The following is a 136,343-nucleotide window of genomic DNA, read 5'->3' as shown; positions in this document are numbered from 1 at the left end:
CTGGGCCACTCAAGGACATTCAGAGACTTGTCCCGAAGCCAGTGGCAGAAAAATTATAAAATTGTCATTGAGTAAAAGTAAAGACAACTTAATAGAAAAGGACTCAAGTAAAAGTGAAAGTCACAAAGTAAAATACTACTTGCGTAAAAGTATTTGGTTTTAAATGTGCTTAAGTGTCAAAAGTAAAAGAATAAACCATTTCAAATTCCTTATATTAAGCAAACCAGACAGCACAATTTTATTGACGGATAGCCAGGGGCATACTCCAACATAATTTACAAACGAAGCATTTGTTTAATGAGTCCACCAGATCAGAGGCAGTAGGGATGACCAGGGATGTTCTGATGAGGGTTTGAATTGGATAATTTTCCTGTCAGAATGTAACAAGTACCTTTGGGTGTCAGGGAAAATGTATGGAGTAAAAAAATATATATCTTTAGGAACGTAGTGAAGTAAAAGTTGGTAAAAATATACATAGTAAAGTGCAGATAACCCAAAAAACTACATTAGTGGTGTTATGGAAATTCTTATATAGGACACTCAGTCAATATTAAATGAGTCACTCTATTGTCAGCAAGCTGGAGAGGTCACAGTCAAACTTAGATGCATTAGTACCAGTCTGAAGTGAGCTCCTTACATAGACCCTTATATACTGCTATCTAAACATGCTTCATTGGATCGGTTCACACATGTGACTGGCTCCTTCTATCTTAAAGAACATATTCTGGGTGTTCTGCCAGCTGTTCCTCCGGAGGGAGCCCTCCCCCTCCTCTCTAGACAGGAACCTAGGATTGTTTATGACACCAAAGATAAGATGCAAAGTAAATTTCATCCTTTTATCACTCGTGCGATAACAATAATTACATTTTAAAGTAAACATTTAGATTTGAGCTTCTATCAAAAAGGAGATTCTAGAAAATGATATCACTATAATAAATCATAAAGCTAAAACCTACAATCTGTAAGGACCGACGCTGGAGTAACGAAGCAGGTACGGGGAGTCAAACATTTAATCAGGAACAGACATGGAACAGCGTCAGCACATGGGTATACAAGGACATAAGACAACCAATGCTGTAGCGGGGAACAGACAGATATAGGGGAGGTAATGACAGAGGTGATTGAGTCCAGGTGAGTCAAATAGTCACTGATGCGTGTGACGGGGGAAGGCAGGTGTGCGTAATGGTGGCAGGAGTGCGTAATGCTGGTACTGGACCCTTCCAGTGATAGATCTTCCTCTAATATGATCTAATATTATCAGCCTCACACAGGCAGCTAAAATCTTAAAAGCAGAAATGAAACACTTTGGACTTGTAGGCTTATGGAGATTTCACAACTAAAAGGTTAAAGAATACTCATTTTACTCCCCTGTCCATTTACTCCCCTTCTTATTCCTGCAGCCAAGGGAAGCTTAACTACTGGCTGTAAGTACTTACCAAGATGTCTATCAGATCATTCAGCCCTGTTGGCTTCAGTACCAGTCAGTAGAGCACAGCCACCCTCAAGAAGATGGAGGTTTGGCACATACTTACTAAATAATCCCACATTTGTAACATTTCTGAACACTCATATAGACGACATATTTTTTAGCACCAATAACAACTCTGCCTCCCCCTAATTTTTGGAAAGCTCTCCATACATATCTGAGGGGGCAAATCATATATTTTAGTTCAGGTGCTCGTAAGATGTATAAGGCTCAAGTAAATTCGTTGGACAATGAAATCAGAGACCTGGAAAATGAACATAGTGTAACATTTGACGACTCAACTCTACAAAGATTTGACTCAAATCGATTGGAATATAACACCCTGACGACCCATGAAGCAGAAAATGCTCGTAGGAGAACAAAACAAAACTACTACGAACATGGAGATAAAGCAGCAAAGTTGCTTGCTTGGCAGATAAGACAAGAGGATGCTAGGAGAGTTATTAGCTCTATTAAGCTACCCAATAACACAGCTGTTCACAGTCCTGAGGAAATTAATCTAGTCTTCATGGAGTTTTACGAAACATTGTACAAGTCTGAAGGGGATGCCCCTGCCACAATGCATGAGTTTTTGAACAAACTCAATGTACAAACTTTAACTGACGAGGATAGAGAGCACTTGGAGAAAGAGATTACATCAGAGGAAATTAGGGAATCCCTTTTCAACACTGCTGGGGGAAAATCGCCAGGGTTAGACAGATTCCCTATTGAATTCTATCAATCCTTTTTACCCAAACTAATTGAGCCTCTTTGCAGTATGTTTAATTATGCCATAGAGACAGAAAAGCTCCCAGACACACTTGAACAGGCGGTGATCACAGTTTTGTTAAAACCTGGCAAAGATCCTCTGCTTTGTGGGTCGTATAGACCAATATCTCTATTGAACACTTCATATATGATTCTTGCGAAACTCATAGCTCTTAGACTGGATAAGGTTCTTCCGGACTTGGTTGATATGGACCAAACAGGCTTTGTAAGAAACCGCTCATCTCCTGATAATATCAAAAGATTATTTAATATTATGCATTATGTAGAGAATGACCAAGAATCTGTAGTGGCGGCTTCATTAGATGGGGAAAAAGCTTTTGACCGCATAGAATGGAACTACCTGTTTGAAGTTTTACGAGCCTCCTTAAAAGGAGGGAGGTGCAGGAATCAGGAGCAGGAGAACAAGGAAGTCCCAGTGTCACAATCGTTTATTTAAGGCATCCCACTCAGCAACAACACGGGGGAGAATACGCTCAAACGAGGTCGCCACCCACAGGGAAATAAACGTCAGACACGGAGGAGAAACCGCTACTCCTAAACACATACCAAATGGTACAAACTGCCATGAAAAGAAAACCCTGTGGTGCAGACAGGCACCCCTAACAAAGATACCACAGCAAACAATCCCGCACAAAGACTAGCAGGCATCGTAGGTAAATAAACCCCCCGAAATCAACTAATAGGACACAGGTGTAAACAATACAAAACAGACACAAACGAAAAGGAAAAATGGATCGGTGGCAGCTAGTAGGCCGGCGACGACAACCGCCGAGCACCGCCCGAACAGGGAGAGGAGCCACCTTCGGTGGAAGTTGTGACAACAGAGGATGAATATTGGACCTAAGTATGTTGGTCTGACTAGATTACTGTACAAATGTCTGGTAGCTCAGATCCTGACTAATGGAAACATTTCCTCACAGTTCCCTTTATGACGTGGCACAAGACAGGGTTGTCCCGCTAGTCCACTCCTTTTTTTCTTTGGCTTTAGAGCCACCGGCAGAAGCTTTTAGATCTCATCCATCCATCCATCCATGGTGTTCGTATAGGTGGGCATGAACATCTGCTCTCGCTATATGCCGATGACATTTTACTTTATCTCACTAAACTATAAATTTCACTCCAAGCATTAGTTGGCATCCTGATAGGTTATTTTATATCCTGAAAAGGTCCCAAATTCTATCGAAGAGTATAAGTATGCCTTTTAACAGGGCAGCTATGCAGAACTCAATCTTAGACCAGACGCTTTTTGGAAACCACAGAAAATTACATATCTTGGATTGCAAATTCCCTCTGAAATGATTAAGACATATCAACTGAACTATACTCCACTTCTCAAAAAGGTTGGGGAAGAATTGGATAGATGGTGGGATTTACCAATTCCTCTTATTGGGCGGGTCAATTGTGTAAAGTATATTACCAAAATCCTTGTACCTTTTCCTATTCCCAACGTTTTTTTCAAACAACTTAATAGGAAAGTTTCTTAATTTCTGTGGAAAGGGAAACCCCCCAGAGTGAAACTCACAACTTTATGCAAACCATACTCAGAAGGAGGACTTACTCTACCTGACTTTCATTTGTATTACTGAGCATCTCAGTTAAAGGCTGTGGGGGTATGGCAAGATACAACAACAAGTTCACCTTCTTGGAGACAGATAGAGGAGGAGTGTCTGACCCCTGCTACATTGGCATCTATATCTTATATTAGCCCACCTAAAGCTTTGCTAAATCTCATAAACAACCCTTTCATTAAAAACACTTTAAATATATGGATTAAAGTCTGTAAACAAACAGAAGGGCTTAGATGTATATATGGACAAACACCTTTCTATAATAACCCCATCTTACCCAAAGCCCTGAGAGATGGTGTTACATTTTCTTGGTTCAACAAAGGAATTAAAACATTTGGTAATCTCTATAGAGAAGGTGAACTACTATCCTTTCAACAACTGGCATTTCATTTTCAGTTACCTCTAACTCATTTCTTCAAGTACTTACAGGTTAGGCATTATTTTGCCACTCAGAAGGGAGGTAGGATTCAGCCCATGAGTAAACCTAAAACTAATAAACTGTGGCTAGAAAGGAAAGGGGTAAAAGGTGTCATTTCCTACATGTACTCTGCTCTTCAAGCTCTGTTGAGGAATGATGAACCTCTGAAAGCTTGCATGAAGTGGCATGTTGACCGTGGTCTAATTTTTGAGGTTGAGAAATGGGGAAAGCTCTTTTTAGATGCTCAGCGTCTTTCATTTAACACAAGGCACAAGTTGATGCAATTCAATATTGGGTCTACTTTACACTAGAGAGACTGTATAAGATCAATTCTAAATATTCAACATTTTGCCCAAGGTGTAAAACAGGAGTGGGCACACTTAAGCATATGTTTTTGTCCTGCCCTGAACTAAGCAATTATTGGAAAGACATTATTCAGATCTTATCACAGGTCACTAATATGACGCTACCACTAGATTCTTCCCTTATAATTCTTGGAGATGATTCTGTTCTACCAGTTAATATTTGTAGCAAAACCAGATTCATTAAATTGGCAGTCAAAGCAGCCAATAAATGCACAGCTATTATATGGAAGAGTGACACTCCGCCAAGCAAGCAGATGTGACTAAAGGAACTATCTTCCTATATTCCATCTGAAAAAATAAGATACAATTGACATAATAAACCCTTTGAATTTACTGATGTCTGGGGGGACTTTCAGCAGTTTCTAGAAACGTCACCTTAGCTGCCTCATTACTACTTTCATTCATTCATGTATTCTTATTATTTGTTTTTGTGTTGAATCATTTATTTTCTAGCATGGAATGTGAAGGTCATTCTGTTTCTTTTTTTGTTGATAATAAGTGAAGCTAATACCGGTAGAGGGGAGGGAGGGGGGTGTTCCTGTGTTGGGGAGGGAAGGGTTTTGCACAACGTGCCCCCATGTAGCATGGTGTTTTCTGTAGATGGAAGGAATAACGGGGCATTATCTGTGTCATATTTTGATGATTGTTAAATTGTAAATTGTAAAAAAATAAATGCCAATAAATACATTGTACAAAAAAAAACACAATTAAGCAAAAAAAATAAAAAAATATCCAAAAAATCCAAACAGGGATTCAAACCAAGTTGCAAGCGTCCAATCTGGTTTTGGAGAATTATTCTTAGCAACATTGGCAATGTATTTGGCAAGATCAGTCAAAATAGAAGAGTGATTTCGAGTAGCATTGCCAATTTTCTGTGTCTAGATATGTCTTGAATTAGATCTAACGCACATGCAACTACATACCCAGGAAAAAACACCCCAAAGAACCTAGAGGCAGGTGCCGGAGTGTGAGTGATGCCAGCCAGAGATCTCATATCTCTTCTCATTCCAGGAGGTCTGTAGTCTTTAAACAAAGCCTTCAGATCCCTCTCATTATTCTGAACAGTTCTCATAGCTGGTCACCACAAACCCTACAGTACACGTCCCTCCTCAGTTTGATGGAATGGCATTTTTCCATAACAAGATTCAACAACTGACATAAACTGAACAAGTTCCACAGACATGTGACTAACATAAATGGAATAATGTGTCCCTGAACAAAGGGGAGGGGGGGGGGGGTCAAAATCCAAAGTAACAGTCAGGATCTGGTGTGGCCACCAGCTGGGGGGAATCCAACAGGTTCCAGACTTGCTCAATGGGATTGAGATCCGGGCTCTTCGCTGGCCATGGCAGAACACTGACATTCCTGTCTTGCAGGAAATCACGCACAGAACGAGCAGTATGGCTCGTGGCACTGTCATGCTGGAGGGTCATGTCAGGATGAGCCTGCAGGAAGGGTACCCCATGAGGGAGGAGGATGTCTTCCCTGTAACGCACAGCGTTGAGATTGCCTGCAATGACAACAAGCTCAGTCGGATGATGATGTGACTCACCACCCCATACCATGACGGACCCTTCACCTCCAAAGGGTGAAGGGTCGATCCTGCTCCAGAGTACAGGCCTCGTGTAACGCTCATTCCTTCGACGATAAACGCAAATCCGACCATCACCCCTGGTGAGACAAAACCGCGACTCGTCAGTGAAGAGCACTTTTTGCCAGTCCTGTCTGGTCCAGCGACGGTGGGTCTGCGTCCATAGCCGACGTTGATTCCGGTGATGTCTGGTGACGACCTGCCTTACAACAGGCCTACAAGCCCTCAGTCCAGCCTCGCTCAGCCTATTGCGGACAGTCTTGAGCACTGATGGAGGGATTGTGGGTTCCTGCTGTAACTCGGACAGTTGTTGTTGCCATCCTGTACCTGTCCCGCAGGTGTGATATTCGGATGTACCGATCCTGTGCAGGTGCTGTTACATGTGGTCTGCCACTGCGAGGATGATCAGCTGTCCGTCCTGTCTCCCTGTAGCGCCGTCTTAGGCGTCTCACAGTACAGACATTGCAATTTATTGCCCTGGCCACATATGCAGTCTTCATGACTCCTTGCAGCATGCCTAAGGCACGTTCACGCAGATGAGCAGGGACCCTGTTCATCTTTCTTTTGGTGTTTTTCAGAGTCAGTAGAAAGGCCTCTTCAGCGTCCTAAGTTTTCATAACTGTAACCTTAATTGCCTACCATCTGTAAGCTGTTGGTGTCTTAACAACCGTTCCACAGGTGCATGTTCATTAATTGTTTATGGTTCTTTGAATAAGCATGGGAAACAGTGTTTAAACCCTTTACAATGAAGAACAGTGAAGTTACTTGGATTTTTACGAATTATCTTTGAAAGACAGAGTCCTGAAAAAGGGATGTTGCTTTTTTTGCTGAGTTTATATGTTAACAGAGCTATAGTTGAAGTCGGAAGTTTACATACGCCTTAGCCAAATACATTTAAACTCAGTTTCACAATTCTTGACATTTAATCCAAGTAAAAATTCAGTTTTAGGATCACCACTTTATTTTAAGAATGTGAAATGTCAGAATAATAATAAAGAGAAGGATTTATTTCAGCTTTAATTTCTTTCATCACATTCCAAGTAGTTCAGAAGTTGACATACACTCAATTAGTATTTTGTAGCATTGCCTCTAAAATGGGTCAAACGTTTTGGGTAGCCTTCCACCAGCTTCCCACAATAAGTTGGGTGAATTTTGGCCCATTCCTCCTGACAGAGCTGGTGTAACTGAGTCAGGTTTGTCGGCCTCCTTTCTCGCAAACGCTTTTTAAGTTCTGCCCACAAATTTTCTGCAGGATTGAGGTCAGGGCTTTGTGATGGCCACTCCAATACCTTGACTTTGTTGTCCTTAAGCCATTTTGCCACAACTTTGGAAGTATGCTTGGGGTCATTGTTCATTTGGAAGACCCAAGCTTGAACTTCCTGACTGATGTCTTGAGATATTGCTTCAATATATCCACATGATTTTCTTTCCTCATGATGCCATCTATTTTGTGAAGTGCACCAGGCCCTTCTGCAGCAAAGCACCCCACAACATGATGCTGCCACTTCCGTGCTTCACGGTGGGGATGGGGTTATTCGGCTTGCAAGCCTACCCCTTTTTCCTCTAAACATAACAATGGCCATTACGGCCAAACAGTTATATTTTTGTTTCATCAGACCAGAGGACATTTCTCCAAAAAGTACGATCTTTGTCCCCGTGTGCAGTTGCAAACCATAGTCTGGCTTTTTTTATGGCGGTTTTGGAGTAGTGGCTTCTTCCTTGCTGAGCGGCCTTTCAGGTTATGTCGATATAGGACTCGTTTTGCTGTGGATATAGATACTTTTGCTAGCTGTTTAAAGGCACAGTCAACTTAGTGTATGTAATCTTCTGACTCATTACTAACGAGATATATTATCCTCGACATTTTTTTATTTTATTTTTATTTTATTTAACCTTTATTTAACCAGGTAGGCAAATTGAGAACACGTTCTCATTTACAATTGCGACCTGGCCAAGATAAAGCAAAGCAGTTCGACACATACAACAACACATAGTTACACATGGAGTAAAAACAAACATATAGTCAATAATACAGTGGGAAAAAAAATAAGTCTATATACAATGTGAGCAAGTGAGGTGAGATAAGGGAGGTGAAGGCAAACAGATATATGTATAAATAAATAAAAATATAAAAAGGCCATGGAGGCGAAGTGAGTACAACACAGCAAGTAAAATAAAAACAAAACAAAAAAACACTGGAATGGTTGGTTTGCATTGGAAGAAAGTGCAAAGTAGAGACAGAAATAATGGGGTGCAAAGGAGCAAAATAAATTAATAAATAAATACAGTAGGTAAAGAGGTAGTTGTTTGGGCTAAATTGTAGATGGGTTATGTACAGGTGCAGTAATCTATGAGCTGCTCTGACAGCTGGTGCTTAAAGCTAGTGAGGGAGATAGGTGTTTCCAGTTTCAGAGATTTTTGTAGTTCGTTCCAGTCATTGGCAGCAGAGAACTGGAAGGAGAGGCGTCCAAAGGAAGAATTGGTTTTGGGGGTGACTAGAGAGATATACCTGCTGGAGCGCGTGCTACAGGTAGGTGCTGCTATGGTGACCAGCGAGCTGAGATAAGGGGGGACTTTACCTAGCAGGGTCTTGTAGATGACCTGGAACCAGTGGGTTTGGCGACGAGTATGAAGCGAGGGCCAGCCAACGAGAGTGTACAGGTCGCAGTGGTGGGTAGTATATGGGGCTTTGGTGACAAAACGGATGGCACTGTGATAGACTGCATCCAATTTATTGAGAAGGGTTTTGGAGGCTATTTTGTAAATGACATCACCGAAGTCGAGGATTGGTAGGATGGTCAGTTTTACAAGGGTATGTTTGGCAGCATGAGTAAAGGATGCTTTGTTGCGGAATAGGAAGCCAATTCTAGATTTGACTTTGGATTGGAGATGTTTGATGTGGGTCTGGAAGGAGAGTTTACAGTCTAACCAGACACCTAGGTATTTGTAGTTGTCCACATATTCTAAGTCAGAGCCGTCCAAAGTAGTGATGTTGGACAGGCGGGCAGGAGCAGGCAGCGATCGGTTGAAGAGCATGCATTTGGTTTTACTTGTATTTAAGAGCAGTTGGAGGCCACGGAAGGAGAGTTGTATGGCATTGAAGCTCGCCTGGAGGGTTGTTAACACAGTGTCAAAAGAAGGGCCAGAAGTATACAGAATAGTGTCGTCTGCGTAGAGGTGGATCAGAGAATCACCAGCAGCAAGAGCGACATCATTGATGTAAACAGAGAAGAGAGTCGGTCCAAGAATTGAACCCTGTGGCACCCCCATAGAGACTGCCAGAGGCCCGGACAACAGACCCTCCGATTTGACACACTGAACTCTATCAGAGAAGTAGTTGGTGAACCAGGCGAGGCAATCATTAGAGAAACCAAGGCTGTCGAGTCTGCCAATGAGGATGTGGTGATTGACAGAGTCAAAAGCCTTGGCCAGGTCAATGAATACGGCTGCACAGTATTGTTTCCTATCGATGGCGGTTACGATATCGTTTATGACCTTGAGCGTGGCTGAGGTGCACCCATGACCAGCTCTGAAACCAGATTGCATAGCGGAGAAGGTGTGGTGTGATTCGAAATGGTCGGTAATCTGTTTGTTGACTTGGCTTTCGAAGACCTTAGAAAGGCAGGGTAGGATAGATATAGGTCTGTAGCAGTTAGGGTCAAGGGTGTCCCCCCCTTTGAAGAGGGGGATAACCGCAGCTGCTTTCCAATCTTTGGGGATCTCAGACGACACGAAAGAGAGGTTGAAGAGGCTAGTGATAGGGGTGGCAACAATTTCAGCAGATAGTTTTAGAAAGAAAGGGTCCAGATTATCTAGCCCGGCTGATTTGTAAGGGTCCAGATTTTGCAGCTCATTAAGAACATCAGCTGACTGTATTTGGGAGAAAGAGAAATGGGGAAGGCTTGGGCGAGTAGCAGAGGGGAGGGCAGTGCTGTTGTCCGGGGTAGGGGCAGCCAGGTGGAAAGCATGGCCAGCCGTAGAAAAATGCTTATTGAAATTCTCAATTATAGTGGATTTGTCGGTGGTGACAGTGTTTCCTATCTTCAGAGCGGTTGGAAGCTGGGAGGAGGTGTTCTTATTCTCCATGGACTTTACGGTGTCCCAGAACTTTTTTGAATTTGTGTTGCAGGAAGCAAATTTCTGCTTGAAAAAGCTAGCCTTGGCTGTTCTAACTGCCTGTGTATATTGGTTTCTGGCTTCCCTGAAAAGTTGCATATCACGGGGGCTGTTCGATGCTAATGCAGAACGCCATAGGATGTTTTTCTGTTGGTTAAGGGCAGTCAGGTCAGGAGAGAACCAAGGGCTATATCTGTTCCTGGTTCTAAATTTCTTGAATGGGGCATGCTTATTCAAGATGGTTAGGAAGGCATTTAAAAAAAATGACCAGGCATCCTCTACTGACGGGATGAGATCAATATCCTTCCAGGATACCCCGGCCAGGTCGATTAGGAAGGCCTGCTCGCTGAAGTGTTTCAGGGAGCGTTTGACAGTGATGAGTGGAGGTCGTTTGACCGCTGACCCATTACGGATGCAGGCAATGAGGCAGTGATCGCTGAGATCTTGGTTGAAAACAGCAGAGGTGTATTTGGAGGGCAAGTTTGTTAGGATGATATCTATGAGGGTACCCGTGTTTACGGAATTGGGGTGGTACCTGGTAGGTTCATTGATAATTTGTGTGAGATTGAGGGCATCAAGCTTAGATTGTAGGGTGGCTGGGGTGTTGAGCATGTTCAAATTTAGGTCGCCTAGCAGCACGAGCTCTGAAGATAGATGGGGGGCAATCAGTTCACATATAGTGTCCAGAGCACAGCTGGGGGCAGAGGGTGGTCTATAGCAGGCGGCAACGGTGAGAGACTTGTTTTTAGAGAGGTGGATTTTTAAAAGTAGAAGTTCAAATTGTTTGGGAACAGACCTGGATAGTATAACAGAACTCTGCAGGCAGTCTTTGCAGTAGATTGCAACACCGCCCCCTTTGGCTGTTCTATCTTGTCTGAAAATATTGTAATTGGGGATAAAAATGTCAGAATTTTTGGTGGTCTTTCTAAGCCAGGATTCAGACACGGCTAAAACATCTGGGTTGGTAGAGTGTGCTAAAGCAGTGAACAAAACAAACTTAGGGAGGAGGCTTCTAATGTTAACATGCATGAAGCCAAGGCTATTACGGTTACAGAAGTCATCAAAAGAGAGCGCCTGGGGAATAGGAGTGGAGCCAGGTACTGCAGGGCCTGGATTCACCTCTACATCACCAGAGGAACAGAGGAGAAGTAGGATAAGTGTACGGCTAAAAGCTATGAGAATTGGTCGCCTAGAGCTACTAGAGCAGAGAGTAAAAGGAAGTTTCTGGGGGCGATAAAATAGTTTAAAGGAATAATGTACAGACAAAGGTATGGTAGGATGTGAATACAGTGGAGGTAAACCTAGGTATTGAGTGATGATGAGAGAGATCTTGTCTCTAGAAACATCATTGAAACCAGGTGATGTCATCGCATATGTGGGTGGTGGAACTGAGAGGTTGGATATGGTATAGAGAGCAGGGCTAGAATCTCTACAGTGAAATAAGCCAATAAACACTAACCAGAACAGCAATGGACAAGGCATATTTACATTAAGGAGAGGCATGCTTAATCGAGTGATCAATAAGGGTCCAGTGAGTAGAGGTTGGTTGGGGTCGTGGCGATCCAGACAGCTGGCCGGGTATATGGCTATCGGTAGCAGCATAGGATGGAGGTCTGTTTGTAGATACCTCGTGCGTTTCCGTCGGTAGGTTCCGTGTAGTGGGGTTTTGTTCAGATAGCAGCCGATAAGACAGCTAACGATTAGCGGGCCTCAGATGAGCGTTCAGGTAACGTCGGGACGGAGGTGCCGGTTGGATAAATCCCTCGGGCAGATAACGTCGGCAGTCAGTCGTGAAGGCCCGGTGGGGTTCCGTATCTGCAGCAGCAACAAAAGAAACGGGTCCGGATGGTGATGGAACTCCTCAGCTGGCTAGCTCCAGCATGATTTGAGTTTGCTCCGGGGTCGACGTAAGCCAATAGTCACACGGTATGCAGCTAGCTAGCTGCGAAATCAAGGTGCAAGTGTCCAGAGCCTGCGGTTGGAATCCGGGGAAACTGAGAGAAAAAAAGTCCCGGAATGCTCCGGTCCGAGTCGCGTTGCACAAAAGTGCCGGTAGATTATCGAGCTAAAGGAATAGCTGATGACCGCAAAACGTGGGCAGCTGAAGCACCAACGCTAGCCAGCAAACCGGCTAATTTCGGGGCAGCTACAGATTAGCTTCTGGCTAGCTATCGGAGTAGCTTCTGGTTAGCTTTCAGGCTAGCTTCTGAATTAGCCCCTGGCTATCTTCCACGATGGATTTTCAGATTGAGGTAAATAATACTTATTGTAATTGGTGAAGCGGGTTGCAGGAAAGCTTTTGCAGGAAAGCTTTTGTAGTTGAGTTCTTGGATAATAAAATAAATAAAAGATATGTGAAGAAAAGGTGTAAATATATATATATACAGGACACGACACGACAATACGGAAAAAGACGTCTGAACTGCTAAGCCACCTTGGATAGTCGAGACATGTTATCCTCGTTACTAACAAGACTTGTTATCCTCTGAGACATGCTAGCCTTCTGATTACTGAGACATGCTATCCTGTACTGTAGAACCATTGGCGGTGTTGGAAAGACCCTCGACAACATTACAGATCGAAAAACTCAGCTCACAGAACTGGTTGGGGCATCCATTCACCTCTCTCACACATGAGCTGGTCCCCTGACAGCTCTCTCTCATACAACATAGCTCAATCCCACAATTGACATCCACTTAGTACAATTCCCAAATACGCTCGGCAATCTCCTCATTACCACGTGCATGCCAACGATTCTCTCTGTCATTACTTGCTATGCACATAAATAACACCACGTACTCAAAAATACCTTGTGTTATTTTTTAGTGGCTGCAGACCACAGAGACATTTCTTCTAAATGCCCACAGACAGCTGTCAGCGGGGCTTTCCATGGTACCGATACACCCTTGCTTTCTCATAAAACTAGTCTTCTCTCTATAAGACTATGGGTATCTTTTTATGTGTTACTCGCTTGAATTATTTTATTTTTATCATGCATTTAAAATTAAAATAAAAACATTAAATAGAGATTCATTTAAAATTTACTTACTGAAATTCAGAAGACTTGTCCGCAGAGGTTCACGGATCAGGTATCTTCCCCCGGGCAGCTCTCAGTAAAGGTCTGGTCTGGGCAGATCCATGTCCTCTTTGGACAGATGAGAATTTCCGAAAGCGGCACCGGTATCTCCCTCACAGACCTTCACTGGGATGCTCCACAGGTGGAATCACTGATCCTGTTCGTTGATGCCAAATTGTTATAGAAATTCTTAATATTGACTTTGAGTGTTCTATATAAGAATTTCCATAACAGTGGTACTTTAAAGTATTTTTACTTAAGTACTTTACACCACTGCCTGAAGCCACTCCTGCATGATCTTGGTTGTTTGTGTGCTTGTCCTGTTGGAAGGTGAACCTTCTCCCCAGCCTGAGGTCCTGAGCGCTATGGAGCAGGTTTTCATCATGGATCTCTCTGTACTTTCCTCCATTTTTCTTTCTCTTGATCCTGACTAGTCTCCCAGTCCCTGCCCACAGCATGATGCTGCCACCACCATGCTTCACCGTAGGTATTGTTGCAGGTTTCCACCAGACGTGACTCATGGAATTCAGGTTTGTCATTCAGATTGGTGGAGTGCTGCAGAGATGGTTGTCCTTGTGGAAGGTTCTCCCATCTCCACTGAGGAACTCTGGAGCTCTTTCAGAGTGACCATCGAGTTCTTGGTCACCTCCTTGATCAAGACCCTTCTCCCTCGATTGCTCAATTTGGCCAGGCGGCCAGCTCTAGGAAGAGTCTTGGTGGTTCCAAACTTCTTCCATTTAAGAATGATGGAGGCCACTGTGTTCTTGGGGTCCTTCAATGCTGCAGATACTTTTTTGGGACCCTCATGGCTTGGTTTTTGCTCTGACATGCACTGTCAACTGTGGGACCTTATATGGACAGGTGTGTGCTTATCCAAACGATGTCCAATCAATTGAATTTACCACAGGTGGACTCCAATCAAGTTGTAGAACATCTTAAGGATGGTCAATGGAAACAGGATGCACCTGAGCTCAATTTCGAGTCTCATAGCAAAGGGTCTGAATACTTATGTAAATAAATAATTTTTATTTTTAATACATTTGATAATTTTTTTCACTTTGTCACACTACACACTTCGTGTGTAGATTGATGAGGACCTTTTTATTTAATCAATTTTAGAATAAGACTTACGTAACAAAATGTGGAAAAAGTAAAAGGGTCCGAATACTTTCAGACTGCACTGTATACTAAATAAAATGTGTGAAATTTGTTTTCATTTAGAATGGACTATTATGATGCACCTGTCTCAAAACAGGGGCAGGGGGGGAGGAAATACATGTAATTTATGCACTTAAATAGCAAATGGAGGACGCTTTTCCCTTGGTTCATTTTCATGCCAGCCAGGTAGGCTATAAAGCGAAGCAATGTTGTAAAGCGAAGCAATGCGCTTAAAATTAGGAGAGTTGAGAAATAATTATAGTAGGATCCCGAGTGGCGCAGCGGTCTAAGGCACTGCATCTCAGTGCTTGAGGCATTAATACAGACATCCTGGTTTGATTCCAGGCAGTATCACAACCGGCTGTGATTGGGAGTCCCATAGGGTGGCGCACAATTGGCCCAGCGTCGTCTGGGTTTGGCCGGTGTAGGCTGTCATTGTAAATAAGAATTTGTTCTTAACTGACTTGCCTAGTTAAATAAAGATTAAATAAATAAATAAATGTAAGTGGAGGCTGCTGAGGGGTGGACGGATCATAATAATGGCTGGAACTGAGCAAATGGAATGGCATCAAACACATTGAAACGATGTGTTTGATACCATTCCACGAGCCTGTCCTCCCCAATTAAGGTGACACCAACCTCCTGTGGTAGGCCTAGCCTATATAAAGCGGATGGGATCCTCTTTTTAATAGAGGCCATCACTTTGTTTTCTTATGCAATTGCATAGCCTATAGAAATGTTGGGCAAAATGAGCTCATTGGCTCTCATGAAGTGTTTGATTACATTTGTGTTGATGTCAGAGTAATTAGAGGGACAATAGAGTGCTGAGTACCAGGCAGTTAGCCAGTCTGAGAGGCTACTAATGACCATCAGCAGCATCAGAGCTGGGAGAAGCCTAATTACCGTGACTAAACGGTCACGTGGATTTTGACTGCCTTTATGACTCGTGACCGCCAGTGTGGTGGTAATACGGTCAGGCACCACCAGTGTGGTGGTAATACGGTCAGGCACCACCAGTGTGGTGGTAATACGGTCAGTCACCACCAGTGTGGTGGTAATACGGTCAGTCACCACCAGTGTGGTGGTAATACGGTCAGTCACCACCAGTGTGGTGGTAATACGGTCAGGCCCCACCAGTGTGGTGGTAATACGGTCAGGCACCACCAGTGTGGTGGTAATACGGTCAGTCACCACCAGTGTGGTGGTAATACGGTCAGTCACCACCAGTGTGGTGGTAATACGGTCAGTCACCACCAGTGTGGTGGTAATACGGTCAGTCACCACCAGTGTGGTGGTAATACGGTCAGTCACCACCAGTGTGGTGGTAATACGGTCAGGCACCACCAGTGTGGTGGTAATACGGTCAGTCACCACCAGTGTGGTGGTAATACGGTCAGTCACCACCAGTGTGGTGGTAATACGGTCAGTCACCACCAGTGTGGTGGTAATACGGTCAGTCACCACCAGTGTGGTGGTAATACGGTCAGTCACCACCAGTGTGGTGGTAATACGGTCAGTCACCACCAGTGTGGTGGTAATACGGTCAGTCACCACCAGTGTGGTGGTAATACGGTCAGGCACCACCAGTGTGGTGGTAATACGGTCAGTCACCACCAGTGTGGTGGTAATACGGTCAGTCACCACCAGTGTGGTGGTAATACGGTCAGTCACCACCAGTGTGGTGGTAATACGGTCAGGCACCACCAGTGTGGTGGTAATACGGTCAGTCACCACCAGTGTGGTGGTAATACGGTCATGTATCAGCCCTAGGCACATGCTGTATTATATATTTATTCAACAGACCTATAACAGACCCTCTTTGAATCTGTGTGCCTCTTGTGTAGTTGTACTAAAATTCATCAAGATTTTCCAGATTGTTCAAACTGAAAAAAACTATTCCTTATGTCCCCCCATGTTTATCTTAATAAACATAGGGAAATTATACATTATCACATCCTCTCATGAAAGGAAACAATTTTTGAACACAATTTTATTAACTTGTTTACATTTGATGCCAGGCAAGATACTTATTTGCCAGTCAATATACTTTTATAGAAAAAAGAAATCTAAAGAATATCACTTATTTTGCTGCACAATTTGAGTCATAAGGAAAATATACTTTGCTGCATTGTTTGTATTAGCAATGCATCTCTTCATTAAAGTATTTCATCTCATGTCTCATAACTTGAGGCACTTATACACTGAAGAAGCTTTTTAAGTTGTCCATTGTTATTAACTCCTATACAATAAAATCAGAGGAGGCTGGTGGGAGGAGCTATAGGAGGACGGGTTCATTGTGATGGCTGTTATAACTGGAACGGTATCATACACATGGAAACAACGTTTGACTCGGTTCCATTTATGCCATTCCAATGAGCCTGTCCTCCTATAACGCCTTACATCAGCCTCCTCTGAATAACTGATGACTCTACAAAGTAAATAATATAGAATGAATGCAGGTTCTCATCCTACCCTGATTCCACCCAGTACAAGCAGTTTGGTTGTCTGTTTCAGTGAGAAGTTTTCTGCTCCAAAAAGGCAAAGTCCACCACAGTTTTAAGTTTTCCATAATAATGATAAAGTACTTAACTACTCATACAGCTGAAATAATCTTCAGTTATATCGCCAGTGGCACAGGTCTCAGGAAGTGCACAATGAATTTACCTACAGTAGATTGTTTCAACAATAGCAAGTGAATTACAACACAATTATATAACATGTACACTTCCAGTGTAATATAATTACATAAAGCATAGAATGATAGTATGGAATGATGGCACTGTAATAACTGTTTTTCCAGACTTCAGACTGTGGTCCTAGAATGTGGAACTGCACCACCATCATCTCCTGAGGAACAACCAAATCCCTTCAATCCTCATGACTTACTTCACTACTAATTCCACACACTGACATTCTCCACACAGACCATCAAAAACCAGCTTCATTACAAATATAGCAGATCAAAAGTGGATTTCCCCTGAAAAGTCAACATGTTACTTTCCCACTTTGTCCTATCCATGCAATGATCTGACACAATGATTGTTGTGTCCTATCCATTCATCCTCCTAGCTGTGCTTACATGATTCAGAAGGCAACGCCACCAGGCCAAAATGTACTGTAAGGCAGTAAAATACTTTCCACCCCACTTCATTGTGTCTACAAATCCACAGTTCATGAGTAGTTGTCACTTACTTACACACAGGTTGGGTAATATTTGAGTTTAGTTCACTGACTTTATGTCAAGCTGTAGATGTCATCCCATTGTTAGTGATAGCATGTGACAGTCAGCAACCTTTTTGCATCGGTGTATTGCACCCTCTTTTACAGTGTATATTTTGATGCGTGTGTGTGGCATGATAATGGCTTTGTACTAGTGTGTTGACATTAGCATGACAGTATCAGTATTCCTTTGTGGTGGCGTTAGAAGGCGGTGCTGGCCATGCTGCCAGGGGAGAAGAGACGTGGCACTCCTTCCTGCAGAGATGTCTCAACGTGTCTGTGGGCCAACTTCCCCTCCTCACCTGGATGGAACACACATACACACTCCCATTATTCCCTCATACACTCTTTCCCACCCACAGGAACCCCACTCTCTGTGCCCCTGTATCCCTTGATCTCACTCAGTCCCCTATCAAACGTATACTTCTTATCCTTCTACTAACCAAGCACCAACAAAGCTTGTTTGGCAGCATCCCTCACGTCCTCCTTGTCCGATCGACAGAGATAGACCAGCTGGTCAATGCTCTCTTTGGCCTGCAGAACATAAAAAACAGACTGACTCCAGACACTAGGATACGCACAGTAAAAAAACAGATTGAAGATAGAGATTATTGAAGAGGTGTGACTAAGTGGTAAGACTGACCTTCAGACATGCAAGTGCTTTACAGCCACACACTCTCGTCTCCATGCTTTCATTCTCCAGAAGCTCCAGACAGCTTACCAGGGCCTGGGGTAAAATACACTATAATTTTCACAAACACTATATATACACAAAAGTATGTGGAGAACCCTTCAAATTAGTGGATTCGGCAATTTCAGCCACACCCGTTGCTGGCAGGTGTATAAAATCAAGCACACATACATGCAATCTCCACAGACAAACATTGGCAGTAGAATGGCCTTACTGAAAAGCTCAATGTCTTTCAACGTGGCACCGTAATAGGACTCCACCTGTCCAACAAGCTAGACCTGCCCCGGTCAACTGCAAGTGCTGTTATCGTGAAGTGGAAACGTCTAGGAACAACGGCTCACCGACAAAGTGGGAGGCCACACAAGCTCACAGAACGAGACTGCCGAGTGCTGAAGTGCGTAGCGTGTAAAAATCATCTGTCCTCGGTTGCAACACTCACTACAGAGTTCCAAACTGCCTCTGGAAGCAACGTCAGCACAAGAACTGTTAGTCAGGAGCTTCATGAAATGGGTTTCCATGGCCGAGCAGCCGCACACAAGCCTAGGATCACAATGTGGGATACCAAGCGTTGGCTGGAGTGGTGTAAAGCTCGCTACAATTACACTCTGGAGCAGTGGAAATGCATTCTCTGGAGTGATAAAACATGCTTCACCATCTGGCAGTCCAACGGACGAATCTGGGTTTTGCGGATCACAGGAGAAGGCTACCTGCCCCAATGCATAGTGTCAACTGTAAAGTTTGATGGAGGAGGAATAATGGTCTGGGGCTGTTTTTCATGGTTCGGGCCCCTTAGTTCCAGGGAAGGGAAATCCTAACACTACAGCATACAATTACATTCTAGACGATTCTGTGCTTCCAACTTTGTAGCAACAGTTTGGGGAAGGCCCTTTCCTGTTTCAGCATGACAATGCCCACGTTAACAAAGCGAGGTCCATACAGAAATGGTTTGTCGGGATTGGTGTGGAATAACTTTTCTGGCATGCACAGAGCCCTGACCGCAACCCATTCGAACATCATTGGGATGAATTGGAACGCCGAATGCGAGCCAGGCCTAATCGCCCAACATCAGCGACCAACCTCACTAATGCTCGTGGCTGAATGGAAGCAAGTCCCCGCAGAAATGTTCCAACATCTAGTGGAAAGTCTTTTCAGAAGAGTGGACGCTGTTATAGCAGCAAAGGGGGGGACCAACTCCATATTAATGCCCATGATTTTGGAATGAGATGTTCGACAAGCAGGTGTCCACATACTTTTGATCATGTAGTGTGAATCCACATTGGTGATCCTGTTATCTTCATAGAGTACACTTAAGAGGTGCATTTCAAAAGTTCTACAGTGAGTATGGCCTTAAATCAGGGTTTTAAAAATATTCTTGCACAGGGATCCCCTCCCAGGCAGACTGTCGATCCAGGGACCCCAATCATACGTTAGCAATTCTTGTCTTATCAGCTGAATGATAATGGCATGGAGAAGTAATCAACATTTTAAAATAAATAGATTGTTTTTCATTATTTTGACCTCCCTACATAACAACTGGAAGAGGAAGTGTTCACTCTAACATAGCTAGAAATGTAACTCCAAACACATTTTCGCTAAGAGCAGCTGATTAAACAAAAGGTTAGCCAAGTATTGGCAAAACTTAAAGACCAAGTCAAGAAAGCTTAACAGCAGCCAGTGGCACTTGGTAGCCTATTCGCGGGAGCTTTTTTAAAGCCCATGTCAGATACTCCAGTGAGTGTAATTCGCTTAATTATTGACAACACAATATTAGGAGATGAGAAATAAATTTGACATCATTAGAATATAAATATATATAGAATATATAGCAGATATACTCTTCTCTATTTTAGGTATGTCATTTGAAATTTGTGTAGTCTGTTGGTGCTAGCGATATTCATAAAAACATAATTTCCATTTGTTTAAAAAATAATACTTTCCCGCAGACCCCCTGCAGTGCCCCCGGTTGAATACCCCTGCCTTAAATGAATGTGTCTCTTGGTCTCACCCTCTCTCGATGGCGTGGTTGGTTGGCTAGGCTCCGGAGCAGGGAGCTAGCTGAGGCAGACACCTTCCCCCGCGGGTCCCTGAGCAGCAGGCTGACAGCATGTATCCCCTCCCTCTTCAGGCTGCTCTCTGGTGGCCTCTTCAGGGCCTTCACCAGCACCTCCTGGTCTCCTGACTGCAGGCTCTGAACCAGCCAGACTGGGGGGGGGGGGGGAATACAGAGAAGCAGAGAAAGAGACAGGACAGGGTGTGTGTTGGGGGAGGAGAATGAAACAGAGAGAGAGAGAATAAGAATAAGGATGGGGTTTGGAAAAGAAAATAGGAAAAGACAATAGGATGAGATTATGTTATAGTGGGTGTGCTGAAAGAACAACAATGAGAGCAATCACCCATTTAAATGCTGTACATTCATCATGACTGACCATAGAGCCAAGTGGCTGTCTGTAACCTGGTAAGACACATTAACAAATTAATTAACACCAACCAAGCAATTAAGGAGCTCCATTCACTACCATAGTCAGTCTCCCAGACACTCACCCTCCTCTGCCAGTTCAGTGATGTGTGTGTCCAGCTCGCTCACTCCCTCTGCCTCCAGGTAGCTCCAGAACTGGAAGAGAGTCAGCATCTCTCTGGCTGCCTCGCCCCCACGCTTGGGCAGCCTCCTCTCCAGAATCCTCTCTACTAGACGCAAGAACACTAGACAGAGAGACAGGGGTCCGACGTGACAGGATATCACTTTAACATCTCTTCTCTAATGTGTGGGTCTGTGATAGCATATACGCCACTGGAATCAAAGCCAAGAGCATTGCATTGCAGATCACAAACTCCTCCTGAGGGAGAGTGTTTTAGACCATGTATCACTATGTTAAAACACACAGTGGCCAGTTTATTAGGTACACCCATCTAGTACTGGGTCGGACCCAGCTTTGCCTCTAGAACAGCCTGAATTCTTCAGGGCATGGAAACGTTGCCAAATTGGTCTCAAGGGACCTAACATGTGCCAGAAGAACATTCCCCACACCATTACACCACCAGCCTGTACCGTTGATACCAGGCAGGATGTTACCATGAACTGCTGTTGCTTACGCCAAAATCCTGACTATGCAATGATGACCATACCATGCTCAAAGTCGCTTAGGTCAACCATTTTGCCCATTATAATGTTCAATGCCTGCCTGCCTGCTTTATATGGCAAGTTACGGCCACGTGACTCACTATCTGTAGGAGAGAACCATTTTAGTGAAGGGGTGGTGTATCTAATAAACAGGCCACTAAGTAAGTATATATATATACATACACACACACACACACACACACACACACACACACACACACACACACACACACACACACACACACACACACACACACACACACACACACACACACACACACACACACACACACACACACACACACACACACACACACACACACAGTTGAAGTTGAAAGCTTACATACACTTAGTTTGGAGTCATTAAAACTCTTTTTTCAACCACTCCACAAATTTCTTGTTAACAAACTATAGTTTTGGCAAGTCAGTTAAGACAACTACTTTGTGCATAATTTTTCCAACAATTGTTTACAGACAGATTATTTCACTGCATCACAATTCCAGTGGGTCAGAAGTTTACATACACTAAGTTGACTGTGCCTTTACACAGCTTGGAAAATTCCAGAAAATTTTGTCATGGTTTTAGAAGCTTCTGATAGGCTAATTGACATCATTTGAGTCAATTGGAGGTGTACCTGTGGATGTATTTCAAGGCCTACCTTCAAACTCAGTGCCTCTTTGCTTGACATCATGGGAAAATCAAAAGAAATCAGCAAAGACCTCAGAAAAAAGTCTGGTTCATCCTTGGGAGAAATTTCCAAACCACTGAAGGTACCACGTTCATCTGTACAAACAATAGCACGCAAGTATAAACACCATGGGACCATGCAGCCATCATACCGCTCAGGAAGAAGATGCGTTCTGTCTCCTAGAGATGAACGTACTTTGGTGCGAAAAGTGCAAATCAATCCCAGAACAACAGCAAGGACCTTGTGAAGATGCTGGAGGAAACAGGTACAAAAGTATCTATATCCACAGTAAAACAAGTCCTATATCGACATAACCTGAAAGGCCGCTCAGCAAGGAAGAAGCCACTGCTCCAAAACCGGCATAAAAAAGCCACACTACGGTTTGCATCTGCACATGGGGACAAAGATCATACTTTTTGGAGAAATGTCCTCTGGTCTGATGAAACAAAAATAGAACTGTTTGGCCATAATGACCATTGTTATGTTTGGAGGAAAAAGTGGAGGCTTGCAAGCCGAAGAACACCATCCCAACCGTGAAGCACGGGGTTGGCAGCATCAAGTTGTGGGGGTGATTTGCTGCAGGAGGCCTGGTGCACTTCACAAAATAGATGGCATCATGAGGAAAGAAAATTATGTGGATATATTGAAGCAACATCTCAAGACAGGAAGATAAAGCTTGGTCTCAAATGGGTCTTCCAAATGGACAATGACCCCAAACATACTTCCAAAGTTGTGGCAAAATGGCTTAAGGACAACAAAGTCAAGGTATTGGAGTGGCCATCACAAAACCCCAACCACAATCCTATAGAAAATTTGTGGAAAGAACTTAAAAAGCATGTGAGAGCAAGGAGGCCTACAAACCTGACCCAGTTACACCAGCTCTGTCAGGAGGAATGGGCCAAAATTCACCCAACTTATTGAGGGAAGCTTGTGGAAGGCTACAATTTTGTCTTAATCCAAGTTAAACAATTTAAAGGCAATGCTACCAAATACTAATTGAGTGTCTGTAAACTTCTGACCCACTGGGAATGTGATGAAAGAAATAAAATCTAAAATAAATCATTCTCTCTACTATTATTCTGACATTTCACATTCTTAAAATAAAAGTTGTGATCCTAACTGACCTAAGACAGTGACATTTTACTTGGATTAAATGTCAGGAATTGCGAAAAACTGAGTTTAAATGTACTTGGCTAAGGTGTATGTAAACTTCCGACTTCAACTGTATATTTTTAAATATGTTTTATTGTCATATACACCAGATAGGTGCAGAGAAATGTGTTATTATACGCAATATTATCCATGATCGAGACACAACAACAGTATCACACCTGTGTCTGCCAGGCTGGCTCCTCTCTCGGGCAGTCTGTTGGTGTAAGCAGCGGCCAGTGTTGTGAGGAAAGCCTCTGTGGAGGTGCTGTACACACTGCCATTGTCTGTACACTGCTGCCATAGCAATGTTGCCCCTTGGCACTGTTCTAACTGGGGAACCACTACTCCAAGAGAGAGACAGAAGGAAAAGAAAACAAGTTAGAGATGATAGTAATTTAATCTACAATTAGAGTTGTTAACCTTATTCATTATATCCTTAGCTGTGTCAGTGAGCAAACTAGTATGCTGTTTTATTGTCCTCCTCTCAGTAGTAATGAACTCACCCTCATCTGCCTGAGTGGCTCCTTCAGGGGTCTCCTTGGCAACGTGTCTGATAAGCTCGAGGACGCGGGTCTCCCTGAGTAGGCGGTCCAGAGCATACATCTCCCCACAGCGCAGAGGCCCAAAGGTCCCCAGCCTCTGCACAGCACAAACCATTAGGCGTCACATAGCCAAAATTGATACAACAAATCAGAACATTTGGTAAGACCACAGATGACACTTTTTTTTATATCATTATTACATTAGAACTGGGAGCTGTTGCTCTGTTTATCAATAATTTTGGCAGCGCAACACAAACACAAGATCTATGTATGAGATTTTAATTCTTCAACTAATTTGGTTTAGAGCCTCATACATAAGAGGAGGACCCCACTGGGTGCAAACTGGTTAAATCAACGTTGTTTCAGTGTAATTTGTCAACGTATTGCGATGTGGAATCTATGTGAAAAATACATTGGATATGAAAATAGTCAACATAAATTGTTTTGAGGTTGAAATTTCAAACACAGGATTATGTCATTATGGTAACCACATTTTAACATAGACAAACCTTGTATAAAAACATTTGAATTTGTACCTATAAAACAACAGATTTGCAACGTTATATCCTTTATCAGAAAAAATATATATAGGCTGGGCAGCACCTCCTACTGGAGAATTGATCTATCAGCAGCTACCAGTTGGTCTCCCATCCAAGGTTTAATTAAGCCCTGCTTGGTTATTTGTCACTAACTATTACCAATATGCTATCGTGATCATGATTGTTGAGAGATCTCCACTTAAATAGATTTTATCTAAGTAATTCCAAAGGGTATCAAAGTCATTCCAAAAGGGTAAGTTTAACAGAGCAAATTAAATGTGACCATACTTTATCTATCAATCATGCCATTTAAGTCTACATAGCATTTGCAATGTCATCAGCAGCAATTGGTTTAATTCAAACCAGAATTTAACTAAAAATATACAAAATAGGCTTGGGTTTCAATCGCTAGTTAATTTAATTCCAGTTTGTCTAAAAATTCAAACAGAATAAATTGGATTCACATCTCAACCAAAAATGTAAGTTGAAGAATGACTACATCAAACCAAAATATATTTAAAGTTTGATTTGATTTAGTCTTATTCCATAACTTAGATTGTTGGTTGAGATGGAGATGTGAATCAAACATATGAATTATATTTTTGTAGACAAACTGTAATTAATGCCAGACTAAGTCAGTGGCATAGATGTACAGTGCTTTCAGAAAGTATTCAGACCCCTTGACTTTTACACATTTTGATAAAATGGATATAAATATATATATTTCTTCTTCACAATTTACACACAATACCCAATAATTGTCATAGCAAAACAAGTTAAAACACTTTTGCGAATTTATAACAAATAAAACATTTTTTTTTTAACTTCACATAAGTATTCAGACCTTTTACTCAGTACTTTGTTGAAGCACCTTTGGCAACGACTACAGCCTTGAGTCTTCTTGGGTATGACACTACAAGCTTTGGCACACCTGTATTTGGGGAGTTTCTCCCATTCTTCTCTGCAGATCCTCTCAAGCTCTGTCAGGTTGGATGGGGAGCATCACTGCCCAGCTATTTTCAGTTCTCTCCAGAGATGTTTGATCGTGTTCAAGTCCGGGTTCTGGCAGGGCCACTCAAGGACATTCAGAGACTTGTCCCGAAGCCACTCCTGCGTTGTTTTGGCTGTGTGCTTAGGGTCGTTGTTCTGTTGGAAGGTGAACCTTCACCCCAGTCAGAGGTGCTGAGCGCTCTGGAGCAGGTTTTCGTCAAGGATCTCTGTACTTTGCGCCGTTCATCTTTTCCTCGATCCTGACTAGTCTCCCAGTCCCTGCCACTGAAAAACATTCCCACAGCATGATGCTGCCACCGCCACCATGCTTCACCGTAGGAATGGTGCCAGGTTTCCTCCAGACGTGATGCTTGGCTTTCAGGCCAAAGAGTTCAATCTTGGTTTCATCAGACCAGAGAATCTTGTTTCTCATGGTCTGAGAGTGCCTTTTGGCAAACTCCAAGCGGGCTGTCATGTGCCTTTTACTGAAGAGTGGCTTCTGTCTGGCCACTCTACCATAAAGGCATGATTGGTGGAATGCTGCGGAGATGGTTGTACTTCTGGAAGGTTCTCCCAACTCCAGAGAATCTCTGGAGCTCTGTCAGAGTAACCATTGGGTTCTTGGTCACTTCTCTGTCCAAGGCCCTTCTCCCAAGAATGCTTAGTTTGGCCGGGTGGCTAGCTCAAGGAAGAGTCCTGTTGGTTCCAAACTTCTTCCATTTAAGAATGATGGGGGCCATTGTGTTTTTGGGGACCTACAATGCTGCAGAAATGTTTTGGTACCCTTCCCCAGATCTGTGCCTCAACACAAACCTTTCTCGGAGCTCTACGGAAAATTCCTTCAAGCTCATGGCTTGGTTTTTGCTCTTACATGCACTGTCAATGGTGGGACCTTACATAGACAGGTGTGTGTGCCTTTCCAAATCATGTCCAATCAATTGAATTTACCACAGGTGGACTCCAATCAAGTTGTAGAAAGATCAAGGAATATCAATGGAAACAGGATGCACCTGGGCTCAATTTCGAGTCTCATAGCAAAGGGTCTGAATACTTATGTAAATAAGGTATCTTTTTTAAAATTTGTAATATATTTGCAAAATTTCTACAGAACGGTTTTTCGTTTTGTCATTACGGGGTATTGTGTGTAGATTGAGAAGTAAAAAAAAAAATATTTCAACAATTTTAGAATAAGGCTGTAACGTAACAAAATGTGGAAAAAGGGTAGGGGTCTGAATACTTTTTGAATGCACCATCTTCTGCTTGGATAGTTCCATCTCCTTCAAATGTTGATATTTGGTTGCATTGACAACCAAACACAATTAAATATCACTTTTGAAATACAATAACTAATCTATTAACTTTGACAAGTTAACAAATTATATGTTGGATTCATGTCTCTAACTCAACCAAAAATAAAAATGCAAGAATGGGATTAAGCAAGTGGCTCAGATGGAACTATCCAAGCAGTAGCTACGTTCATCTCCTTTAAATGTTGATATGTGGTAGTGTTGTCATATTTCTTTCAATACAACTTATAATATATAATATAATACAATAAATAGCCTAAAGTTAAGGCCATCTTACAAACTAATATAACTTTCAGCCTTAAAATCAAATCAAATCTTATTGGCCACATACACGTGATTAGCAGATGTTATTGCGGGTGTAGCAAAATGCTTGTATGAATAACATCCATGGCCACATTGAGGTTACTGTAACTATACATTTCTTCTTATGTAATTGTGCAGTGTCTTCAGAAAGCATTCATACCCCTTGACTTGTGTTACAGCCTGAATTCAAAATCAATCAACAAAAAATAAATCCTCACCCATCTACACACAATACCCCATAATGACCAAGTGAAAACATGTTTTTAGAAATGTTTGCAAAATCATACATGTTAGAATCATCTTTGGCAGCGATCACAGCTGTGCGTCCTTCTGGGTAAGAACTTTGCACACCTGGATTGCACAATATTTGCACATGATTCTTTTCAAAACCCTTCAAGCCCTGTCAAGTTGGTTGTTGATCATTGCCAGACAGCTATTTTCAAGTCTTGCCATAGATTTTCAAGACGATTTAAGTCCAAACTGTAACTAGGCCATTCAATGTTGTCCTGGTAAGCAACTCCAGTGTATATTTGGCCTTACGTTTTAGGTTATTGTCCTGTCTCCCAGAGTCTGCTGGAAAGGAAACAACCAGATTTTCCTCTAGGATTTTGCCTGTGCTTAGCTCTATTCCGTTAATTTTTTTCCTAAAGAACTCCCTAGTCCTTGTCGACGACAAGCTTAGCCATAGCATGATTCAGCCACTACCATGCTTAAAAATATGAAGAGTCGTACTCCGTGATGTGTTGTGTTTGTCCCAAAATTAATTTCTTTGCCACATTTTTGCATATTTAATTTAGTGCCTATTTGCAAACAGGATGCATGTTTTATAATATTTGTATTCTGTACAGGCTTCCTTCTTTTCACTCTGTCATTTAGGTTAGTATTGTGGAGTAACTAAAATGTTGTTGATCCATCCTCAGTTCTCTCATAGCCATTCAACTCTGTACCAAATGTACACTGTTTTAAAGTGTTGAAATCACTGAGCGGTTTCCTTCCTCTCTGCAACTGAGTTATTAAATTCACATTGAATGGTACAACTTCACCATGCTCAAAGGGATATTCAATGTCTGCTTTTATTATTTTTACCCATCTACCAATAGGTGCGCTGCTTTGCGAGGCATTGGAAAACCTCCCTGGTTTTTGTGGTTGAATATGTGTTTGAAATTCACTGCTTGACTGAGGGACCTTACAGATAATTGTATGTATAGTATGTCTTCACAATTTCTGTAATAATCTATATGTAGCTCAACATTTTCTTTCTCTGTAGTATTGAATAGGTCCGGTTGAAATATTATTGATTATGTATGTTAAAAACAACCTGAGGATTGATTATAAAAAACGTTTGACATGTTTCTTCGAACATTACGGATACCTTTTGGAATTTTCATTACATTACATTTACATTTAAGTCATTTAGCAGACGCTCTTATCCAGAGCGACTTACAAATTGGTGCATTCACCTTATGACATCCAGTGGAACAGCCACTTTACAATAGTGCATCTAGATCTTTTAAGGGGGGGGGGGGGGGGGGGGGGGCAGAAGGATTGCTTTATCCTAGGTATTCCTTGAAGAGGTGGGGTTTCAGGTGTCTCCGGAAGGTGGTGATTGACTCCGCTGTCCTGGCGTCGTGAGGGAGTTTGTTCCACCATTGGGGTGCCAGAGCAGCGAACAGTTTTGACTGGGCTGAGCGGGAACTGTACTTCCTCAGTGGTAGGGAGGCGAGCAGGCCAGAGGTGGATGAACGCAGTGCCCTTGTTTGGGTGTAGGGCCTGATCAGAGCCTGAAGGTACTGAGGTGCCGTTCCCCTCACAGCTCCGTAGGCAAGCACCATGGTCTTGTAGCGGATGCGAGCTTCAACTGGAAGCCAGTGGAGAGAGCGGAGGAGCGGGGTGACGTGAGAGAACTTGGGAAGGTTGAACACCAGCCGGGCTGCGGCGTTCTGGATGAGTTGTAGGGGTTTAATGGCACAGGCAGGGAGCCCAGCCAACAGCGAGTTGCAGTAATCCAGACGGGAGATGACAAGTGCCTGGATTAGGACCTGCGCCGCTTCCTGTGTGAGGCAGGGTCGTACTCTGCGGATGTTGTAGAGCATGAACCTACAGGAACGGGCCACCGCCTTGATGTTGGTGGAGAACGACAGGGTGTTGTCCAGGATCACGCCAAGGTTCTTAGCGCTCTGGGAGGAGGACACAATGGAGTTGTCAACCGTGATGGCGAGATCATGGAACGGACAGTCCTTCCCCGGGAGGAAGAGCAGCTCCGTCTTGCCGAGGTTCAGCTTGAGGTGGTGATCCGTCATCCACACTGATATGTCTGCCAGACATGCAGAGATGCGATTCGCCACCTGGTCATCAGAAGGGGGAAAGGAGAAGATTAATTGTGTGTCGTCTGCATAGCAATGATAGGAGAGACCATGTGAGGTTATGACAGAGCCAAGTGACTTGGTGTATAGCGAGAATAGGAGAGGGCCTAGAACAGAGCCCTGGGGGACACCAGTGGTGAGAGCGCGTGGTGAGGAGACAGATTCTCGCCACGCCACCTGGTAGGAGCGACCTGTCAGGTAGGACGCAATCCAAGCGTGGGCCGCGCCGGAGATGCCCAACTCGGAGAGGGTGGAGAGGAGGATCTGATGGTTCACAGTATCGAAGGCAGCCGATAGGTCTAGAAGGATGAGAGCAGAGGAGAGAGAGTTAGCTTTAGCAGTGCGGAGCGCCTCCGTGATACAGAGAAGAGCAGTCTCAGTTGAGTGACTAGTCTTGAAACCTGACTGATTTGGATCAAGAAGGTCATTCTGAGAGAGATAGCAGGAGAGCTGGCCAAGGACGGCACGTTCAAGAGTTTTGGAGAGAAAAGAAAGAAGGGATACTGGTCTGTAGTTGTTGACATCGGAGGGATCGAGTGTAGGTTTTTTCAGAAGGGGTGCAACTCTCGCTCTCTTGAAGACGGAAGGGACGTAGCCAGCGGTCAAGGATGAGTTGATGAGCGAGGTGAGGTAAGGTAGAAGGTCTCCGGAAATGGTCTGGAGGAGAGAGGAGGGGATAGGGTCAAGCGGGCAGGTTGTTGGGCGGCCGGCCGTCACAAGACGCGAGATTTCATCTGGAGAGAGAGGGGAGAAAGAGGTCAAAGCACAGGGTTGGGCAGTGTGAGCAGAACCAGCGGTGTCGTTTGACTTAGCAAACGAGGATCGGATGTCGTCGACCTTCTTTTCAAAATGGTTGACGAAGTCGTCTGCAGAGAGGGAGGAGGGGGGGGGGAGGGGGAGGAGGATTCAGGAGGGAGGAGAAGGTGGCAAAGAGCTTCCTAGGGTTAGAGGCAGATGCTTGGAATTTAGAGTGGTAGAAAGTGGCTTTAGCAGCAGAGACAGAAGAGGAAAATGTAGAGAGGAGGGAGTGAAAGGATGCCAGGTCCGCAGGGAGGCGAGTTTTCCTCCATTTCCGCTCGGCTGCCCGGAGCCCTGTTCTGTGAGCTCGCAATGAGTCGTCGAGCCACGGAGCGGGAGGGGAGGACCGAGCCGGCCTGGAGGATAGGGGACATAGAGAGTCAAAGGATGCAGAGAGGGAGGAGAGGAGGGTTGAGGAGGCAGAATCAGGAGATAGGTTGGAGAAGGTTTGGGCAGAGGGAAGAGATGATAGGATGGAAGAGGAGAGAGTAGCGGGGGAGAGAGAGCGGAGGTTGGGACGGCGCGATACCATCCGAGTAGGGGCAGTGTGGGAAGTGTTGGATGAGAGCGAGAGGGAAAAGGATACAAGGTAGTGGTCGGAGACTTGGAGGGGAGTTGCAATGAGGTTAGTGGAAGAACAGCATCTAGTAAAGATGAGGTCAAGCGTATTGCCAGCCTTGTGAGTAGGGGGGGAAGGTGAGAGGGTGAGGTCAAAAGAGGAGAGGAGTGGGAAGAAGGAGGCAGAGAGGAATGAGTCAAAGGTAGACATGGGGAGGTTAAAGTCACCCAGAACTGTGAGAGGTGAGCCGTCCTCAGGAAAGGAGCTTATCAAGGCATCAAGCTCATTGATGAACTCTCCAAGGGAACCTGGAGGGCGATAAATGATAAGGATGTTAAGCTTGAAAGGGCTGGTAACTGTGACAGCATGGAATTCAAAGGAGGCGATAGACAGATGGGTAAGGGGAGAAAGAGAGAATGACCACTTGGGAGAGATGAGGATCCCGGTGCCACCACCCCGCTGACCAGAAGGTCTCGGGGTGTGCGAGAACACATGGGCAGACGAAGAGAGAGCAGTAGGAGTAGCAGTGTTATCTGTGGTGAGCCATGTTTCCGTCAGTGCCAGGAAGTCGAGGGACTGGAGGGACGCATAGGCTGAGATGAGCTCTGCCTTGTTGGCCGCAGATCGGCAGTTCCAGAGGCCACCGGAGACCTGGAACTCCACGTGGGTCGTGCGGGCTGGGACCACCAGGTTAGGGTGGGCGCGGCCACGCGGTGTGAAGCGTTTGTATGGTCTGTGCAGAGAGGAGAGAACAGGGATAGACAGACACATGACATTTTCGTCTGCCTTTCAGGACCGGAACGAGTCTGTGGTTTTCTGAACATAACGCGCAAACCAAATGGCGGTTTTTGGTTATAAAACTAATCTTTATCGAACAAAAATAATATTTATTGTGTAACTGGGAGTCTCGTGAGTGCAAACATCCGAAGATTATCAAAGTTAAGCGATTAATTTAATTGCTTTTCTGACCAAGCTAATTTGGGGCTAGCTGATTGATGAACTCACAAACGCTTGGATTGCTTTTGCTGTAAAGCATATTTTCAAAATATGACACGATAGGTGGATTAACAACAAGCTAAGCTGTGTTTTGGTATATTTCACTTGTGATTTCATGATTCTAAATATTTTTTGTATTTTTTTGGAATTTGGCACTCTGCAATTCAGCGGTTGTTTACGAAAATGATCCCGCTAAAGGGATCCGTGCGGCAAGAATTAAGTACTTTACACCACTGGTATTTGTTACAAATATATCATGATCCTTACCAGAAGTTGGGCGCTGCAATTCTTCAGATGAACCAGTAGAGCGTGGTCTAGAGCCTGGCAGCCAGTGCTCACAGGTCCAAAGGAGGGGGACTCCCAGCATCTCTTCTCACAGTCTTCATCTCCCCCTGCACTCTCCTCTGACGGCCTGCGGGGGGCACTGTGGTGCTCACTAAACACAACATCCACACAGGAGCACAAATAGAGTACATTTACATTACATTTAAGTCATTTAGCAGACGCTCTCATCCAGAGCGACTTACAAATTGGAAAGTTCATACATATTCATCCTGGTCCCCCCGTGGGTATTGAACCCTGGTCCCCCCGTGGGAATTGAACCCACAACCCTGGCGTTGCAAGCGCCATGCTCTACCAACTGAGCCACACGGGACCAGAGTATGAGCATTATTAATTTATTTAACCTATATTTAACTAGGCAAGTCAGTTAAGAACAAATTCTTATTTACAATGACGGCCTACCCCGGACGACGGTGGGCCAATTGTGCGCCGCCCTATGGGACTCACAATCACAGCCGGCAGTGGCACCTCTTGCACTGAGATGCAGTGCCTTAGACTACTGCGCCACTCGGGAGCCCAAAGAGGGTTGATAAATGGGTAAAAACTCTGCCTTCTGGGCCGGGCCCGGAAAGAAAATCAAGTGCTCTATAGGCCTACCGCTGGCCAATCAGATGGCTCAGATTACAGTGTCTGCAGTAATGTAGCAGGTGTAAAAAAAACTACAGCAAAGTAGATACTGTGAGATTTCAAAACATTTAAAACTATGACTAGAGAGAGACCTTCAACAAATACAGCAAAGAGCTTCTGTTTTTATGAGCAAGTTCTTGTTTAAAGTTCTTACTCAGCACTGTCAACACTTTTTATTCAACACTTTTGTAAGTCATAAAAATGCACCTTCTTCCTTCTTCCACTTGCGCTACCAGCATTGCAGTTGTAATGAATGAGTAGGAAAGTGTATCGATAGGCTTGCATTGTTATTATTAGCGGCTTGGGTCTTTTTTTAGAGGAATTTCACTTTCTCTGTTCATAGGAGTAACAACACGAATTTGTGCATGAGGCAGAAATAATGAAGTGCGACTCAAGTTGTGCCATCAGCTGGAGGATGGTGTCTCTTTTTGGTAAGTGTCAGTGAAGGAAAGGGAGCGTGGAGGGACATTGAGAGGCGGACCCTCAGCCTGCTGTTCTCTCCCTCTGCTGAGACTGACAATCAGATGCAGGCACCATCAGCCCAGTAAAATACAAATAAAATAATAAAAATAAAGTGAACTGGAAGGAATGTGAAATAATAATGCACCAAATTATTTTATCTTCCAATGAGGAAATGCTACCAAAAATAATTAACTGAAACGTGTTAAATGGAGTCACCCATGATTCACCAAACTATATTTTGAAAGAGGAAGGAAAGTACTTTAAGCATATGTTTTAGTTACAGTCTCCTCCATCTCCACTAACCGAAGTTAAAACATTTTTTTTCTATTAACAATGTAAAATTAACAGCTATACAGAAAGATACATGTGAAGGCCAAATTATAGAGGAGGAACTTGATGATGCAATTAAAGCCTTTAAGTCCGGGAAAAGTCCAGGGCTTGAAGGCATACCAGTTGAGGTATACCAAACCTTTTTTTAATGTACTCAGAGGACCGTTATTAGCATGTTTTAACCAGTACGATAGAAATGGTAGACTATCAGATACTCAACAAGAAGGTCTGATTTCATTGTTACTGAAACAGGACCCAAGTGGAAAATATAACAAGATACAAGTCTCCAATTTTTGAAATGGACTAACTCTTCAGTGTTGTGATGCAAAAATTCAAGCAAAATGCACAGCCCATAGAATTAAAAAAAGGTATTGTCGGATATTATTCATCCTAATTAGACAGTTTTTTTTACATGGACGATACATTGGAGATAATATAAGACAAGTACTGGAAACAATAGAACACAATAAAAAATCTGGGAAACCAGGCCTGGTATTCATAGCAGACTTTGAAAAGGCTTTAGATAAAGTACTACTGGAATTTGTATATAAATGCCTGGAATATTTCAATTTTGGAGAATCTCTTAAACAAATGGGTTAAAGTTATGTATAGTAACTCTAAATATATATATATATATATATAGTACCAGTGTATGTATGTATGTATGTATGTATGTATGTATGTATGTATGTATGTATGTATGTATGTATGTATGTATGTATGTATGTATGTATGTATGTATGTACAGTTGAAGTCAGAAGTTTACATACACCTTAGCCAAATTTTTAACAATTCTTCAAAATTCCTGACATTTAATCAGAGTAAAAATTCCCATGTCTTAGGTCAGTGAGGACCACCACATTTTAAAAATGTGAAATGTCAGAATAATAGTAGAGAGAATGATTTATTTCAGCTTTTATCTCTTTCATCACATTCCCAGTGGGTCAGAAGTTTACATACAATCAATTAGTATTTGGTAGCATGGCCTTCAAATAGTTTAACTTGGGTCAAACGTTTCGGGTAGCCTTCCACAAGCTTCCCACAATAAGTTGGGCGAATTTTGGTCCATTCCTCCTGACAGAGATGGTGTAACTGAGTCAGGTTTGTAGGCCTCCTTACTCGCACACGCTTTTTCAGTTCTGTCCACAACTTTTCTGAAGGATTGAGGTCACGGCTTTGTGATGGCCACTCCAATACCTTGACTTTGTTGTCCTCAAGCCATTTTGCCACAACTTTGGAAGTATGCTTGGGGTCATTGTCCATTTGGAAGACCTATTTGCGACCAAGCTTTAACTTCCTGACTAATGTCTTGAGATGTTGCATCAATATATGCACATAATTTTCTTTCCTCATGATGCCATCTATTTTGTGAAGTGCACCAGTCCCTCCTGCAGCAAAGCACCCCGACAACATGATGCTGCCACCCCCGTGCTTCACGGTTGGGATGGTGTTCTTTGACTTGCAAGCATCCCCCTTTTTCCTCCAAACATAACGATGGTCATTATGGCCAAACAGTTCTATTTTTGTTTCATCAGACCAGAGGACATTTCTCCAAAAAGTATGATCTTTGTCCATGTGCAGTTGCAAACCGTAGTCTGGCTTTTTTATGGTGGTTTTGGAGCAGTGGCCTCTTCCTTGCTGAGCGGCCTTTCAGGTTATGTCGATATAGGACTCGTTTTACTGTGGATATAGATACTTTTGTGCCTGTTTCCTCCAGCATCTTCACAAGATCCTTGCTGTTGTTCTGGGATTGATTTGCACTTTTCGCACCAAAATACGTTCATCTCTAGGAGACAGAACGTGTCTCCTTCCTGAGCGGTATGACGGCTGCGTCATCCCATGGTGTTTATACTTGTGTACTATTGTTTGTACAGATGAACGTAGTACCTTCAGGCGTTTGAAAATTGCTCCCAAGGATGAACCAGACTTGTGGAGGTCTACAATTTTTTGGGGCTGATTTCTTTTGATTTTCCCATGATGTCAAGCAAAGAGGCACTGAGTTTGAAGGTAGGCCTTGAAATACATCCACAGGTACACCTCCAATTGACGTCAATTAGCCTATCAGAAGCTTCTAAAGCCATGACATACATTTCTGGAATTTTCCAAGCTGTTTAAAGGAACAGCCAACTCAGTGTCTGTAAACTTCTGACCCACTGGAATTGTGATACAGTGAATTATAAATGGAATAATCTGTCTGTAAACAATTGTTGGAAAAATTACTTGTGTCATGCACAAAGTAGATGTCCTAACCGACTTGCCAAAACTATAGTTTGTTAATTAACAAGAAATTTGTGGAGTGGTTGAAAAACAAGATTTAACAAGACTCCAACCTAAGTGTACGTAAACTTCCGACTTCAACTGCATGTATGTTGAGGTGTTGCATATGTATGTGGGAGAGACAATCATTAGATCATTTGTTTTGGTAGCAAAAATATCACAACGTCAATAGTGAAGAAGCGACTCCGGGATGCTGGCCTTCTAGGCAGAGCTGTCCAGTGTCTGTGTTCTTTTCCCCATCTTAATCTTTTCTTATTATTGGCCAGTCTGAGAAGGCTTTTCCTTTGCAACTCTGCCGAGAAGGCCAGCATCCCAGAGTCGCCTCTTCACTGTTGTCGTTGAGACTGGTGTTTTGCGGGTACTATTCAATGAAGCTGCCAGTTGAGGACTTGTGAGGCATCTGTTTCTCAAACTAAACATTAATGTACCTGTCCTCTTGTGCACAGGGGCCTCCCATTCCTCTTTCTATTCTAGTTGGATACAGTTTGCGCTGTTCTGTGAAGGAAGTAGTACTATTCCATGCAATTTCTCGCATGGAATAGCCTTCATTTCTCAGAACAAGAATAGACTGACGGATTTTAGAATAAAGTATTTTGTTTCTGGCCATTTTGAGCCTGTAATTGAAACCACAAATGCTGATGCTCTAGATACTCAACTAGTCTAAAGGCCAGTTTTATTGCTTCTTTAAATCAGAACAGTTTTTAGCTGTGCGAACATAATTGCAAAAGGGTTTTCAAATGATCAATTAGCCTTTTAAAATGATAAACTTGGATTAGCTAACACAATGTGCCATTGGAACACAGGAGTGATGGTTGCTGATAATGGGCCTCTGTACGCCTATGTAGATATTCTATTAAAAATCATCCATTTCCAGCTACAATAAGCATTTACAACATTAACAATGTCTACACTGTACTTCTGATCAATTTGATGTTATTTTAAATGAAAATAAAGGAAATTCCGAAGTGATCCCAAACTTTTGAACGATGGTGTATATAAACTCATTAAAAAAAGAAATGTCCCTTTTTCAGGACCCACCTGTGGAACGGTCGTTAAGACACTAACAGCTTACAGACGGTAGGCAATTAAGGTCACAGTTATGAAACCTTAGGACACTAGAGAGGCATTTCTACGGACTCTGAAAAACACAAAAAGAAAGAGGCCCAGGGTCCCTGCTCATCTGCGTGAATGTGCCTTAGGCATGCTGCAAGGAGGCATGAGGACTGCAGATGTGGCCAGGGCAATACAATGCAATGTCTGTACTGTGAGAAGCATAAGACAGCGCTACAGGGAGACAGGACGGACAGCTGATCGTCCTCGCAGTGGCAGACCACGTGTAACAACACCTGCACGGGATCGGTACATCTGAATATCACACCTGCGGGACAGGTACAGGATGGCAACAACTGCCCGAGTTACACAAGGAACGCACAATCTCTCCATCAGTGCTCAGACTGTCCGCAATAGGCTGAGAGAGGCTGGACTGAGGGCTTGTAGGCCTGTTGTAAGACAGGTCCTCACCAGACATCACCGGCAACAACGTCACCTACGGGCACAAACCCACCGTCGCTGAACCAGAGAGGACTCGCAAAAAGTGCTCTTCACTGACGAGTCACGGTTTTGTCTCACCAGGGGTGATGGTCGGATTTGCGTTTATCGTCGAAGGAATGAGCGTTACACCGAGGCCTGTACTCTGGAGCGGGATCGATTTGGAGGTGAAGGGTCCATCAACGGACTGAGCTTGTTGTCATTGCAGGCAATCGCAACGCTGTGCGTTACAGGGAAGACATCCTCCTCCCTCATATGGTACCCTTCCTGCAGGCTCATCCTGACATGACCCTCCAGCATGACAATGCCACCGGCCATACTGCTCGTTCTGTGCATGATTTCCTGCAACACAGGAATGTCAGTGTTCTGCCATGGCCAGAGAAGAGCCCGGATCTCAATCCCATTGAGCATGTCTGGGACCTGTTGGATCGGAGGGTGAGGGCTAGGGCCATTCCCTCCAGAAAGGTCCGGGAACTTGCAGGTGCCTTGGTAGAAGAGTGGGATAACATCTCAAAGCAAGAACTGGCAAATCTGGTGCAGTCCATGAGGAGGAGATGCACTGCAGTACTTAATGCAGCTGGTGGCAACCCCAGATACTGACTGTTACTTTTGATTTTGACCCCCCCTTTGTTCAGGGACGCAGTATTCCATTTCTGTTAGTCACATGTCTGTGGAACTTGTTCAGTTTATGTCTCAGTTGTTGAATCTTATGTTCATACAAATATTTACACATGTTAAGTTAGCTGAAAATAAACGCAGTTGACAGTGAGGACGTTTCTTTTTTGCTGAGTTTAGTATGTATAAGCTGTGTAATTGTCTGCACCTAATTGGAGTAAACTAAGGGACAACACTTGCTATCCTCATTGCTACAGTACTATTTTTAATAGGTTAATGCTGCATAGGTTAACGTTCTTTAAGTCCTGTTAAAAAAATTATCTGAGTGATTGAGTCAAAATGCAAGCTGCAATCTAAGTGATCTTGACTCAAAATGTTTGTGACCACAAATGTGAAGAGTATGAAGGAATTTGAATATATATACACTGCTCAAAAAAATAAAGGGAACACTAAAATAACACATCCTAGATCTGAATGAAAGAAATATTCTTATTAAATGCTTTTTTCTTTACATAGTTCAATGTGCTGACAACAAAATCACACAAAAATTATCAATGGAAATCAAATTTATCAACCCATGGAGGTCTGGATTTGGAGTCACACTCAAAATTAAAGTGGAAAACCACACTACAGGCTGATCCAACTTTGATGTAATGTCCTTAAAACAAGTCAAAATGAGGCTCAGTAGTGTGTGTGGCCTCCACGTGCCTGTATGACCTCCCTACAATGCCTGGGCATGCTCCTGATGAGGTGGCGGATGGTCTCCTGAGGGATCTCCTCCCAGACCTGGACTAAAGCATCCGCCAACTCCTGGACAGTCTGTGGTGCAACGTGGCGTTGGTGGATGGAGCGAGACATGATGTCCCAGATGTGCTCAATTGGATTCAGGTCTGGGGAACGGGCGGGCCAGTCCATAGCATCAATGCCTTCCTCTTGCAGGAACTGCTGACACACTCCAGCCACATGAGGTCTAGCATTTAGGAGGAACCCAGGGCCAACCGCACCAGCATATGGTCTCACAAGGGGTCTGAGGATCTCATCTCGGTACCTAATGACAGTCAGGCTACCTCTGGCGAGCACATGGAGGGCTGTGCGGCCCCCCAAAGAAATGCCACCCCACACCATGACTGACCCACCGCCAAACCGGTCATGCTGGAGGATGTTGAGGGCAGCAGAACGTTCTCCACGGCGTCTCCAGACTCTGTCACGTCTGTCACATGTGCTCAGTGTGAACCTGCTTTCATCTGTGAAGAGCACAGGGCGCCAGTGGCGAATTTGCCAATCTTGGTGTTCTCTGGCAAATGCCAAACGTCCTGCACGGTGTTGGGCTGTAAGCACAACCCCCACCTGTGGACGTCGGGCCCTCATACCACCCTCATGGAGTCTGTTTCTGACCGTTTGAGCAGACATATGCACATTTGTGGCCTGCTGGAGGTCATTTTGCAGGGCTCTGGCAGTGCTCCTCCTAATCCTCCTTGCACAAAGGCGGAGGTAGCGGTCCTGCTGCTGGGTTGTTGCCCTCCTACGGCCTCCTCCACGTCTCCTGATGTACTGGCCTGTCTCCCGGTAGCGCCTCCATGCTCTGGACACTACACTGACAGACACAGCAAACCTTCTTGCCACAGCTCGCATTGATGTGCCATCCTGGATGAGCTGCACTACCTGAGCCACTTGTGTGGGTTGTAGACTCCGTCTCATGCTACCACTAGAGTGAAAGCACCGCCAGCATTCAAAAGTGACCAAAACATCAGCCAGAAACCATAGGAGCTGAGAAGTGGTCTGTGGTCACCACCTGCAGAACCACTCCTTTATTGGGGGTGTCTTGCTAATTGCCTATAATTTCCACCTGTTGTCTATTCCATTTGCACAACAGGTGGAAATTGACTTTTTTTGAGCAGTGTATATGTGTGTGTGTCAGTGTAGTGTGAGTGTACATTGAGCATGTGCAAGAGAGTCAGTGCAAATAATAATAGATAAGAATAAAATAAGGTCAATGTAAATAGTTCTTCCTGGTAGCCAACTGTTCAGCAGTCTTATGACTTGGGTAGAAGCTGTTAAGGAGTCTTTTGGTCTCAGCCTTGGCACTCCAGTACCACTTGCCGAGACTTTCATTGAACCAGAATAAAAACAAGTGGGAAATATCACTTCCTCTTCTGTCTCTGGTATGAGCACCAGTGTTTCCCTTATATTCATTCAGCCACCGCTGATAAATCGTTGCCGCCACTCCAAAAAACATGATGAATAAATAACATTCCTGCAGTCAGAATGCCAATTGCACAATCCCTTAAAACATCTGTGGCATTGTGTTGTGCGACAGAACTGCACATTTTAGTGTGGTCTTTTATTGTCCTCAGCACAAGGTGCACCTGTGCAATGATTATGCTGTTTAATCAGCTTCTTGATATGCCACACCTGTCAGGTGGATGGATTATCTTGGCAAAGTAGAAATGCTCACTAACAGGGATGTAAATAAATGTGCAGAGTATTCACATCCCTTGATTTATTCCACATGTTGTGTTACAGCCTGAACTTTAAATTGATTAAAAAGAGATCTTGTCACTGGCCTAAACACTATATCCCATAATGTAAAAGTGGAAATAAGTCCAGGAGTAAAAATGTGCTTAACAAGTCACATAATAAGTTGTATGGACTCACCCAGTGTGCAAGAATAGTGTTTAACATAATTTTTGAATGATTACTTCATACCTGTACCCCACATATACAGATAATAGTAAGGTCCTTCAGTCGAGCTGTGAATTTCAAACAGATTCAACCACAAAAACAAGAAAAGGTTTTTAAATGCCTCACAAAGAAGAACACCCATTGGTAAATGGGTAACAAAAAAAAGCAGACATTGAATATCCTTTTGAGCATGATGAAGTTATTAATTACAATTTGGATTGTGTATCAATACACCCAGTCACTACAAAGATACAGGCATCCTTTCAAACGCCGTTGCCGGGGAGGTAGGAAACTGCTCAGACATTTCACCATGAGGCCAATAGTGACTTTAAAAACAGTTACAGAGTTGAATGGCTCTGATAGGAGAAAACTGAGGATGGATCAACAACATTGTAGTTACCCCACAATACTAACCGAAATGACAGAATGAAAAGGAAGCCTGTACAGAACAAAAATATTCCAAAGCATGCACCCTGTTTGCAACAAGGCACCAAAGTAAAACTATAAAAAATATGGCAAAGAAATTAACTTTATGTCCCGAATACAAAGCGTTATGATTTGAGGGAAATCCAAGAACAGATTACCGAATACCACTCTTCATATTTTTAAGCATGGTGGTGGCTGCATCATGTTATGGGTATGCTTGTCATTGGCAAGGACTAGGGAGTTTTTTTTTTTATAAAAAGAAAAAGGAATAGAACTTAGCACAGACAAAATCCTAGAGGAAAACCTGGTTCAGTCTGCTTTCCAACACACACCGTGAGACAAATTCACCTTCAGCAGGACAAAAACCTAAAACAAGGTCAATTATACACTGGTGTTGCTTACCAAGATGACATTGAATGTTCGAGTGGCCTAATTACAGTTTAGACTTGAAAATATGGCAAGACTTGGAAACTGCAAGCTAGAAATGATCAACAACCAATTTGACAGCACTTAAAAAGCAAGGGGTTGAACACTAATCTAAATCAAGATTAGGGTTTATTCCACCCCCCATTTTTTTTATACACGTTAGAATTTTTTCCCCACATTGACAGAGTATTTTGTGTAGATAATTTTTTTTAAATAAAAATAAACTTTAAAAAAACACATTTTAATCCCACCTTGTAACAAAATATGGAAAAGTCGAGGGTTGTGAATACTTTTTGAATGCACAATATAATTAATAAATATACAGTATATACACTACCGGTCAAAAGTTTTAGAACACCTACTCATTCAAGGGTTTTTATTTATTTTTACATTGTAGAATAATAGTAAAGACATCAAAGCTATAAAATGACACACATGGAATCATGTAGTAACCAAAAAAAGTGTTAAACAAATCAAAATATATTTTATATTTGAGATTCTTCAAATAGCCACATTTCGCCTTGATGACAGCTTTGCACACGCTTGGCATTCTGGAATGCATTTCAATTAACAGGTGTGCCTTCTTAAAAGTTAATTTGTGGAATTTCTTTCCTTCTTAACATGTTTGAGCCAATCAATTGTGTTGTGACAAGTAAGGGGCTATACAGAAGAAAGCCCTATTTGGTAAAAGACCAAGTCCATATTACGGCAAGAACAGCTCAAATAGGCAAAGAGAAACAGCAGTCCATCATTACTTTAAGACATGAAGGTCAGTCAATACAGAACATTTGAAGAACTTTTTAAGTTTCTTCAAGTGCAGTCGCAAATACCATCCAGCGATATGATGAAACTGGCTCTCATGAGGACCGTCACAGGACTGGAAGACCCATAGTTACTTCTGCTGCAGAGGATAAGTTCGTTAGAGTTACCAGCCTCAGAAACTGCAGCCCAAATAAAGGCTTCACAGAGTTCAAGTAACAGACACATCTCAACATCAACTGTTCAGAGGAGACTGCATGTATCAGGCCTTCATGGTTGAATTGCTGCAAAGAAACCACTACTGTAGGACACCAATAATAAGAAGAGACTTGCTTGGGCCAAGAAACACAAGCAATGGTTTGGGCTTCATCATTTGTTTTTCAACAGGACATTGACCCAACACACCTCCAGGCTGTGTAAGGGCTATTTGATCAAGAAGGAGAGTGATGGAGTGCTGCATCAGATGACCTGGCCTCCACAATCACCCGACCTCAACCCAATTGAGATGGTTTGGGATGAGTCGGACTGCAGAGTGAAGGAAAAGCAGCCAATAAGTGCTCAGCATACGTGGGAACTCCTTCAAGACTGTTGGAAAAGCATTCCAGTTGAAGCTGGTTGAGAGAATGCCAAAAGCTGTCAAGGCAAAGGGTGACTATTTGAAGAACCTCAAATACAAAATATATTTTGATTTGTTTAACACTTTTCTGGTTACTACATGATTCCATGTATGTTATTTATTTCATAGTTTTGATGTATTCACTACTATTCTACAATGTATAAAACATTAAAAAGAAAAGAAAAACCCTTGAATGGGTAGGTATTCTAAAACTTTAGATCGGTAGTGTATATTTATTGTTGAAAAATAATTTTGGGGGATGGTAAAACATTTCAGTGTTAATTTAAATGGCTAAAACCAGATAAAGTATGTAGAAAAGACAATAGAGCTATAGATTTATAAATAAGACAATCTTTGAGAACTAACACCAGCATAAAAACTAGACAGTCAGGGAGAACCTAAAATACCCAAAATGTCATGGCATGGGCCCCCATTTATTTAGTTATGTTTGAGTCACTCAGATAGCATCAGAACATGGCATAATCCATGGCAAAATGTGTAGAATTGCAGGAATCTGTAAAACTGCAACAACAAAAAAATCTACCCCATAGCTTTAAACAGCAAAATGGTCTCTGCGGGCAGGATGAGGGCCTTTAAAATTGTTGGTCGTGACATTGCCTTTAGCCACAAGAGTAGCCCCCCCCCCCACACACACACTAAATTTGCCACTGCTGCTGAATAAAATCCTTGGGGAAACACTGAGTACATCAGGAGAGTTGTTGCCAAAGAGTGGTACCCCAGAGAGCCATGGCTTGTCTACATGTCATGTCACATTTAGACCAGGTGAAGGCATTATCAGTCAGAATACCAATGAACTTCTCACATCCAGCATATTTAAAGCTGTGTTGTGGGATCACTAGAGGGCAGTAAGTGAACACAGGGAAATATAACTCCTTTACGAGCAAAACTTGTAATCTGTATAACTGTGATGGAATTTAGGGAGGGAAGCCATGTTATGGAACCTGACCTGTCTGTCACACTCCTCTTCTCCTCATCTTCATCCTCCAGGTCTGAGGTGTTGAGAAAGTCAAAGCTGCCCAGGGCTGTCTCCACCGTCAGACTCTGGACACTGGACGAACGACTGCAGGTGCGGCCCTTCAGAACACACTTGTTACGGAGAGACATGCACACATGTACAAACAAACAGAACAGACACTAAAAAAATCTTTATTTTTCACCAATCCACTTTAATGCCATATAGAGTGCCTTAAGAAAGTATTTATACCCCTTGACATATTCCACATTTTGCTGAGTTAGACTGAATTAAAAATGTATTAAAATACACCTTTTTCCCCCTCACTCATCTACACAAAATACCCCACAATGACAAATTGAAAAAATGTTTTTAGAAATTTTTGCACATTTATTGAAAATTAAATCTAATTTACATAAGTTTTCACACCGCTGAGTCAATACTTTGTAGACAAAGTAGCAATTACAGCTTTGAGTCCAGCTTTGAGTCATCTTGGGTATGTCCTTCAGCTTTGCACATCTGGATTTGGAGATTTTCTCCAGTTCTTCCCTGCAGATTTTCTCAAGCTCTTAAGTTAGCTGGAGGAGTGGTGGTAAACAGCAATCTTCAAGTCTTTCCATACATTTTCAATGGGATTCAAATCTGGGCTTTGGCTGGCCTACTCAAGGACTTTCACATTTTTCTGAAGCCATTCCAGCATTGCTTTGGCTGTATGTTTGGGGTCATTGTCTTGTTGGAAATCTTTGCCCCAGTCCAAGGTTGTTTGCATTTTGAAGCAGGTTCTCAACAACATTGTTCCCTCTATCCTTACCCAGTCCCTGCCACTGAAAAGCATACCCATAGCATGATGCTGCCACCACCCTGCTTCACAGTAGGGATGGTGTTAGATGGGTGATGAGCTGTGCCTGGTTTTCTCCAGAAATAGCGCTTTGCATTCAGGCCAAAGAGTTCCATTTGTCTCATCAGACCACAGAATATTTCGCCTTATGCTCTGTCTTTCACGTCTTTTTCTCAGGAGTGGCATCCGTCTGGCTACTCTCCCTAAAGCCCAGATTGGTGAAGTGCTGTGGAGACTGTTGTCCTTCTAGAAGGTTTTCCCATCTCAGCCAAGGAACTCTGTAGCTCTGTCAGAGTGGAAATTTAGTTCTTGGTCACCTCCCTGAACAAGGTCCTTCAGCTCTAGGCAGAGCCTGGGTATTTCCATATGTTTTTCAATTTCCCAATGATGGAGACCACTGTGCTCTTGGAAACGTTTAACACTCTAGAACTTGTTTTCTACCCTTCCCCAGATACGCATCATCACAATTCTATCTCGGAGATCTACAGACAGTTCCTTGGACTTCATGGTATAGTTTCTGCTCTGACATGCACTGTCAACTGTGGGACCTTATATAGACAGGTGTGCGTCTATCTAAATCACATCCAAACAATTGAATTGGCCACAGGTGGACTCCAATCAAGTTTTAGTGACATCAAGGATGATCAAAAGGAAATTGGATGCACCTGAGCTCAATTTGGAGTGTCATTGAAAATGGTTTTGAATACTTGTGTAAATTAGATTTCTGTATTTCCTTTTCAACAGAGTTGCACAAATTATCTAAAAACATGTTTTCACTGTCATTTTGGGCTATTATTAATAGATGGGTGAGAAAATATTTTAATACATTTTGAATTCAGGCTGAAACACATCAAAATGTGGAATAAGTCAAGGGGTATGAATACTTTCTGAAAGCAATGTAAGTCCTGATTGTGAGAATACACCCCCTATTTGGAAATGGATCACCTGAGGAAAGTGTCTGAACAAAAAAACAGTGTGTTCCTAAAATTATGACATGAAAAAAAAAGCATTATTTTTCTGTTTCCTATCACCTTGTCAGCGGATTTGGCTCAGAGTGAGCTCTGATGTGTATCTATCTGTGTCGGTTGTGCGTATGTGTAACAGGCAGATGGCCTCCCAGCGACAGTAAACACATCTCCTGCTGCAGCATTGTGGGATGGAAATATTCAGACTGAGCTGAGGGGCAGGAAGTTCCACACCCTGATCGCAGTCCCACAGGGAACTGTGTTATTCTGGGATGCTGAAATCTACTCAGCTCCCCCCAATGCCCCCTCACTCTTATGAAGTGGCCATTTCCATTGTGAGTTGCAACACGAAACAGACCCATGTGCACACATACACACACATACAGCTGTAACTCACTGTTAATGTCTCCTCCAGTAGTTGTAACTCCTGCTCCAGGACCTGTAACTCAGGAAACTGTCCCCTGTAGTCATCCAGAGAGGAGATGACTGCACTCAGGGCTTCCTCAATTCCACTGTCCACAGCCTGCTGCTTCTCACCCTCTGTGGGCTTGGCCTCTACTACAGCCTCAGGCTTCTTGGCCTCCACCACCACTGCCCTGTAGGCACTGTATGATATGCCCTCTGTGCTCTGGGTCTGTGCTTGTGAGTCTGGTCTGGGATTCAGAGAGGCACCTTGCTGATACATTGCATCAGTCCTAGAAGGTGCAGAGCTCTGGAGTTCTGGCTCTACTTCTGAAACAGCCCCTGAAACAACTTCTAACCCCGTGTCTGACTCTATAGAGACTGCAGAATACCTGCTCTCCGGCCTGCTCTCCTCCATGGTCACAGTAGCTGGGGCGGGTTGCTCAGGGGGGTCTCTGACCACCACAGTCGCTCCTGGGATAAGGGTCCACTCTGCCCTGGCAGGCATCACCATCTCAATATCGTTTATACAGATCCCAGACTGCAGGGAGGTGACCTCAGAGGGCTCCACAAATTCGCTGGTTGACCGGTCTATCAGTACGCCATCGGCACTGTTCTCACTGATATGGCTGAGTGAGCGCGAGTAGCGGGCGTGGCCATTAGGCACTGCCTGTTTCCCAGAAGCCTCATCTTTCCTCGCTGCCCCAATGTCTAACTCCTCCTTCTGAGTCTCCTCCTGCACATCCTCCGGTTTGTCTAAGCGGGTAGGGGTGGAGGTGGCAGTGTCTCGGAGGGCAAAGGAGATTTCAATGGAGGGTGTGGCGGCCTTGACCTCTGGCTGGACCAAATTCTTGTTGGCGTGACGCAGCCCCAGGGAGAGTTGAGGGCTGGATGAGTCATCTGATGACTCGGAGGAGTTAGACCATGCTGTGCCATTCTCCATATCTTCCTGCCTCCTCAGCATGTTCTAGATAGAGAAAGAGAGAGAGAGCGTGAGAGAGAGAAAGAGGGGAGGAGGGAGGAAGAGCACAAGGATGATAGCTTCAAAATGTGATGGTACTGTCTCCATTTGACTTTAACATACAGTATGATAATTGAGAGTCAGACAGAGAGAAAGAGAGCCAAGGGGCCCTGTGAGCCCATGCCAGCCAAGTCTCTATTATAAACCAGAGCAGAGCAGAGCAGCCTGGCCTCTGGCCAAAAAAGCAAACAGACTCCCTGCTCCCTTTAATTAACTTCTCATTTATCAGGCCTCTGCTTTGCTGAGCATCCAGGCTTACCTCTCTGGAACAATAACAAATACAGGCTTCATATGGAGAGGAGGAGGCTGCGTCGGTCATTGCAAAGACTACTAAATAGTATTTTAAGACCCAAAGAGGAGGGAAACAACAGCTGACTATAAACACAGATTCTACAATGGCCAACATTAGAGAGGATCTACATGATAGCACAACACAATCTACTATAGTTCTTCTACTGAGGTTCTACTACCATGCTCTGCCACATATTTAACTAGAGATTAGATGGGATATAGTGGGTTCTCTCTGTAGTGGCTAGCAGCACTTACGTCAGTCTGCATGTTAGCAGAGGCCAGGTGGACTGAGGAGACGTCACTGCAGGAGCAGCTCTGAGACAGTCTCTCAACCAGCGTGTCACGAAACACATCCAGAAGGGACCAGCGCTGTTTGGGGGGCATCATGCTCCTTGACAGGCTCCTCGGAGCAGTCTTCACACCACCAGGTAAATTAGGAGAGTACCGTGAGAAAAGGTCCACCTCTACTACAAATCACAGCTAGACTAAACACTCCACTGCAATCTGGCAGCTCTTTCTTCTAACTCAATAAAGTCACTGAATTAAGAGAAATAGGTGCTAGAAGTATTTAGCTTGCCCATTGACAAAACAGACCAATACATCCTGTTAGCGTTGTAACCCAGCAGACGTGTATTTATTTAAAAATAAAAAAAATCCTCTGTTGGACTGCTGTTAACAGAAAACACGCTGCGTGACAGAACATGTCCTGTATAGGGATCATTCAGATTCATTCTAGAACCATTGTTCTATTATAGCCAGGTCTCTAAATTAAAAACGTTCTGGTGCTCCTAACTTTTCTAAGTTAGTAGCATCACAAAATGTAGAAGCACCAAAGAAATTCATGTTTTAATTGATTGAGATATATGAAGCCTACTTATTTTTTAAGCATCTCTTGAAGAACATTTCACTTTTCCTCTATTTCTGTGACACAAAATGTCCCTTGACTTCTTCCACATTTTGTTGTGTTACAGAATTTAAAATTGATGAAATATCGATTTTTGTTCACTGCTCTACACACAATATCCCATAATGTCTAAGTGGAATTATAATAAAGCATTGCATATCATTGTATTTGCGTAGTGGCATAGAGCAGTAGAGTAGAGGCACATATTGATGTTGCACACATGGGGAACATTTTTAGTTGCCTAGGGACCAGGAAAATGTTTGCCTTTTATAAACACATTTCAAGCAATTCTACGTACTTTTACATGACTGGAGACTTAAGCAGAATCATTTTAATACAGCACAAATTATCAAAATGGCAGGCTACTTTGACACAGACAAATTGATAATCTGAGATCAATAAAAACAACATTGTCTTGAATCCATCAATAGACTAGGCCTAGGTGTGTAGAGAAATATTGTAGGCTATATATATATATATATATATTTTTTATTTCACCTTTATTTAACCAGGTAGGCTAGTTGAGAACAAGTTCTCATTTGCAACTGCGACCTGGCCAAGATAAAGCATAGCAGTGTGAACAGACAACAACACAGAGTTACACATGGAGTAAACAATAAACAAGTCAATAACATGGTAGGAAAAAGAGAATCTATATACAATGTGTGCAAAAGGCATGAGGTAGGCAATAAATCGAATAATTACAATTTAGCAGATTAACACTGGAGTGATAAATCATCAGATGATCATGTGCAAGAAGAGATACTGGTTTGCAAAAGAGCAGAAAAGTAAATAAATAAAAGCAGTATGGGGGTGAGGTAGGTAAATTGGGTGGGTAGTTTACAGATGGACTATGTATAGCTGCAGCGATCGGTTAGCTGCTCGGATAGCAGATTTTTAAAGTTGTTGAGGGAGATAAAAGTCTCCAACTTCAGAGATTTTTGCAATTCGTTCCAGTCGCAGGCAGCAGAGAACTGGAAGGAAAGGCGTCCAAATGAGGTTTTGGCTTTAGGGATGATCAGTGAGATACACCTGCTGGAGCGCGTGCTACGGGTGGGCGTAGCCATCGTGACCAGTGAACTGAGATAAGGCGGCACTTTACCTACCATAGCCTTGTAGATGACCTGGAGTCAGTGGGTCTGACGACGAACATGTAGCGAGGGCCAGCCGACTAGGGCATACAGGTCGCAGTGGTGGGTCGTATAAGGTGCTTTAGTAACAAAACGGATGGCACTGTGATAAACTGCATCCAGTTTGCTGAGTAGAGTATTGGAAGCTATTTTGTAGATGACATCGCCGAAGTCGAGGATCGGTAGGATAGTCAGTTTTACTAGGGTAAGTTTGGCGGCGTGAGCGAAGGAGGCTTTGTTCCGGAATAGAAAGCCGACTCTAGATTTGATTTTGGATTGGAGATGTTTGATATGAGTCTGGAAGGAGAGTTTGCAGTCTAGCCAGACACCTAGGTACTTATAGATGTCCACATATTCTAGGTCGGAACCGTCCAGGGTGGTGATGCTAGTCGGGCGTGCGGGTGCAGGCAGCGAACGGTTGAAAAGCATGCATTTGGTTTTACTAGCATTTAAGAGCAGTTGGAGGCCACGGAAGGAGTGTTGTATGGCATTGAAGCTCGTTTGGAGGTTAGATAGCACAGTGTCCAGGGAAGGGCCGGAAGTATACAGAATGGTGTCGTCTGCGTAGAGGTGGATCAGGGAATCGCCCGCAGCAAGAGCAACATCATTGATGTATACAGAGAAAAGAGTCGGCCCGAGAATTGAACCCTGTGGTACCCCCATAGAGACTGCCAGAGGACCGGACAACATGCCCTCCGATTTGACACACTGAACTCTGTCTGCAAAGTAGTTGGTGAACCAGGCAAGGCAGTCATTAGAAAAACCGAGGCTACTGAGTCTGCCGATAAGAATATGGTGATTGACAGAGTCGAAAGCCTTGGCCAGGTCGATGAAGACGGCTGCACAGTAATGTCTTTTATCGATGGCGGTTATGATATCGTTTAGTACCTTGAGCGTGGCTGAGGTGCACCCGTGACCGGCTCGGAAACCGGATTGCACAGCGGAGAAGGTACGGTGGGATTCGAGATGGTCAGTGATCTGTTTGTTGACTTGGCTTTTGAAGACCTTAGCTAGGCAGGGCAGGATGGATATAGGTCTGTAACAGTTTGGGTCCAGGGTGTCTCCCCCTTTGAAGAGGGGGATGACAGCGGCAGCTTTCCAATCCTTGGGGATCTCAGATGATACGAAGGAGAGGTTGAACAGGCTGGTAATAGGGGGTGCGACAATGGCGGCGGACAGTTTCAGAAATAGGGGGTCCAGATTGTCAAGCCCAGCTGATTTGTATGGGTCCAGGTTTTCCAGCTCTTTCAGAACATCTGCTATCTGGATATGGGTAAAGGAGAAGCTGGGGAGGCTTGGGCGAGTAGCAGCGGGGGGGGGGGGGGGGGGGGCGGGGCTGTTGGCCAAGGTTGGAGTCGCCAGGTGGAAGGCATGGCCAGCCATTGAGAAATGTTTGTTGAAGTTTTCGATTATCACGGACTTATCAGTGGTGACCGTGTTATCTAGCCTCAGTGCAGTGGGCAGCTGGGAGGAGGTGCTCTTGTTTTCCATGGACTTTACAGTATCCCAGAACTTTTTGGAGTTAGAGCTACAGGATGCAAATTTCTGCTTGAAAAAGCTGGCCTTTGCTTTCCTGACTGACTGCGTGTATTGGTTCCTGACTTCCCTGAACAGTTGCATATCACGGGGGCTCTTCGATGCTATTGCAGTTCGCCACAGGATGTTTTTGTGCTGGTCGAGGGCAGTCAGGTCTGGAGTGAACCAAGGGCTATATCTGTTCTTGGTTCTGCATTTTTTGAACGGAGCATGCTTGTCTAATATGGTGAGGAAGTAACTTTTAAAGAATGACCAGGCATCCTCAACTGACGGGATGAGGTCAATATCCTTCCAGGGTACCCGGGCCAGGTCGATTAGAAAGGCCTGCTCGCAGAAGTGTTTCAGGGAGCGTTTGACAGTGATGAGGGGTGGTCGTTTGACCGTGGACCCGTGGCGGATACAGGCAATGAGGCAGTGATCGCTGAGATCTTGATTGAAGACAGCAGAGGTGTATTTGGAGGGCAAGTTGGTCAGGATAATGTCTATTAGGGTGCCCATGTTTACGGATTTAGGGTTGTACCTGGTGGGTTCCTTGATGATTTGTGTGAGATTGAGGGCATCAAGCTTAGATTGTAGGACTGCCGGGGTGTTAAGCATATCCCAGTTTAGGTCACCTAACAGAACAAACTCTGAAGCTAGATGGGGAGCGATCAATTCACAGATGGTGTCCAGGGCACAGCTGGGAGCTGAGGGGGGTCGGTAGCAGGCGGCAACAGTGAGAGACTTATTTCTGGAGAGATTAATTTTTAAAATTAGAAGTTCGAACTGTTTGAGCATAGACTTGGAAAGTATGACAGAACTTTGCAGGCTATCTCTGCAGTAGATTGCAACTCCTCCCCCTTTGGCAGTTCTATCTTGACGGAAAGTGTTATAGTTGGGTATGGAAATCTCAGAGTTTTTGGTGGCCTTCCTAAGCCAGGATTCAGACACGGCAAGGACATCAGGGTTGGCAGAGTGTGCTAAAGCGGTGAGTAAGGCAAACTTAGGGAGGAGGCTTCTGATGTTGACATGCATGAGGCCAAGGCTTTTTCGATCACAGAAGTCAACAAATGAGGGTGACTGGGGACATGCAGGGCCTGGGTTTACCCTCACATCACCCGAGGAACAGAGGAGTAGTAGGATGAGGGTGCGGCTAAAGGCTATCAAAACTGGTCGCCTAGAGCGTTGGGGACAAGGAATAAAAGGAGCAGATTTATGGGCGTGGTAGAATAGATTCTGGGCATAATGTGCAGACCAGGGTATGGTGGGGCACGGGTACAGCGGAGGCAAGCCCAGGCACTGGGTGATGATAAGAGAGGTTGTATCTCTGGACATGCTGGTCTCAATGGGTGAGGTCACCGCATGTGTGGGGGGTGGGACAAAGGAGGTATCAGAGGTACGGAGAGTGGAACTACGGGGTCCATTGCAAACCAAAACAATGATAACTAGCCTGAACAACAGTATGCAAGGCATATTGATATTTGAGAGAGACATACAATAAGGCATAAAGTGATTGCAGGTCATGATTGGGAGAGCTAGCTAAAACAGCAGGTGAGATAACAGCAGCTAGTCAGCTAACACAGCAACAGAAGGTAAAAATGGCGACGACTGGGCAGAGAGGGTCGGATTAACTACACACAGATCCTGAGTTAAGGCACAGAGCCGACAGATAAAACACAAATAAACAGAATGGAGTACCGTGAATTAATGGACAGTCAAGCAGGCATCAGCTATGTAGCCAAGTGATCATAGTGTCCAGGGGGCAGCCGTAGATGGAGTAGTGAGGCCTCCACTAAGCTAGCCCGCGGCGTTTAAAGTTAGTAGCCCGGGGGGGTGGTCTGCTCAGACGGAGGGGGTCTGCTCAGACGGAGGCCGGTTGAGGGCACAGCGGATGGGGTATTTGTCTGCAGACCAGACGTGGTCGTGTCGACAGAGAATCCAAGCCGGATGGCGGTGGCGAAAGAGAGGTTGTGAGTTGTAGAATTGTGTTTGCTAACTGGTGCTAGCTTCGTGATTCAGACAGCTAGTCATGGGTAGCAAGCTAGCAGAAGATGGAGGTCTGTTTTTAGCCACGCCGTGCAATTCCGTCGGTAGATTAGTGGGCTTCCGTGTGGTAGAGGGGACCAATCCAATTGTCAAAATAGTTATAGTGGCCTAAGAAGATTGTTCGATAGACCTGTTCAGATAGCAGCCGATATGCTCAAGACAGCTAACGATTAGCGGGCTGCAGTTAGTATATGGACGTTCAGGTTACGTCGCGATGGAGGGGCCGGTTGAAATACTCCCTCGGGCAGATAACGTCGGTATCCCAGTCGTGAAGGCCCGGTGGGGCTCTGCATCGGCAGTAAAACGGGTCCGGATAGGTGATTGTAGCCCAGGAGTGGCTGATGGAACTCTTCAGCTGGCTAGCTCTGGGATAATTGGTGTTTGCTCCGGAATTGATGTTAGCCGATAGTCACTCGGATAGCAGCTAGTTAGCTGCAAGATCCAGGTGTAAATGTCCAGAGCTTGAGGTAAAAATCCGGGGATATGGAGAGAAAATAGGTCTGGTATGCTCTGGTCTGAGTCGCGTTGTACAAAACTGGCAATAGTTTTCCGAGTTAAAGGATAGCTGATGAGCGCTAGCTGTGGTTAGCTGAACTACTAACGTTAGCTTGTGAGCTGGCTAACTTCTGGTTAGCTTCTGTTGTAGATTTCGGATACGAGGTGAATAATACTTTTGAGGAAGAAAAAAAACAGATCCGCACCACATTTGGTGAGGTGGGTTGCAGGAGAGTGTTTTGAAGTTGAGTTTTTAAGAAGAAAAGAATATATATATAAAAAGATATGCGAAGAAAAATATATAAAATATATATACACGGGACAAGACGAGGACAAAGGACATCTGACTGCTACGCCATCTTGGATTAACATTAACAATATGAGGAGGAAACTATAGTCCTAAAAATGATTTCCAGTTTCACCCAATGATGCGCAGCTCACTCGCTAGTGATGGCCGATATGCTCTGTAAAACAATATTTAAAATCAACTCTTAGAATACTAGCCCTGGGCTTCAAATCAACTTTTTCACATACCTGTTTTTTTGTGGGGGCAGGAGAATTAACTAAGAGGCAAATCGAATGAATTTTGACCGCTTTTATTTGAAGTTTTACATTAAAAAGTTACATTAAAAAATTATTTTGCATGCCAGGAGAGGTACTGGATCTGGCCAAATAAGTTCCGTAACAAAGCAGTCCAAAAGCTGAAATGAAGCACTGGTGTATTTAGGGTTGCAAATCTTGGGAAATATTCAGAGGTGGAAACTTTCAGTGGGAATTAACAGAAATACATGCAAACTAATATTAATAACATTTAAATGTATATGTTTTTTGCATTGGATATATTTACCATACAGTATCATACGGAGACAGAAACCTTTTACCTTATCATAAGTAGACATGATTAAATCCTTCCAATAGAAATAAACAACTATTTTGTTACGAATTGAACTTTAATTGAGCTGCCTCTTCACATGGGATGATTTCACTGAACAACAAAAGGGAATGTTGAATGATCCCCAATGATCCATCGCATCTCCCAAAAACATTTTCTACATACATCTGTAAAATGATAGTCTAGATACTAAAGCTTTGGTTGTCATCCTCTCAGGCTTCCATGTCTTCTCACTGGACCTCCTCAATGTCCACCTCTTGAACATCAGACTCTGAGGCCTCATCTTCACTGTCCCTTTCCAACCTTGTTGAGGATGGCTTGTTGTCAGGCTCAAAAAACCTCAAATCTGCCCGGATGGCCACCAATTTTTCAACCTTTGTATTGCTCAGCCTGTTGCGTGCTTTGGTGTGTGTGTTCCCAAACAAGGACCAGTTGCACTGAGGCGGCTGATGTTGGTGGGATTTGAAGGGTGGAGGCAACAGGGGAAAGAGCCTCAGATCCACAAAATCCCTTCCACCAGGTGGCTGATGAGATATGTTGGCACGACTGCCATATTGCATCTCCATCCCCAAAGCCCTTGCTCGGAAGAGTACTTTGCCAGACTGCCAAGAACCTTGCCTCATCCAGGCCAAGGTGGCGAGACACAGTAGTGATGACACCAAAGACCTTGTTGATCTCTGCACCAGACAGGATGTTCTTGCCAGCATACTTGGGGTCCAACATCTACGCTGCGGCGTGTATGGGCTTCAGGCATAAGTCTTCACACTTTTTTATGTATTTCAGAACTGCAGTTTCCTCTGCATGGAGCAACAGTGAAGTGGGCAGGGCAGTACGGATTTTTCCTCTTACATCTGCAAGCAGAGTCTGAACATCAGACAGGATGGCATTGTCTCCCTCAATTCGTGCAATGGCTACTGCTATAGGTTTCAGGAGTTTCAGGCTGCTTACCACTCTCTCCCAAAATACATCATCCAGGAGGATCCTCTTGATGGGGCTGTCCATATCGGCAGACTGTGATATGGCCATTTCTTGGAGACTAATTCCCCTCCAGGAGACTGTCAAACATGACGACAACACCACCCCAACGGGTATTGCTGGGCAGCTTCAATGTGGTGCTCTTATTCTTCTCACTTTGCTTGGTGAGGTAGATTGCCGCTATAACTTGATGACCCTTCTCATACCAAACCATTTCCTTGGCTCTCTTGTAGTGTGTCCATTGTTTTCAGTGCCATGATGTCCTTGAGGAGCAGATGCAATGCATTGTGCATTGGTGTGATGTGAGGGTAGGACTCCTCCACTTTAGACCAAGCAGCCTTCATGTTCGCAGCATTGTCTGTCACCATGGCAAATACGTTCTGTGGTCCAAGGTCATTGATGACTGCCTTCAGCTCATCTGCAATGTAGAGACTGGTGTGTCTGTTGTCCTTGTGTCTGTGCTCCTGTAGAATACTGTTTAGGGGGGGAGATGATGTAGTTAATTATTCATTGCCCACGAACATTCGACCACCCATCAGAGATGATTGCAATACAGTCTGCTTTCTCTAAATTAGTAGATAAAGCATGTCTGGTTGGAGGGGTGTATGCTGGGCGAAGAACATTCAGAAATCTCTTCCAATATACATTGCCTGTGAGCATCAAAAGTGAACAAGTTGCATACATAGCTCGAGCAAGAGATTCATCAGCATTTCTCGGACTACGTTCCTCCATTGAGTCAAAAGAACTGATTCCAGGAGGACCATGAGCTGTTGCTATCAATAAGGTGTCTGATTCATCATTTTCACCTTGAATAGAAGTAGAGGGACTTTTGTCAGAGGTTGCTTGTTGTGAGCGCTGAGGGAACGTTATGCACTTGGCCAGATGATTCTGCATCTTCCTTGCATTCTTCACATATAATTTGGCACAGTATGTGCAAATGTACACAGCTTTTCCTTCTACATTAGCTGCAGTGAAATGTCTCCACACATCAGATAGTGCCCATGGCACTAAAATGAGTAAAAAAATAAATACAAATCCATGTACAGATAAATAGTTAAGCAGTTAGATTAAACAACTCCTTTGTAATATGTTTTAAAATGAAACATGTATGGAAACAGGTGAATTAATACTCCTTAGTTAGCAGGCTCAAGTAAGCGAAAACCCACATGGTAGCAATTACTAACTAGCAGAATTTGTTATCAAGATAGAAACGATTTAAAACACACTTTGCAGTAGGCTACTATTTACTAGTTAACAAAAAATCATGTATGTCATAAAATATATTCACCGCACCCAGTATTGTAATCAAAACTTACCAGAGAGCATGCAATCCTTGGCTCAGACAGTGTACTAGTATGGGTTCAATAGCATCTCATTAGTGTGCAAGATCTTGAGAAGCAGCAGTACATGTGATGGGAGAATGCACTGTGCATGCAGAGGGTTGCAATTCCATTGAATTGGGGATAGTTTAACCAAAATATGCCAGAAGACCTAGAATTGCCTTATGTTAATCCCACAAAAAAAGGTTCACTGTTAAAAAGCTAACTTTTTTGATGAATTTAAGCAAAATTCCCCAGATTTCTGGGCTCAACTTCCCATTGAAAATTTCCAGAAAATTTCCAGATATTTCCAGGAGAGTTTCCGACCATTTACAGCCCTAGGTGTATTAAACAAATATTTAACCCATTTTCAATTCAGGCAGTATTTATAAAAAATAAATAAAAAAAAATAAAGTATAATTCAAGGGGTATGCATACTTTCTGAAGGCACTGTACTTGTAAAGTTACCAGGTTGTTAGTGGGGTTGCACGATATGGGCAAAATATCTATTTGCAATTTTTCAACCAAATATTGCAATTTGACTTGTGATATCCCTGTAGATCAAAACACTTGGGCAAACTGTTGGAATCATAGAAATAAAATGACTATTCTAATTCTATGGTTGATGTTGTTTGGCATGACAAGTAGTGAAAAAACTAAAACAGGTAGTAGTTCTATGGTCAGTGTTTCCCAGGGACCCTAATCACAGTTGAATAGATGTTGCATAGACACAGATTTTAGAATAGGCTAGCTGATTCAGAACATGTCGTTGCACAAGCAACACTCTGATCTACACCACCACTGGTAGCAACCTGTATTAGCGCTAACGTTTGCTTTGCCTTAGTAGTACATAGCTAGCTAGCTAGTTAGCATCATTTTAGGCACATGCCAGCTTCTTTAGACTAACTCATGTTTTGCAGAGAGCAAGATACACAAACTGATAGTATAATAGACAAAACATGGATTCATACTTAGAAGCAATGTGGAAAGCAGCCTCGCCAAAGAAGTACAGTATGAACATGGGCAGAAACTGCTTCTCCAATAGAAATCCCAGATCACACTTGTAGGCAATGGCATGGTGACGCTGGCAAGCTAAACTCATGCGCAGAAACACGTCAATCGTGTCTAACAGTTGTTTCGAGCCGAACTGCGCATGTGCAGGCTGTCAAATCCATATGAAGTTGTTTTTGACTGAAATGAAAACGTGTCAGTTTGTCACGTTCACGAGGTTGGAGTAAAAACATGTTCAACTACTTAAGACATTGGCTCGAGAAATATATCAACCAAGGAAGAATATTTCACTTTTCTCATTGACTTCTCAAACTCCAAACCCCAGCCTGGTCTGCTTTGCAAGTGTTCCCGGAAGTCTCAGAATGTTGCGCATCCGGCTTTAGAAACTCTGTGGCATCATTTTTGTTTTGGAAGCATATGTTGTGTGCATGAATTGAGAGCAAGAGAGAATAAACAGCATGGATTTACTGTATTATGCCTGCTTGAGTGACAGGGGGCAGTGCTTGGTGTGTGTGTGTGGCCCGGGAACTGGAAACAAGCAGCAGCGGGAGGCAGCCTGTCTTGTTGGAGCAGTGTAGAGACATTTTTGGGATTTTCTTTTAGTCTAACTGGTGCTCACAAAATAAAACTCCAGGTCACACAGCAAAATAGTTGAGCCCTGAGTACAGTTCATTATTCTGTGGATTATGGGCCATATTATGAAAAAGAACACTGATTAGAGGACAGTTAGAGGTTTAGGGTACTCACATAGAAGGCCTGTTCCCGTAGGGAGGGGGTATCAGGAGGACTCTGGTTGTAGGTGGAGAAGCGTTTGTTCACCGTGGGGGGTTTGTTGACCGTGCTGGCGGTCGAGGCTTGGTCATCCTTGTCGAAGGGGCTGTCAGTGATAAAAAGAGAACAGAAACATATTACTAGACCCACACACAAATGTATGCACACACACAGTCCCTCTTTCTATACAACCTTAATATCCTTATCACTTCAAAGCAGAAGCCACATTGGGCCACTCACTTCCAGGTGACCTCCAAGCTCAGTTTGATGGTCCCCAGGTCATTGATGTCCACTGCCACCGTCTGGGGTAGAGCAGCAAACAGGTCCTTGGTCTCACACGACACGTTTCCCACCACCACGTGATTGGCCAGGCTCTTCAGCTCTGTCACCTAGGGAACCAGAGTAAGACCAATCAAAATCAGTGATTCAGTTATGATCTAAATCGCTCCAAACACGACACTAATAGCTGATTTTGATAAGCATTAACCAGGTTTCCGTTCCAACTTTTTTATGCGAGTAAAGCACAAGTTGGATAGAAAATGTCACGACAGCCCTGATTGAACAACAAATTTGTCAGTAAACTTCCCAAATGTTAACAAAACACGCTAGACAAGGTTATATTTTTTTGTGTCTGTAAAATTAATTATGTGAGAAATAGTGGTGAAAAATATTTTATGCGCAAAGATCGATATGATAACCATCATATTAAAGTAAAAACTTGGGAGTCACGGGATGATGTTGTGTGGTCTTCCCACTATGACTCGGGAAAGCACGCAGTTTATTAGGCTACAGAAGAAATAAATTATGAACTTCACAGTTTGGTGAAAGTGCACAGTGATGAGCTTGATGCTCCTTTCCAATAAATATCAAAGGTCTTATTCTGGTGCCATGATGATCGATGCTTGGCTGCCGTTTGACAAATAAAAACTATCTCACTCTTTTGTCCATAATAGTTCTCTCATCATGTAGCCTACCCGGACTGTATATGTGCGCTGTTGGCTAGAGCACACATGCAAAGACCAGAGTGGGCACATTCGCTATATAAACAAAACATTTTTTGTAAAAAAATTGTCAGTAGAGTTGAAAATGCGATGGAAACCCATTTACTTGAATTGTTTTATTCAGTAGATGGGAATTTAACCGCAAAAGTTAGTTCTATGTGCACTAGGTCCTCACGCACAGCTTTTTATCTGCAACAAGTCAAATTGATAGAAAGACATCTCTGTTGGGAAAATCCAGATTTGAGAATATTCATATGCAAATCGGTCACCAATTGGATGGAAACCTAGCTATTGGCTATCAAAATTAGACTGTTATACAAAATCACTGATTTCACATTATTATCCATTGTAAATTATTTCTCTCTCAAGGTTAATATATTAGTATGGGGTGAAACCTATTGTTATTGTCTGAATTCTTATTATTAAAATGTTCCTTGACTTGGTCAAATAACTCAAGCATAGATTGTCAAATTAGAAAAAAAAAGTTACCACAGAAACTAGAGGCCATGGGTAACTTGGTCAAAAAGACTGGTGCCGATTGGCATACAGGTGGCACTGTTTTAATCAGTCTCTCTTAAACCCTCATATCCACTTCTCCATTTGACCCAGGGATTTGAAACTTTGTACGTAGGTCTCTTTCATTATGCTGAACAAATTTACCTCAAGGACCCATAAGGTCCATCAGGATAGATTTTCCTCCATCTTGGAAACTTGGGTAAACTTTACGTGAACCCAATAATGAAGTAAAAATAACACCAAATTAGCTATTAGTTAGGAGGCCCATGGCACATCTCTTAACTTAGTTTGACAAAAGCCAAGGGATTGGCTGAGGATTTTACGTGTCCATTTAAATCCTTCGTAAATCCACTTCACAATGGACTAATAACTTGAAACTTTTTGGGTCAACAAAGACATAACCATGATGAACCATGTTAAGTTTGGAATTGACATCTTAAACATTAAGGAAACCATTTACAATTCACTTTGACTATATAACGCTAATGCGTAAAATAATAATAAATTATTCTTCTCAGAATAAAAGTCCGATTCACTCCAAATTTGGTCTGTCACATGCGCCGAATACAAGAAGTGAAGACCTTACCGTGAAATGCTTACTTACAAGCCCTTAACCAACAATGCAGTTCAAGAAAGAGTTAAGAAAAGATTTATTAAATAAACTACAGTAAAAAAATTATAATATGTAAGTAACAATAACGAGGCTATAAACAGGGGGTACCAGGCCAATGTGTGGGGATACAGGTTAGTCAAGGTAATTTGCACATGTAAGTAGGGGTAAAGTGACTATGCATAGATAATAAACAGCGAGTAGCAGCAGTGTAAAAAAAAAAGTCCCAAAAAGAGTTTCAGAAAATAACACTGTTGCATTCAAACACGGCCACACTATACCAGTAGATGCATACTAGCACATACGCTAATATGCAAATGTTTTTTATTGTAATGGACCATAGGGCCAAATGACACCACATTTGGAATGTAGGCCCATGGTACATGTCTTAACTTAGTTTGAGAAAAGGGATTTGTTTAAAGATGGCTGAGCTATTGACGAATCTAAAATCAGACTTTCCATCTTAATTTTAATCACTGTAAATCCACTCCACAGTGGCCTATCAACTTGAAACTTGTCATCGCTATCATGGACATCCCTAAAATGAACCAAACGGAATTTGAAAAAAAAAAAAAAAGGAAACTATTAATTAATTATTTGCATATGTTACGCTAATGCTCTATTATAAAATCAGATTGAGCCTATATACCAAATCTGGAGGAATTTGAGGATGATTACTTGCTACATTAACTTCTTGCAACTATAGGGGGTGCTGTTTCAAATTATTATTATTATTATTATTATTGGATAGAAAACACTCTCTAGTTTCTATAGCCGTTTGAATTATGTCTCTGAGTGAAACAGAACTCATTCTACAGCACTTTTCCTCCCAGTGTGTGAGATTTAGACATCTTGGCCACTGGTTCCAGATCAGTTTTAAAAGTCTCTGTTAATCCTATAAGAAACAAACACTGCCCACGCCTTCCTCTAGATGTCAGTAAGTGGTGACAATTTGAATGGAGTCGATTGCGCAATCATTGGCTCTATAAATGACAAAATACCGGAAGTAGCCTTCCTTTGGACACTGCGCTCAACGCAAGAAGGATATCTGACTGGCCTTTTTCCAAGCATTGGTTTAGCCAGTAATATAGCGTCAGTCATCTTTTTACTTGTTATAGGTGTTAGAAACATCATAATGTAGTTAATTTAAACCGTTTTATAGCAATTTATATCCGTTTAGTGCGATTTTGAGGCATTGCTTTGTAATAGACTTTGAAGCTCCGGGCACGTTTCGGGGTCCCGGTCGTACGTTAGTGGGCATTTCGACGGACAAGTGGACATCTTTCGACCAAAAGAAGATTAGACCCAAGAAAGGATTCATTGTCCAAGATTCTGATGGGAGAACAGCTCATAGTAAGAACAATTTATAAATCGTGTTTCTGTCGATAAATGTTAAACGTTTATGCCGCCATCTTGTTTGCTATAGCTTCACTTGGCGCAACCTGTATTGAAAAGTAAGGATAATTTAAAAAATGTAATTCCGCGATTGTATTAAGAATTAAATTGTCTATCAATCGCTGTCCACCCTGTATTTTTTAGTCAAGTTTATGAGTATTTATGTATAAGACTAGATCACTGTCTAATATGGTGCAGGACATTTTCTGACCAGCTGAGCTACTTTTGTCATTGTCTAACCATGATTTTGGTGGCTAAATATGCACATTTTCGAACAAACTCTCTATGTATGTTGTAATATGATGTTACAGGAGTGTCATCTGAAGAATTCTGAGAAGGTTAGTGAAAAAGTTAATATATTTTGGCGATGATTACGTTATCTCTGTCTTTGGCTAGAATCAATGCTCTGGTAATGTTTGCACATGTGGTATGCTAATATAACGATTTATTGTGTTTTCGCTGTAAGACACTTAGAAAATCTGAAATATTGTCTGTATTCACAGGATCTGTGTCTTTCGATTAGTGTATGCTGTGTATTTTTACGAAATGTTTGATGATTAGTAATTAGGTAATACACGTTGCTCTATGTATTTATTCTAGTCTAGTTGTGACGGTGGGTGCAATTGTAAACTATGATTTCTACCTGAAATATGCACATTCTTCTAACAAAACCTATCCTATACCATAAATATGTTATCAGACTGTCATCTGATGAGGTTTTTTCTTGGTTAGTGGCTATCAATATCTTAGTTTAGCCGAATTGGTGATAGCTACTGGTGTTGAGAGAAAATGGTGGACAAAGAAAAATGGTGATTTTTGCTAACGTGTTTAGCTAATAGATTTACATATTGTGTCAAATCTGAAATGGTGGCTTTATTCACAGGATCTGTATCTTTCATTAGGTGTCTTGGACTTGTGATTTAATGATATTTAGATGCTACTATTTAATTGTGACGCTATGCTAGCGATGCTAATCAGTGTGTGTGGGGGGGGGGGGGGGGGGGGGTGCTCCCGGACCCGGGGTAGAGGCTCGTGAAAGGTTAAAAAGTCAGCCATGCAACACCACTAGATGAGACCATATCACACCAGAGCTATAAGAACTGAACCGATGGACATGGGCCATGATATCTGGTATGCAAACCTTATGTATATGTCCTTAGAGGTTGTGTGAATATAAAGTCACTGCAACCTTAGATGGCTGCATCAGACCAGTTGTTGTCACTATAGATGTCATTGGCACCATAACTGATATTTTGTCCTTTCTGTCATCCTGTGAACCCCGTTCATTGCTGCTAGCAGCTATATTTTTCTCTATTAGTTTTTTATTAGAAGTTCAGTTAAGTTTCAGTTTTCAGACCTGATTTGCTAGGTTTTATTTAGTTGTATAGAAATATTTCTATTTTGTTTTATATTATTTTGTTTCAGATTTAGTTGCAGTGTTATGGACAGAAAGCATAAAAGGAGGCCAGGAACCATGTGTTGTATAGATTGTGTTTTTTGGATGGCATTTCTTGCAACTGAGGGGGAAGTAATACATAAGGTGATGGGTAAGGTTAGGATAAAATTATAAAGTCAATCTCAATGTGACATGGATTTAAAAGGAATAGCGCAGAGACTGGAGCAAAAAATATGGTGGAAAGAAACCCTCTCGTCCATGTTTACACCAATCCAATGGTTTTAAATTAAGTAGTACATTTAGTTTATGATAATAACCTTGGTCTCTTCCCCATCTTTCCTCTCTCTGACTTCTTTTCAACTAACACCAGCGTATACACACCTATGTTAAACTAGGGAAATTGTGTTTCCATAGCTAGGGCTATGTACAGTTGAAGTCAACATACACCTTAGCCAAATACATTTAAACTCTGTTTTTCAAAATTACTGACATTTAATCCTAGTAAAAATTCCCTGTCTTAGGTCAGTGAGGACCACCACTTTATTTAAAAAATGTGAAATGTCAGAATAATAGTAGAGAGAATGATTTATTTCAGCTTTTATTTCTTTCATCACATTCCCAGTGGGTCAGAAGTTTACATACACTCAATTAGTATTTGGTAGCATTGCCTTCAAATTGTTTAACTTGCGTCAAACGTTTCAGGTAGCCTTCCATAAGCTTCCCACAATAAGTTGGGCGAATTTTGGTTCTGCTTTTTCAGTTCTGCCCACAAATTTTGTATAGGATTGAGGTCAGGGCTTTGCGATGGCCACTCCAATACCTTGACTTTGTTGTCCTTAAGCCATTTTTCCACAACTTTGGAAGTATGCTTGGGGTCATTGTCCATTTGGAAGACTCGGTTGCGACCAAGCTTTAACTTCCTGACTGATGTCTTGATATGTTGCTTCAATATATCCACATAATTTTCTTTCCTCATGATGCCATCTATTTTGTGAAGTGCACCAGTCCCTCCTGCAGCAAAGCACCCCCACACCATGATGCTGCCACCCCCGTGCTTCACGGTTGGGATGGTGTTCTTCAGCTTGCAAGCTTCCCCCTTTTTCCTCCAAACATAACAATGGTCATTATGGCCAAACAGTTATATTTTTGTTTCATCAGACCAAAGGACATTTCTCCAAAAAGTACGATCTTTGTCCCCATGTGTAGTTGCAAACCGTAGTGTGGCTTTTTTTATGGCGGTTTTGGAGCAGTGGCTTCTTCCTTGCTGAGCGGCCTTTCAGATCATGTCGATATAGGACTCGTTTTACTGTAGATATAGATACTTGTGTACCGGTTTCCTCCAGCATCTTCACAAGATCCTTTGCTGTTGTTCTGGGATTGATTTGCACTTTTTGCACCAAAGTACGTTCATCATCAGAACGCGTCTCCTTCCTGAGCGGTGTGACGGCTGCATGGTCCCATGGTGTTTATACATGCGTGCTATTGTTTGTACAGATGAACGTGGTACCTTTAGGCATTTGGAAATTGCTCCCAAAGATGAACCAGACTTGTGGAGGTCTACAATTTTTTTTCCTGAGGTCTTGGCTGATTTCTTTTGATTTTCCCATTATGTCAAGCAAAGAGGCACTGAGTTTGAAGGTAGGCCTTGAAATACATCCACAGGTACACCCCCAATTGACGTCAATTAGCCTATCAGAAGCTTCGAAAGCCATGACATATTCTGGAATTTTCCAAGCTGTTTAAGGGCACAGTCAACTTAGCGTATGTAAACTTCTGACCCACTGGAATTGTGATGCAGTGAATTATAAGTTAAATAATCTGTCTGTAAACAATTGTTGGAAAAATTACTTGTGTCATGCACAAAGTATATGTCCTAACCGACTTGCCAAACTATAGTTTGTTAACAAGAAATTTGTGGAGTGGTTGAAAAACGAGTTTTAATGACTTCAACCTAAGTGGATGTTAACTTCCGACTTCAACTGTAAATGCCAGCTGAAAAGTACCAGTGGCCTGGCTTTGGCACCAAGTGAGAGCAGGTCCTTCGGCGCCATGGCCCAGTGAAACACGGGTGCCGGCCCGCGTAGATGGAAACAGAAATATTTACCCCACTGTTTTGGGTAAAACACTGGGGTAAATCCTATATGGAAATTCAGCCAGATCCATGTCTCCTGACCCCCTCAGTTTAACTTTCCGATCCTGTGACATTGTGCAAAGTAATGGAATCATTCAGGGAGAAAAACAAGTCGAGATCCAGCTGCTCTCCTTTCACTGAGCTGTTATGTCCATTACCTCAGTGTCTTTGCTTCACACGCAGATGTGACTCTCTGAATGTGATTGACAGTCTGTGTGTGTTTGTGTCTTCATGTGCCTATATGTGTGTGTGTGTGTGTGTGTACACGTGTGTGCACGCATGTTTTAGACCAGGATTCTCTGCTTTGTACCTTTATTGATAGGAACTCTGTGATGAGAGGCAGGAAGACCATGTCCTCGCTGTCCCACACCTGCTTGCAGTTGATCTCAATCCTTCCCCTCAGCTTCCAGCGCTGCCGCCCATACTTCATAAAGATCTAAAAGGTCAGAGGTCAGGTTTAGGTTCTAGAAGGCATAGCAGACAGATACAAAAATGAGCCAGACACTCACATTTTGCTCGTCACACATTTCCCAATTCTCAAGTCATCGCTGAGTCATTTGTGTTTTTGCTGAAGTTGAGCCAAACTCTGGAGGTTCTGTTTATAGTTGCCTTCCCCCAGGGAGGCAACGCAGCGCTCCACTGACTCACTCCATCGATTATGCTGTCAATCATCACTAAATCTATGCATGTTAGACAGAGGCAGTGCTGACACATTAACGCTTTTCCTTTTCCAATTACCCTGCTCCTCCTGCTAATCCCCCCCAGACAGCCCAGCTAAGAGGCCATGCTACTGTAGCATACAGCGGCGGTCCGCCCATTAGGGCGTTAGGGGTGGCACCCCGCTTGTGATTGGTCAACAGCAAAGTTATATTTTTAAAATAAAAAATACTATTATATAATTCATGGATTATGTTCTAAATGCTCAAAAGTGTGGAAATGTCTACATTTTCCTGTTTCAAAAATATATTGTTAAAAACAAGCTGTTCAGTTAATTACTGCCCCACATGAATTATAAGAGCTCAAAATAAATGAACCGTCCTGGGGCGCTCAAATCTGCATCCGTTGAGTCAGAACCCCTGGGTCTGCTCTAGTCTCCCTCCCAATGAGTCTCTCGTGCCAGACGGCTTACTTCCGCACATGAGACTAAATCTGCTCTATCAGGTACAGATGGCGCTAAAGCAAATTGTAATTAACTTGTAAATAAATAAATCATAACACAGTCATGGGAGCCTGGGACCTGATTAACCGGTCAACTACATCCAACAAGAAGAGAAGGACAGAGGGATACACTTGCTAGAACCTTGTCATCACGGATCTGGTAGGTCAAAAAAGCCTGGCCAATTTTACCCCCCCCCCCCCCCAGACAAACACAGTCTGCTTAAACTAATAACACACAAACAATTATACGTTTTCATGTCTTTATTGAACACACCGTGTAAACATTCACCGTGCAGGGTGGAAAAAGTATGTGAACACTTGGATTTAATAACTGGTTGACCCTCCCTTGGCAGCAATAACCTCAACCAAACATTTTCTGTAGTTGTGGATCAGACCTGCACAACGGTCAGTAGGAATTTTGGACCATTCCTCTTTACAAAACTTTTTCAGTTCAGCAATATTCTTGGGATGTCTTGTGTGAACTGCTCTCGGTCACGCCACAGCATCTCAATCAGGTTGAGGTCAGGACTCTGACTGGGCCACTCCAGAAGGTAGCCTAACATTCTCCTGCAAAATGTCTTGATAAACTTGGGAATAGATTTTTCTGTCGATGATAGCAAGCTGTCCAGGCACTGAGGTAGCAAAGCAGCCCCAAACTACGATACTCCCTCCACCATATTTTACAGTTGGGATGTTTTTTCCCCCTACACACATAGTGTTGTGTGTTCCTTCCAAACAACCCAATTGTAGTTTCATCTGTCACACAGAATATTTTGCCCGTAGCGCTGTGGAACATCCAGGTGCACTTTTGCAAACTTCAGACGTGCAGCAATGTTTTTTTTGGACAGCAGTGGCTTCTTCCGTGGCGTCCTCCCACGAACATCATTCTTGTTCTCGTGTTTCACATATCGTAGACTCATCAATAGAGATGTTAGCATGTTCCAGATATTTCTTTAAGTCTTTAGCTGACACTCTAGGATTCTTCTTAACCTCATTGAGCATTCTGTGCTGTGCTCTTGCAGTTATCTTTGCAGGATGGCCACTCCTAGGGAGTGTAGCAACAGTGCTGAACTTTCTCCATTTATAGACAAATTGTCTTACCATGGACTGATGAACATCAAGGTTTTTAGAGATACAAAAGTACAAGGGTTACAAAAGTAACAAATCTCAGAAGACCTAAAATTAAGAACTCTTTTGTTCGAGGCATGGTTCACATCAGGCAATGCTTCTTGTGAATAGCAAACTCAAATTTTGTGAGTGTTTTTTTATAGGGCAAGGCAGCTCTAACCAACATCTCCAATCTCGTCTCATTGACTGGACTCCAGGTTAGCTGACTCCTGACTCCAATTAGCTTTTGGAGAAGTCATTAACCCAGGGGTTCACCTACTTTTTCCAACTTACCCTGTGAATGTTTATATTCTGTATTCAATATAGACAAGAAAAATACAATATTTGTGTGTTATTAGTTTAGGCACACTATGTTTGTCTATTGTTGTGACAGATGAAGACCAGATCAAATCTGATTACCAATTTATGCAGAAATCCAGGTAATTCTAAAGGGTTCACATACTTTTTCTTGCCACTGTAGCTCCCATGCAAATTTCAAGTTTTTCTAAACTAATATCTGTTTAACTCGGAAATATGAGGTTATTTCAGAATGAAAGTTACCTGGCTAGCGCATCATACTTTGTGCTCTCATCTTATCTACCAACATAGACAGGGCTCTAACTCCTCTAGCTCTAGACAGGGCAAAACTAAACATGGCGGTGTTCGCCTTAGCAATCTCACTAGGATAAAGACCTCCTCCATTCCTGCCATTATTGAAAGAGATCGTGATACCTCACATCTCAAAATAGGGCTACTTAATGTTAGATCCCTCACTTCAAAGGCAGTTATAGTCAATGAACTAATCACTGATCATAATTTTGATGTGATTGGCCTGACATGGCTTAAGCCTGATAAATTTACTGTGTTAAATGAGGCCTCACCTCCTGGTTATACTAGTGACCATATCCCCCGTGCATCCCGCAAAGGCGGAGGTGTTGCTAACATTTATGATAGCAAATTTCAATTTACAAAAAAAAAAAAAATTACGTTTTCGTCTTTTGAGCTTCTAGTCATGAAATCAATGCAGCCTCCTCAATCACTTTTTATAGCTACTGTTTACAGGCCTCCTGGGCCATATACAGCGTTCCTCGCTGAGTTCCCTGAATTCCTATCGGACCTTCTAGTCATAGCAGATAATATTCTAATTTTTGGTGATTTCGCGGCACTGGTTTTTCAGTGGGGGGGGGGGGGGTGTGGCGCTAGCGGCACGCTGATCTTAGACAGGTTAATATTTACATGGAAAAGTCCACAGACCCACTCCAAAAGGCTTTCGGAGCCATCATCGACTTAGTGGGTTTTGTCCAACATGTCTCTGGACCTACTCACTGCCACAGTCATACTCTGGATCTAGTTTTGTCCCATGGAATAAATGTTGTAGATCTTAATGTGTTTCCTCATAATCCTGGACTATCGGACCACCATTTTATTACGTTTGCAATCGCAGCAAATAATCTGCTCAGACCCCAACCAAGGAGCATCAAAAGTGGTGCTATAAATTCTCAGACAACACAAAGATTCCTTGATGCCCTTCCAGACTCCCTCTGCCTACCCAAGGACGTCAGAGGACAAAAATCAGTTAACCACTTAACTGAGGAACTCAATTTAACCTTGCACAATACCCTAGATGCAGTTGCACCCCTAAAAACTAAAAACATTTGTCACCCTGTGTAGGGTGCCGTCTTTCGGATGGGACGTTAAACGGGTGTCCTGACTCTCTGAGGTCATTAAAGATCCCATGGCACTTATCGTAAGAGTAGGGGTGTTAACCCCGGTGTCCTGGCTAAATTCCCAATCTGGCCCTCAAACCATCATGGTCACCTAATAATCCCCAGTTTACAATTGGCTCATTCATCCCCCTCCTCTCCCCTGTAACTACTCCCCAGGTCGTTGCTGCAAATGAGAACGTGTTCTCAGTCAACTTACCTGGTAAAATAACGGTAAAGTAAATAAAAAAATAAATAAGAAACTAGCTCCCTGGTATACAGAAAATACCCGAGCTCTGAAGCAAGCTTCCAGAAAATTGGAACGGAAATGGCGCCACACCAAACTGGAAGTCTTCCGACTAGCTTGGAAAGACAGTAGGGTGCAGTATCGAAGAGCCCTCACTGCTGCTCGATCATCCTATTTTTCCAACTTAATTGAGGAAAATAAGAACAATCCAAAATTTATTTTTGATACTGTCGCAAAGCTAACTAAAAAGCAGCATTCCCCAAGTGAGGATGGCTTTCACTTCAGCAGTAATAAATTCATGAACTTCTTTGAGGAAAAGATCATGATCATTAAAAAGCAAATTACGGACTCCTCTTTAAATCTGCGTATTCCTCCAAAGCTCAGCTGTCCTGAGTCTGCACAACTCTGCCAGGACCTAGGATCAAGAGAGACACTCAAGTGTGTTAGTACTATATCTCTTGACACAATGATGAAAATAATCATGGCCTCTAAACCTTCAAGCTGCATACTGGACCCTATTCCAACTAAACTACTGAAAGAGCTGCTTCCTGTGCTTGGCCCTCCTATGTTGAACATAATAAACGTCTCTCTATCCACCGGATTTGTACCAAACTTACTAAAAGTGGCAGTAATAAAGCCTCTCTTGAAAAAGCCAAACCTTGACCCAGAAAATCTAAAAAACTATCGGCCTATATCGAATCTTCCATTCCTCTCAAACTTTTTTGAAAAGGCTGTTGCGCAGCAACTCACTGCCTTCCAGAAGACAAACAATGTATACGAAATGCTTCAGTCTGAGGTCTTTTAGACCCCATCATAGCACTGAGACTGCACTTGTGAAGGTGGTAAATGACCTTTTAATGGCGTCAGACGCGAGGCTCTGCATCTGTCCTCGTGCTCCTAGACCTTAGTGTTGCCTTTGATACCATCGATCACCACATTCTTTTGGAGAGATTGGAAACCCAAATTGGTCTACACGGACAAGTTCTGGCCTGGTTTAGATCTTATCTGTCGGAAAGATATCAGTTTGTCTCTGTGAATGGTATGTTCTCTGACAAATCAACTGTACATTTTGGTGTTCCTCAAGGTTCCGTTTTAGGACCACTATAGTTTTCACTATATATTTTACCTCTTGGCGATGTCATTCGAAAACATAATGTTAACTTTCACTGCTATGCGGACGACACACAGCTGTACATTTCAATGAAACATGGTGAAGCCCCAAAATTGCCCTTGCTCGAAGCCTGTGTTTCAGACATAAGGAAGTGGATGGCTGAAAACGTTCTACTTTTAAATTCGGACAAAACAGAGATGCTTGTTCTAGGTCCCAAGAAACAAAGAGATCTTCTGTTGAATCTGACAATTAATCTTGATGGTTGTAAAGTCGTCTCAAATAAAACTGTGAAGGACCTCGGCGTTACTCTGGACCCTGATCTCTCTTTTGACGAACATATCAAGACTGTTTCAAGGACAGCTTTTTTCCATCTACGTAACATTGCAAAAATTAGAAACTTTCTGTCCAAAAATGATGCAGAAAAATTAATCCATGCTTTTGTTACTTCTAGGTTAGACTACTGCAATGCTCTACTTTCCGGCTAACCAGATAAAGCACTAAATAAACTTCAGTTAGTGCTAAATACGGCTGCTAGAATCCTGACTAGAACCAAGAAATTTGATCATATTACTCCAGTGCTAGCCTCCCTACACTGGCTTCCTGTTAAGGCAAGGGCTGATTTCAAGGTTTTACTGCTAACCTACAAAGCATTACATGGGCTTGCTCCTACCTATCTTTCCGATTTGGTCCTGCCGTACATACCTACACGTACACTACGGTCACAAGACGCAGGCCTCCTAATTGTCCCTAGAATTTCAAAGCAAACAGCTGGAGGCAGGGCTTTCTCCTATAGATCTCCATTTTTATGGAATGGTCTGCCTACCCATGTGAGAGACGCAGACTCGGTCTCAACTTTTAAGTCTTTACTGAAGACTCATCTCTTCAGTGGGTCATATGATTGAGTGTAGTCTGGCCCAGGAGTGTGAAGGTGAACGGAAAGGCTCTGGAGCAACGAACCGCACTTGCTGTCTCTGCCTGGCCGGTTCCCCTCTCTCCACTGGGATTCTCTGCCTCTAACCCTATTACAGGGGCTGAGTCACTGGCTTACTGGTGCTCTTTCATGCCGTCCCTAGGAGGGGTGCGTCACTTGAGTGGGTTGAGTCACTGGCGTGATCTTCCTGTCTGGGTTGGCGCCCCCCCCCCTTGGGCTGTGCCATGGCGGAGATCTTTTTGGGCTATACTCAACCTTGTCTCAGGATGGTAAGTTGGTGGTTGAAGATATCCCTCTAGTGGCGTGGGGGCTGTGCTTTGGCAAAGTGGGTGGGGTTATATCCATCCTGTTTGGCTCTGTCCGGGGGTATCATCGGATGGGGCCACAGTGTCTCCTGACCCCTCCTGTCTCAGCCTCCAGTATTTATGCTGGAGTAGTTTATGTGTCGGGGGGCTAGGGTCAGTTGGTTATATCTGGAGTACTTCTCCTGTCTTATCCAGTGTCCTGTGTGAATTTAAGTATGCTCTCTCTAATTCTCTCTCTCTCGGAGGACCTGAGCCCTAGGACCATGCCTCAGGACTACCTGGCATGATGACTCCTTGCTGTCCCCAGTCCACCTGGCCGTGCTGCTACTCCAGTTTCAACTGTTCTGCCTGCGGCTATGGAACCCTGACCTGTTCACTGGATGTGCTACCTGTCCCAGACCTGCTGTTTTCAACTCTCTAGAGACTGCAGGAGCGGTAGAGATAGGTGGTGCTGAGGAGATAGGTGGTCCTGAGGTGCTTACCTGTTGCACCCTCGACAACTACTGTGATTATTATTATTTGACCATGCTGGTCATTTATGAACATCTTGGCCATGTTCTGTTATAATCTCCACCCCGCACAGCCAGAAGAGGACTGGCCACCCCTCATAGCCTGGTTCCTCTCTAGGTTTCTTCCTAGGTTTTGGCCTTTCTAGGGAGTTTTTCCTAGCCACTGTGCTTCTACACCTGCATTGCTTGCTGTTTGGGGTTTTAGGCTGGGTTTCTGTACAGCACTTTGAGATATCAGCTGATGTAAGAAGGGCTATATAAATACATTTGATTTGAGACATTACGTTAGCTAGCTACCCCAGTTAGATAATGTGTTTACACCTAATGCGTCGGCATGCTTTTAAAGGGCTCCTGAGTGGCACAGTGGTCTAAGGCACTGCATCTCAGTGCTAGAGGCGTCACTACATGACTGGGCGGCACACAATTGGCCCAGCATCATCCGGGTAAGGGTTTGGCAAGGGTCGGCCGTCATTGTAAATAAGAATTTGTTCTTAACTGACTTGCCTAGTTAAATAAAGGTTAAATTTAAAAAAGCTTGTTGCGTTCTCCCTGGTGCACTAGTTCTAAATATTATAATATGTTCAAAACAGTGACAGCTTATGCAGCAGAGGTTGTTCGGTTTTTGACATGCAAAAGTGAAATACGTGTATTTACAAGGTTGTTCAAATGCAGATAGCTTTATATATTTTCTAAAAGACAACACCAAGCTCCTCACGCCCCTGGTATTCAGCCAATCAGCAGCCGCCACTGGTAGCATATCCACTCCCTCCAACAGCAATAAGGCTTAGCCTTACAGGAATGATGATGCTGGGGCAGCCATGCTAGAGTAGAGAGAGAGAGCGCGCGAGAGAGAGAGAGGAGAGGGAGAGAAACTCACCTCATATGTGTCTCCAGCACAGAGCCGTGCGAACCCTGCTAGACCTGCAACACAAACAAAAAGCTTCAAGGCCACATACAAACACTAACAACGCAACAGTGTGATTGAAATAGACCAACACAGTCTGGAGTCACAACAGACAGGGAAGAGGAAGCAGTTGACTAAAATGAACGTACCCTTCATTTTCACATGGAACTCTCCCAGCTGGTTTTCCAGCTCGCTCTCCAACATGCACATGTTCTGCAAAGAGAGAACGTTAAGCAAAAACATCAGTCAGTCAAAACTACAACCATTGCACTAATATCAGAATAGAACACCTATTCTTAGTCAGGTTACCCTGCAGTCTTTGAAATCCATTTTAGGACACTGACTATCCACAGCTCCCTAGCCATCTTACCCTGTTCCCCCTCCCTTCCTTCCCTCATTGACGACAGTCTCCTCTCACATCCCTCACCTCTGTGTACTCTTTGTAGCCCTTGTTGGCCTCCGAGAGGCTCTCTCTGGCCTCGCGGCTGCCCTGGGAGTCTGTGTAAGCCTTCACCATTTTATTGGCCCCATCCCTCAGCCGGCGCTGCATACAGTAGGCCTCATACAGCTCGTCAACCTGAGGAGGACAAAACACAGTTATGGGTGGTTAATTTAATTTGTCCCTTAGTGATTAAACAATTACTGTATATCCCCTGTATATTATAGTTTTGTTGTTTATTTTATTCACCAACCATTCAAGAATACACCCTACACCCTCTTCATAAATAATTTTCAATAATAGTAATCCATTTAGTTCTATGGTCTATTTCCATCATCATGGAACCCTAAAGCCTGTAATTGCACCATAATCCTTCCCTTGGTTCTTGACACTTTCACGACCTCTGAAAAAAGTGTGTCTGTAAAATGAAGACACAACTGCAATTCAGTCGAAGTCCAGATGGGGACATTCCACTGGCCTCACAAACACATATATAAACATTAGTTAGGAACTATGCATCCTGTTGGCCACCTTTTGCTCTACGACTTCCTCACACATCTCATATGTACTGTATATATAACAACATTTTATTGATCCGCCAGCAGATATGGGGAGGCAGCTGTTGAACTGTAAGCTGTTATGGGAGACAGGAAACAGTTAAAGCACTTAAAATACACACATTCATACTCATTCACTGTGACAAATGCTGGCAATCTCAGAAAGATACAGTACAACCACCGACACATATAAAAACAAGCACTGTCTGCATGTCCCATCAAATAACATTGTAGCAGACTCTCACAGATTAAACTTGCATTCACCTTGTCAAAAACATCACACATTATTTCCAGGTCACAGGAGAAGTGTGGTATTGTGTGTTTTGACTTTGTCCTGGTTTTCTGAATCAGTGCACATCGCTTTCAGCTCGGTGCCTCATTCACTAAAAGATGCCCACTGTCTCCCCACTTTCAGACACCCTGATTCACCACAGTGAGTGACCCAGCATGTCAGGCCCACTCTGACTGTGTGGATCCACTGAGCTGCTGCTAACCCGCCAGCCTGAATGAATTAGTAAACAAACACCATGAGAGCTCCATTCACTAGAGTAGACTCCTTGGGAAATGTTTTATGAGTGAGTGAGAGGGTGCATCACCATCTTCTACATTCTTCTGTCACATTCCCTCCATTTGGTGATGATCACAGAGGCCTGTAGTGCACCTACGTGGTCCACTTAACAACACAGTACTCTATACCTGCATTCCTGATGACCCTCTCTGAACACGGTCTCAACATGTTGGTTTGAAGACTATCCTCTCATTAACATAAAACTTCCTTCCCTCTCAATGTGTGTTTACAATGAAGCACTCTACCTGCCTGTAAAACCATAACATTTGAGAGAGTGAGTAACAGTGTGTGACTTTAAACTTCACTCACTGCAGCCAAAAACAAAGCCACCTGAGACTACCAGGGTTGGGTTCAATTCACAAATTCAATTCTCTCTCTCCTTGTACATTTTATTCATTTCAAATTCTAGGTCAGTCTTGGAATTCAGAGATAATTCAATTCCAATGTTAGGTAAATTCCAATAATTAAATATTATCCCCAATAATTCCACAAATTCCAATTTAATTCCATCAAGCTGATCATGTCACTGTTCAGAAAGCTATACTGGAAAAATTGAAATAAAAGTTAATAGTATCAAATTATTTTTTTAAATTATGTGCATTAACTGGGAATTCCAATTTTAAAAAAATTCCAAAGAATACATGTTTTACAATTTCAATTTCAATTACAAAGTTAACAATAAAATCTAATTCCAATTATATAACTTGAAGATTGTTGAAATTCAAATTGAATTCAACAAATTCTCCACTTCATCATTAGCTGCCTTTCTTCGTAGGGACCAAACAAATTAAGGCAAAAACAAAAATAAAATAAATAACAGTACATATAACATTACTACCTCACTACATATCTACAATAAACATGTATAATACCACCAAACATAAGTGTGTGTAGAGTGTGTGTGTGGGTACGCATGTGTGTGTGTGCGCCTATGCGTGCGCAGCCCATCACTTTTTCAACCTGATCGGTTGATAGCACTTGCTAAAAGTAGCAAAACTTTTGTAGTTCTCGATGGCTAACGTTATATTTTTCAAAAACTGCACGTTAGAAAGGACTGTCAATACATACTGAACAGATCACATTATAGATAGATGCATGCTACTGTACATGGGAGATAAGTTTTGGATTGGTCTGCCAGCATGTCCAGCCAATCCATTATCTCAGCCAATCATGGCTAGCTGAAAGGTTCCTGTCTTTTTCTGTGGCTAAACCAACTAAGCTGGAATACAAGTTTATTTTTAAGGCACATGAAAGTTCACATGTTCCAGGAGGCATTTCTGCCAAAAATCGCATTTTGATAAAAAAAAAATATGTTTACGTTCAAATGCCTCTCCTGTGAAGTAGTGACATGCGACATAATCCTAGTGTCCTGAAATGAGTCGCATTTAGACAAGTGTGTCTGGTAAGCATAATCTAATAATGATAAAATATTTAATCTGGACACTATGTTTTTGATATTGCTACTATGCAAGTAACCACTTCACTGTACCATTTACACCTTCTGTATCCTGTGCATGTGACAAATAAACCTAGATTTTATTTGATATAGTGTGTGTCTACTACATGGCCTCACATGTGAATCCTTAAAGAGATGGGTGGGGCTAAGGCTTAAGAGGGTGTGAACGATACTGAATGGGTGTAGACAAAGAGCTTTCCAGTAGGTGTACCAAAACATTAAAGTGCCATTTTCTCAAAAGTGGGATTACAAGTTGATCAACTTTCAAAGCAGACTTACTTTCCCCATTGTTCCTCAACTGCAGTGTATGATATACCATTTTCTAGCTGAGTCTACTTTTATCCAATGTAAAAAACACCATTTGAAACTTTGCTACATAAGACCGAATCGAGGCGGTCGGTCACATACTGTATGCCTTGAGACCGTGATATAGGCCAAGACAATAAGAAGATAGTGGAGAATAAATTCAACCATGCCGGTTTCTCCACAAAACCGGAGAGCAACATCTCTCCGGTGAAGTCCACAAAGCATATTGCTTGTAACAAACATGACCTACAGCATGGTCAAGCAAATGAATGTTTCCAACATTTTTAGACTACTAAACAACTATTGATTTAGAACCACAGCGAGTTACAAGTTGTAAAGAAAACAGGCACCGCTGCCTCCACTATTCAAGCACCATTTAAACATCATGTAATCACCTATGCTTAGTCTAATACAGTGACAACAAAAAGAATAGCAAAAACAACTTAATCCAATCAAAGTAAGCTAAATATGTGGCTGTCCATGGTACTGATTTGTGTGTGTGCATGTGCGTGCAAGTAGAAAAAACATGACTCACCCTACTTGTAGAGAAACGCCAATGCCATCCTCTTATGTCGCCTAAATGGTCTATGACTCGGTCATACAAGCTTTTAGTTTTTGTTGTCCTAGGCTACCTAGCTAAAATGCTTGCTCGCGGGGGCTTCCAGTATGGAACAGAGCTGAACAGTCGCATCTTTTTTCAGCTCTGCTACAAATTTTAAATAAATCCTGAAATAAGTTCACCCTTAAGCTTAATGTACCAGGAAAGGCAGTAATAGTTTATTAGCTTATGAAACCCATAATGCCAACAAATAAAAGGTCACACCAAAAAGCCAGACTTAACGACTGTACATACATACATACAAACATACATACATACATACATACTGCTCAAAAAAATAAAGGGAACACTTAAAAAACACAATGTAACTCCAAGTCAATCACACTTCTGTGAAATCAAACTGTCCACTTAGGAAGCAACACTGATTGACAATAAATTTCACATGCTGTTGTGCAAATGGAATAGACAACAGGTGGAAATTATAGGCAATTAGCAAGACACCCCCAATAAAGGAGTGGTTCTGCAGGTGGTGACCACAGACCACTTCTCAGTTCCTATGGTTCCTGGCTGATGTTTTGGTCACTTTTGAATGCTGGCGGTGCTTTCACTCTAGTGGTAGCATGAGACGGAGTCTACAACCCACACAAGTGGCTCAGGTAATGCAGCTCATCCAGGATGGCACATCAATGCGAGCTGTGGCAAGAAGGTTTGCTGTTTCTGTCAGCGTAGTGTCCAGAGCATGGAGGCGCTACCAGGAGACAGGCCAGTACATCAGGAGACGTGGAGGAGGCCGTAGGAGGGCAACAACCCAGCAGCAGGACCGCTACCTCCGCCTTTGTGCAAGGAGGATTAGGAGGAGCACTGCCAGAGCCCTGCAAAATGACCTCCAGCAGGCCACAAATGTGCATGTGTCTGCTCAAACGGTCAGAAACAGACTCCATGAGGGTGGTATGAGGGCCCGACGTCCACAGGTGGGGGTTGTGCTTACAGCCCAACACCGTGCAGGACGTTTGGCATTTGCCAGAGAACACCAAGATTGGCAAATTCACCACTGGCGCCCTATGCTCTTCACAGATGAAAGCAGGTTCACACTGAGCACATGTGACAGACATGACAGAGTCTGGAGACGCTGTGGAGAACGTTCTGCTGCCTGCAACATCCTCCAGCATGACCGGTTTGGCGGTGGGTCAGTCATGGTGTGGGGTGGCATTTCTTTGGGGGGCCGCACAGCCCTCCATGTGCTCGCTAGAGGTAGCCTGACTGCCATTAGGTACCGAGATGAGATCCTCAGACCCCTTGTGAGACCATATGCTGGTGCGGTTGGCCCTGGGTTCCTCCTAATGCAAGACAATGCTAGACCTCATGTGGCTGGAGTGTGTCAGCAGTTCCTGCAAGAGGAAGGCATTGATGCTAAGGACTGGCCCGCCCGTTCCCCAGACCTGAATCCAATTGAGCACATCTGGGACATCATGTCTCGCTCCATCCACCAACGCCACGTTGCACCACAGACTGTCCAGGAGTTGGCGGATGCTTTAGTTCAGGTCTGGGAGGAGATCCCTCAGGAGACCATCCGCCACCTCATCAGGAGCATGCCCAGGCGTTGTAGGGAGGTCATACAGGCACGTGGAGGCCACACACACTACTGAGCCTCATTTTGACTTGTTTTAAGGACATTACATCAAAGTTGGATCAGCCTGTAGTGTGGTTTTCCACTTTAATTTTGAGTGTGACTACAAATCCAGACCTCCATGGGTTGATAAATTTGATTTCCATTGATAATTTTTGTGTGATTTTGTTGTCAGCACATTCAACTATGTAAAGAAAAAAGTATTTAATAAGAATATTTCATTCATTCAGATCTAGGATGTGTTATTTTAGTGTTCCCTTTATTTTTTGAGCCTTTATTTTTTTGAGCAGTGTATATACATTGAGGGGAAAAAGTATTTGATCCCCTGCTGATTTTGTACGTTTGCCCACTGACAAAGAAATGATCAGTCTATAATTTTAATGGTAGGTTTATTTGAACAGTGAGAGACCGAATAACAACAAAAAAATCCAGAAAAACGCATGTCAGAAATGTTATAAATTGATTTGCATTTTAATGAGAGAAATAAGTATTTGACCCCCTCTCAATCAGAGAGATTTCTGGCTCCCAGGTGTCTTTTATACAGGTAACAAGCTGAGATTAGGAGCACACTCTTAATGGGAGTGCTCCTAATCTCAGTTTGTTACCTGTATAAAAGACATCTGTCCACAGAAGCAATCAATCAATCAGATTCCAAACTCTCCACCATGGCTAAGACCAAAGAGCTCTCCAAGGATGTCAGGGACAAGATTGTAGACCTACACAAGGCTGGAATGGGCTACAAGACCATCGTCAAGCAGCTTGGTGAGAAGGTGACAACAGTTGGTGCGATTATTCGCAAATGGAATAAACACAAAAGAACTGTCAATCTCCCTCGGCCTGGGGCTCCATGCAAGATCTCAACTCGTGGAGTTGCAATGATTATGAGAATGGTGAGGAATCAGCCCAGAACTACACGGGAGGCTCTTGTCAATGATCTCAAGGCAGCTGGGACCATAGTCACCAAGAAAACAATTGGTAACACACTACGCCGTGAATGACTGAAATCCTGCAGCGCCCGCAAGGTCCCCCTGCTCAAGAAAGCACATATACATGCCCGTCTGAAGTTTGCCAATGAACATCTGAATGATTCAGAGGACAACTGGGTGAAAGTGTTGTGGTCAGATGAGACCAAAATGGAGCTCTTTGGCATCAAATGTCTGGGGACATTTGTCAAATAGCATTTTAGAGTTACAAAATTGTGTAGAAATGCAGTAAATGAGTTCCAACTTCCAAACCCCTCCCCACTTTGCCATACCCTAGAATGAGCAGAACTGACGCCACTGATAGAGGTTAAGCAGAAATGTAGATTAAGATAACTTTTGGTCAATTGCACACAGGGTCCAACCGAAATTTGGACAAAAACACAAAAATAACAGCGTTAAACTGTAACCGATCAATACACCATCATATTAGGTAATTTAATGCGTAAAAAACAAACATTTGATATTTATATATAATATATAATATATAATAAGATATTTGGCTACTAAAATGCAATTTTTTACCGATCTCTACAGCTTCCGTCCAAAAACAAATCCTGTGAAATGGCATCATCAAGTACTGGAGGAGTTACTGGCTAGTTACAGTGGCTAGCTTAGCTAAGAAACTAGCTACGTTACTCACTGCGCGCATGCCCAGCATGACACAAGGAAGCACCAAAAGGCACACCCCATTTCTATTAGAACATTTTGAAAGAGGCAGAGGTGGACTGTTTTTCATGCCAAAAGTAGACCTTTCACCCAACCCCTCTTAAAGACACATACATAAAGGTTTTGGACAGGTGCAGGAGGCTGCCACACTGGGCGCCCGGGAGCTGTTGGTGTGGGGGGTTAAGCGCCTTGCTTAAGGGCACAATGGCATCTAGGATACGATACCAGCAACCATCCAGTCGCCAGCTCACTTCCTGCCCAATTTTTCCGGTCGGACCTGGGATTCAAACGGGCAACCCTTCGTTTACTGACTTGCCTCTAACCGCTAGGCTACCTGCCGCCTTACCAAAAATACGTTGAACTAATCAGTGTTCGTCTCCCTGGACGTCTTTAGTAGAAGGCGAAAGGCTTGTGCGTAATGAAGAGAAACCAGAGTCATTATGGGGTATTGTGTGTAGATTGATGAGGAAAAAATAATTTAATACATTTTAGAATAAAGCTGTAACGTTACAAAATGTGGAAAAAGTCAAAGGGCCTGAATACTTTACGAATGCACTGTTGGTGAAACGACTATCGGAAAATTCCCATATTTAACAAGATATGACTGCAGACACCCAGCAGGGTTGGTTTGCCCATTCCCTAAATGCTTCTCCATTGATGTGATGATTAAAGCAGAAATGCTCCCCTGCGTAGCTGACTGGGTGCAGTGGGGGAAGAAACCAAATCCTGGCGCACCAAAGAAGTGTCAAGGGAAGCCAGTTTCGACTCACTCCTATCAAATCGCATTGAGAGCATACGTCAATGACAGAATCAACTTGAATTGTTGCATCTCGTTGTGTTGTCCTCCGGTGGCTAGCTAGCTAAAATTGCCCCTTTCCTAAATTAACCATGGATGGAGAAAGGGAATTGGACTTGTGGTTTTACTAAATTCTCTGTACTGACCAAGGATTATAGCGGCGACAGACAGTTCAAGGAACCTTCAGAATAAAAACGAATCAATGGCGTTTCCTTCTGGAGGGGCAATCAGCATAACTCAGTCGCCAGGAAGAGGAAGGGCAGGTCAACAAGTGGTTAAGTTCACTTTGAAATAAATAAAAACTCTGCTCTCCTTATCCAGGTGATGGGCTATGACATTTGACTGCTAGGAGGTCAGAGGCTCCCAAAGGCAAACCCCGCTTGTAAAACAAAAACTAGTCAAATGTCAAACAGGTAGGAGGAGGAAAATAAGGAGGAGGAAGAAGACGGAGGTGTTCCTGTGCTGCTGCAGCTGTGTCGGGTTAGCAGCCTTGCCAGTGTCCTGCTCTCTCAGCAGGGTTAAAACGCTCAGAAATCAAACCAGGAATGTGAGATTAGCCTGAGGCCACCCCCTGCCAGTTAACCACACCCAGCCATACTGTGTGTGCATGTGTGATGAGGCTCAGTTGCACCAACGCAAACACAGGGCTGGTTTTGAAAACTAGAAAGCAGCACTCACTCATAAGTACAGTGACTAAGCCAAGAGCTGCTGGACCTTACCCCTGGACTGCGACCTGTCAGGTACTCACCCACACAATCACTGTTAGAGGCCCTGTCTGTCTGCTAGGCCTGCTGTAGTGTGTGGGTGGCTACAGACATACTCTGAGTGGTCAGTTGTAATCAAATGAAAACCTAACATTACTTGTTTAATTTCACATACATACAGTATGTAGCTTACATAACTTTAACACAACTTTTCACATCTATTCCTATCTGACACACCCAAGATAAATAACTTCTACAAGCACACAGTTTATTTAACAATCACAATATTGTTTCCCCATTTTCTTTCTCTCACACACACACGACTCACCTTGCTTAGATGGAACTCAAGCCGTCGCATGAACCTCTCATTCACTTTTACTTGCTGTTGGAAGAAACACAAGAAGGACTCAAAATGATGCTAACCTTCATTCTCAAAGTAAAATAATGGATAGAATATAATTTGGGACCAATGGATTGCTGTCTGATTTTTTTGGTGAAAGCTCATATGATTACTGTGTGCTACTGTGCAATGGAGTGGGTGAATAATAAAAAGACAGGGTCAAACTCACCTTATCCAGCTCATAGAGAAACCCCTGAAGAGGAACAAGATCACATTATTATACTGTCCAGTAAAACCCATTACAAGATCAAGTGAGCTTACACCATTTTAAGGCAGATTCAAGCCCTGGTGGTACCTACCAGGCGAGAGTTCCTCTTGGACTCCCTCATCTGTTGGTTCAGGCTGTCCAGCTCCATCTGGTGCACCTGCAGGTAAGACCTGAGACGTACATGGCATGTCAATTTCCTGTATGTCTGAGCAGGCATGCATGACAGTAACGTATTGTGAAAAAGTGCTTTCTGTCTGTGTGTGTGTGTGTGTGTGCACGCGCTCACTGCAGGCCTCTCTTCAGAGCCTCATAGACTTCGTCTAGCCTCTCAGGCTGGGGCACCTTGGGCGGTGGTGATTTAGCAGAGAGGGTGAACATCCTGCTGACTCTGGAGGGCTTCCTGGTGACCCCCAGGGTGCTGAACACTGATAGGTTTCTAAAACATAAACACAATACTTTTTACTAATGGCAAGACTGAAAATGTAGCACTGCAATCACTGACTGCTGGTGAATTGATGGAATCAATGTTATTTAAATGATTTAAACATGATATGGAGATAAGTCTCATTCATACAGAACAGGCCAAAGACATGTTGATGTCTCCTCACTAGCAAGGACACTGATGGAGTATCCCATCTCAAACACACCCTTCCAAAGCATATTTTATTGCAACTTGTGTTAAGCAAAGATTTGCACAGTCAGGAGTAAATCTTAATAATAACTGAGTTAAAATAATAAGTTACACTTTATAAAATCCAACAGGTAATCAATGTGAGTCAAGACTCCTCTTTCACAGATGACAGGCCAGTCAATGGGCTACGGAAGAGAAATGCATTAGTCTGTCTAGCCTGCTCATAATCTCTTCAGCTTTGAAAAAACTCAAGCAAGATATTATCTTATAAGACTCAACACACCTTTCACTACCTCATCCAGACATAAAACTAATAACCATGAAGTAAATCATAACTACTGCTTCATGTTAATGCATTCCTTACAACTGTTGACAGCATCATTCATATCTCTATCAGCTAAATTCGAACTACTAGAGACGGCTAAATTTCCTCTTCCTCCCTCTCCTGACGCTCTCGGTCTCTAACACAAACTCATGAGCATGTTACTCAGGCATACACACTCCATTCTCCTCTCTGTTCCTCCTTTCATATTCTGACCTGGTTTCTAGTAGATGGACCTTCATTCATAAATAACTAGTGCCCTTGATTTTCCTCCACTCTACCTGACAGGGACAAAGAAAATCCATTTGGATAGACCAAAGCTTTGCTTGTTCGATACTACTGCACTGTTGGAGCTATGATTTTGCTACACCCACAATAACATCTGCTAAATATGTGCATGTGACCAATAAAATGTGATTTGTCATGGAAAGAGCAAATGCTCTCAATGTTTTGTATACTCCATATATATAAACACACACATACACAGAATTCGGAAGGTATTCAGACCCCTTCCATTTTTCCACATTTTGTTACATTAGACTTATTCAAAAAGGGATTTAATAAATGTTTTCCCTCAATCTACACACAATATCCCATAATGTCAGGGGGGTGGGGGATTTGTGTGTGCAAATGTATTACAAATGAAAATACAGAAATCCCTTATTTACATAAGTATTCAGACCCTTTGCTATGAGACTCGAAATTTAGCTCAAGTGCATCCTGTTTCCATTGATCATCCTTGAGATGTTTCTACAACTTGGAGTCCACCTGTTGTAAATTGAATTGATTGGACATGATTTGGAAAGGCACACACCTGTCTATATAAAAAGGTCCCACAGTTGACAGTGCATGTCAGAACAAACACCAAGCCATGAGCTTGAAGGAATTGTCTGTAAAGCTCTGAGACAGGATTGTATCGAGGGGAAGGGTACCAAAAAATGTCTGCAGCATTTAAGGTCCACAAGAACACAGTGGCCTCCATCATTCTTAAATGGAAGAAGTTTGGAACCACCAATACTCTTCCTAGAGCAGGCCGCCCGGCCAAACTGAGCAATCGCGGGAGAAGGTCCTTGGTCAGGGAGGTGACCAATAACCTGATGCTCACTCTGACAGAGCTCCAGAGTTCCTCTGTGGAGATGGGAGAACCTTTCAGAAGGACAACCATCTCTGAAGCACACCCCCAATCAGGCCTTTATGGTAGAATGCCAGACAGAAGCCACTCCTCTGTAAAAGGCACACGATAGCCTGCTTAAAGGCACCTTAAGGACTCTCAGACCATGAGAAACAAGATTCTCTGGACTGATGAAACCAAGATTGAACTATTTGGCCTGAATGGCAAGTGGCACGTCTGCAGGAAACCTGGCAGCATCATGTTGTGGGGATGTTTTTTCAGCGGCAGGGACTGGGAGACTAGTCATGATCGAGGGAAAGATGAACAGAGAAAAGTATAGAGACATCCTTGATGAAAACCTGCTCCAGAGTGCTCTGGACCTCAGACTGGGGCGGAGTTTCACCGTCCAACGACCCTAAGCACACAGCCAAGACAACGCAGGGGTGGCTTCGGGAGAAATGTCTAAATGTCCTTGAGTGGCCCAGCCAGAGCCCGGACTTGAACGTGAACTAACATCTTTGGAGAGACCTGAAAATAGCTGTGCAGCGACACTCCCCGTCCAACCTGACAGAGCTTGAGAGGCTCTGTAGAGAAGAATGGGAGAAACTCCACAAATACAGGTGTGCCCAGCTTGTAGTGTCATACCCAAGAAGACTCAAGTCTGTAATCACTGCCAAAGGTGCTTCAAAGTAAAGGGTCTGAATACTTATGTAAATATAATATTTACGTTTTTTGCTTCGTCATTATGGGGTAGTGTGTGTAGATTGATGAGGAAAAAACAATTTCATACATTTTAGAATAAGGCTGTAAGGTAACAAAATGTGGAAAAATTCAAGGGGTCTGAATACTTTCCGAATGCTTTTTTAACGGTAGTGTACACTAGACCTCAGAGGGAGTGTTCTCACCTGTAGGGCTTATCGTAGGAGTTGACCCCAGCAAAGGACTGGCTCCTAGTGATGGATCTGGAAAGGACTCGGCGCGACGGGCGCATGGAGAGGGACATGGAGGACACAGCTCTGGAGGGACTCCCTGCAGAGACAAGAGTGAAGGCTTTAGAAGTTACACAGTGACAGACAAAATGGGGCCAGTTTGGAATTTGTCCTCAGGCACTGCAGGAAGACATGAAAATGAGCAGAGCAGATTTTTTTTTACAACTGAACCCGGCTTCCATTGGCATTGTTCTTTCACAGGAACACAATTATGCCATGATTTTTTTCTCAAATACACATTTCTTGAAATCTTGATAGGTCTATGCCCTTTGTCCTTATGAATCAAAATTGACATTTTTCAAACTGTGTTCCCTAATAAGCTGCAGGGGCTCCACACTCTTGGGACAAATACCAGTTCTTCACATCAAAGCATCTTATTATACTGTATATCCAGCCGAGAGCTCTTGGAGAGATTATGTAAGAAAACATTAAATCTCGTGCCTTGGAGAGATTTTTATCTGTATCTCTTTTGCATGAACAGTGATATGCAGATAGTTTGTTGTTTTTGGTTTAAAAGTACCAGCAAGTTGTCTAATTATCTGACAGATCAGTTAGTTTTAGTCTGTAGCAAATCTACAGATTCAAATGTTCTGACATGTCAACATTCATTTGGTTATCCAACTTTCAACAAGCCATAATTTGTCATAACGCATCTGCCATAATGCATTCAGTAACTCAAAATGTTAAATGTCAAAAGGCAGTCGGACCGTTTCTGTATTGTAGGCCTGCCCTCCCACACCCCTCCATCTACTCCTGCACCCTCTGTATGCCTCCATATTCCCTCCCTCTTCCTGTGGTGCAAGGTCAAGCAGCGAGGGTACTGTGTGTCACCATTTCCACACTGGAAACAAAAGACCAGTGAAGATCAAGCAATAACCGAGACACAGTGCAGACTGCAAACACATTACTGCTGCCTGCCCACTATCTCTGTTCTCTACCACCCACGCTCTTCCTCTAGAGGTGCTTGGCCACAGCACAAAGTTACAACCATGTTGCACTTGTATCAAGGAAGATAGTAGTGCAGGGATGAGAGAGAGAAAGAGGAATAGAGAGAAGATTTCCCCGTCTAGGTAAACTGTGTGTCTCGGAGTTCATTGTGAGTAAATGAGCATTGGCGTACCAGGCCCTGACACTGGGGATTTTTTCGCAGCATTAGTGACATCATCACACAGGCCCGAAACAAGGACCTTTTTGATAGGAGAAGAAGAGGGAGTGATTGAGACTAGATTAAACACACACCAATCGTCAGGACAACAGCCCCACACAGAGAGACACAGGCCCTGTGACGTTAGGAAGCCTCAGGTGAGGCAACCTCAAGCGCAAAGACTTTAGCTTCAATACACAGAGACACAGGCTCAGTCCTATTACACACAAATCAAATATACATTTGAACTGTTCTCCCCAGGAGGAGGTGTTATTGTTATTGTCAATGGTAGCCACAGTTCTACTGAGCATTGTGGTTTTGTCAAGCCCTGTCAGTTTGATCAGTGTTGTCTTGTTTGGTCAGCAGCAGTGATATGAGTTCCTTAGATACAGAGATGCATTCAGGCCCTTAGGAAGGAAGCCAAGGTTTATTTTGAACTTGCAAGAGTGGTAGTCAGGAAACAGCAGTCACAGCTACAAATACCTCACGTCATAAAACAGAGAACTGAGCTGGCCATCTACGCTCAATACAATTCACTACATCCAATTGAGTCCCCATAGGCCAACACTCATTCCCTACAGTAGCATTTCATCTACGTCCATCTCACTCAGCAAAACCCAGCCAAGGAGAAGGGGCTGTGAGCGTGAAGCCTATAGGGAGACGAGGGAGAGGCCCTACAGCTCGAAACAGAACTACAGTAAATCTCATATGTAAAAGTAATATTTCACTCAATTCAGTGATTTTCACATGGAAGATGTAGGGTTAAGTGCCTGTGAAGGTAAAGTTAAAAGCTAAAGTCTGCCTGGTGAAAAATGTATATTTAATCACATACTGATCCCTGGTAAGATGATTTCCCTGATAAGTCAATTAGAGGCCTTTTATAATCAATCAGTCAACTGTGCTACTGCAAACAGCTCAGACTCACAAACCCAGAGACACCCAGCTGCCAAACCCAAGGCAGAGAAAATGGTGCCATTCTACAGGAAGTCTGAAGTCGGAAACTCTAAAAAGGCAGATGGTTGAGGAAAATAAAAATCTAGAACAGGCCAGAGACTGAGATACAGCTCTCTGCCTGGACTATTGACTGAACCCATTTTCTTTTCCTTCGATACGGACAGAGACCCGAAGGAGGCAAAACAAGCTAAATAAAATGCAAAAAAGGGATCATGGAGCGTGAGGGATGGACAGACTAATAAATAGTTGCACCTCTTCACTATAAACTGGTAATTTATATTTGGCATATGATAGTTTCTGTGCCATATACAGTACATTTGAGGAACCACTAGTATTTCTTTACACACAAATCATATACTGTGCCAAAACATATTTAAGTATACGCCTTTACAGCTGGTAGTACACGGCACTTACTGTACACACACATCTTCAAGAGGATCCTTCTCATCATGGGCATCACGTAGTAAACAGCACACAGGTAAGCAGCACATTATCCTTTCTTCACTCAGCCTTGGATGAATACCCTGCTGCACCCCCACCCACACGCAGTGCACCAAGTCAACCATCCCAACAATATAGCCAGCCTTTCCTGCTTGGTTCCTACCTGTCCCATAAGAGGATAGGTCAGCCTGGGAATAAACCGTGAGATCACACGATGGGGAAATCTATTGAGCGGAACAAACATAAAACCACGAGAGAGTCGTACGCCACATAACTACAGGCTTCCATCGGTTTCCATGATGAGTGTGGTGTTGCTGGACAGGGTGTGAAGCCCATAGACATAGTTACACCCATTGTTCTGCTGCCTGGCTGGCCCCGTTCCTGAACAGTTCTAGAAGGGGTAAAAAAGCACACAGGGGCCACCCGCTCCATCATACCCACTCTGATCCACCCTCAGCATCATGATGCACATCAAAGCATCACCCTTCTCATCTTAATGTGTATATCACACCTGCAGGTCAAAGGAGTCTCTTGGGTGTTTATAAACAAGGGAGTTGTTTATGTGGTCTCTGTCTTGTGTTGAGTCTGTGAATGAGAGAAAACACACCGTTTTGTGATCAGCCAGAGAGAGGTGTAGCTGGAGTAACAAAAGCACTATTGACATGGCCAAGGGACAGCCAATGGGGACGGAGCTGGCCTCAGATACAGGCTTCACCCCTTATCAACCAGCCGGTCTCCCTCTGACATTCCAAACACAGCAGAGATAAGCAGGGTCTACTGTCCCCTGGGGCACACAGGCCCTGAAAAACTTAGGCACAGTAGACCACTCAGAACAGAGGGTCACAGGACTGTGCCAGGGTCCCAGGAATGATCAGCAGTGGGGGTAGGGTGACGGGATGGTAGGGCATACCAGTTCCCTAATACAACACTGAGCTGAGGGACAGGGGAAGGGCTAGCCGGCTCCAAAAACAACACTGGGGACAGACAAAATGGTGCAACAAGCTTTAAAAAAACACACACAAGTACAAGAGTAGAGGGGCAATTAGCACCACAAAATACAGCAAGTAGACATTTCTGGGTCACCCAGTAACCCCACGTGCAGTATAAACATCCTTTACTGACCTTATATAACCATTAAAGCTCTGGATTATGGGAAATAAAACATACTGACTGGATGGTTCGAGCCCTGAATGCTGATTGGATGAAAGCTGTGGTATATCAGACCGTATACCATGGGTATGACAAAACTGTTATTTTTACTGCTCCAATTACATTGGTAACCAGTTAGTAATAGCAAAAAGGCACCTGGGAGGTTTGTGATACATGACCAATATACCACAGCTATAGGGTGTATCCTAGCACTCCTAGCCGCAGTATATTGGCCATATACCACACCCCCACGGGTCTTATTGCTTAAATAAAGAAGGATCAAATTTCCAAGCAGTAGGGCTAAGCATCAGCTCTCTAACCATCAACATTTTGGTGAACTTGTATAAGAAAAAAAAGGAAATCAAAAGCTAATGAGGAACCTAAATGAGTCGTTGATGTTTATATTGAAATTATTGGGTTTATGAGAGGCTGCTTGGTGCTCCCTCCCTCGACAGATCCAGGATATGATCAGCAGGTTAGTTCCTGATCCTAATGGCCCCGGCCAGGAGTCATGTGTCCGCTCTCTATGAGAAAGCCCCTAAACACATACGTGTCCCTTTCCTTCCCTTCTCTCAACCAGAGCCTAAAAAAGCCTCTCTCCATCCACCCACTTCTTGATTCTTCTCACCAGTCCTCCACTCCTGTTCTACAGTTATCTAACACCTCCATTGAATTAAGAGATCAGATATGATTCAAATCTAATACTGTTTACCAGACTCATTGCAGTGCTCTGATTTCAGTCAAGCCCCCTAGTCACTGTCCACTGTCTCAAAGTCCATGGATATGTTTACAACACTGGCCATGAGGGACAGGTTTGAAATACTGTTCCTCAAATTTCCACAACAACAGGACCTGACCAGAGTGTGACCAAACCATAAGCATAACCCACATATGTAAGGACCTCCCCTAGGGTATGTTAGTAAGTCACAGACAGCCACAGCACTGTATGAACACAGGCGTTGACACACTGCCCCTCGAAAACGCTGGTCTACCTCAACACCCCCTAACACAGATCTGTGGGGCCGACGACCTTCAAAGACCCGTTTGTTTCCTCCCTACAGACCAAATTAAACCACATTAATTTAAACATCCAATGGGAGACCACCTGGGCGTTACCACAAACTAGTCACCCCCCTTGACCACAAACCTACAGGACACTGGGGACTGTCTAAGACTGAGATAGTATAGCCAGAGTTGTTAGCAGGAAGAAAAAGAATGGAAGAGGGTTTTCTTCCCCCTGCTTTCAGGGCAGTGCCAGGCAGATCAAACTTCAGGTCTGACAAACAGGACTATGCAAAGCTGGAGAAGAGGAATACAGCCTCAAACAGAGAGAGATGGGGAGGGAACAAAGAGACAGCAAGAAAAACGAAACATCCACAATCAATGGGAAAACACGTTCAGACAGAAAAGAAAATACAAACTGGTATGGGTTAAGCGCGAGGTAACATTTTACAACATGCCTCCATTGCCTGATATTGTGTGAAATACTTAAAAACAAGCAGCGAGCAACTACACCAAAATCACCTCACACTTACAGTCTACCAACACCACCATTCCAAAACAAGAGTAACAACACTACAGACAAAACTAACATCCCACCACTTCAAAACTCCATCGTACCCTAGAACACAAAATAACTATATCAAGTCTACAAGCCCTGCTGGTTAAAAGGGGGAAAGGGTACCTCCATATCCACTGTACATCTTTGCTAGTGTTGTGGCTTACTCTCAGCGTTGACCACCCAGACCAGGAGAGGTTTCCTTGGGTCTAATCAAGTAAAGAGATCCACGGACAGCGATCCAACAACATCTACTCATCTGAAGTTTAAATCTCTGGCCCCTCTCTCAAACTCAGAAGAAAGGGAGCGCAGAGCAGAGGCGCTGCCAGGAAATGGAAAGGCGGTCCCCCTCCCAGCAGCCCTCTCCTCCTCCGGCTTCCTCTACTCTTCCCTGGCTGACATCACACTCTTCCTGCCTCTCCCTCTTCAAGCAAGACCAGCACGTTGTTTCCAAATCATAAATTACATGTAATTATACATGTGTGTTCTCTACTGCAATTATATACCATAAATAGTACCCCAAATAGCTTTGTGTAAAAGATTGACAACTAAAAGGGACCCCAAGAAAAGTGTTCATCTTGAAACTTAACTCAGCCCTTAGTATTTTTCCTTGACTCATAAGCGCAACTCAAGGCTGTGATAACAGAACACAATGAGGTGATCCTTATCAGCCTTGAGTCATTTAGCCTTGACAAATCCCTACTTGTCTTGGCCTGCCAGACTGTCTATCGATGTTGGAAAGGGCTTACAATAAATACCCAGACACCCCAGAGCATGATGCACCAAATGGGAAATTAAAGCTCATATCTCCTTCAGAAACACAGCTAGTCTTCATCTTACAAGATTGCATACTAGAACTCTGCAAGACAAAAACATCAAGTGGAACTGCATGTTGTCGGCTCAATCATCCAACAAAAATTCCAAAGATGACAGATGCCTTAATAAACCTTGTGTGATCAGTAACTTGTGTGATGACCAAGTCTTATTCTCAACAGCACACCTAGAAAACTGTTTAGTGAAAGACAGGACAGGCAAAAGGGACTTGAGAACCTGACTGCAAGCTTATGATCACACTCAAGGAAACACAGCTCTAGTTCAGGTTCTTAATCTGATTAGGTATATGGCTGCACTTTACGTTGAGGAATGAAAGTAATGGTAACAATAACCTAAAAGGCACATCAGTCACTGTCAGCAGTATGCCATCAGAATAACAGTTATTAGTCAACTGTTGCAACATGCCGAAAACTACAATGACTATAAATCAGCAGAGCACTGTCTTTGACGAAAGTGGAGTGAGAATAGATGGGTATCTGCAAATACAAAACAGACTGGTTTATGGAAATACCATTTCTCATTGGGTTTTTCCCCCCATAACCCAGGCCACTGCCCTTCTCCTGGAGGCAAAGACCTGGTTTTAATGTCTTCAACATGAGACACACAGTGCTCTGTATGCTCTACACATTTCCAGAGAGAGGGAAGCTTTAAACGACATATTTAGCTATTATTTCAGCCCAAGCTTCTCTTGCTGCACATTCAGCATTCACTCAGATGAAACTTTAAATGACAGCCATTAGGGCTGCACGATATCAGGAAAAAATTGAATTGCGATATTTTTACCAAATACATTTGCGATTTAACTCACGATGTATATCAAAACACTTGAACTGTTGGAAGCATAGAAATATAATGAGATTTTATATATGTATATATATATATATATATATATATATATATATATATATATATATATATATATATATATATATATATAGTGGGGAGAACAAGTATTTGATACACTGCCGATTTTGCAGGTTTTCCTACTTGCACAGCATGTAGAGGTCTGTAATTTATATCATAGGTACACTTCAACTGTGAGAGACGGAATCGAAAACAAAGATCCAGAAAAATCACATTGTATGATTTTTAAGTAATTAAATTTGCATTTTATTGCATGACATAAGTATTTGATACATCAGAAAAGCAGAACTTAATATTTGGTACAGAAACTTTTGTTTGCAATTACAGAGATCATACGTTTCCTGTAGTTCTTGACCAGGTTTGCACACACTGCAGCAGGGATTTTGGCCCACTCCTCCATACAGACCTTCTCCAGATCCTTCAGGTTTTGGGGCTGTCGCTGGGCAATACGGACTTTCAGCTCCCTCCAAAGATTTTCTATTGGGTTCAGGTCTGGAGACTAGCTGGGCCACTCCAGGACCTTGAGATGCTTCTTACGGAGCCACTCCTTAGTTGCCCTGGCTGTGTGTTTCGGGTCATTGTCATGCTGGAAGACCCAGCCATGACCCATCTTCAATGGTTGTCATGGCTGGCTGGGAGGTTGTATCGCGAGATCTTGGCCAACATGGCCCCATCCATCCTCCCCTCAATACGGTGCAGTCGTCCTGTCCCCTTTGCAGAAAAGCATCCCCAAAGAATGATGTTTCCACCTCCATGCTTCACGGTTGGGATGGTGTTCTTGGGGTTGTACTCATCCTTCTTCTTCCTCCAAACACAGCGAGTGGAGTTTAGACCAAAAAGCTCTATTTTTGTCTCATCAGACCACATGACCTTCTCCCATTCCTCCTCTGGATCATCCAGATGGTCATTGGCAAACTTCAGATTGGCCTGGACATGCGCTGGCTTGAGCAGGGGGACCTTGCGTGCGCTGCAGGATTTTAATCCATGACGGCGTAGTGTGTTACTAATGGTTTTCTTTGAGACTGTGGTCCCAGCTCTCTTCAGGTCATTGACCAGGTCCTGCCGTGTAGTTCTGGGCTGATCCCTCACCTTCCTCATGATCGTTGATGCCCCACGAAGTGAGATTTTGCATGGAGCCCCAGACCGAGGGTGATGACCGTCATCTTGAACTTCTTCCATTTTCTAATAATTGCGCCAACAGTTGTTGCCTTCTCACCAAGCTGCTTGCCTATTGTCCTTAGCCCATCCCAGCCTTGTGCAGGTCTACAATTTTATCCCTGATGTCCTTACACAGCTCTCTGGTCTTGGCCATTGTGGAGAGGTTGGAGTCTGATTGATTGAGTGTGTGGACAGGTGTCTTTTATACAGGTAACGAGTTCAAACAGGTGCAGTTAATACATGTAATGAGTGGAGAACAGGAGGGCTTCTTAAAGAAAAACAGGTCTGTGAAAGCCGAAATTCTTACTGGTTGGTAGGTGATCAAATACTTATGTCATGCAATAAAATGCAAATTAATTACTTAAAAATCATACACTGTGATTTTCTGGATCTTTGTTTTAGATTCCGTCTCTCACAGTTGAAGTGTACCTATGATAAAAATTACAGACCTCTACATGGTTTGTAAGTAGGAAAACCTGCAAAATCGGCAGTGTATCAAATACTTGTTCTCCCCACTGTATATATATATATGAGGTGGAAGGCAGCATCATTCTTGTTTGGAACAATCTGTTGACTGCATTTGACCTAACAGAACAGCATGCAAACTTAGTGTGGGAAGCAGCCGCAACAGGAGATAAAAACTGAGTAACTATTTTTTTTAAAGAAAATTACTTACGCGGCTGAGTGGCTGTTCAAAATATTCCATGCGATATGGATCTCTTGTGATAAGGATATTGCACATGTCAATATTGCGATTTCGATCAGAATTCTATTAATTGTCTATCCCTATCCCCCAGATCCAAATGCATCACTCCATCACCCACACAGTGAGACAGTGTTAATATCAAAATAGAAAAATGTGCACAAATAATTGTGTGCAATCAGTGAATATTATGCACACAAACCCAGTTTTCATTAAACACACCCACAACCACACAAAGAACCAAGTAAACAAGACAATATATATGTGTTTACCCACCATGCCACAACAGTCACTGAGGGATTCTAACAGGTCCAGACATTACCAACCATCAGCAGAATTACATTTTGCACACTCGGGCATACAGGAGAACTAGCTGACATTGAACTAGGACAGTGATTGGCTGGGCAGTTTCTTTGGAAATTAGTAGTCTGTCAGAACCAGTCAAATGGAAACTCAGCAAAAAAAGAAACGTCCTCTCACTGTCAACCACGTTTATTTTCAAACTTAACATGTGTAAATATTTGTATGAACATAAGAGTCAACAACAGACATAAACTGAACAAGTTCCACAGACATGTGACTAACATAAATGGAATAATGTGTCGCTGAATAAAGGGGGGGGGGGGGGGGGGCTCAAAATCCAAAGTAACAGTCGGTATCTGGTGTGGCCACCAGCTGCATTAAGTACTGCAGTGCATCTCCTCCTCATGGACTGCACCAGATTTGACAGTTCTTGCTGTGGGATGTTACCACACTCTTCCACCAAGGCACCTGCAAGTTCCCGGACATTTCTGGGGGGAATGGCCCTAGCCCTCACCCTCCGAACCAACAGGTCCCAGACGTTGAGATCCGGGCTCTTCTCTGGCCATGACAGAACACTGGCATTCCTGTCTTGCAGGAAATCATGCACAGAAGGAGCAGTATGGCTGGTGGCATTGTCATGCTGGAGGGTCATGTCAGAATGAGCCTGTAGGAAGGGTACCATATGAGGGAGGACGATTTCTTCCCTGTAACGCACAGCGTTGAGATTGCCTGCAATGATAACAAGTTGACAACAAGCTCAGTCCGATGATGCTGTGAGACACTGCCCCAACCATGACGGACCTCCTACCTCCAAATCGATCCTGCTCCAGAGTACAGGCCTCGGTGTAACGCTCATTCCTTCGTCGATAAACGCGAATCCGACCATCACCCCTGGTGAGCGAAAACCGCGACTCGTCAGTGAAGAGCCCTTTTTGCCAGTCCTGTCTGGTCCAGCGACGGAGGGTTTGTGCCCGTAGGAGACGTTGTTGACGTTGATGTCTGGTGAGGACCTGCCTTACAACAGGCCTACAAGCCCTCAGTCCAGTCTCTCTCAGCCTATTGCGGACAGTCTGAGCACTGTCAAGGTGATTTAAATCAATGTGGTCTGTTATCCACGTCTTTTTCCAAGCCGATGTGAAAAATATCAGAATTGGGCTGCTAGTCTAAACGCAGACTGTCGCAGCCTCCAATCTTTTTTTCACTGATTCTTCTTTTGACCAGCACTGAAAAAGAGCCAATGTGAAAAGATCTGATGTATAAAGATCTTATTTGATTGGTCAAAAGACCAATTAGTGGAAAAAAGATAAACTCAAGAAGAAATAGGCCCGTGGCGAAATCTAGCTAATGATGCCTGCTGTACATTGTACCTGCAGGATTCCATGGGAGACTAGTATAGAGTAGCCTACTTGGTGTGAAAGGGAGGTGTGAAAAGGGGCTCAGTGCCCCTTGACCTCAGAGTGCTGATAGTGTGATAATGGGATGGAGGATAAGCAGGGTGATCGGGAAAGGAGCGGCCGCCCAGAGTGAGAGGTGGGCTGGGGATTTAGTTGTTCTCAGTTGAGCTCTTATCTCCCGGGAGACAGCTGTCCCCACCAGACTGGGAAAACTACTCAGAGCTACACAGTCACTGCACCTGTGCCTCGCACAGAGAAGAGAGAGAACGAAAGAGAACACATACAGTAGTCGTGCACATGCACAGTAAAGAGCGCATTCCTTCTTATCACAGTTTCTCTTGTACCACCTTCTCAAGTTTCACCACTAAGTACGGAATGTCATTTTCCTTTACTGCTCTCATCTCATACAAAGCCTTCTTTGCGCAGGCCTAGATCAGCTTGGGGTTCTGTCTTGACCAGAGGAAGGCCTGAAACGCTCTCTGACACTTCAAACGTTAGGTTTAGGTTTAACAATAAAGATGCATACACTTTTGTGACAGCCATAATGGCAGATGATTGGAGTAACCCCGCCTGCTACTGTATCATTGCCTATCACAAAGCAGGAAGAGATAGCGATCCCACACAGGACATAAATATCCCAGGACAATGGAAGTAATCTGTGTCACACTCAGAGATAAGGTGCCTGGCTACACACTGACACAAGGTAATCACACACAGGCCTGACACCTGGATCTAGGAGCATGTCTGAGGGGATTTACCTAACCGTCTGGATTTATTTGGTCTACAATTAATAATTACGGCAAAACCCAAGGTAGACCCGCCCACACTTCCCCATAGCCTCACTCAACACCAAGCACTCTATTCCCCAAAACCACCCCACAGTGCAGAGAATACATTCTTTCCATTCTTAACGTGCCACTAGCCCTTTATTTGTCTCAAATACAGCAGGCTTGTTTGATTTCCACTCCCCCTCTGATTCTTAAGTCCAAAATGAGGTTTACCTATTAAAAATGTGCTGTTTGAGCAGGTGGCAAGGAATTTGATAGACACAGCAAAATCTACTTGCATAAGACTTCATATGTGGAGTTGCCCTGCACAGCCCAGACAACATTCTACTGTGAGGACACAGATCTATTCCACATATTCGACTCCTAAATGCATGAAAATGCAATTATGTTGACACCATCCGAAATAGAAACGATGCGCGCCACTGCACTGTAGAGAGTTGAGGAGCAAACTCGTGGCTCTCATTTGCACCACTTGTCACTCTGATCTTAAAGGGACAGCGCGAGATTTTGGCAATGAAGTGCTTTTTCTACTTACCCAGAGTCAACTGAGGTAAACACTGAAAGTGCAATACCCTGACCAGGCCCAACCCAGCTTTTCTTCAGCAGTAAGCTAGCAAGTTTGTAGGGCTCAGTGGAGAATGACTTCCTCCTCTCATTGAAGCCATGAAGTTCAAGGCCGACCGGGGTACTGCAGGCTGTTGTTTTCACAAAGAAGGGTCCGCATTATAGTAAATGGGAAAACGGCAATCTTCGTGTACAATCTTTGTGTAAATATTTGTTTTTTCTAAGACAATCATGATACCAACAGTTGCTTATATTACACCAGATGTATGCTCTTGAACCAATTTATATATAGATATATATATATATTTTTTTAATCGCACACAGAAGTTAAGGATATTTTATATTCAGTGCATTCGGAAAATGAATTCAGACCCCTTCCATTTTTCCACATTTTGTTACGTTACAGCCATATTCTAAAATAGATTAAATAAAACAAGTCCTCATCTACACACAATACCCTATAATGACAAAGTAAGAATGGTTAAGAAATGTTTGCAAATGTATTCAAAATAAAAAACTGAAATACCTTATTTATAGTATTCAGAGCCTTTGCTATGCGACTCGAAATTGAGCTCCGGTTCATCCCGTTTCCATTAATCATCCTTGAAATGTTTCTACAACTTGGGAGTTCACCTGTGGTAAAAATCAATTGATTGGCCATAATCCGGAAAGGTACACACCGGTATATATATAAGGTCTCACAGTTGACAATGCATGTAAGAGCAAAAACCAAGCCATGAGGAAGGAATTGTTTGTAGAGCGCGGAGACAGGATTGTGTCGAGGCACAGATCTGGGGAAGTGTACCAAAAAAATATCTGCAGCATTGAAGGTGCCCAAGAACACAGTGGCCTCCATCATTCTTAAATTGAAGAAGTTTGGAACCAAGACTCTTCCTAGAGCTGGCCGCCTGTGCAATCGGGGGAGAACGGCCTTGGTCAGGGAGGTGACCAAGAACATGATGGTCCATCTGAAAGAGCTCCAGAGTTCCTCTGTGGAGATGAGAGAACCTTCCAGAAAGAGAACCATCTCTGCAGCACTCCACCAATCAGACCTTTATGGTAGAGTGGCCAGATGGAAGCCCCTCAGTAAAAGGCACATGACAGCCCACTTGGAGTTTGACAAAAGGCAAATCAAGATTCTATGGTCTGATGAAACAAAGATTGAACTCTTTGGCCTAAATGCCAAACTTCACATCTGCAGGAAACCTGGCACCATCCCTACGGTGAAGCATGGTGGTGGCAGCATCATGCTGTGGGAATGTTTTCAGCAGCAGGGTCTGGGAGACTAGTCAGGATCGAGTGAAAATGAATGGCGGAAAGTACAGAGAAATCCTTGATGAAGTCCTCTGCGCTCTGGAGCAGGTTCTCAGTCTGATGCGAAGGTTCACCTTCCAACAGTACAACGACCCTACGCACACAGCCAAGACAACGTAGGAGTGGCTTCAGGACAAGTCTCTGAATGTCCTTGAGTGGCCCAGCCAGAGCCCGGACTTGAACGTCTCTGGAGAGATTTGAAAATAGCTGTGCAACCTGACAGAGCTTGAGAGGATCTACAGAGAGAATGGGAGAAACTCCCCAAATACAGGTGTGCCAAGTATGAAGCATCATACCCAAGTAGACTCAAGGATGTAATCACTGCCAAAGGTGCTTCAACAAAGTACTGAGTAAAGGGTCTGAGTAGTTAAGTAAATGTGATAACAAAATGTGGAAAAAGTTAAGGGTTCTGAATACTTTCTGAATGCACTGTAGTTGCTACCAGCAGCCTGCAGTACCCCGTTTGGGCTTCAACTTAAGATCCTCAATGAGAGGGAGCAGCACTGAGCTAGCCTGCAATGTCACTTCCTGGACTAGCTCAAACTGTGTATGTTAGGTCTTGAAAATCTCCCCCATGACATGTCATTTTAGTTGCTAAAAATCGACTTCCTTGACTCAAATGTGCCATTGAGTCTTCACATAGAAATGAAAGGTGTGAGACATCATTGATGGGTTCATCCATTTATATATACACACCAGCTATTGTAGGGCTGCTGGCTGAGGAGTTGCAAATTCCATTTCTCCAACCTTGACTTGAACACAAGTCATCCTATGCATTTACAGTATGTAACTAAATACACAAACATATTTAATATTTTGTTGAAGATACAGCATCTCTCGCTTTGAGATTTAGGATCCAGCCATTCAACTGATCTCCTCTCTTAATGAGGCCATTAAAGTCACTGATTAACGATCTGCCAACAGACCCTTGTTTCCCCCATGCCTGCACCCAGACAGAGCAGGAGAGTGGGGCCAACAAATACTGCTCTAATTTATTGGCCCTTTTAAAAGTTACTGAGTGGCAAAGGGTTACTGCGCTTTGCAATTGTAATCATTTAATGTGCAGAGGTTATGGAGCGATTGCAGTGCTAACAGAAATTGTATTTTGAATTCCATAACTTTGAATTTGTATTAGGATATTGAATTACATTTAATCTTGATGTTATGGTGCCATTCGGGCAATTTAAAGTAATGATTGGGGACTTATTTGTGGAGGGATGTACATTTTTCTGTGTGATGTGACGTTTTATTTGTGCTTCCCATGCCTGTGTTTTTGTATTTTAATGTATATATGTATAGGGGTATTAGGAGAGGAGGAGGAGAGTAGAAAGAGTGGCATAATGAATTTCCTTTCTTCCTATGAATTTGGCTGTAGCATTTGCACCGATTCGGCGACCCCACTAGAGGTCTTAACCTTGACTGCGTTAAAGAAAAATACACTTAGGGTTGCAAAGGGTCAAAAACTTTACGAGAAAGTTCCAGAAATTTTCCAATGGAAGTAAATTTAGGTAATTTTGCTTAAATTCATCAAAAAAAGTTAGCTTATAACAGTGAACCTTTTTTGTGGTATACACATAAGGCAATTCTAGGTCTTGTGGCATATTTTGGTTAAACTATCCACAATTCAATGGAATTGCAACCCTCTGCATGCACAGTGCATTCTTCCATCACATGTGCAGTGCATTCTTCCATCACAGCTGATTCTCAAGATCTTGCACACTAATGAGATGCTATTGAGCCTACACTACTAAACTGTCTGAGCCAAGGACTAACATGCATTCTGGTAAAATTTGATTACAATACTGGGTGGGGTGAATATATATTTTATAACAAATTATTTTTTGTTAACTAGTAAATAGTAGCCTACAGCAAAGTGTGTTTAAATCATTTCTAACTTGTTAACAATTTCGGCTAGTTAGTTTTTGCTATCAGATGGGTTTTAGCTTGCTTGAGCCTGCTAACTGGAGTGTATATTCACCTGTTTCCATACATGTTTAAACATCTATCTTACAAAGGAACTGTTAAATCTAACTGCTTAACTATTTATCTGTACATGGATTTGTATATTTTTTTTTTTTAACTACATTTTTTCTAATCTTTACAGGAAAATGCCACAGGCACTATCTGATGTGTGGAGACATTACACTACAGCTCAAGTAGAAGGAAAAACTGTGTACATTTGCAAATACTGTGCCAACAAGCAACAAAAGTTGACAAAAGTCCCTCTACTTCTTTTCAAGGTGAAAATGATGACTCAGACACCTTATCGATAGCAACAGCTCATGGTCCTACTGGAATCAAAAGTTTTTTTGGACTCAATGGAGGAACGTAGTCCGAGAAATGCTGATGAATGTCTTGCTCGAGCTATGTATGCAATTTGTTCACCTTTGATGCTCACAGGCAATGTATATTGGAAGAGATTTCTGAATGTTCTTCGCCCAGCCTACACCCCTCCAACCAGACATGCTTTATCTACTCATTTGCTGGATGCAGAGTTCAACAGAGTTCAAGTGAAGGTCAAGCAAATCATAGAGAAAGCAGAGTGTATTGCAATCATTTCTGATGGGTGGTCGAATGTTCGTGGGCAAGGAATAATTAACTACATCATCTCCACCCCTCAAACAGTATTCTACAGGAGCACAGACACAAGGACAACAGACACACCAGTCTCTACATTGCAGATGAGCTGAAGGCAGTCATCGATGACCTTGGACCACAGAAGGTATTTGCCATGGTGACAGACAATGCTGCGAACATGAAGGCTGCTTGGTCTAAAGTGGAGGAGTCCTACCCTCACATTACACCCATTGGCTGTGCTGCTCATGCATTGAATTTGCTCTTCAAGGACATCATGGCACTGAAAACAATGGATACACTCTACAAGAGAGCCAAGAAAATGGTTAGGTATGTGAAGGGTCATCAAGTTACAGCAGCAATCTACCTCACCAAGCAAAGTGAAAAGAATAAGAGCACCACATTGAAGCTGCCCAGCAACACCCGTTGGGGTGGTGTTGTCGTCATGTTTGACAGTCTCCTGGAGGGGAAGGAGTCTCTCCAAGAAATGGCCATATCACAGTCTGCCGATATGGACAGCCCCATCAAGGGGATCCTCCTGAATGATGCATTTTGGAAGAGAGTGGTGAGCAGCATGAAACCTAGCAGTAGCCATTGCATGGATTGAGGGAGACATTCCCAGTGTCATTCCCATTTAGGTCAGTTAGGATCACCACTTTAGTTTAAGAATGTTAAGTGTCAGAATAATAGTAGAGAGAATGATTTATTTCATCTTTTATTTATTTCTTTACATTCCCAGTGGGTCAGAAGTTTACAAACACTCAATTAGTATTTGGTAGCATTGCTTTTAAATTGTTTAACTTGGGTCAAACGTTTTGGGTAGCCTTCTACCAGCTTCCCCATTTTGGCCCATTCCTCCAGACAGAGCTGCTGTAACTGAGTCCTGTTTGTAGGCCTCCTTGCTCACACACGCTTTTTCAGTTCTGCCTACACATTTTCTATGGGATTGAGGTCAGAGCTTTGTGATGGCCACTCCAATGTTGTCCTTAAGCCAATTTGCCACAACTTTGGAAGTATGGTCATTGTCCATTTGGAAGACCCATTTGCGACCAAGCTTGAACTTCCTGCCTGATGTCTTGAGATATTGCTTCAATATATCCACATACTTTTCCATCCTCATGATGCCATCTATTTTGTGAAGTGCACCAGTCCCTCCTGCAGAAAAGCACCCCCAAAACATGATGCTGCCACCCCCGTGCTTCACGGTTGGGATGGTGACCTTTGGCTTGCAAGCATCCCCCTTTTTCCTCCAAACATAACGATGTTCATTATGGCCAAACAGTTCTATTTATGTTTCATCAGACCAGAGGAATTTCTCCAAAAAGTACGATCGTTGTCCCCATGTGCAGTTGCAAACCGTAGTCTGGCTTTTTTATGGCAGTTTTGGAGCAGTGGCTTCTTCCTTGCTGAGCGGCCTTTCAGGTTGTCGATATAGGACTCAAATTGTTTTTTTTTTGTTTTTTTTACATACATACATACATACATACATACATACATACATACATACATACATACATACATACATACATACATACATACATACATACATCTGTATATTTTATTAGTACACCAAAATGTTTCACATGTCAAGTATCACGATACAGGATTTTCAAAAACGCTAAGTGTCACTTGCCACATCATCATGATGATGAAAAATGCATGTGGCAAGTGACATTTTGCGTTTTGAAAATCATATCTTGATAACTTGACTGCTGACATGCAAAACATTTTGGAACTGTTTCAACAGTGGACTAATAAAAAATAACAAAATATATTTTGAGTGGAGTTTTCCTTCAAGCAAGTAGCATGTTGTCCTTTACATGAACTTATCCCTATAATCAAATCACAATTGTAGGCTTTAGCTAAGTGGGCTAACACAGTATTGTGACTTGCAGGAGACCTGGATCGAACCCAGTCAGTCACAAGAGCAAGATTAAATAGGGAGTGAAAAGGCTATCCGTAAAAGGGCTATGACGGGGTTATTCAACTATATTCTTATGGGGGCCAATTTGCAGTTCGTGACACTCTCTTCTAACGTGTCATGCGCTGCCTGTAATCAGAGGGGAACAGAAGGAACATCCATGTTCCAGAGAGTCTTAGCTTTGAGGAATGGGGTCATAGTAGCTTATAGGCAAAAACAGTAGAGCCAAATTCATAGGAAGAAACAAAATTCAACATGCCACATTAGGTTCAGAAACTGCTAGAAGCTTCCATTTACCACAGAGAGTGTTTGATTCTATCTGTTCGCTTGGCAAAGTACCAGGATGTCGTCTCTGGTTTTGAATCTGAATTTAGAGAACTGAATTTGAAAACAAAATCTGAATGCATCTGAGAAGTTGAATATATGAAACTTTGATAGACAATGAATGCAATATGCGCCATATTGAAACTGAATATATAAAATATTGAATTTCAATATGCACTTAAATTTTAATTACATTTTCAAACTGAATGCAATTCAATTCCGTTTCAAATCATGAATACAATACTCAATTGTAAAAATGTTGCATTAGAAAATCAAAAATATTACATTTAAATTCAATATCCTAATACAAATTCAAAATGGAATTGAAATATACATTTCTGTTGGCACTGAAATCGCTCCATATTAGGCCATCTTCCCCACTGTTACTGCTGAGTTAAGTTGGGATCACTGTGTAAGCATTTCATGGCCCAACAACAAAATCCACTCAAATCCAAAGACATAAGTGTCTTATTTGTATAAGCTGACTCAACTAAATTCCAGGTCCTGTTAGTTGCTTTAACAACTGACAGCACTCGCCACAGGTCTTCATCACTTCTAAATGAGGCTTATAGCTGAAATTACTGGCCTCACATATCGACAGAAACGTCCATGAAAGGGGGATTGAACTGTACGGGACCAGTGGGACTGTAGAACGTAAAGTTTAACCCTGTGGTTAGTTCCATCGTCCAGTGACCGTGGTAGAGCAGCACAGCTGACCGTTGCACAGCAAGGGACCTGGACCCCCCCTGAACCCAAGACTTCCTGTTTAATCCCCAGCTGGCCACTAAGAGGCTTATGTGTCACTAGATGCTGTAGCACTACAGTCCTGCTACTCTATGTGCAGCCTGGAAACACAGAACCAACAGAAACTCATTGGCCAATTACTACGTACATCAACACAGCATTCTCTAACTTCATACCCGTTTACGTTCTCTTCTTCAACTCTTTACTATTTTAATGTTGACATGTTGGAAATTTGAAAATGGGAGAAAAAAAATCGCAGCCTATCTGCAAATCCCAGGACAGAGACATATATACTATTACTAACTAAACACATTTACATTTAAGTCATTTAGCAGACGCTCTTATCCAGAGCGACTTACAAATTGGTGCATTAAACACGTTCTGTTACAATGTTTGATCATACAGGGTTGTCATGCCTTTGGCTTTGATCCATGCAAATAAGCCTGTACATCACTATGCATTACTTTAGTAAAGGTTTAGGCCAGAAGGTTCTGGTGGAGGGTGATGGCATTTCTCCACCAGTAAATTCACACTTTCAGCAGCAACATGTTGAATCTAAAATTATATAGCTAAAACAATGCAGCAGAGTTGGAGGAAATTTGCCTTATGACTGTGATGACAGTGAAGTTCCAACAACTATGCAGAATGCTGTAGCCTAATGCTGAGTTCATAACCAAGTGGGAAGATGGTATTTACTAAATACGACTGAGAAAAATTCACTTGAACACCCCTCCAACTAGTAATTTCCCCTGGGAAACTTTATCATCCCTGAGCTCCGACTTCTCTCACACACCGCCCTCTGGCATCACCTACTAAGGAAATTACCTGGATAACAGCATTTTTGGCAGTTAAATGCAACAAAACATTTATAAAAAGCTATTATGGTTTTTGTACACTATAATTTGTTTACAAAACATGATAGCTGTACTTTTAGTTTATTGTTGACGCAGCTTCTTGGCCATTCGCCAATCAGGATTCATCAATGAGTTCAAAGCACGTGAATGCATCCAACTGGTATTTCCGACTTCACAACTAGTAATTACCACCTTCCCACTTGGTTATGAACGCAGCATAATACCCCTTACTTTTTTGACCCCGACATGTGACCTGAAATACTGACCTTATAAGCCCATTACTCCAAAGCAGTGAGTGTATCGCAAGAATTGGGCTAGAGGTTAAGGAAAACACATTACATCAGAGCATAATTGGGAGTCCCATAGGAGGGCGCTCAATTGTCCCAGTGTCATCCGTGTTTGGGCGCGGTAGGCCGTCATTGTAAATATGAATGGGTTCTTAACTGACTTGCCTAATTAAATTAAGGTTAAAAAATAAATAAAATGAAAAATAAAAAAAAGGGGAAAAAAACACTGTTCTTGTGTAAAAAAAATAAAGATATAGTTGTTCATGTTTTAGGGAATAAATTAACTAAATCAATGATCTGGTCGAACCCTGGATACTCTTATGGGTGGTCATATTACAGACTACTATATGCCTTCATTCTTTAAACATTTAGTGAACATGTTGAAGTGAGGCTCAAATTACCATGCCATAAGATCTCTACAAGCAAATGTGAACGAGAGCAAGAAATGAACTAGTCCGTACTTCCTTAACTACTCCATAAATAGGTTGATTTAATTTGGGTCTTACGGCCATGACTGGAGCTCTGAAAAGATAACGTCTAACAGAAATGTTGACTTCCTGTTTTGAACCAGGACATCAACAGCCATTGAGCAAAATCTGATAAACATCTGACGGAGAGTCTCGTCTCCTGCAGAGGGCCTTGTCCACAGTGCTGTCTGTACTGCCAGAGAACAACAGGGTTACTACAGCTGATAACCAAGCACTGGGATAGTCCTCCATTGTATACATTCAGTACAGATAGTAACCCTATCCATGTGTGTTGTGGTTTTGTAGCTCTGTGGTCTAGGCACATTGTAGCGATAACGTCAGTCTTTCTTCTGGCTTCCAAGCACATGCTCAATGTTTCCCAGTATCTTTACCACATGACAGCAGTGATTTCTTGTCCGAGTCATTCAGAGGTAGTACAGTGTGTCACATTGGGCTCTGGAGTGGCGCAGCGGTCTAAGGCATCGCATCTCAGTGGAAGAGGAGTCACTACAGTCCCTGGTTCGAATCCAGGCTGTGTCACATCCGGGCGTGAGAGGGTAGTGCGTACGGCCCAGTACATCACATCCTGCCATCCAGGACCTATATACCAGGCGGTGTCAGAGGAAAGCTCATAAAATCGTCAAGCGACTCCAGTCACCCAAGTCGTAGACTGTTCTCTCTGTTACCGCATGTCAAGTGGTACCGGACCGCCAAGTCTATTACCAAAAGGCTTCTAAACAGCTTCTAACCACAAGCCATAAGACTGCTGAACAATTAATCAAATGTCCACTGGACTATTTACATTGACACCCCCTCCATTTGTTTTGTACACTGCTGCTACTTGCTGTTAATCATCTATGCTGTCACTTCACCGTGACAGCATAGATGTCACGGTGTACAAATTACCTCAACCTGTACCCCTGCCGACTGACTCGGTACCGGTACCCCCTGCTATTGTTATTGTGTTACTTTATATTTTTAAATTTGATTATTTAGTAACTATTTTCTGAACTCTATTTCTTGAACTGAATTGTTGGTTAAGGGCTTGTAAGTAAACATTTCACGGTAAGGTCTACACTTGTATTCGGCGCATGTGACGAATACAGTTTGATTTGATTGTGAGTCCCATAGGGCTGCGCACAATTGGCCCAGCGTCGTCTGGGTTTGGCCGGGGTAGGCCGTCATTGTAAATAATAATTTGTTCTTAACTGACTTGCCTAGTTAAATAAAGGTTCAATTTAAAAAATAATAATAAACAAAACATGAGGTTGTGTCAGTGTGAGCCCACCCACACGCAAGATTTCCAACAAGAGTCACAAGCCTTAGATCTAAACAACAATCAAGTGTAGTTCACAGGACCTGGAAAGGACAGCGACCTTGCAGACCACCAAAACAGATTTCACTACAAATGGTGAACTTATTGCAGTGAAACTGTTTGTATGGTTTTTACACATGAATTTTCAGTTAGGTCTTCGCCCCGGAAGAAAATCACTTGAGCCATGTCATAAGCAAGTTATACATCAAGTAGTTTCGCCCAGAAGTGCGACAGACCATTATCAACCTAATTGCTATGAGGAGAGAGGAAGAAAAAGAAAAGGTACAAAAAGCAGGAAGAAACACACGCCATTTGCAATGGATCACTGACACAAGGTTCACAATCTTTCACCAGGATCACAAGACACTGTTGTCCCTGTGGTAGAAACACAGTGGAGAAACATCACGGCAACAAGTGGGTATTTCAGTCAGTGAGGCGCTGCTTGCCTTACAATTTCAGAGTGAGACACAAGGATGACTTTACGAAGATCTCTCTCTCCATTCAACAGCCAGGCCATTCGCTGCACAGAGACTAAACTGATTACACAACCGTGCCTGCTGCGACACAGAGAACCTACCAAGACATGCAGGCAGGTTTGTGTTTTGCCCTACTAGCCCAGTCAAAGCCAAGAGCATCCACACAGGTACAGGGAAGACAGAGGGAGTCCGATAGAGGAAGAGAGGGAAAGGGAAATTGGATACGTAGGCAGATGCACAACTGAATGCATTCAACCGAATTGTGTTTTAGGCATTTAACCCAACCCCTCTGAATCAGAAATAGGTAAAGAGAGAGTGACAAAAAAAAGGAGGTGGTGGTAACAACAGGCATGTCTGTGATTGGCAAGGACTGCATTGCCAGAGGTACCTGTGTTGGTACCATTTCATCTTTGGGAAACTCTGGCATGTCCTTTTCATTTCTGAAGTCTAAAACCTCTATATTTGATTATACCTGAAACCCCAAATGTGCTTTATACTAACACATAGGCATCAAAGAACATAGTACACTTGAAGCTGTCTGGACCTAGTTAAACTGAGTTTATAAGCTTACACTTGTTCTGTTGTACTTGTTTTTGTATTAGCATTTTTAAAGGAACACGTGTAGCCTTTATGTGGGCAGCACAACCATGGGTGTACAAAGCATTTAATGCGTCTGTTGTTCTGTGTGTGTGTGTGTGTGTGTGTGTGTGTGTATGTATATACACATATATATATATACATATATATATATATATATATATATATATATATATATATATGTGTATATATATATATGTGTATATATATATATATATATATATATGTGTATATATATATATATATATATGTATATATATATATATATATATATATGTGTATATATATATATATATATGTGTATATATATATATATATATATATATATATGTATATATATATATATATATATATATATATATATATATGTATATATATATATATATATATATATATATATATATTTATATATTTATATATTTATTAGAGGTCGACCGATTAATCAGAATGGCTGATTAATTATGGCCGATTTCCCATTTTCATAACAATCGGAAATCGGTAATTTTGGATGCCGATTTAGCCGTTTTTTTTAAACACCTTTATTTAACTAGGCAAGTCAGTTAAGAACATATTCTTATTTTCAATGACGGCCTAGGAACGGTGGGTTAACTGCCTTGTTCAGGGGCAGAATGACAGATTTTTACCTTGTCAGCTCAGGGATTCAATCTTGCAACCTTACGGTTAACTAGTCCAACGCTCTAACCACTTGCCTCACGAGGAGCCTGCCTGTTACGCGAATGCAGTAAGAAGCCAAGGTAAGTTGCTAGCTAGCATTAAACGTATCTTATAAAAAACAATCAATCAATCATAATCACTAGTTATAACTACACATGGTTGATGATATTACTAATTTATCTAGCGTGTCCTGCGTTGCATATAATTGATGTGGTGCGCATTCGTGAAAAAGGACTGTCGTTGCAGTCACGAAAGGAATGTGTACCTAACCATAAACATCAACGCCTTTCTTAAAATTAATACACAGAAGTATATATTTTTAAACCTGCATATTTAGCTAAAAGAAATCCAGGTTAGCAGGCAATATTAACCAGGTGAAATTGTATCACTTCTCTTGCGTTCATTGCACGCCGAGTCAGGGTATATGCAACAGTTTGGGCCGCCTGGCTCGTTGCGAACTAATTTGCCAGATTTTTACGTAATTATGACATAACATTGAAGGTTGTGCAATGTAACAGGAATATTTAGACTTATGGATGCCACCCGTTAGATAAAATACGAAACAGTTCCGTATTTCACTGAAAGAATAAAACGTTTTGTTTTTGAGATGATAGTTTCCGGATTCGACCATATTAATGACCTAAGGCTCCTATTTTTGTGTGTTATTATGTTATAATTAAGTCTATGATTTAATAGAGCAGTCTGACTGAGCGATGGTAGGCACCAGCAGGCTCGTAAGCATTAATTCAAACAGCACTTTTGTGCGTTTTGCCAGCAGCTCTTCGCAATGCTTCAAACATTGCGCTGTTTATGACTTCAAGCCTATCAACTCCCGAGATTAGGCTGGTGTAACCGATATGAAATGGCTAGCTAGTTAGCGAGGTGCGCGCTAATAGCGTTTCAAACGTCACTCTCACACTCTGAGACTTGGAGTAGTTGTTCCCCTTGCTCTGCATGGGTAACGCTGCTTCGAGGGTGGCTGTTGTCGATGTGTTCCTGGTTCGAGCCCAGGTAGCGGCGAGGAGGGATGGAAGCTATACTGTTACACTGGCAATACTAAAGTGCCTATAAGAACATCCAATAGTCAAAGGTATATGAAATACAAATGGTATAGAGAGAAATAGTCCTATAATAACTACAACCTAAAACTTCCTACCTGGGAATATTGAAGACTCACGTTAAAAGGAACCACCAGCTTTCATATGTTCTCATGTTCTGAGCAAGGAACTTAAACGTTAGCTTTCTTACATGGCACATATTGCACTTTTACTTTCTTCTCCAACACTTTGTTTTTGCATTATTTAAACCAAATTGAACATGTTTCATTATTTATTTGAGGCTAAATTGATTGTATTGATGATTCATTCAGTATTGTTGTAATTGTCATTATTACAAATTTAAAAAAATACAAATTGTTATTATTATATATATATATTTTTATTATATTTTTATATATATATATATATATATATATATATATATATATATATATATATATATATATATATATATATATATATATATATATATATATATATATATTCGGCCGATTAATCAGTATCGGCTTTTTTTGGTCCTCCAATAATCGGTATTGGTGTTGAAAAATCCTAAATCGGTCGACCTCTAATATATATATATTATTTTCCTTCGATATTTGCTTGTGGTTTATGCCTGCATAATAGCCGTGCCCGATCAGAGAGTTAGTCAACCACTCAGTACTGCTGCTCTATAATAGCATGTCGTTACCACACAGTAATTAAAAACACTGGAGAAAGACACCGTGGAAATAGCGATGGCTGAATCACACACAAATCACTACACACCTAATGATACTCATCAACGAGACACCTTGTGGTTAAGCCATATTACGTAGCCTGTCATTGGCCCTCAATATGATCATGCCGTTATTTGATCATATTACTCCAGTGCTAGCCTCCCTACACTGGCTTCCTGTTAAGGCAAGGGCTGATTTCAAGGTTTTACTGCTAACCTACAAAGCATTACATGGGCTTGCTCCTACCTATCTTTCCGATTTGGTCCTGCCGTACATACCTACACGTACGCTATGGTCACAAGACGCAGGCCTCCTAATTGTCCCTAGAATTTCAAAGCAAACAGCTGGAGGCAGGGCTTTCTCCTATAGATCTCCATTTTTATGGAATGGTCAGCCTACCCATGTGAGAGATACAGACTCGGTCTCAACTTTAAAGTCTTTACTGAAGACAACTCTTCAGTGGGTCATATGATTGAGTGTAGTCTGGCCCAGGAGTGTGAAGGTGAACGGAAAGCCTCTGGAGCAACGAACCGCCCTTGCTGTCTCTGCCTGGCCATTTCCCTTCTCTCCACTGGGATTCTCTGCCTCTAACCCTATTACAGGGACTGATTCACTGGCGTACTGGTGCTCTTTCATGCCGTCCCTAGGAGGGGTGCGTCACTTGAGTGGGTTGAGTCACTGACGTGATCTTCCTGTCTGGGTTGGCGCCCCCCCTTGGGTTGTGCCGTGGCGGAGATCTTTGTGGGCTATACTCGGCCTTGTCTCAGGATGGTAAGTTGGTGGTTGAAGATATCCCTCTAGTGGCGTGGGGGCTGTGCTTTGGCAAAGTGGGTGGGGTTATATCCTTCCTGTTTGGCTCTGTCCGGGGGTATCATCGGATGGGGCCACAGTGTCTCCTGACCCCTCCTGTCTCAGCCTCCAGTATTTATGCTGCAGTAGTTTGTTGGGGGGCTAGGGTCAGTTAGTTATATCTGGAGTACTTCTCCTGTCTTATCCAGTGTCCTGTGTGAATTTAAGTATGCTCTCTCTAATTCTCTCCTTCTCTCTTTCTTTCTCTCTCTCGGAGGACCTGAGCCCTAGGACCATGCCTCAGGACTACCTGGCATGATGACTCCTTGCTGTCCCCAGTCCACCTGGCTGTGCTGCTGCTCCAAGTTTCAACTGTTCTGCCTGCGGCTATGGAACCCTGACCTGTTCACCGGACGTGCTACCTGTCCCAGACCTGCTGTTTTCAACTCTCTAGAGACTGCAGGAGCGGTAGAGATACTCTGAATGATCGGCTATGAAAAGCCAACTGACATTTACTCCTGAGGTGCTGACTTGCTGCACCCTCGACAACTACTGTGATTATTATTATTTGACCATGCTGGTAATTTATGAACATCTTGGCCATGTTCTGTTATAATCTCCACCTGGCACAGCCAGAAGAGGACTGGCCACCCCTCATAGCCTGGTTCCTCTCTAGGTTTCTTCCTAGGTTTTGGCCTTTCTAGGGAGTTTTTCCTACCCAACGTGCTTCTACACCTGCATTGCTTGCTGTTTGGGGTTTTAAGCTGGGTTTCTGTACAGCACATTGAGATGGTGTAAGAAGCTGATGTAAGAAGGGCTACATAAATACATTTGATTTGATTAGCGACCCCACGGTGCGTGCTTTAAAAGGAGCTGTGATTCTGTCAGTTCCAACTACTCAAAATAACTCATTTACTGTGTTTATCTTCCTAAATGGACACAGTATATAGAACTTCACTCAAATTATAATTCATTCTGGATCAATTTATTTTTTTGTAGTCCCAAATATCTTAAGAGCTCAATGTTTACCTGAAAATAAAAAGGAAACGTTTTGCATTTCTACCACTTGCGTCCAACTGAATCGCATCATATGTGCAGTGTGTTTTTTCAGATATTGCTCTAATATACACGGATAAAAAATATGAACTCAACATGTAAAGTGTGGGCCCATGTGTCATGAGCTGAAATAAAAGATCCCAGAAATTCTCCATACGCACAAAAAGCTTACTTCTCAAAATGTTTGTGCACAAATTTGTTTACATCCCTGTTAGTGAGGATTTCTCCTTTGCCAAGATAATCCAGGTGTGGCACAGAGAAGAATGGGAGAAACTCCCCAAATACAGGTGTGCCAAAGCTTGTAGCGTCATACCCAAGAAAACTCAAGGCTGTAATCGCTGACAAAGGTGCTTCATCAAAAAAAAGAGTAAAGGGTCTGATTGCTTATGCAAACCTGATATTTACGTTTTTTATAGCAAACATTTTTTACATTTTTTTTAAAACTGTTTTTGCTTTGTCATTATGAGGTATTGTTTGTAGATTGATGAGGGAGGGAACTATTTAATATATTTTAGAATAAGGCTGTAACTAGTGATGTACAGACATTACATTTTTGGCCGATACCGATATCCGATATTTTCCTTGCCCCCAAAAGATTATACTGATAACTGATACTTACAATTTTGGCGGCCTTTTAGCATTCTAGTACAGTTAAATAGTTAACACACACACACACACATACGCAGCGGTCTAAGGCACTGCATCTCAGTGCAAGAGGTTTTACTACAGTCCCTGGTTCGAATCCAGGCTGTATCACATCCGGCCGTGATTGGGAGTCCCATAGGGCGGCGCACAATTGACCCAACGTCGTCCGGGTTTGGTCGTCATTGTAAATAAGAATTTGTTCTTAACTGACTTGCCTAGTTAAATAGAGGTTACACACACACAAAAAAGTTATTTTGTTGACATTTACATATTTCCCCATTACCAGTGAAAAATAAACAAAACCTATTTCTTTCACTTACTTGCTGTGCTGTTTCGTTGTTCAGTCGTTTCATTCTCAACCAGGATTTCTATTGAACACCATTTCAGTCTTTGCATGTCAAAAAAAAATACACATCAAATAACACTATTTGATGTGTCAAATAAGCTTGTTGACCAATCAAGACCTGAAAATGACTGCACGTCACATAATTTAACGCATTGATTACACTATCACTCATATGTCACAACGATTCAGCGACACGTATGCTTTGATGCTGGTAAAGTTGCCTCGCACCTACAGTGCTGGTCATAAAAAAGCTAGCTAGCTCATGGATGCAAACAATGTTCTTCCCCAAAAACATAGCAAAACAACATAATCTGTTTCAGTAGCTATAGTTAGCTCGCTAACTATATAGCTAGGCGTCATCTAAAATAACCCTAATTAATAAGACAGTTCTTATTTGATTAATGGTGGTCGGACACATCTATGTGAAGCTAGCCACAATAAGGATTAGGATATGTCATTGATAGTGATGCAAACGAATACAAATAGTAGAATTAGAATGCTAAACAAGACTGGAATGTTATATAAAATCAACAAAATAATTTGTTAATTTGACAAATCTGTTGAAATCACACTGGATGTATTATACTTCAGAATTGCATTGGGGGCAAACTTATTTCACTGTACAGCCTTACCTGTGGATTGTGGCTCAATGACATGGGGTATCAGTCTACTCAGTGACACCCAGAGAACATTAGCATGAAACATCTGAATTGATACACAATTATTGTCAACCTGTGTATTGAACACTATTCCCTATGAAAAACAATACTGCATGGAGGTTTTGGAGTCTGATAACTCTGAGGAGGACATTGGGAAAAAATATATTGGGTATTAAGTAGACTGTTACTTTCATTGATCCCCAATCCTTACACGGAACCTAAACCGGCTGTGCGCGTGCGCCATCGTGCATAGATTTATTTTGTCCCCCCACACTAAACGCGATCACGACACGCAGGTTAAAATAGCAAAACAAACTCTGAACCAATTACATTAATTTGGGGACAGGTCGAAAAGCATTAAACATTTATGGCAATTTAGCTAGCTAGCTTACACTTGCTAGCGAATTTGTCATATTTAGCTAGCTTGCTGCTAGCTAATTTGTCCTGGGATATAAACATTGAGTTGTTATTTAACCTGAACTGCACAAGGTTCTCAACTCTGACAGTTAATCCACAGATAAAACGGTCAACCAAATCGTTTCTAGTCATCTCTCCTCCTTCCAGGCTTTTTCTTCTTTGAACTTATATGGTGATTGGCATCTAAACTTTCATAGTATTACCACAGCGACCGAAAACACAGTTCATCTTTCAATCACCCACGTGGGTATAACCAATGAGGAGATGGCACATGGGTATCTGCTTCTATAAACCAATGAGGAGATGGGAGAGGCAGGACTTGCAGTGCAATCTGCATCACAAATAGAAATTACTTCTATTTTAGCCCTTGGCAACGCAGACGCTCGTTGACGTGCGCGGGCAGTGTGGGTACAATAATTGAATAATATAGATTTCTAAATTTACTTTGCAACGCACACGATGCGAGCAGTGTAGTGAAGGTGTTAGGTAAAGCTGTACAGTGCAATATGAATGTCAATACACACAATAGGCTAACTGGGGAGGTTATTTTCCATACAACACTCCTTCCGTGGCCTCCAACTGCTCTTAAATGCTAGTAAAACGAAAGGCATGCTCTTCAACCGATCGCTGCCCACACCCGCCCGCCAGACTAGCATCCACTACTCTGGACGGTTCTGACATAGAATATGTGGACAACTATAAATACCTAGGTGTCTGGCTAGACTGTAAACTCTCCTTCCAGACTCATTAAGCATCTCCAATCCAAAATTAAATATTTTGCAACAAAGCCTCCTTCACTCATCCTGCCAAACATACCCTCGTAAAACTGACTATCCTAACCGATCAATGACTTCGGCGAGCTCATTTACAAAATAGCCTCCAACACTACTCAGCAAATTGGATGCAGTCCATCACAGCGCCATCCGTTTTATCACCAAAGCCCCATATACTACCCACCACTGCAACCTGTATGCTCTCGTTGGCTGGTCCTCGCTTCATATTCGTCGCCAAACCCACTGGCTCCAGGTCATCTAAGTCTTTGCCAGGTAAAGCTCCGCCTTCTTAGCTCACTGGTCACCATAGAAACACCCACCTGTAGCACACGCTCCAGCAGTTATATTTCACTGGTCATCCCCAAAGCCAACACCTACTTTGGCCGCCTGTCCTTCCAGTTCTCTGCTGCCAATGACTGGAACGAATTGCAAAAATCACTGATGTTGGAGACTTATATCTCACTAACTTTAAACATCAGCTATCAGAGGTGCTTACTGATCGCTGCAGCTGTACAGTACACTGCCCATCCAACCAACTACCTACCTCATCCCCATATTTGTTTTTCCGCTCTTTTGCACACCAGTATTTCTACTTGCACATCATCATCTGCACATCTATCACTCCAGTGTTAATTGCTAAATTGTAATTACTTCGCCACTATGGACTATTTATTGCTTTACCTCCTTACTTCATTTGCACACACTGTATATATATTTTTCTATTGTGTTATTGACTGTACTTTTGTTTATCCCATGTGTAACTCTGTTGTTGTTTTTGGTCGCACTGATTTGCTTCATCTTGGCCAGGTCGCAGTTGTAAATGATAACTTGTTCTAAACTGGCCTACCTGGTTAAATAAAAGGTGAAATTAAAAAAATTCACACAGTCACAGTTAAGAGCTACAACGCTAATATTTGCCTAAACACTTCAGTTGTGTTCTGTGGGTGTCACCGAGTAGACGGATTCCCCATTTCATTGCTTCACATTCCAACCTTTTCTAACACTATCTAGTCTAAATATGGCATGATTCCACCAATTGTAACCTTCTGCATCACTTTCAAATAGGTACTTTTATTTTGAAGGCAAACCGCAAATTCCACTATTGTGCCTAATCCTTATTGTGGCTAGCTTCACAACACATAACCCGGTGGTCGAGCCTCACTAGCCAGATGAAGCTAGCTGGCTGCTTATAAAGGTTAGCTTTGGGCAACAGGGTTAAGTAGCTGGCTAGCTATTTATTTTCATGAACTGAAGTTCAATTTCAATAGGCAAACAAGTGGCTACCTTGCTAACACTTACAAGGATTCCTAAATCATTGCTAAGAATAGTGAAAATGACTGCAGTTTCTACTGGTCATTGTTTTCAGGAAGGTTGTATTGGTGCCATCTAGGCTAAAGCTAAAGCTAGCTAGCTACCCCAGAAGTTGCGGTCAAACAAATAATGCTTTATTACCAACAGGGTATTGTAAACATATTGTTTGTGTCCGGTGTTTGCAGATTTTTTTGTACAGCTTTGACAGTGCTACTGATAGTAGTGGTGGTGCTTGGCTTGCACGTGCAAATTCAGAACCCACAACATTCTGTAATAGAACGGTGTTATTTGACGTGTCAAATTAAAAGCTTATTTAATGCGTCAGTGTTATTTGACGTGCATCTTTTTTGACACGCAGAGAGCGAAACGGCATTCCATAGTATATGTCGTGAAGCTAATAGCAGTGACGCTATTACTGTAACTCCGGTAAGGCAACATCTGAACAATAGCGCACTTGGTAACGTTAGTGTATACCGGTGCTAGACCAGTCGCGAAAGCCAACATCACCCACGACAGAGAACGGTTGATTGTCAAGGGCAATGAATTCCATTATCCTGGCGTTATTTTCTTACTCGTTCAAATGGCGGTGTTGCACATGTAGCGCAACATTTAACCTGTTTGGGCTGCAGGGGCAGTATTGAGTAGCCGGATAAAAGGTGCCCATTTCAAATGGCCTTGTACTCAATTCTTGCTCGTACAATATGCATATTATTATTACTATTGGATAGAAAACACTCTCTAGTTTCTAAAACCATTTGAATTATATCTGTGAGTAAAACAGAACTCCTTTTGCAGCAAACTTCCTGACAGGAAGTGGAAAATCTGAAATCGATGCTCTCTTCTAGGGCCTGCCTAATAAAGTCCTTGATATTTATTCGTTTAGATGCACTTCATACGTCTTCCACTAGATGTCGACAAGCAGTGAGAGAAGAAATGGAGTGTGTAACTTGATCTGGGCTCGAATAAATGCTCTTTGTATGACGTGTCACCAGTTTCCTGTTTTCTGGAGAGCGCGTCAAGGGACCTGGATTTGCCTTCTGATAAGCTGTCGTTATGGACGACTAATATCTCCGGCTTTGATTTTATTTGATACATGTGACAATATCATCGTAAAGTATGTTTTTTCAATATAGTTTAATCAGATTATTGACATTTTTTCGGGAGTTTTGCCGTGTTCCGTTCTCTGAGTTTGTTGACGATGGAGAGATTCGCGCCACTTGGCAAGTGTGCTTGCTAAATCGAGAGGGAAAAAGGCCGTTCTAAATCCAAACAACGATTGTTCCCGACAAAGGACCCCTTGTACAACATTCTAATGAAAGATCAGCAAAAGTAGGACCCATTTTATGATGCTATTTCATATATCTGTCGAACATGTTGTGCTAGTCGTTTGCGCCCAGCTTTTGGGTACTCTCTCGCTATACCTAAGCTGGATGTCGTAATGAAGTTATTTTTAGAATTCTAACACGTCGATTGCATTAAGAACTAGTGTATCTATCATTTCCTATACAACATGTATGTTTTAGTTATGTTTATGAATAGTTATTTGGTCAGAATATGTGTGTCAGAAAAAGTGTCCGAAAAATAACCGGACCTTGTGGGAAAAAGATGCTACGTTAGCACAATGTATAACCACTGATTTCAGCTCTAAATATGCACATTTTCGAACAAAACATAAGTGTATGTATAACCTGATGTTATAGGACTGTCATCTGATGAAGCTTATCAAGGTTAGTCAAAAATTATATATCTTTTGCTGGTTTGTTACGATCGCTAACTTTTGCTACTGGGGAATGGCTTGTGTTTCTGGCTATTGTGGTAAGCTAATATAACACTATATTGTGTTTTCGCTGTAAAACACTTAAGAAATCGGAAATATTGGCTGGATTCACAAGATGCTTGTCTTTCATTTGCTGTACACTATGTATTTTTCAGAAATGTTTTATGATGAGTAATTAGGTATTTGACGTTGGTGTCTAATTATTATGGCTGCTTTCGGTGCAATTTCTGATCGTAGCTGCAATGTAAACTATGATTTATACCTGAAATATGTACATTTTTCGAACAAAACATAGATTTATTGAATAACATGTTATAAGACTGTCATCTGATGAAGTTGTTTGTTGGTTAGTTAGGTTGGCTTTGTGCATGCTACCTGTGCTGTGAAAAATGTCTGTCCTTTTTTGTATTTGGTGGTGAGCTAACATAAATATACGTGCTGTTTTCGCTGTAAAACATTTAAAAAATCGGACATGTTGGCTGGATTCACAAGATGTGTACCTTTCATTTGCCGTATTGGACTTGTTACTGTGTGAAAGTTAAATATTTCTAAAAAATATATTTTGAATTTCGCGCCCTGCACTTGAAGTGGCTGTTGTCATATTGTGGCCGGCCTCGGGCTTGCAGCCAGAAGAAGTTAACCTCTACAGAGTACCTAACCCGGATCCGGGAGCACCCCCCACCCCCCCCACACTGATTAGCATCGCTAGCATAGCGTCACAATTAAATAGTAGCATCTAAATATCATTAAATCACAAGTCCAAGACACCCAATGAAAGACACAGATCTTGTGAATAAAACCACCATTTCAGATTTTTTAAATGTTTTACAGGGAAGACACAATATGTAAATCTATTAGCTAAACACGTTAGCAAAAGACACCATTTTCTTACTCCAACAGTTTCTTACTCCATCAGGTGCTATCACCAATTCGGCTAAACTAAGATATTGATAGCCACTAACCAACAAACAAATTCATAAGATGACAGTCTGATAACATATTTATGGTATAGCATAGTTTTTTTTTTTTAAATGTGCATTTTTCAGGTATAAATCACAGTTCTACATTGCAGCTGCAATCTGATATAGTGCTGATGCAGCTAGAACAATTACAGAGACCAACGTTATATAACTAATTACTTGTCTTAAAACATTTCAGAAAAAATACACAGCGTACAGACATTGAAAGCCCAACATCTGGTGAATCCAAACAATATTTCAGATTTATTAAATGTTTTATAGCGAAAACAAAATGTAGCGCTAAATTAGCATAACCAGGCCAGCCAGAACCAGCTGGGCGCGCCCGACCAGTTCACATGCACGACAGATATATGAAATAACATCGTAAATTGGGTCTTACTATTGCTGATCTTTCATCAGAATGTTGATCAAGGTGTCCTTAGTCCTGATGAGTCGTTCAATCCATTCACAATGGCAACTTCCCCTCTTCATTTAGCCTGGGTACTGGTCGACTGGCACGGTCCCTGTCCAAAGTTAAAAAACTCAAAGAACGGAACACGGCAAAACTCCCGAAAAAATTCTAATAATCTGATTAAACTATATTGAAAAAACATACATTACGATGATATGGTCACATGTATCAAACAAACTTCGAGACGGAGATAGTTTTCATCCGTAACGTCAGCATAACAAAAGACAATTGCACCTCTAAAACGCGCGTTTCAGAAAACCGGAAGTTGTCGGTCACGCTAAAGAAATAGGTCTTATTTCACGTCAGTACAAGATAAACAAAAAATTTCTCCTCTGACAACTTCCTGACACCCAGAGGAAGACGAATGAAGTGTGTTTCGGGTCATAGGTGGCATGACCATATATAGGCAGAGCGTTGAAGCGAGCAGACACATCTTGCAGTCTTCTTCTGGCTCAGGGAAAGTGCTGTGAAATGACCTGTGTTTCACTCAGAGACAAAATTGGAACGGTTTTAGAAACCATAGCTTGTTTTCTATCCAATGGTATATGGTTATATGCATATAGTAACAGCAATAATTGAATAAGAGGCAGTTTAATCTGTAGAGGCAATTATGCTAATGCGAAACAGCACCCCCTGTATTCTCAAGATGTTTTAACGTAGAGTCATTACGTCCTGTACCTACGTTATATAGGTATGCACGTCAGCTTTGACATCGGTTTTTCACATCGGCGTTAAACTTAACATTGGACCGATACCGATGTTGGCATTTTTAGCTAATATCGGCCGATTCCGATATGTTCACTGATATATCGTGCATCCCTAGCTGTAACATAACAAAATGTGGAAAAGTCAAGGGGTCTGAATACTTTCCTAAGGCACTTCATAGCATCACCACCACATAACTGTAAATAGTGCAGCTTCCTGTTTGAAAAGCTCAGGGAGCTTGACAACTACACTGTGGTCTCTTCTTTTCTCTGTGAGTTCGGCTGCCTTGTAGCACAGTGTTCTGAAATAGACTGGGCTGGTCTACCCTGCACTCTGTGGCTTCTAAGTTGTTCTAATTAGTGCATTCATTGTTCTCCCAATGTAGCAGTCTATTGAGGGTTTGTGCCAATGAAATGATAAAAAGATTAGTATTGTCAAGTAATGATTGACAATGAACCAACAACAGCCAAACACAACACTCAACAAGAGTCAAACTCAACTACAAACACTAATTGCGTCCATAATTAAAAAATAAAAAGTGGTAGATATGACTGTGTGTACACAAGCAATTACCCTACGGGCGAGTTTGGGTGCATTTGTGTGTGTGTGTGTGATGTGCATGTGAGAGAGAGAGAGAGAGAGAGAGGACATTTAATTAGCATTCCAACTTCCGAACACAGTCACCCAGAGGAAGTCATCAACTGCCGAGGGCCCTGGTGTTGAGGAACAGAGGGCATGCTGGGAGAGTCCAAATGCACCCTACTAAGGTTGACAATCAGGCCATGTATTTTATGTACGTGGATGGTCATTCAAGAACCCTAAAGTGCTCTGGCAGAAACCAGGTGCATAAAATTGAAACATCATAAACTCAAAGACTCATCTCAGTTTCTCCTTGAACCTAGTATCAAAAAAAATATGTACCCCGAGTATAGAAAACATTATGAACACCTGACCAGGTGAATCCAGGTGAAAGCTATGATCCCTTATTGATGTCCCTTGTTAAATCCACTTCAAATCAGTGTAGATTAAGGGGAGGAGACAGGTTAAAGAAGGAGTTTTAATCCTGAGACAATTGAGACATTGATTGTGTATGTGTGCCATTCAGAAGGTGAATGGGCATGACAACATTTAAGTGCCTTTGAACAGGGTTTGGTAGTAGGTGCCAGGCACACCGGTTTGTGTAAAGAATTGCAACACTGCTGTTTTTGAAAAATGTTTTTTTACAGTTTCCTGTGTATATCAAGAATGTTCCACCACCAAAAGCACATCCAGCCAACTTAAATCAACTGTGGGAAGCACTGGAGTCCACATGGGCAAGTATCCCTGTGGAACACCTTCTACAACTTGTAGAGTAAATGCCCAGACAAATTGAGGCCATTGTGAGGGCACAAGGAAGCGGGGTGTGGAATATGTTCTTAATGTTTGGTATAACCAGTGTGTACAACAGTATTGCTGAAGACAGTTTGGAGTTTGAGATGTATTGTGAATAAATCAAACAAAACATATGGTCTACAGTGCATACACTGAACAAAAATATAAAATGCAACATGTAGTGTGGTCTCGTGTTTTATGAGCTGAAATAAAAAAATACCAGAAATGTTACATATGCACACAACACTTTTTTCTCTCAAATGTTGTGCACAAATTTGTATACATTCCTGTTAGTGAGCATTTCTCCTTTGCCGAGATGATCCAGCCACCTGACAGGTGTAGCATATCAAGAAACGGATTTCTTATAAGCTTCCGGGTTAGAGTCCCGCTCTTGAAAGTGGCAGCTCTAGCCTTTAGCTCAGTGCGGATGTTGCCTGTAATCCATGGCTTCTGGTTGGGGTATGTATGTACGGTCACTGTGGGGACAACGTCATTGATGCACTTATTGATGAAGCCAATGACTGATGTGGTGTACTCCTCAATGCCATCGGAGGAATCCCGGAACACATGAGAGCACCAGCTGTTCCGGAAGACTGTGTGATGATACTCTCCACAGCCGATGTGAGTAATACCTTTACACAGGTCAACATTCACAAGGCCGCAGGGACAGACGGAATACAAGGACGTGTACTGTGAGGATGCTCTGACCAGCTGGCAAGTCTTCACTGACATTTTCAACCTCTCCCTGTCCGAGTCTGTAATACCAACATGTTTTAAGCAGACCACTATTGTCCCTGTGCCCAAGAACACTAAGGTAACCTGCCTAAATGACTACCGACCCGTAGCACTCAGGTCAGTACCCAGGAAGTGCTTTGAAAGGATTGTCATGGCTCACATCAACACCATTATCCCAGAAACCCTAGACCTGCTCCAATTTGCATACCGCTCTAACAGATCCACAGATGTTGCAATCTCTACTACACTTCACACTGCCCTTTCCCACCTGGACAAAAGGAACACCTATGTGAGAATGCTGTTCATTGACTACAGCTCAGCACCACAGGGGGGCACCGGTACAGAGTCAACGTGCCCCCCGCACATTGACTCTGTACCGGTACCCCCCTGTGTATGGTCTCGCTATTGTTATTTTACTGCAGCTCATTAATTACATGTTTTAAGCAGACCACTATTGTCCCTGTGCCCAAGAACACTAAGGTAACCTGCCTAAATGACCTTCTTACTCAACCAAAAAAAATTAAACTGCATTTTTGGTTTGGGGCTCGTAAGTAAGCATTTCACTGTTGTACTCGGAACATGTGACTAATAAAATTTGATTTGAGATCCTGAAGCCCATTGTCATGCCATTCATCCGCTGCCATCACCTCGAAATGGCATAGAAAAAAGCATCGCGCTCCTGGAGCTTAACACGTCCATCTATGCCATTTCATTTGAACCAAGACTACAGCAGCCAATCAGAACCGTGTTCTATCCCATGCTTCCCACACCTGTTGTTGGCAATTCTCCCAAGTGATGTTGCGAGTAGCCTCGTTCATAAGGGGGAGATATGAACAGAGACGAAGAAAATGCAGTCCCAGAAATAATTACTGCAAAAGGATCAGTTGTTTTGGCTTATTGAACTGACACAAAATACTATAGCAACAACACGGGTCACAAGCAACTTATTCCACCATTTGAAACACAGCATGACAACAAAACAAAAATTGGGCAGAGGCCAACAAGCATCATAACAAGAGCAAAGCCCAGGCAACAACCCATTATGGAATAGTTTGCACACACAATTCCCTATGCAAAACACGTACTGAGGGAATGAAATAAGATGCCATAACGTACCACATCCCAAAAGACATGGCCCCAAATTCAACAGTTGAACAAAGTGGGTTCAAGAAGATGGTTCACACTCTGGACAATAAATACAAAATGCCATGTACAGGAAATATCATGCCAAAACAGGTGCACCATTTGGCGACAACAAGTGGAGCCCTATATGTCATTGACAATGTACTACATCGATGCCGACTGGAAGCTGCGCAGCAGGTGCTTGCAGACTGCCCACTTTCCAGAGGACCACACTGCAGAGATAATATCCCAGGGGATGTGGGACTCGTTAGCAGCCTGGGATCCGCCAGAGGAGAAGCAGGTATGCATCACAATGGATAGTGGGGCAAACATCTTTAAAGCCACCAACCTAAACGTGTGGATGAGGTTGCAGTGTCTTGGACATCGACTTCACCTCGCCATTGGTATGTATTGTAATAAAGTTAAATATAAATTTAGCAAAAAGTTATGCCTACATTTTGATTGCATTTGGCGCAAATAATATGCTGCAATTACCAAACACCAATATACTTGAACTTGGATGAAATACTATTGCATTTAAATCTGAAGAAATAAATGCATGTTTAAAATACAGGTCTCTTTCTGTAGAAGTGTTTCATCATCTTATTAATCATATGCTGGATCACCTGGTAGCCAAATAACTTAGGCTAATATATTGTGGCAATTCCTGTACATGGTGTAAAAAGGGTGTAACTGTACACCTCCCCCAAAAATAAATGTATAATTATTGCGGGAAAAAACTAACAAAAAAAGGGTATATTTATCTTGCTATGGATTTTTGACCATATCACCTAAATCTACTGTAGGCACAAGGGGATGTGTGTAGGTCAGTGTTGGTCTTACACATGGGGTACACAGCCATGGATGCAGACAAGACTGAAGAGACCGACACATTCCTCATATCCCAAACATAACACCACTCATTCCTCCCCCGACCAGTCTCTACAAAACCACTTCACATTTTGTTCATAGACCATAACTGTAACATTAGGAATATAACCCTCTCAAATCTATTAACATACAGGTAACTGCCAAAATATATTACATGAGGGACGAAGTATATTGAAAGCAGGTGCGGTTCCTGAGATAATTAAGCAATTAACATGCTCATGCTTAGGGTCATGTATAAAAATGCCCAGTTGCTTAATATTTTGGCTATCATGGCTAGAAGAGATCTTAGTGACTTTAAAAGAGGGGTCTCAAAGGAGCATAGGGTGTGTGTGTGTCTCAGTCACCAGATCTCAACCCAATTTAACACTTCTGGGATATTCTGGAACGGCGCCTGAGTCGTAGCGACGCCTGAGACTGCGTTTTGACCACCAACAAAACACCAAATGATGGAATTTCTCGTGGAAGAATGGTGTCACATCCCACCAATAGAGTTCCAGACACATGTAGAATCTATGCCAACGTGTATTGCCCTTTTAAGACGCTTTATGTTGGGGTTTCCTTTATTTTGGCAGTTACCTGTAGTTAGTCAGCAGCATCAATGACATCATGATTATTCGTGTTAGGCTTCTATTACACGGAATTTAAGACGTTTTCTGGAAAGTTGGTACTGTTTAGGCTTACATGCAGGACCTTCTCCAGCAATGGCTTCACTCCAAACATGGGATGTGCTTGTCCATTTTATCCAGACGCTTATTCTGGCTATTAAAACTTAAAATCTGCGGCCAATGTAAACAAGGTTTCATCATTTGCAGATGGAGACATTCCCTTGCATCGACATAGAAAAAAAAAGTCAACAGATGGATTAGATTGTAGGAGATTAGCTAAACGAAATCGGCAAGCAACAGCAATGGAGATAAGGACATGATTCGCGAAACAAAATGTTAGTGTAGCGTCAAGTGATTCTGACAGACAGCTGTTAACACCAACATTTACAATATATTGGATTCTATAAACAGATTATCATATGGTGCACTGACAGGCTGTATAGTGTGTCGCCCTCTGTTTCATAAAAAGCCAAGGATTCTTTCCCGCGGCTTGTGTTACTAAATAGCCGTGGCTACCAAGCATTTCGATCGCATTCATTTCAAATATCAAACAAATCCCAGTTTACAGACAAGACTCTCTTTGTCATCATAACGCTGAGCAACAATGAGCCCTCTCCGTTTACCCTGCACTCATCATGGGTCACTGCCTCGTCACCCATGACAATCTGCTGGAGGATTCCACCAACACAAAGTAGACCACAATTTATTTTAAAAGGAAACATCTGACTAAATAGCCAGGCCTATAGTCTTTAGTCACATACAGTCCGTTGTGTGAGTGAATGGTTTCAAAATTGTGCTTCACGTGACTTACTGTATTGCAGTAGCCGGGCTATGCAGAAGACTATATCAAATATTATGAAAATAAATATACACACACTTCTTAAATTCACACCTAAATGCCATATGCTACTTAGGACAAACCACAAGATAAACACAAAACCAACATACATGTCTGCCGCCAGGGTAGGTAGTCTATCAGCCGAAGTCACTCCAAATCTCCGAATTTCAAATGAAAATGTCAATTCAATAAACAAGGAAATTAGTTCAGCGAATTGCTTCATCAGAAATAAGCAAATGACACAATTAATATCCAAGAGACTTGTTTTCGCAATGCAGTTCCTTTGTCATTTGCCCTCCAGTTTCACGAGTGTCACTTTCTCCCTCTGCTGCAAGAGAAGTGGAAGGCTTGCTTCCTTATCTCTGGAGGGGTGTTGACAAACCAATGAGGATGAAGAAGACTTCCAGCCGACCCCGGGCCGTGACTTCTTGGAGAAGTGGCGAAAACAGGCAACGAAACCATGCGCCACAGCTTTGTAGCCTACTAACTCCTGTTGAGCACTCTTCGAGAGTTTATCCGCGGGTGCAAACACACAGACCGACACACTCAACTAGGAGCTGCTATGGCAGCAGGGAGCAATGTGCTGGTTGGGCTTCAAAGAGCAACGGGGGAAGGGTGGGTGGAGGGAGAAGGGGGATTTTCAGCTGTGTGCGCCTCTCACGTCTTGAGAGTTGGAATAGAAATGCCTCCCATTCACCCCCTCCTCAATACCCAAATGGACTTTGGCATGCAACCTGTACTTGGAAGTACAAACAGTTAATGTAAAGTTATTGACAGGGAATGTGTAGTCCTATGCTCAAACTAAGGTTGCAGAAACAGATGCCACAGGACGCATAAGGTAAGGTAGGTAGATGTATTGCCCACATTTTCTTGTTAGTTTATTTCTCACAAATGTCACAAAAGCAGGTTTAATTATAGTGATGACACTGCACCGTCCTCTGAGTTGAAGTTAGCAGGGAGAGAGAGTAGGCCTATGTGACATCCACAGGATTACTTCACTAGGGTGATCCTTCCTATGGACTGGGGCATATGATACACTATATATAGAAAAGTATGTGGACACCCCTTCAAATTAGTGGATTCGGCTATTTCAGCAACACCCGTTGCTGACAGGTGCATAAAATCGAGCACACAGCCATATCATTTCCATAGACAGAGTGACTTTCAAGATGGCACCATCGTAGGATGCCACCTTTCCAACTAGTCCATTTGTAAAACCTCTGCCCTGCTAGAGCTGGAAACGTCCAGGAGCAAAAACGTCTCAGCAGCGAAGTGGTAGACCACATAAACTCACAGAACGGGACCGCTGAGTGCTGTAGAGCGTAAAAATCGTCTGTCCTCGGTTGCAAAACTCACTACCCGAGTTCCAAACTGCTTCTGGAAGCAACATCAGTACAATAACTGTACGTCGGGAGCTTCATGAAATGGGTCTCCATGGCTGAGCAGTCGCACAAGCCTAAGATCGACATGTGCAATGCCTAGTGTTGGCTGGAGTGGTGTAAAGCTCATCGCCTTTGAACTCTGGAGCAATGGAAACTCTGGAGTGATGAGTCCAGCTTCACCATCTGGCAGTCCGACGGATAAATCTGTGTTTGGCGGATCCCAGGAGAAGGCTACCTACCCCAATGCTTAGTGCCAACTGTAAAGTTTGGTGGAGGAGGACTAATGGTCTGGGGCTGTTTTTTTTCCATGGTTCGGGCTAGGCCCCTTAGTTCCAGTGAAGGGAAATCTTAACGCTACAGCATACAATGACATTCTAGACAATTCTTTGCTTACAACTTTGGGCCAACAGTTTGGGGAAGGCCCTTTCCTGTTTCAGCATGACAATGCCCCTGTGCACAAAGCAAGGTCCATACAGAAATGTTTGACTGAACTTGACTGGCCTGCACAGAGCCCTGACCTCAACCCCATCAAAACCTTTGGGATGAATTGGAATGCTGAGAGCCAGGGCTAATGGCCCAACATCAGTGCCTAACCTAACTAATGTTCTTGTGGCTGAATGGAGAGAACAAATCTATTTAATCCATTTTGAATTCAGGCTGTAACTGTAACACAACAAAATATGTAATAAGTCAAGGAGTATGAATACTTTCTGAAGGCAAGTACATATACTCTCTGCCACAATGACAAAGGGAATATTATTAGCAGTACCTCTTTTTTGCGAAATCAATTTTTAACTTAGATAATTTCCCTGTTAAAATGTCATCTTAATCGCACCTCGAGCGAAGCCTCAAGTGGAGAAATTATATATACATATATATTACTAGTAAAAATAAAAAAAAATCTGCCCGGCAGATTGAGGCCCCTTGATGATGTGAGGCCTGAGGCAATTGCCTCTTCTACCTAATGGTAAGTCCGCCACTGACCACAAGCATATACCATACTAACAGATACCATACTGACAATCCACATTATTATTTTGTACAATGATCTTCATCAATCTGAAGATGATATTGCCCTAAGAGTCTGATGCTTCGATCTGGAGAACATCACATTTCTCTGATGCTGACTGTATTTCTCTTCAAACACTCCATCCTCTGAAAAGTGCTGTGAAAGCAGCCTGCTTTTCCTATCTTCTGGTTTCCTTGAGACTTGCACTTTCTTTCAAATCTAGATTTCAAAGAAGACAAGCTCCATGTGCCTGTTGATATACTGCACTGCACACATGATAGCCTGGTTTCTAGTACAGCTGTGTGCACAGCAGAAAGATACACACATCTTTAAACAAGTCATCAGTGAGCGTCAATAAACTGATTGCAGAGCAATAGTTGAACCGAGACCCTAACAACACACTCTGTGAAAACGTTTGAGTGGAAGAGATAAGTCCATCAAAAGAGGGAAGAGATTTCTCAGGGCCAGCATTACTAAAATGGCGCCGGAGAGGAAGGCTGACGTCTTACGTGTTCCTATACAATTGTGATTTTGTTTGTTTCTTTGCGTTGTTTGTACCTTATTATGTACATGATGTCGCTGCTACCGTCTCTTATGACCGAAAATAACTTCTGGACATCAGAACTGCGATTACTCACCACGAACTGGAAGAATCCATTTTTCCTTTAAAGAGTCCGACGAGCCCGACGTGAATGACATACTGCTTTCCCAGGAGCAGGCCCAGATCCCCATCATTTGCGTGAAGAGAAGGCAGAGAAAAAGGGTCCGGCGGGCTGCCTTCAGAGAATTCGTAGGCGATCAAATAAAGCCACACTGCCTTCCATTCTGCTAGCAAACATGCAATCTTTGGAAAATAAAATCGATGACCTACGCAGAAGATTAAACTACCAACGGGACATTCAAAACTGCAATATCTTATGCTTCACAGAGTCGTGACCGAACGACGACATTATCAACATACAGCTGGCTGGTTATACACTGCACCGGCAGGATTGAACAGTGGGGCAGTGGACTATGTATTTTTGTAAATAACAGCTGGTGCACGATATCTAAGGAAGTCTTGTGGTTAGGGGCTCGTAAGTAAGCATTTCACTGTAAGGTTGTTCTATTCAGCGCATGTGACTAATAACATTTTATTTTATCTCCTCCGCACACACAAACACAGAGTAAATGTATATGACAGTGATAAAAGCCCTGAACCCTCCCAGACTGGCACTCCCAAAAGAGATGAATGACTCCTCTCTCAGGCCCTGGGCAGTTGTTACCCTGGCAACCCTGGGTGATGTCATGCGTTTGGAAGGAGAGACTGCACAGCCGCCTCCCTGCCTGTGTGAGATAGGCCAAGACTGGAAAGAGAGATCAATAGAGGTCTGCCATTCACCACAATGCCCACCACCCCTCCACAGTAACTGCACCCTCTATTGAAACCCACCAGCCCATTTTTCAGTTATCTGAATTATTCTGTCACCCTCAATCACCACTACGACCCCACCAACCCATATCACCCCCCCCCCCCCCCCCCATATCACCCCCCCATTCACTCCACCTTAGTGCAATCCCAACAAACCTATTTGATGTCCAAGGTATTGGGCAGAAGGACATAATGCAGTACACAAATTTCTCTGGGGACAGGGAGGACATGACCCCCTCACATTTTAAAATTGCATTTTTGTCACCCCCAGTTTCATCATTGCACTGTTATACTAAAAGCTGTACAAGTGTGCTTTAGGACCATGCAGACGCCTCAGAGCGGTCAGGTAGGCTGATTGGCGGTGTCTGCCGGCTGGATCTATGACTGAGCGGACACCAGAGAGTGTGCAGACAGGCTGTGTGAAGGCAAAGCTTCTGAAAGGCATGGTGTCTGCAGCTGCTGTCTCTGTGTGAGTTGCGCCTTTTCTCCGAGTTGTAAAAGCAAGCAGAGCAGAAGCTGGTAACTATATTTGATTGATATAGCTGGCAAGGTAACTGCTGTTTGACTTAACAGAAAAAAAGTATTTATTCCCAGTGCTGAGCTCGTAGTGTAATTGACATGTACCATTAGCTACAGTAATGTTATATTACCTCTCGGCTGAAGTTATGTCTGATGATAATGAACTAACTAGTTATTTAGTAGCTACCACAGCCAGTTTAGCTCTAATGTTAGTCTCTAGCTATCTGTCAGGTACAGTTGAAGTCGGAAGTTTATGTAACAGGGTTTTATTGGTGATTCCCCTTGCCACTTTATTGTTAAGCCAATGGGTTTTTGGTTTTAGTTTTGTCTTTCCTTCACCGACTCAACATGGCATCTTATTGGCTGGTTTGCGTAGCTTGCTTACGAGGGAGGATGTTTCAGTTAGAATCATCCCAGTGAACAAGCACCAAACCAGCGGTAAGTTGTTGGTTGCAAAGCACTGTACATCAAAAGTGATTTTTATACTCTCAAGTGATGATTTAAATGTACAATTTATATCAATTTGTTTGTAAATGTTATTCGAACATCACACATAAGATGCAGTGTTTTTTGGAGAATATTGGTTGCGCATTTTGTTGTAAAGAATTCCCGCCAGTACTAGCTAGCAACTTACTGTGTCTGGTGGGGGGGGTTCATATATTTTGTACAGTGCGTGAGTGCAGAGTTGGATGGTGAGCCGTGCATTGCATGACGTGCAATTTTGTGCTGTTACTATCAGGTACATTGTTAAAGATATTATATTGTATATTGTAATTGTATTATTTTGGTAACTACATGCCCAGTGAACAAGCACCAAACCAGCGTGCGTGAGTGCAGAGTTGGATGGTGAGCCGTGCATTGCATGACGTGCAATTTTGTGCTGTTCCTATCAGAATAAATCTCCACGACTGGTACTACACGTTGGAGTTCGTGTCGAGGATTGATTGTACATACACTTAGGTTGAAGTAATTAAAACTCGTTTTTCAACCACTCCACAAATTTCTTGTTAACAATGTTTGGCAAGTTGGTCAGGACATCTACTTTGTGCATGACACAAGTCAGTTTTCCAACAATTGTTTACAGACAGATTATTTCCCTTATAATTCACTGTATCACAATTCCAGTTGGTCAGAAGTTGACATACACTAAGTTGACTGTGCCTTTAAACAGCTTGGAAAATTCCAGAAAATGTTTCATGGCTTTCGAAGCTTCTGATAGGCAAATTGACATCATTTGAGTAAATTGGAGGTGTACATGTGGATGTATTTCAAGGCCTACCTTCAAACTCAGTGTCTCTTTGCTTGACATCATGGGAAAATCAAAAGAAATCAGCCAAGACCTCAGGAAAATAAATTGTAGACCTCCACAAGTCTGGATCATCCTTGGGAGAAATTTCCAAATGCCTGAAGGTACCACGTTCATCTGTACAAACAATAGTACGCAAGTATAAGCACCATGGGACCACGCAGCCGTCACACCGCTCAGGAAGGAGACGCGTTCTGTCTCCTAGAGATGAACGCACTTTGGTGCGAAAAGTGCAAATCAATCCCAGAACAACAGCAAGGACCTTGTGAAGATGCTGGAGGAAACAGGTACAAAAGTATCTATATCCACAGTAAAACGAGTCCTATATCGACATAACCGGAAGGCCGCTCAGCAAGGAAGAAGCCACTGCTCCAAAACCACCATAAAAAAGCCAGACTACAGTTTGCAACTGCACATGGGGACAAAGATTGTACTTTTAGGAGAAATGTCCTCTGGTCTGATGAAACAAAAATAGAACTGTTTGGCCATAATGACCATCGTTATGTTTGAAGGAAAAAGGGGGATGCTTGCAAGTCAAAGAACACCCTCCCAACCGTGAAGCATGGAGGTGGCGGCATCATGTTGTGGGGGTGCATTGCTGCAGGAGGGACTGGTGCACCTCACAAAATAGATAGCACCATGAGGATGGAAAATTATGTGGATATATTGAAGCAACATCTCAAGACATCAGTCAGGAAGTTAAAGCTTGGTCGCAAATGGGTCTTCCAAATGGACAATGACCCCAAGCATTCTTCCAAAGTTGTGGCTTAACGACAACAAAGTCAAGGTATTGGAGTGGCCATCACAAAGCCCTGACCTCAATCCCATAAAAAATTTGTGGGCAGAACTGAAAAAGCGTGTGTGAGCAAAGGAGGCCTACAAACCTGACTCAGTTACACCAGCTCTGTCAGGAGGAATGGGTCAAAATTCACCAAACATATTGTGGGAAGCTTGTGGAAGGCTACCTGAAAAGTTTGACCCAAGTTAAACAATTTTAAGGCTATGCTACCAAATACTCATTGAGTGTATGTAAACCTCTGACCCACTGGGAATGTGATGAAAGAAATAATAGCTGAAATAAATCACTCTCTACTATTATTATGGCATTTCACATTCTTAAAATAAAGTGGTGATCCTAACTGACCTAAAACATCATTTTTACTTGGATTAAATGTCAGGAATTGTGGAAAAACTGAGTTTAAATGTATTTGGCTAAGGTGTATGTAAACTTCTAACTTCAACTGTAGCCGTATCTAACACCTGTTGTGTGTATGACATTATTAGCAGCCGTTTTGTCCCGTTTCAACTGAAGTAAATTATCTTGGCTAGTTTTCATTAGTGTATGTATCATTAGAGCTAGCCAAAAGTTTGCTAACGTTAACTATCTCACTAACCTTAGCTATTATTTTTTCCTCAATCCCACTAGACCTGAATCAAATGATGAAACCAGCGGCCAAATTATTGATGACCGAGATTCGGACGTTTTTTGACAGCTCAATGTGAGTTTTTATTAGTCAGTATAGCAATGTAACGTTGTTGATCTGTCAGTTTCCCTAGCTAATTCCCTACTTTTCACACTGACATGGTATAAACAGCTCTACAGGCTACACTGTCATGCACAGTCAGTACACAATACTATGCTCATCATGTCTTAGCAGGATCAGATGGTGACAGCTATCCCAGCATGGTCAGACAGCCAGGGAAGACCAATCTACAAAGCTCAGGTGAATTTTGAGTATATTATAACAATCAGTGAATGGATACAAAGTTCCATCTTGAGTTGATGGGTAGGATACAGTCTGGGATCTGGGAATAATGCTCATCTCAATTATTGAACCATTGATTCTATTCTTGGATAATATAATGTACAAATCTACACCAAGGTAATTCTTTGTCATGCCTCATCTGAGCAGGAGCAGATAGTGACGGGGGTCTCAGCAGGGTCAAGCAACCATGGAAGTCCAGTCTGTGAGGGCACTGAGGTGAACATTTCAGGATACAACACTTTATTGTCTTTGTGCAGAAAACACTGGACAAGCAAGAAGCTTCAAAGATTGAAACTATTTTAAGGCAGTTGACAAACCTCATTTCCAGACTGTATCAAAGGTTTATAGAGGCTTTTCGTGATGACACAAAACATGTCAAACAAAAATTTGAGGAAGACTTGGGAGACACTAATGATGATGATGAATGGATACAGATATGTTTGAATGCCCAGTCATGTTCATATCATCTCAGACATGAATTACTGCAGTTTACGACCATCCATAGAACATACTATATGCCATTGAAACTGAATATCATGCACTGAGAAATGTAATTTCTTTGCTGAAGGTGTAAAACGCAAAAAGGAACATATTTGCATGTTATGATCTTGTGAATTCTGGCTGAATTCTGGCAAAGAGTATGTTCTTTTATCTCAGCATGTCTACAGATTCTCCCTTCTCCCTGTTTCTGTTTGCTTGGAAATGTTGATACTGGCGAATGTTATCAGAAAAAACGGTGTAACCTAGCATTTATAGTGGCTAATGAAATGCATTGCTATTAATTGGAATGTTGGTTACCCTCCCACGATGTCACAATGGATGGCAGAAATGTCGTTATGTATCACTCGATTTGATTTATTACAAGATTAAGGGTATAATGTGCAACTTTCATAAGCTCTGGGTGCCTTATATGGAATACTGTATAACAAAAGGGGTCTGTATTGAAAATATGGGATTTTTTTAGTCCAGCAGTCACCAATAGATTTTTATTTTCATGGCACATGAGACATCTGTCTGATTTGCGCCTGTCTCAGTGGACTAATCCATTGAGGAGGCCACAGGTATGACACGGTCCAAGAATATGGGAATTGGGGCTCAGATGTACAAGGCATGCCTCTCTCCAGAATGCGTCCTCTCCCGCTATTTCGTGGGTATTCATTGTTTCATAACTTTACTGTGTGCATTGTTTTCTGTGTCTATCAATTCCCCATTACATATATCGCCAGTAACAGTTTACATTTACCGTTAATGCCCATTATTTCTAATCTGTAATATTTCTTTGGTTACGGTAATTTCTGTTAATGCATTCAATATATTATTATTTGTTATTTACCGTTCTCATTGTCGGATTGGACATTTGTTTTGCAGAACTCCCAACCTATGCTACACTTGTGAGAAACAAGTTTTTGTTTATTTCATTCCATTTATGAGTTTTGCCAATTTATTGATTGATTTTTGTTTGAAATGCTCCTGTCAATTTGGAGTAAGGACGCGCACCTGATTAAGCACGTATAAGTAGGACTAATCTACCTGGCCTGCGTGCAAATGTAGGCCTATGAATGTGTCCACTTGGGGATAGTATTTCTTATTGTCTTCGTTCACCACCACTAATGAGCTGTGGAGCTTCTCAAACAGCAACAGCAAGTAAACAAAGTCTATTTTTAGAATCAATTGAGAATGACAATAGTTCCTCAAATTATTTGAAGAATATTTCCAGCTCTCACCTTGCCAGAGAAGCCGGTGTTTGTGATAAATGGCTGATGTGGTTACAGATAATGGGCTTTTCATCTATTTTATGCTAATGTAGATTCTCTCTCAATTATTAATCACTACAGTAATATGATTAATAGGCAAATTAACTCAGTTTTTTACCTAGATTAATAAACAACCTTATTAAAATAAGTTGATCCAATAAGCAGTTTTTTCATGATAATAATTTCGGAGTATATGAGCCAATGGGTTTAACATCTCTTAATGCAGCACACAAACACAGACAAACACACATATGGAGAGAATTAGCTGTCCCTGAGCTGTAGAGCCTGAAGACATTTATCAACTTATAAGAACATAAAATCAAAGGCTCTGTATGACACTTTGTAGAACAGGGGGGTGGAATACAGGATTGCAAAAACCTTTAAAGAAACACTGAGAGACAGTGTTTACATGTTTGTTTATAGTGTAGTTTGATTTTCTCTTTAGAAGGGCCTCTCTTTAGATATTTTACCTCAGAAAGCCCTCACTAAACGGCAGGAGCTGCAGGCTCCAGTTTTTGGGAGATCACATCTCGCCAGTAGGCATCTAAAACATGCATTATCAAAGACTTGAAAACTCAATATTTATTTTTACTATACTGAATTTGAGAAACACTTTAGCAAAAGGAAAGGAGTATGATTGGTAGAGAGGAAGGAATGGTTCCTCTGTCAACCCAGAACATCAACCCTCCCTTTTCTTTTCCCTCTTGATCCTCCTGAGGCCAACTGCTCAACG

At 42.6% G+C, this 136,343-nt stretch overlaps 1 protein-coding gene and 1 non-coding gene across 10 annotated transcripts; both read right to left on the bottom strand.

The window, feature by feature from the left end:
• Positions 1–16,518: 16,518 nt before the first annotated feature.
• LOC129862505 (rho family-interacting cell polarization regulator 1-like) lies at positions 16,519–127,047 on the bottom strand. 9 transcript variants are annotated; one of them, XM_055934248.1, is made up of 23 exons: positions 126,574–127,047; positions 85,733–85,856; positions 83,050–83,199; positions 82,855–82,933; positions 82,725–82,748; positions 82,484–82,537; positions 73,922–74,071; positions 73,644–73,707; positions 73,468–73,511; positions 65,830–65,955; positions 58,711–58,859; positions 58,447–58,576; positions 47,668–47,826; positions 46,096–47,067; positions 43,890–44,029; positions 32,080–32,248; positions 23,919–24,054; positions 23,595–23,756; positions 20,998–21,156; positions 20,462–20,658; positions 18,409–18,492; positions 18,209–18,299; positions 16,519–18,067 (listed from the first exon to the last, which is right to left on the bottom strand). In XM_055934248.1, the coding sequence occupies exons 2-23, from the start codon at positions 85,828–85,830 to the stop codon at positions 17,967–17,969; spliced, it is 3,438 nt and encodes a 1,145-aa protein (XP_055790223.1). In that variant the 5' UTR covers positions 85,831–85,856; positions 126,574–127,047; the 3' UTR covers positions 16,519–17,966. The 9 variants fall into 9 exon arrangements, with proteins under 9 accessions (XP_055790223.1, XP_055790221.1, XP_055790222.1 ...); XM_055934246.1 differs by lacking the exon at positions 126,574–127,047 and adding an exon at positions 91,189–91,382; XM_055934247.1 differs by lacking the exon at positions 126,574–127,047 and adding an exon at positions 91,189–91,382 and having other exon boundaries at positions 43,890–44,017.
• Positions 80,982–81,093, bottom strand: LOC129863028 (U5 spliceosomal RNA). The gene has a single exon (XR_008760898.1). It is a non-coding gene; the product is annotated as a U5 spliceosomal RNA (small nuclear RNA).
• Positions 127,048–136,343: the final 9,296 nt, after the last annotated feature.

Source organism: Salvelinus fontinalis, chromosome 9, assembly GCF_029448725.1.
Source record: "Salvelinus fontinalis isolate EN_2023a chromosome 9, ASM2944872v1, whole genome shotgun sequence".
Lineage (NCBI taxonomy): Eukaryota > Metazoa > Chordata > Actinopteri > Salmoniformes > Salmonidae > Salvelinus > Salvelinus fontinalis.
The sequence above is the reverse complement of the archived record's forward strand: the minus strand, read 5'-3'. Positions and strand labels throughout refer to the sequence as shown.

Coding starts and splice junctions, on each gene's coding strand:
- LOC129862505 (XM_055934244.1), bottom strand. CDS start 88,371: ATGCCCATGATGAGAAGGATCCTCTTGAAGATGTGTGTGTACA. Junction 82,749..82,854: donor CCAAGAGGAACTCTCGCCTG/GTAGGTACCACC, acceptor GTTCCTCTTCAG/GGGTTTCTCTATGAGCTGGA. Junction 73,512..73,643: donor GTTCCATGTGAAAATGAAGG/GTACGTTCATTT, acceptor TTTGTGTTGCAG/GTCTAGCAGGGTTCGCACGG.